Source organism: Pavona decussata, unplaced genomic scaffold (genome assembly GCF_977016875.1).
Source record: "Pavona decussata unplaced genomic scaffold, jaPavDecu1.1 SCAFFOLD_96, whole genome shotgun sequence".
Taxonomy (NCBI): Eukaryota; Metazoa; Cnidaria; class Anthozoa; order Scleractinia; family Agariciidae; genus Pavona; species Pavona decussata.
In genome coordinates, this window is record NW_028145513.1 from 1,543,226 (window position 1) to 1,687,404 (window position 144,179).

The 144,179-nt window shown below is 39.6% G+C and overlaps 5 protein-coding genes and 1 long non-coding RNA gene across 7 annotated transcripts in view; 5 read left to right on the forward strand and 1 right to left on the reverse strand.

Annotated features, from left to right (window-relative positions):
• LOC146472887 (uncharacterized) overlaps positions 1-7,252 on the forward strand; it is a 24,081-nt gene extending 16,829 nt beyond the window's left edge. Inside the window, exons 20-25 of the mRNA XM_085119127.1 lie at positions 1-776; positions 1,084-3,087; positions 3,525-3,663; positions 4,518-4,718; positions 5,146-5,237; positions 5,704-7,252. The exon at positions 1-776 is cut by the window's left edge and continues 210 nt beyond it. Coding sequence (XP_084975253.1) covers positions 1-776; positions 1,084-3,087; positions 3,525-3,663; positions 4,518-4,718; positions 5,146-5,237; positions 5,704-5,857 — 3,366 coding nt within the window. The 3' untranslated portion in view covers positions 5,858-7,252. The remainder of the gene's footprint in view (positions 777-1,083; positions 3,088-3,524; positions 3,664-4,517; positions 4,719-5,145; positions 5,238-5,703) is intronic.
• A 1,923-nt stretch (positions 7,253-9,175) lies between these two features.
• Positions 9,176-26,371, forward strand: LOC146472888 (putative cytosolic Fe-S cluster assembly factor v1g210509). Its single transcript, XM_085119129.1, has 22 exons — positions 9,176-9,256; positions 9,330-9,371; positions 10,746-10,796; positions 11,089-11,150; positions 12,299-12,392; positions 12,796-12,891; positions 13,152-13,188; positions 14,035-14,089; positions 15,233-15,315; positions 15,441-15,495; positions 16,289-16,360; positions 17,138-17,259; positions 18,102-18,174; positions 18,271-18,322; positions 18,486-18,527; positions 18,610-18,684; positions 19,519-19,575; positions 19,693-19,762; positions 20,372-20,465; positions 21,707-21,751; positions 22,767-22,797; positions 23,262-26,371. Exons 1-22 carry the CDS (start codon positions 9,191-9,193, stop codon positions 23,331-23,333), a joined length of 1,446 nt encoding a protein of 481 aa, XP_084975255.1. The 5' UTR covers positions 9,176-9,190; the 3' UTR covers positions 23,334-26,371.
• Positions 26,372-26,504: 133 nt separating this feature from the next.
• LOC146472889 (collagen alpha-5(VI) chain-like) lies at positions 26,505-40,629 on the forward strand. The gene is made up of 8 exons (XM_085119128.1): positions 26,505-26,618; positions 32,230-32,307; positions 33,148-33,566; positions 34,323-34,482; positions 35,739-36,160; positions 37,497-37,653; positions 39,373-39,530; positions 40,328-40,629. Coding segments are annotated over exons 1-7 (1,359 nt in total). The 5' UTR covers positions 26,505-26,617; the 3' UTR covers positions 39,495-39,530; positions 40,328-40,629.
• A 2,869-nt stretch (positions 40,630-43,498) lies between these two features.
• LOC146472890 (uncharacterized) lies at positions 43,499-49,554 on the reverse strand. Its single transcript, XR_014866527.1, has 4 exons — positions 49,429-49,554; positions 45,833-45,877; positions 44,122-44,208; positions 43,499-44,027 (listed from the first exon to the last, which is right to left on the reverse strand). It is a non-coding gene; the product is annotated as an uncharacterized LOC146472890 (long non-coding RNA).
• Positions 49,555-53,994: 4,440 nt separating this feature from the next.
• LOC146472891 (uncharacterized) lies at positions 53,995-55,841 on the forward strand. Its single transcript, XM_085119165.1, has 2 exons — positions 53,995-54,996; positions 55,094-55,841. The coding sequence occupies exons 1-2, from the start codon at positions 54,908-54,910 to the stop codon at positions 55,839-55,841; spliced, it is 837 nt and encodes a 278-aa protein (XP_084975291.1). The 5' UTR covers positions 53,995-54,907.
• A 9,404-nt stretch (positions 55,842-65,245) lies between these two features.
• On the forward strand, positions 65,246-74,546 carry LOC146472892 (trafficking protein particle complex subunit 11-like). Of its 2 annotated transcripts, XM_085119186.1 has the most exons (5): positions 65,246-65,387; positions 71,280-71,371; positions 72,617-72,750; positions 73,343-73,510; positions 74,106-74,546. In XM_085119186.1, exons 3-5 carry the CDS (start codon positions 72,643-72,645, stop codon positions 74,130-74,132), a joined length of 303 nt encoding a protein of 100 aa, XP_084975312.1. In that variant the 5' UTR covers positions 65,246-65,387; positions 71,280-71,371; positions 72,617-72,642; the 3' UTR covers positions 74,133-74,546. The 2 variants fall into 2 exon arrangements, with proteins under 2 accessions (XP_084975312.1, XP_084975314.1); XM_085119188.1 differs by lacking the exons at positions 65,246-65,387; positions 71,280-71,371 and having other exon boundaries at positions 72,509-72,750.
• The last annotated feature ends 69,633 nt before the right edge of the window (positions 74,547-144,179 follow it).

Sequence of the window (144,179 nt, forward strand, 5' to 3'; positions counted from 1 at the left end):
AACCAAGGACAGGCAGTGCAGAGAATGCCATTTCCTCCTCAGAGCCTAGTACCACCAAGACCGGAACATGTGCAGCAAACTGTTTACCCTGTTCAAGGCCAACGCATGCCTCAAACTGTGCCAGTATTGCCTGGTCAAAGGGCTGCACCTCAACCTGTCCCTGTTGGTGTACCAGGAAATGTTCAGTCTCCACAGAGCCAATTACCGGTATCAAGGTCACCACTTCCGCCCCCAAGGCCTATACAGCCACCTGTTGCTCAACCATCTCAGACACCACCTCCAACAGGTTTTGTGCCAAGAGCTCCTTCACTCGCAGAACCACCATCATATAGATCAACAGCTACTTACCGGCAGCCAGCTCCTCCCTACACTCAGCAGCAAAACATAAATGTAAGGCCTGCACCACCAGCGTACAACAGCCGGCCTACATACCATGGTTCTTATCCACCTCTGGCTCCTAAGCCTGCGCCAGGAACGAATGTGCAGTTAACACAGCAAAGCCAAGTTAGGATTCAACTTGCTTCTAGTGGAACTCCTGCTCCTGTTGTTAGATACCCTAGCTCCCCAGTTGTACCAAGCTCTCCACTCCAGCGACAGAATTTCCAGCCACAAGCACCTCCTCCAAGCATGCCATCTTCCCCCCTTCCATCTTCGACCTTGGCGAGTGGACAGCCATTTGCCAGTTCTCAGCATGACTTACCTGGTGGATTTACTGGAAGAAATATTCGACCCAAAGTGGTACAGGATAGACAAGCAAACAGAGAGCCTTTGACTGGGTAAAATTTTTGTTTTTGTCTGTTTTTGTCATGTGCCAGTGTTATTTAATGTAAAGACTCTCGTAGATCACATTAGGTCACACTTTAAACTAAACTGTACTTAAAGAGAGTTCTTTCAGGTTTTTAACTTAACATTAACTTAACCGTTTTTGTTCGCTTGCTTGGTTTTTGAAGTTTCCCTTTTGATTGTCACTCAACTCTTAAGGCTAAGTGAATCTTTCTTGCAGTTTCCTTAAGTAAGTAGTTCTACTGTAGGTATCGCCTTAAAGATAAGTACACTGGGTAACACTTGTTTCTCTTCTGATAGGAGGAGACCAGAAGGTGTTGTTCTTATAGCACAAGAAGAGAGGGCAGCAGATGTTGTTTCAACAGGCCTCATAGAAGGTGCTGAGGAGCAAAAAATTATAGTCGTTGAAAACAAAAATAGAACAGAAGTCAGCACTAAAGGAGAACCATCAAACCACGCAACATCTACTCCGCATGCTCAGGTATCTCACAATATTGCAACAGACCAAGTGGGAATAGTACAAAACAGTCGAGGTGAAATGTGCAGATTGAACAATGATGGAAATGTTGAGAAGCCGTTAGGAAGACTGCCACTGGCTGCTACTGAAGGGGAGAAGAATGCTATGCTGAATAGTACTAAAACAACTTTTCATCCTTCAAGTAATGGTGGTTTAAAAAGAGACTTAAATGCACATATGATGCATGCTTCAAGCGAGGAAAACCTCAATTGTCAAAGAGACAGTGTCGGTGGTGATTGTGGTGCAGTTAAGAGACCAAGGCTTGACAAAAGAATGTCTTCTCTAGAAAACGAGCTTGATAATTCGTCATCAATACCCTCTAGAACTGGAAGTCCAACTCCCCTTGTAAATGGTGACATCAAGGGAGATTCAAGAAATAAGCTTATGGATAAACTCCTGGATAAAGATCTCCATCTGCCTCTTAATGGGATTTGCGGAATTGACACTTCTGAACTGGATCTTCTTGCTTCTGATGGAGAGAGACTTAGCAGCAGTAAGGCGTCTTCTCCAGACTTGTTTGGCAGCGAAACAAACTCGGATTTTGGAAAATATCTCGAGGAAAGTGATACCGATACAGGCCTGTTTAGTGATGTTTTACAAGGAGATCTAAGGATTGATCCAATGGAGAACGGTACTGAAGGATCTCATCCAGTGACATCTAAGATGCCTGCTTTCTCAGCAGCACCTTATAATGACAGTGGAAGTATACCATATGAAAAAGGGGTTGCCTCTGGCATTGCGGTACAACAAGGAAAGATTCCAATTCCTCCCTCAGTTAGACCAGATCCACAGAGACTTCATGAAGGGGCCGTACCTAGCCAGTATAATGCTGCAGTAAATAGGAACACAGTTCCTGTAAATGCGGCATGGAACTCTACAAACACTGTACCTCAAGGGTCAAAAGCTGGATATGCTTTTCAGCGGTTTGCTCCTGATGTGCAACAGAAGATGCCTGTCCAGCCACAACAGGGGAATCTACCACCACATGTAGGTAATAGGATGCAAGTCGAGAATAAGAGGAGGGTGGAACCCCAGGGACCAGCAATGCAAAAACCTGTTTTTCAACATCAAAATATCCAGGCTAACCCACAGCAAGTGGTTACAGTTCAGGGCACATCTGCAGTACATCCATCTGGTCTACCGCAAAATTCACTGCCAGGAGCTCAGATTCCTAGTGCTGTCAATAGTATGGTTCCTGGGATTCAAGGATCAGGCATACAGCAACCTTTGCTAGCACCACCTCCTTATCCAGGAGGGGAGCAAATGCCCGCGATTAAAACATCGTTACCAAGGGTAAATGCAGATCCAAGTAGAGGAGTGCAACCTGCTGTTTGGTCTCCGAGTACTGTTCAGCAGCAACAGGTGTCAGTGGCGCAACATGCTGGTCTTAGGACTCAACAGAAGGTTGGTCCAGCTGGTTTTCAAGCAGGATTGCAGCATAACTCTATTCCAGGATCACAGATACCACCAAGTGGACCCCAAAACGTATCTGGCTGGCAGGCTCAGTACCCTGACATAAGGACTCAATCTGCACCCACTCCAAGTGCAGCTGTGTTTGATGCGGCCTCTGTATCCCAGGGAAGACAAGCATCGCCTGCCATGCCTCCACAGTATCAGCATCCTCCTCTGCTTCCAGCTGCGAAGAATGTGATGCCCACCCCGGTCGCTCTGGCTGGTTCATCAGAATTTGCATCCACTCCTGTTGTACAGACAAACGAGGCAGACTCAGCAGTGCCTCCAGTGGTATCATTTAGACCATACTGGTGTCGGTGGGCCACTTGTTACAAGTAAGTTAATATCCATTCTTAAAATATGGTGATTTTGTTTGTTCCCTGAGGAAAGAGTTAAAGCATTGGGAAAAGTAACTGTAAAACTGATAAAAGATATCCTTGTAGATATAGGAACAGGAACGCAACTGAAGTAATACTCCTGCCATCTTGAACTTTCAAGGCAAACAGAAGTTGATTTGTAAAGTTCGGTGGGGTTTGAAATAGCGATGGTAGAGACATATTTCATTATTTTATGAACAAAATAGAACTGGCGCTACAGAGTGTGCGCCAGATGTCTTTCTGGAAAGTGTCGAGTGCTACTTTTGTATCATGCAACAAATACGCGAGCGCCTTTTCTGCATTTTTATTTATTTATTTTTTTTATTTTTATTTTTTTTTTTTTGCTGTCTATTTTGCGTTAACCTGTGTTATCTTGTCATTTTCTCCCTGACCAGCTCGTTTGACACAAGCAAAAATTTGTTTTCACACGTGGTGAGTGAACATGTTCCTCGTGACAGCTTGGTCATGTCCTGTATGTGGGAAGGCTGCCCACCTGTGCGCCGCTCTCGGTCCTCTCTCCTCTTTCATCTGCAGGTAACCCAGTTGTCTTGTTGAATGTACAGTCATTAGGTATACTCTTTGTCATCTCTGAAGCTCAGCACTCAACCAGCGATTGCATTTTACTCTGCTACCGGTTACCTTAGCGTGAAGGGCAGCAGCAATTTAGGATTACTGTAGCAAAAACATTTTGTTGTGAGCACAAGCAAATTGTACATGTATCCTTCAACATCGTGAGTCGTCGCATTGTCACTTAGTCAAGTCAAATTGGGCAGGTTTTAGAAAAGCTTATATTCCATATCTGCTGTGACTCTTGAACAGACAGTTCACCACCTAAAATCTCACAGGATATGTAACGGGAAATTTGGCGATCAAACGAGAAATCCTGAGAGTTACTGTTACCGTGTTACGCATGCGCAACAGTTTGAATGCCGCATATTTCATGGACTAGTTTCTGCGTGAGAATACAGTGAGGAAATAACGTTGCTTCAGTTGCAAGAATGCAGATAAGTAGTCCTTCTACCAAGCACTTGGGATAACATAGGTCTTGCTTTTCTTTCAGTTAGCACTCGGTAACAGCGTCCATAAACAAATAAATAGGATTTATTGTTGAAGGTGACACGGCATTTCACGGCAAAAATTCAATTTTAAAATACATAAGAAAAACTTTAAAACTTTGAAAAAACTGACGACGTTTCGACATTTCTTCACGTCATTGTCAAGCACTTGATAACGACGCGAAGTAACATTCAAACGTCATTAGTATTTTAAAAGTTTTAAAGTTTTTCTTATGTATTTTAAGAACGTCCTAGCGTAGAATTTTGCCCGGCCGTGAAATGCTATTCAACATCTCTTCTTATAAGTTGACAAATTTCTTTGTTTTATCTTAGCAAAAGCACAGTGAGCCATCGCCAGTTCCTAGTGCTGTCCCACCGCAGCCACCACCGGCACAACACCAGCCTCTTCCTGTCCAACCTCCTCCTCCTCCTCCTCCTCCACAGCAGCAGCAACAGCAGCCTCCAACTCCAACTCCGCCAACATCATTTGTACCGGCCTATCACTTCTTGGCTCGTATGCTGCAGTCACTACAGGTAAAACAAAACAAACAAACAAGATTAAGAAAGGAAAGCAACACGAAATTGCATCCAAGGACAGTTTGCGGTCATTACGCTCCCTTAGCTATTTAGCCCTAGCCAGTTAGACCCCCCTCCTCCCACCCCCAACTTTAGGACACAGCCCCACTCATTTAAAGAGTAAGCATTCTAGCCCAGTAAATTTAGGCAATTGGCGCCCAAACGTGTATTCTACTGGCTGGTGATAATACGCGTCGCCTGGAATGTCAGTCGTCTCTTCGCACTTACCTCTGCTAAGTCTCAACCAACTAAATGGATCATGAGGTGTTATTCTGAGTGATGAAAAAAGGTGGTGAAAAAAGAAAGAGAAAACAATTTAATATTAGTGTTCACATGACTTAAAATCCTCTGCAACACTCTAAATCGTTTCTTTGTTTTTGTTTAGGGAGAAGAGGAGTCACCATTAACAAAGTCAGTAAGATTAACTGCAGCGCTCGTCCTAAGAAACGTGGCCCAATACTCAGCTTTGGCCAGGAGGTAAGTTTATTTTCACGCGCAGTATATGAAGATCAGTATGCTACCAAGTAGCCTATGAGAGCAGACGTACGGTGTCTTCCTCTGAGGGGTCTGAAGCCGTAACTTCTACCCCTTTTCTTGACATTGCAATGTAGCATACTTATTCACAGGTAGACAAACTTAACACTCAAACGATTCACAAAGGGGGGCTTTTCTGTTGTGAGGCTCTACCTTGCGTGGTTGTCCTAATCATACCACTTTCTGACGGGTGAAACAGGATTCAAAAATGGATGCCCCAGGGTATAGTTATATTGGTTTACAAAGAATACTGAACTTATGTGCTCACATGGATAAGAAGATCTTGAATGCTTCAAAGGAGTATAACTATTTCATTGCAGCTTTTTAAGTTTCAAGCTTATTTTCTAAGTAAGAAATCGTCTCATACTTTACCTAAAGTGACTAATCGCTTCTTGTGTTGTACTTGTAGCATGTTGAGGCGGCACGAGAGCAACCTGTCGCTTGTGGCCATGTCAAACTCAGAAGCTGCTCACGCTGTAGCCGCTTGTCTCTCGGAACTGTCTCCGCACAGAAAAGCCTCATCCAGCGATTCGGACACATTCATCTGGGCGCTGAGCAGATGATAGTGGAACACACGAGAGCCAGGCTAAGTCACGCTGGGATGGACAATTCTCTCACCAGCAAATATTTGAAACCAAAGAAAACAATATTAACAACAAGAAATGTTTAGAAGTCGCGGAGATATATTTCTTATACAATTTAATGTTTGGAGCTCGTATTTACTAAAGATATATACAAGAATCACAAAGTCAGTTTGCCCCTGGCCCTTCAACTGGATTCTTTTATTGTCGTTTCCAAAGAGTGTTCTCGCTCAGTAAAACGTGAAGAGCCTAAGAAAACAATATTACGAAGCCGTGGAGGAGTTTATTTTCCAGTGCAGCTGTCCAGTGCTTTTCCCCACACTGGAGGCGAAAGGTCGATGAGCCACCAAAATTAGTGAACGTTGTAATCAATGCGCCAGTTGTCGTAGTTACATCGGCGGATGTTTACTCTATGCACAAACTAACGGGTTGGACATTTTTTGTGTGGACGTTAACTGATATATCTAGACCGTTAAAAAGACGAAGTCAGACTTAAAAAGAACAGAAAAAAAAGTGCGTCATCCCAACCAATGATCGAAAATTTCTGAAACGAACAGGATGATGCGTGCCCTTTGTGTTCTCTTTTTCTCTTTTCTCTGTTGTTACTCCGCTTGAAAGATGCACCGAGAACGACAGTGTTGAAACTTGTGAAACGTTTTTTCTATGGCTTGCAGAGCAAGGGGAGATGAGTACGAAACCCGAACTATATTGCAAACAATAGCAGAAACAGTGTATTTATAAAGACTTAGAGCAGAGTATTTGCCGTAGGTTTCGAGCGGTTAGTTATACATGACTGAATGAGATAGTTATTATGTACATTACCCTTGTGAGATAGACATTCAGCTGTTTCGACTTTCTGTCTCGATTTGGCAAAAGATATTCCTCGTTATCCTATTATTATTTAGTTACAATAAACAATTATTGACGAGGGTCCAAAAATCTGTTACGTTTATTACCGCTCCTTGTCGGTCTATTGTGATATGAAATCCCAAATTAATACAAAAATGATATTCCCTCGCGTTGAAAGAAAATGGCTTTATCCATTACTACGTTAATTCGTGAGTTGTCTGTGCAATGCCTTGCATCATGTTGTTCACGACGACGCGAAGTCGCTTGCTCGCATTTACAAAGCAGTTACTCATTCATGTTTGTATATAATCATTTTGCCTTATTTATACGTGATAATATAATGTACATAGAGTACAAAAGTCGTGCTTCTTTCAGGCTGCGAAAACTTGGCCGCTAGTCGTTGTATTGCCTGTATCGTAAAATATTTAAATTCCAAAATCCCATGTGGTGTCAATTTTTTTTACATCATTCATGCCTTTGCAGTGGAAAAAAACTATCCCCGCTTCTTTACTCAATAAAATTTTTTGTACCGTTGTGGTTTGTTGTCTTGCTGGAGTTATCACTCTTTAACTGCAGAGGATCCTAGAAGGCGGATCACCCCAGCGCCATATGCTTTCTGTGTTCAGTTTACTCGCAAAAGGTTGTACTTGACCCTAACGTTAGGATCTTTCTAGCTGAGAGATAGTAAGATCCTAGCACCATGTAAACCCTTCGCTAGGAAGGTCCTAGTTCCAGGGACAAGAGAAACAATCATGGCGGCGGCCGGGCCTTAAGCTGAAAGGCCGACAGTTTCGTCTTGCTTTCCTTCTCCGCTTGTTTAACATCCCGATCGAAATTTCTGCTCGTAAACCAAACGAAAAGTTGTTTCGCCTTCTTGGATCTTCCTACTGCTATGATATTCCTCCCTCCGTGTAAACAGACCCCAACTTACCGGGTAATGGCCGGGCAACAGGTTGTTCGGTGACGTCATAATTTCGAGAAAGAAAAACCAGGCGTGCGCTTCTGGAAACTCCCGAAGAGTTTTCGGACCCTAAAAACTACTGATTTTTCGTACACAAATTTTGTTTCCAAAACTTCCAATTTTTGATAGTGTTGAAAGCCAAAACATTTTAAACTTTTTTAAGGTTATGAAACGCATTGGTATATTTTGTTGTAAATTCTATCGGCAAGCAATGCAAAAGGGATATAAATAGAAAACGCTTCGGGCCCGAAAAGTCTTCCAGAGTTCGAGAAGTGCATCCCAGGGACGCTTCCCATTAAGCAAAAATTTACAATCTAACTGATTGAAATGCAAATGGAGCGTGCATCAATCGCAATTTCCAGAAACAAACGGACTATCTTCGGAGGTACTCCACTTTTTCCATTAAAACCGATCACAACGTTCCACTTATGCCCTGGTCAAACGGCTCATGATAGTTGCTGATAGTTGATGATAGTCAAAACTATCATCAGCCATTATCAACTATCAAGCGAGTGGTCAAACGACTCGGAGAAACTCGTGATAACTGCCGATAGTTTACCGTGAGCCTCTCGTGTCAGGCAACTGCTGGGTGTCAACATCGCAAACAAAACTTCGCATGGGTGAATTTTTCGCGGCGAAAGAAAGCAGCAGCCTGCTTTGTTTTCCTTCAGTTGTTGGAAGGACTAATTGAAAATTAATCTTGAGAGCGCTAGGGTAATCGCTGGTGGTGGAACAAATACTCTCTCCAGGCCTCGAGAAAACCTGACAAGGGCCGGGTCATCTGGGGAAGAGGTTGTAAATAGAGATGTAAGAGGGACGTGAGCTCGTGATGGCGAAAAGCGGCTACAATAATTCGAGTGCTGACGTTTCGAGCGTTAGCCCCTCGTCAGAGCAAATCCGCTCTGACTGAAGTACAGAGCCCATTGGTCCATAGAATAAGTGGTACATATCAAAGAAACAGTTGCCATAGATCCGTTCTGCTTTTAACAGAGGGACTGTTTAACAAGGCAGCACGGTACTATCAAGCAGCTCAACTGACAACACTGATCAAGCAAATTAGATTGTCGATGATGATAATGATGATGATGATGATGATGATGATGATGATGATGACGTCGACGAAAATTATGTTGATAATGATGCCAATAGCAAACGTGTCGGAGGATGTTGACGAAAATGACAGTGCAACTGAACATTAACAACAACAAATTCTTCTGAGCCCTTTTTTTTTGACAATTTATGTTTTGTTTAATATATTAATTTACAACATGAGATGTCGCTGTTGTGTTCTTGGTAGACATTTACTGTACATTTATATCTTAATACTAAATACTCGTCTTGTTTTTGCTTCGAACAAGTCCTTTCAGTCTTGTTGACAACGTAACCGAGTTAAAAATAGAAATCAAAAGAGCCTGGGGCAAGAGAAAGCCCGCGATCGTTCAGTGGTAATACATGTAGGTACACTATATGTCCCCATACACCACGTACCTCCCAAGTGAAACAAAATGGCGGCTGGTTTTAGTGGAGCTTTACAGCTGACAGATTTGGATGATTTCATCACTCCTTCACAGGTTGGTGTAATGTTATCTACTCCATAAAGAGGTTAAAATATTTCTATTAACTATGACGTTCATACAATTACAGGAATGCATCAAGCCAGTGAAAGTGGAGAAGAAACCAGGCCAGGTAAGCTTAATGATGTGTAAAAAAGCTGAGTCACAATTCAACAAAATTTATGCCCTGAAATATTCCTCAGTTGGATGGAGGAATATTTAGTTCTGTGTCTTGCTTCCTGATTTATTGCAGTGTAGTGTATTTCAAAGGGGCTCTTTTATCATCGTAGAGGATCCCTTAGATTTCACTTGAGAAAGATACAAGATTTTGTACCAGCTGACAGTACATTTAGATTCTCTTATGTTACGTCATATTGTTAGCAAGAGATTGATCTCATTTATTAAAAGAAATTATCCACTTTCCCTGATTCTAAAATTCTGAAATTCAAAGCTTTCATTACCTTTCTCAAGTGAACTGTTCAATAGCATTTGTCACATGACCCAGCCAGGTCATTGTCATATGACATGGGGTGATGTCCATTATCTGGCAGGTTAAGGCTGGGGATTCAATGGCTTGAGGAAAGGCAAAGTGACTGCTGTTGTAGAGGACAACAACAACCTCTAATATATATAGGAAGTAAAAGAGCAGAAACAGGGCCATTGGATCTGATGGCTATTTACCACTTGCCTTCTTAGTCCATTGTCCTTCTTTGGAACTCTGATCAGCCACTTTTATCATTATCGATTTATCTGTATTCCAATAGTATTATTGTTATCATTATTATTATTATTATTACTATTATTCATAATGATGATGATGATGATGGTGTGGCCACAGAAAATGATGACACTCATGTGATTGGCAAATACAGATGTCTATATTTCTTTTTACAATAACTGTCCAAATTCTCGCGCGCTGATTGGCTCGTAGCTATTGTCTATAAGAGTACAGACAATAAAAATGATGTCAGATGTAACGCGCGCGCTTTCTCAACGAAAAAAATAGCCAATTCCGCTCGTACTTTTTCCATGTTATTGTAAAAAACAAATCGACGGCAGTTTTCTATGGTCTATACTCTTATAGACCATAAAATGACGCCATAAAATGTCCAAAACTTGGCAGTGAAACCACTCGCCTGCGGCTCGTGGTTTGAACATTTTTTGACGTCATTTTATGGTCTATAAGAGTATAGACCATAGAAAACTGCCGTCGATTTGTTAAATAAATGGCACATTTTAGAATAATTTATTTTGAGCTTGTGAAGGTGTCTTTGGAAGCCACTCATCATACAGTACTATTTAAAGTTCTGAAAGGTAATGTATCATAGCCAGTGTTCATTACATCATCAGTGGATCTTCTAAAATTCCCATACTGCAGGTAGAACCATTTCTATATAGCAGATGCATATAACATGGTATTGCTTGCTGGTTTTATAAATTTAACAACATACATTTATGTATATATAAATTGTATTTGTTTTCCTCTCTGATTTGTTATGTTGGGCAGTTGGCAAAAATCAAGATTGAAGATGATGGTAGTTATGTTCAGTTGTCAGAGGTAAACATGATTTCACAACCAATAATACTACATTATTATTTTAAATACTTACATGTGCGTGTTTTTCCAACCTGGATGAGTCTGGAGTCTGGGATCAGTCACTGTTTGAAAGTGAATGCTCTGAAGAAAGAAACAGTACTAAAAAATTGAAACATGATGTGTCATGTTTCCAGTGTTACTGTCCTCATGTCATTCAATAGTTTGTGGTTGCAGATGTGAGTGTGGTGTTTTGTATTTCTCACAGAGGTGTCTATGTACTATGATGCTAATTAAAATTACATTCTTTGTTAAGGGTGGTGAGAGGACCAAACTACAAAGAGCCCAGATAACACTCAATGATTGCTTGGCTTGTAGGTATGTATATTAATATCAATTATAATAAATATTCTATTAACAGAAACTTAACTTGCTTCCTGCTGTCAAGACCTTTTGGAAATAATTTGTTATACATTGATTCGGAAAAGTGCAAACTTCAAAAAGAGTGTCGTGACAGTAATTTTAAGAAAAAGCAAGTATAAATGGCAGATATCTTAAGGGTTTGCTGCCTGGACTTGGCGTTTTAGCCTGTTACCAAACCACCTAAATGACATAGGCCGTTATTTACACAATTGTCACATGATATAGGCTTCAGTCCAAATCCAAGCATACATATATATACCCATGTGTAACCTCAGGTCCCAGTTGTTTTCATCATTTTAGTGTGGATAGGTTAAAGTGAGATGAAAACACTAAATAAATGTGGATGAAAATATTTTGCCATGTTTTTGGCAAGAGTAAAACAGAGACTTTTCAACATGCAATTGCACTAGTATGGATCACGATGCCCTAAGATGCACAAGCCTCACCAGCATGGCAAGGTGACAAGCCCAGGAGGAAGGGGGGGGGGGGGGTACTCCGGATTTCAAGTGATGGGGATGCTTGAAGGGTTTTTTTCGGGTTTGAAATTTTCGATTTTGGGATTTTTTTGGGTAGGAAAATTTGGCAAGTATTCTTTTGGGTGGCTTGATTTAAGAAGGGATTTTTTGGGGTATTCAAAACAATCTGAAGATTCGTGGTAGTGCCCACATATCCCGGCTGCGTTGTCATTCTGCATAATGTTATTGTTGAAACAGAAGATGTTCTTGGTTGTCTCGAGTGTTGTTAGAATTACTGACTTGCAGATAAGGAAAAGACAACTTCAGATGGTATGATGAATAAGCAAACACAAACATTCAATTTCTAATGTTTTTATTTTTCGTGTTATATCATTTAATGCTTTCTGAAAATTTTTAAGGCTTAGAAATTCGGCATGGGATTTTTTGGGGGTTAATTTTTGGTCCAGGGATTTTTTTGGGTTTTGTTGGAAGCCCTAGGGATTTTTTTGAGTTTTGATTTTTGCCCCCATTCGATCATCCCCGTCACTTGAAATCCAGATTACCCCCCCTGGGGTGACAAGGATCTCTGACTGTGTCCTCCATCCAAATGAATGTGCACATGAATGATCGTAAACGTCTTGTTTCTAGTGGCTGTATAACATCCGCAGAGAGTGTGCTGATAACCCAGCAAAGTCAGGAAGAATTGTACAAGATTATAGCAAACAACAAAAAGCTTGCTGAGGTACAGTAGACCCTTTAATTATAATAGGAACCCCTGCTAAGCCGACTCCTTTTGGTCTGTGAAGTTGATAGTTATGCAAAGAGCAGCTAAAGATATCTGACTGCAAAGGTCTATGACACCTTCACTCATTATAAATTGAAGGCTTTGTTCAATACAAAAGTTGCTTAAGGTTAGCAAAGTTATCAGCTAGCTAATCTGCTGAATTCAGAATTTAAGGCCAAATGTTAATAAATAAATGAACAAAACAATTATGGTAATAAAAGTGGGCAAACGTTTCGATGGGTGATGCAGATAGCATGGGTAACCACACTGAGTCCGATGACTCTGCTAATCAGGCAGCAGGTGACAATATTTATTAATATTTTTATGGTTTCTGTATTAATGTCTTTTCATTTTTTTCTAGGAAGGAACATCAGCAGGACAGAAGGTGATCGTAGCATCAGTGTCCCCACAGTCACGTGCATCAGTGGCAGCTAAGTTCAGATTAAGTATAACTGAGGTAAGCTTAGATTAATTTTAAGTCTTTTGGACTTCTTTTACATCAGTCTACTTATCAACTCTCTGATAGGCACTACAACATTCTCAGAGACTCAGAAGTAGATAGTCAGGTCAGAGCCTAGGGATCCAAAGTCTCTTAATTAAGTACAGATTCAGTTAAGATCACTGCTACAACAGCAACAACAATTTGCTATGGTAGTTTCTTACTCTGGTTGTCCTTGGCATTTGTGACACCAAACTGTATTCCTTTCCTTTTTTCAGACAGCAAATAAATTGACAAAGTTTTTTAAAGATTTAGGTAAGAGGGGAAAGTAACATACCTAAGGTTTTGTCAAATGTGGGAGACTATTGAAGATGACACATGGCACAGTAGTATGTGGTTTTAAGTCCATTCTCTGTTTTGGATACCTGGTTTTTTGAGGGGGTGTTAACATGATACCCATACAACTTCAAACCAAGACATGTTGATCTTGCCTCCCTCTCTTTGTTCTTTAATTTTTTACACAATGCGAGTCCAAAATCTCATATTGGTATGAGCCATTGCTGCCAGTTCACCTCAGTACCCATACTGGATTACGATTCTCATCCCAGTACAAGAATTGAAAAGAAAAGATTTCCACACAGCCCCATACATTGAATAGAGTTTGATTTGCAAAATGTATACATACTTGTAATTAATGTTTGGAGCTGTGCAACAATCTTGCCCAAAATCCATTCCGTTGTCATGTAATTGTGGTACAACTGTTTGCTTCACATTCCTTTTGAAGAAAATGAAACTTGGTAGAGTGGCTCCATAATAGTGTTTAATATGTAAAGCTGTAAACACTGTATAAAGTTTGTTAGCAGAATATAAGTTGTCCCCGTATCATGTACTCACACCCAAACACATTAGTCCTAAGTTCAGCTTCATTGCTCTGATAATGAAGCCAGCCAGTCTTAAAGGCTGCCTGCTACCATTCAGCATCACTATTTCTCTGGTCATCAATTACATGTATGTCACTGATAATTTCAGTAATTATCATAAATTGAATATTTAAATCATTTGGATTTCATCTGGATTTCGAAAAAAAAAACAAAAACACTGCACTAACTGAATACCCAAAGAAAATTAATAATAATTATTTTAACCTCACTGAAATTTCAGGTGTTCACCATGTTTTTGACACTACCTTTTCCAGGGATTTTAGTCTGGCAGAAAGGTTGGTAAAGATCTGACCATGTTTTTGTTTACTGTCCTTAAATGTTCTCATAAATTTCCTATTTTGTGACTATAACTAGTTACATTGCTCTTGTACATTGTAAGAAACTTTATTTCACCACGAGGCCCTGTTAAATATGTTTTAAACTTTGCAACAAGGATGTGAAACAGTGACACAAAAGTAGTGAAATGATCACAAATGTCAAGGCCGGGTGCTGCCTAACTTGCTACACTAATGCAAAAAGTTAGAAGAGGACAGCAAATCTCTTGTTTTTCAAACTGGACAGTGATTTGGCGATAGTCAGGAAGATACAGAAGAAGTGTTAAACCTGCTGTACTGAGGCAAGGTGCTGCCTAGAGTCAACAAATTAAAACAGGTTCTGAGTGGCTCACCTATATAAAAGTGGCCCTTTCTATAATCTTTACATTTTTCATTTCTGAATGATATATATTATATTTCTTTACTGGTTAAAACAAATAATTTATTCTGATAGGGGCTTTCTGAATGTCAAAATAACATTGTAGTAGCTTTCAGTGCAGGCTTTTTTTGTGCTTGGCTAAGTGCTGGACGAATTGCTCGTCCATTGGGCAGCCATCCTGGATTGTCAAACATAGTCTTCTTCTCATCATAATCCAAAATGGAGGCAAGGCATTCCACAGAAGAAAATACTGAGCATTTACTCACCCCCAAAGTATTCCTGCACTGCACAAGTTTTACCAAAATTGTTACAAGGAAAGTTTTCAAATTCAGAAGGTGGCATGCATAGACCTGATTCTTACATGGTCTCAACGATGGTATCCCCTCATTGATTTGCACTCAATGTTCTACCAGAGAACCATACCCGTTAATTGGTTATTAATTTATTATAGTGAACACCTGTCACATTTATATTAAAACGGTTACACATTTTGACACTTATTGTAATCAATCACGTTTTTTGTAAATCTCCACTCCAATCACTCTATTTGTCACTTATTTTAATTAATTAAAATAGTAATAGTAGCTATCATTCTGTTGGAAACATCAGAGACACTAGCCTGTATAGCTACTTCAAAATTGAGTTTAAATAAAGTTTACGGTGATGATGATCTTCATAAAGTTAAGAAAGACGCATTTGCAATCAATCTGATTGTTCTTTTCTAGTCAGAGAGAGTTTGTTCAAAGATTAAAGAATCATCAAGCAGGGGAGAAGAATAACATCCCCATGTTGGCATCTGCTTGTCCAGGTAAGAATTAATGATGGCTTCGTCATAGCAATGTCATGCCTTTGGTAGATGGTACATGTACTTGGTTGATGACAAGGTTTCGTAGCCAGTCCTTCAATTACCTGTGTCTTTACCTATGTTGTTAGGTTGGGTATGTTATGCAGAAAAGACTCATGGAAGCTACATTTTACCTTACATCAGGTAAGGGTGTGCTCATGTTACTCTTTTCATTTTTTTCATCAAGTTCCAAATCGCTTGGTCTGGATTATTTCAAGCACTGTAGCCTCTAGCTCGTGAGATATACAGCTATTTCAATTAACGTTGTCGGATGAAAGCATGAAGCTAAAAGACAAGACCGAAAGTTTACGTGGGATTTTTATGAATAAATTCATCAAAATCAGTCGTGCCTGGAGAAAACAATAGGTTGTAATTAGCAGTACAATGACCTGCACGTGCAGGGATGATTTTGATAAAATTATTCAAAAAAATAATCCCACAAAACATTGTGGTCTTGTCTTTTAGCTTTAGTTTGATCCGGCAACCTTAATTGAAATAGCTGTATGCAAGCACGCCCAGTGCCATTCACATTAAATAAATTACTTTGCTTTTACATTTTGGTATGATCCAACAGGAAAAAAATTGCATCAGTGTAGACAGTTGGCTTCAGAAGTAATTTAGCTCTATTTAGTATACTTTGTAACTAAAGCACCAAGAAAAACAAATAAGTATGAAAAAGAGTATGTACAAGCCACTGTTACAATCATCAATTCATTGACGACATTTTAAAATCAATTGCAAAACATCAACAACTTGAAATTAGTTACTACGACTTTTTTGTGGTACGTTTAGGAGGCAGACGATTCTGGTCATCACATATTGTTTCACATTTCTCATAAAAAAAGAAAAGAACTGATTAATATAAAGTCTTATACCAGGTTTACATCTTTATGACATACATTTATTTAATTGTCTTTTGTTCATTATCTTACTGTAGCACAACAAAATCTCCTCAACAAATAATGGGTTCATTAGTCAAGAATTATTTGGCTGCATCATTAGGGAAAAGGTATATCTTTCTTTGTTCCTTTTTTTCCTTTTTCGTAGGTTAACACTAGCACTCCGACTCATTTACATCTCTCAAACTGACCTTGGAAATTCTCTTCATATTACATGAAGTGAAACTTATTTCAACTTAAGAGGAAAACAAAGAAAAGACAAACAGAATAGTTTAAGCCTCGAACCCGAGTCGTTTGCTTCATTTCTTCTTTTCATAACAAATACACCAACGAGGACTAGCTGCAGAAGATTGTATTTTTTAATGTTTTTATCTAGAGTTACCCATCACAATGAACGAAAGCTAACCGTTTTGGAATCAGTGCTAAACCCCAAAATGATGTTCCTTGCCTAGCTGGGGCTCTATTCACTCAGTTCTCTAACTAATAAGGGGGTTCTGTTCCCGTGTTCATCAGTACGATGGCGATAAGGAATACGACATTGTGTAAACCTAGTCAGTTCTTGAGAAATGGAAACGAATACCTTTTTTCGTATAGACATATGGTATTATAGTGTTATTATTGGGGCCATCTAATTTCATCAGAGAAGAACACATTATTTCAACTTTATTTGAAGTTGAAATAATGTATAATGTATTTGTCTAGCACTGATTGAGAGCTTCAACAACTAAATTGGTGTTCTATGTTCTATTCAACGACAAGACAAGATATTGATGGTGTGTTGTTGTTGTTGTTGTTGTTTTTTATATATATTTATGTTCAAGCAAACTTCATTTCTCGACCCTGATGTTGGTTCCGTAAAATGCTTCAATGTTTTTATTTCTTATCAGGCCGGATGACATGTACCATGTAACTATCATGCCCTGTTATGATAAGAAGCTCGAAGCCTCCAGAGAAGATTTTTATAATGACATTTACAGAACCAGGGATGTGGATTGTGTTATTTCAACGGGTAAGTTAGTGGAAAGAAATGCGAGCAGCCACTCTCATATCTGGAAGAGGTTTAAATTTTTTTCAGTCAGTGATGCAGGCATACTTGGGAAAAGAAAATTCGAGTTCTCTCAACAAGAGTCGATCCTATGACTATCCGATTACTACTTCGGATGCTCTACCACTGAGCTACAGGAGACTGGTGGGAGCTAGGCCTTCTGTAATCTCTGATTAATTTTATGAAATCCAGTTCGAGTTATCTGTCACACAAAGTGTTTACAAGCATGACAAGTATCCGCTACAACTTTTCATGATCCTTAGCTGTAGAGTGGTTTGTTAAAAGAGGCTAAGCTAAAAAAAGGTGATAAATTTGACGTGGTACATCGTAAGTCGGGAAAATAATCAATAATCAGAGAAACTCATGTCGTTATGTAAACAATACAGAAGAGGCCACTCGTTTACCGTTAGATGAACAATAGACTGGAACAACCTCAAGACATTTTTAAAGGAAGCGAAAACCGTGGAGCATTTTAAAAGAACATTTTTAGGTACTTATTGGAGAAACAGAAAAATGATCAGAGACTTTTAGATATATAGCTCTTTTTTATTGCCTTTTTGATAATGTTTTAACATTTTAATAATGTTTTAAGATGTTTAGATTTAGGATGTCGCATAAGATTTATTTTGTAGTTTTCATTTTTGTTGTATAATCGTAATGGCCACACGTTTATCAGTTTATAAGTACTTTCACGTGTAACCCTCTAAAGAGTTCAGTATTGTTTATTTTAAACTAAGGTACAAGAAATCTTTTTTTTTTTTTTTTTTGTCACCTAAATGTTCTGCTGTTGTGTTTCGCATTTGCAGTTGAACTTGAAAAAATGTTCGAGGAAAAAGGTGTGAACTTCACCGAGCTGGAAAGTGGGCAAATGGATGGACTGTGAGTTCAGTATTATTTCTTTGTGGTTTTGTTTTTTCTTGTTTGAAGTTCCGAGCTCCAGTTTATGATTTTTCTGTCTATATTTTCCGTGTTTAGATTTACAAGTATTGATGGAGATGAACTGGTCAGCCATTCTGGAGGTGGCTCGGTAGGTGCTTCTGAACATGCTGTTGGTTTTTTTTGGTTTTGTAATACATGCACCTTCAAATTCTGTTTCTGCTGACTGTGGAGGTGTCGTGGTGATTTTACAACAAAGGTTTAATTTGCAATAAAGAAAAGATTACAAAACTTGTCTCGCTCGATCATTTCAGGGAGGTTACTTGGAGCACATCTTCACATTTGCAGCTAAAGAGGCAAGTCTCATTCAATTTTTGTTATTAAACGTATGACGAAAATCATTTAGCAGTGAAATGACTCGTCCATTATTTCTCGCAGTTGTTTGGCAAAACGGTAAATGACATAACGTACAAGACGCTCCGAAACAAGGACTTTAAGGAAGTTACCCTGCAGGTAAATTGCCGTTTTGTTGTCTACCATTTATTCAAATCCTAATACCATAGTTCCAGTTAGGTTTTGGAGCGGAGAGGACACAGAGTAACTCAGGGAGGGTGGGGGGGGGGGGGGGGGGACCGTCTCTGAGGATAAAGTCAGCCACCAACTCAACCACTAACGTTTAGCTTGCTTAAAGGGGAAAGGGTTACTCTATGTAGTATATATGGCTATATGTTTGTAAAACAATTATTGGTTCTCTGTACCGTAGCTTGCATGGCTGATTGATTCTTACAAAGCACGGTCTCTACTCTAAGTAGTCTGAGTCCAGCCCACCCCCTTTGTAGCTGAGTCCTCATCGTCGTTCTTTTAGCCAAATGCATTTCTGGCCCAAATCAATCAATCATCCTTTATTTATATGCAACGTTTTCATCAGTTGAAAGTGTTTAGAAGTATGTTTGTTTTATTCGCAAAGGCTTCGAACCTGTTGAATGATTAATTTATGAGCAAACAGCGTATGACTTTGGACATTGGAGTTCAAAGGCGACAAGTGTTAAATCACGTGACCTAACATTTGAAAGTGGCACCGAAGGTTTAAATTCTCTGACTCCTTTGACAAGTACGTCCACAAATGTACAGACTCACTGCTTAAAGGTCTTATGAGAGTCACATAGCACATATATGAACAGCCTACACATCATCATAAACTTTATTTAAACTCTGATTTAAGAGTGACACAAAAATAATAAAGGTAAATACTGATTAAAAGAATTAACCATGAGACAACTTAACCATTACCACTTGTTTCAATATTGTGTGCCACTTAACACAGTCTCCTTGTTTTTCTCACCGAAGGTGGATGGACAAGATGCCCTCAAATTTGCAGCGGCTTATGGGTTTAGAAACATTCAGGTTCGTTTGCTTCTGTTTCAATATAGTGTAAACTGCTGTGTTAGTAAAATCGTACAGTAAAACACTGTGAACGTACTAATTAACAATTATTGTTGGCTAATTGTGTTTTGTTTGTAGAATCTTGTTCAGAAAATCAAGCGGGGTAAATCTCCTTACCATTTTGTGGAAGTAATGGCTTGTCCATCAGGTAAGATTAAGTTCTTATTGGCCTGCATGACAGGCCCATGAAATCCCTTCCTCGCGCGGCCCGCCCTTTCTCGCACTCTAATTTTTCTTCATTTCAAAAAGGGATTTTTCATTTTCTGTACCCTGCTAGCAGAAGTTTCTTTCTGGCAAGTCATCTAGCATGTTTGAAGTCTTTCGCGTCTCTAGCATTTCGCGTAGTTGGCTTGGAAGTAAACAAGCCGACTACGCGATATACAAGAGACGCGAACGACTTCATACATGCTAAAAGAATAGCCAGAAAGAAACCTCTGCTAGCAGGGTACATTTTTGAAAAACTGCCTGTCAAATATTTGTTGCCATGGTAAAATCATAATCAATGGACACTAACCGACCACAGCAATTTTTTTCTTGATAAATTTTGAAAAATTCCTGAAGTTTTTATTAAGTTTGCACAAATATTAGAAAAGTTATTTAGGTTCAAAGTCGCGGCGGGCAAAATCCGCCCCCACTCCCCCTCCCCCAGTCTAGATAAGGTAAAAGTCAGTAAAAGATTTGAAAACGTGAACGTCATTACAGAAGTAATCATGATGTCTATTACATGAAGTATTTCAAGTTTTTATTTTGATTCCAGGCTGTCTCAACGGAGGTGGTCAGATAAGGCCTGGTGAGGGGGAGACATCAAAAGAAGTGATAAATAGACTGGATGAACTTTACAATTCACTCAGGTGATTTTAACACCATTTTTGTTCAATATGGTTGCCCAGTAAACAAACTCGGACTGGTCCGTGGGAGTTGCGATCGAAAACGTTTTAAGATTGTAATCCTAAGGCCAGATTCACCAAGGCCTCTCAAAGGGGAAGTATCATGGGTTTTTTTTATATCTTTTGTTAAAAATGATGAAATAAGACCTTCAATCAGCTGCCAAATAATTCTAGAATGACGAGAGGAAAGAAATCAACTCAATTCTTGAAAGGAACAACTCGTGATCTGTTCTAGTGCATTTTGGAAACAAAAATGCGAGAACTTGAAAAACACTAGCTTAACATTTTCAAGTTCCAATCCATACCGGCCTATTCTGTCTCTGGCCAGAGGCACTAATCGACAGTTTTATTACACTGGGGTGATAATTTTTTAACAAACTTGACAATTATTTCGTTGTTTCTGCTGACAGACAAACATTTTTGTGTTTTGAAATGACAGCAAATTTGCATGATCCTTCCCCTTTTCTGGTAAGATATGTCCTTCGTGTTGCCTCTTAGCAGGAGTCTACTGTTGGAATAACAATAGCCGGTTGTTAGCAAAATAATAGACTGTTGTTCAGAAACAATACCTTTGTGATGCATCTAAACTTGGAAGACTTGCGTGAATCTCACTCGTGATTATATGTTTTGACGTTCGATATGAATGACTTATCTGAACATTGACCGATTCTCTCAGATTTATATTTTCTTGTACCGGGGATGATCCCGGAAGGGACTAACATTCTCTACAGACAGAGGGAGGTATTACTCCATTGGACGCTTCATATTACAGAATAACAAGAGAGAACACTTGCCTCCCACCAATGTGGCCCAGGTTCAATTCCCGGACTCAGCATCATATTTGGATTGAGTTTGTTGTTGGTTCTCGCTCTTGCTCCGCGAGGTTTTTTGTCCGGGTAATCTCGATTTTTCTCAAATCAAAAGCCAACATTCCAATTCGATCCAGAATATGAGGGCCACAGGTTTATTAGCCGTAAGACTATCAGTTGTCTGTCGTGTTAACCCAAGACGATTTAGAAGAAAGCAGTGATTGGTGATTGAGGCGGAGTTGTGGATCACGCGTTATAAGGCAAAAGTTACTTTTTTAACATTTTCTTTGTCAAAAAAAAAAAAGCAATCGACTAATCCGTTAGCATACATTTGTTACTGTATTTTTTGAAAGACATATCATTATTTTTTCGATATATTGTTTTTCGTTTGCTTAGAACAAGAAAACCAAGTGAGAATCCAGCGGTGGAAAAGTTATACCAGTGAGTATCATCAGGGGTCGAAAATTGTCGTCCTGTACTGTTTTTTTTTTTTTTTTTTTTATTCACCACGACATACATTCATAGAAAGTTACAGTGAATAATAGACTAAGATCTTAAATAAGTTTACAGTGAATAATAATAGTAAAAGAAGAAGTAAGAAGTGGCGAGGAGACCTCAAAAAACCCCCGAGAGGTCTCCTCGGAGATATGTTAGGACTGTAAGACTAGTAAAGACATTGTATTTAGATATTTTAACATACGGTGACTATAAGACTATAAAGACATAACAGAGTCGGACGTTTCATACAATTAGCTAAGGAAACATTGTTTACTGAGGAAATAAGTTCCCACGAAAGTGTGAACTAGGCATAGCAGGAGAAAAGAAGCATTCTTGGAAGTGTCTGTAGTAGTTGGTAATGAATGACGTATAACTATTAATGAACCAACGAACCACTCACCGGGCAGAACGTAGAAGGAAAAGCAACATGTAACCCGTTCCAAGTGCAGGAAAACTCACGTGCATTGAGTCATGATTAGACTGGATTCTTTTACGAATTGGCTTCTTTCCGTTTGGGTAGATCAATAGATCACATAAAACAAACACAAGTTTCGTAGTTCACACACTTCCATGTTTATGTTCAACAAACGTTCTTGTTATTTTTGAGAGACAGTATAAACCACTTTAGCAAAATGAACACACGAGGCATAGATACTGTACCGATTATTTTAGCTGCCGACACATTGCGTCGGTGGGACCCATCTAAAAAACGGCTTTTCTACTTTTTTATGTACTGGATGTTTAACACAAAAGTCAAGTTTGTTTGTTTTGTTTTCTTCTCTCCACTCAAAACTTTCTTGAATCACTGAAGCGGCCAAACAGGTTGTCTGAAATATGGATAAACAGTGAGGTCGTAGTCATATTAAAGAAGATGCTGTTGCTGTTTCTCAGTTAATTATTGTAACAGTGTGTTTGTTGACTTTTGTCGTTTTTTTGTTTGTTTGTTTGTTCGTTTTAGGGAGTGGCTTGATGGAGAATCTTCACAGAAGGTAGGGCAAGTGACTTGTAGATATCGATAAAATTCCGGCGTGTTGTTTGGGACCAGTCTCTCGAAAGCTCCGTTAACCTACCGCGCTCGAAAACTATTTATAGTATATGCAGAGCAAACTGATGTTCAATTTATATTAATTATAAAGGATGCATTTTAAAAACTGAAATAAGACCAAGTTCACGTTTCACGTTGAAGTTCACGTTTCTAATTTTTTTCATGTGTTGTTTTCAGGTCAGGTCTATGGTTTACATGGTCTCTTTTTATAACAGTGGGGCAGAATATGGGGGGAGGGGGCGGGGCTTTTTACATTTCCTGAAGTGTAAGTTCTGGGGTTACCACATATGAAGGAAACTAGTAATTCAAATTAACCGTCAACACAGCTTTTTACCTTCAGGAGGGAAAGGGTAAAATGTATAAAACCTTTAAGTATCCATTTGTCTTAAATTTCTTTCACTTACTCAGGCAAGAGAGATACTGCACACAAGATACCACGAGGTGGAAAAGCTGAACACAGCGCTCAACATAAAGTGGTGACGGAAGAATCGTTGTGTTGCGTGGTCACGCAACACAAGCTAGCTCCACGTCACTTATTGCACGTGAAGAATCGTGCCCAAAACGTCAGCAAAAGTATTGGGGCCTTTAAACAGGAGCGCGGTGATCGCTTGGGCTAACACGTGTCGTGATTGTGTTTGATTGGCCTAAGCGTGAATCATCAATCGCAAATTTCTCTAGACTATTAGAACCAGCATTTGCCCAAGCAGGAATGCGTTTCCTCTGTCCTGCACTGTAGCGTTAGGAGTGAGGTGAGACGGGGAGGGGGGAGGAAAATGGATCAAGTGGTGAAATGAATGGAGACAATAAGCCAATAACTTCGCAGACACTCTTTGGGCAAGTACATTAGGGAACGTTGGGACGAGTGCGTTACATGACGAGCCACAGGACGTCTTCGTGGGAGGCTACAAATACATGCGCCTTTTGTATCCCTTCGTATTCCTGCGAGAGCGTCAAGCGAGTGACAGCAATTGAAGGCCACTGCATGTATTTGCAGGCCTTCGAAAAACTCGTTACGGATTTCTTGAAAACCTTCAGCAGACGATGATTGCCGCGGATTTAAGCGGGTATTTATTGTCGTTGAAAAATGTTCTCAGTGGGGTGTAAAGTAGGTATCTAAATCGTATAAAACTGGGGTCAATTTAATAAAACTTATACACTTGTAGTTTACAAGCTGGGCCATTTTTAGTTAAAAATGTAAACGCTTTATTAAATTGGCCTCTGGTGTGAATATGAAATGCAAGCAATATTTTTTTTAGAGAAATACATAATATTTATTCTAATTGAAAATGATAATCAAAACTCGATTTAATAATTCGTTCGTCAGTGCCTTGGTAGCCCGAAGCGTTTTGATGCCTCTTTTTGCTCCGTGCTATTAACAAAAAGAGACAATACCACTTTAAGCAAGCTATAGAAAAGACTGAACAAACATCATCGTGAATTGACAGCTGGATATTAAAGGATTTTATGTGTAAAGACCTTGTAGTGGTATCATAAATGTAAACGGTTGCAAAGAAAACCTGAAGAAAGTTAGTATTTTAAAAGTATTTCTTTAACAGTTGGTACTGTACTGAGTAATGCAATCTTACTTCTTTTTCCTCTGTCTGTTTATGTCTGCCCTTTGCCCGCCTCGAGTAGGTGGTTTCTTTTTAATATTTTGCAATGGATCTAAATAATATAAAACTGGGGTCAATTTATTAAAACTTATAGACTTGTAGTTTACAAGCTGGGCCATTTTTAGTTAAAAATGTAAACGCTTTTTTAAATTGGCCTCTAGTGTGAATATTAAATGCAAGCAATTTTTTTAGAGAAATACATAATATTTATTCTAATTGAAAATGATAATCAAAACTCGATTTTATAATTCGTTTGTAAGTGCCTTGGTAGCCCGAAGCGTTTTGATGCCTCTTTTTGCTCCGTGCTATTGACAAAAAGAGACATTACCACTTTCAGCAAGCTATAGAAAAGACTGAACAAACATCATCGTGAATTGACAGCTGTATATTAAAGGATTTTATGTGTAAAGACCTTGTAGTGGTATCATAAATTTAAGCGGTTGCAAAGAAAACCTGAAGAAAATTGTTATTAAGTATTTCTTTAACAGTTGGTGCTGTACTGAGTAATGAAATCTTACTTCTTTTTCCCTCTGTCTTTCTATGCCTGCCCTTGGCCCGCCTCGAGTAGGTGGTTTCTTTTTAATATTTTGCAATGGATTGGACTGAAGCTCTCTTGTATTTCCCCGTTAAATAGTCAGGTTTTGACTGGTTGAATTCTTGTTTGATACCAGTATATATAGTAGGGAAAAACTAAAATTAAATCCATATCAATCGAATGGAGCATTAAAATTGTAATTCTCAAACTTATTAATAATTCATCAATAGAAAACAAAGAAAATCACTACTGTGGCCATGGTTCGGATACGTGTTCCCAATTACCTACCCTGCGAGCAGAGGCCCTTCGATCTTCCTAGCTAAGTCGGGAAGATCGAAGGGCCACTGCTCGCAGGGTACCAATTACCATAAAATTTTGCCAACTTTAGCCTTAAATTTCTCCAAGAATTATTGATTATTTAAGAAGCCATATCAAACACACGAAAGTGTGTTTCGTCAGATATCCAAACACCTCGTTTAAAAGTCGTTTAAAAAAAACTCGGCTGCTCCTCGTTTTTTCAACCTACTTCTCAGTGTTTGGATATCTGATGAAACACACCTTCTCGTGTTTGATATATTACTTGAAACACTGTTTAATTAAATCATTCTGAAAAAATATAGAGGGGTTTCCACTCCACCAATTAAATATTATCTTTTAGCATTGTAATTAAATTTGAATTTTGAGGAAGGAGCCCTATTAATGGACCGTTAAAACTCGTCCTGTGTTTCGAAAATCAAGTTGAGATCTAAATCTATGGTGAATTTTTAAAGAATATCATTTGCACGAAATACAACGTAACCTTTATACGATCTTTTCGCATTCTTTGCGATGGCAACCGGCTCAGTTCTACTCACGAATGTCATTCTTCTTCAGTTTTTTTATTAGTGTATGAACGAATACTGTATGATGGAATACATACAAATAAATTTCAGCAAGACATGTTCATTCACAAACGTTTGGGTTTTGTAAAATTGGCAGACAGCTTGCAGATCTTTATCACGCAAATTGACGCTTAATCGGTTAAATATTGTCATTCCAGTGACAAGTGTCAAGTAAGTGGCTTCAGTTCTTCGATATACATCTTTACCAATACCAGTCTAAACTGGCAAAATTCGTTCTTTAAGATAGGATTATCATTCACAAATGATAAAATTTCCCTTTTCAAGCGACATTTAACCATGAAATGTGTTAATACAATAGATGTCTTTGATCACATAGACATATAGAAAGTGTTTAGGAAGTAGATATATCATTGAATTACATTTTCTTGGTGGATCAGTTCAATCGAAGCTTTCAGGAAAAACAGTTAACTTTCTATTGTTAAGCCGTGAAGGCTAAATGTTCTTTCTAGGCTAATATCGCTATCGATTAGTTAATGACATGACAGTAATGTATCAAACACGAGAAGGGGTGGTAATTAGGAATACATATCCAAACCTTTTGATGAATTATTAATGAGTTTGAGAATGTCAGTTGAGAACCAGCCTACTAGCAGGGCCTGTGTCAGTCTAAGAGCCGCATTGAGGCGAAGCCACACAGTCGAGGGTCGATTGCGATCCAGGGAGAATACTATATCTTTTGAACTCGGTGAAGAGGAAACAGAAAAGCAAAAGTATAGTGAGTAACCTTTGATATAACTTTACGAATACCGAAAGCTTTCCAGTAAAGTTTCTCTGAAAACAAAATGAACGATGAAATCCGGCATCCTTCTGAATTGTTATAACACAGTTCTCGATAACGTTAACCATTCATGCCATTTCCAAAACATCCAGAGCCAATCCATGTTTAGAGAAAGTTTATTTTGACGTTGATGATTGTAACCGTCAAAGTGAAAGAAAAAACAATTTTTAGCGAGCAACAACGTAAGACGTGGTAAATTAGCCCTTTTCTCATGTTGTATCATTCAGATAAAAGCTACTGCGTCGCGCTTTGCTGTGATGCCATCTGTTATGTTGCCGAACAGGGTGGTTCCGGCCAACTTTTGAGTTTGTGGGTGGAAACCTTAAGTGTACAGCCGTTTGTTAATTAATTATACAGCTAAGCTTGGCGGTTTGTTGGGAAAGAATGTAGGTAGAGGGCATTCCTCTTAAGGTCAGAAAGAAGATAGAGTTGTCACTTCTTTAGTTTTCGAATACAGTAGACTTGTAGAACTGTAGAGCTTGTAGCAAGAATTTGCGCTTTTTTAAGGCTCAGAACAATGAACGAAAAACTTGCCAGTGCAATAACTGGGCAATGTGTATTCGAAGTAAAGAAGAAGCCAAAAGTTTTATTATGTTGTGGTTTCTATCTTTATCATTTAACAGCACTGAGTGTAACGCATAAAAAGTAATAAGACAATGCTGTGATCAGGCATAAACAGCAAAACAAGTAAATAATAATAGTAATAAATATTCCATGCGCTCGTGATCACGCAAAGCAAAGGACATGAAAAAACTATAACACTGTCTTTATAAAGTGCTTTACTGGAGTCCAATAGGACAATCGTTCCGCCTTTCGTTGAATTTATAGAAGGGAGACCCATTCTAGGAGGGCTGTTACTCGTCCTGTGTCTTACAAATCAAGAGGGGATCTAAATTCATGTTGATTTTTCTAAAGGGCGTCATTCTGGAAAATACTCTGGAACCTTTATAAGATCTCTCTCCGACAACTTCTTGTTAAAAATGCCATTTTTTCTTCATTTCAGGGTATGAACTAATATTGAGTGATACAATAAACAAATTTTCAGCAATTGATGTTGTAAATTAGGAATTGTGTTTTTAACATCAGTAGCCACAGATCTTTGTCTAGACAAACTGACACTGAATTGTCCAAATATTGTCATTTCAATTCAACAAATGAAATAGTTTTCCCTCCCATTGATTAGAAACGTGATTTTTAAACGTGTGTCCGCGTAAAAGCCACGCACTCCAATTTCTTTGGAAAAAAATTTCCTTCATATTTCTGCACAAGGCAAGCAACATGTACATTAAACAAAAGTGGTGTTTATTTGGGTTGATTCACTTTTCTTATAGCTACCTCCAGAAGCACATAAGACCGATCAAAGCTCTCTGTGAGCGAACTCGTGAATTATTATTATGTTTTAAGTTATTTTTCTTCTTTGAATTTTCATATATTTTGCCGCTGCTGCCGTCCTAATCAAGCGTCCAGTTTTCCTTCCAAGAACCGTCCTAAATTTTGTTCCTCGCGTCGTGCTATTGCCGAATGAAACTTGATCTTGCTGGTGTTTTCAATGTAACAGTTCCTTTCAGTCTACGTCCAAACGACGGCTTCTGTCAACGTTTTATAGCCGGCCGGCTCTCGATTTTGAAAGTGTTTTTATGCCTTTATTCAACGTAAATATAGAAATGCGCGAAGCGTTGCAGTAAGTACTCAGTGGTTGTCGCTTTAAGTATGCAAATTTTCAGTGTTTACGTTTGTTCCGATGTATCGATCTTATCGCCAACGCTCGACCCCTTTCACTCATGGCATGGCCTTGGAACTTTAAAATTAATCGAACGTTTCCATTTTGCGGCTGGAGATAGAAATGCGTGAAGTGTTGTGTTACCGTAAGCAAATTTTCAGTATTTACGTACTGATCTGATCGAGTACGTTTGCACCGAATTAGATTTATTGTGCTGTGAAATTTCCTATTTAAGCGGAGGGGCCCACAGCTAGAGATTTTGGTAAACTTATCAGTGCGAGAAATTTTGGGTTGGTTATGACGTCACTTCCGTCCGACCGACCGCACATACATACATACATACATAAGTACGTACGCTCCTTCATGTAATCCAATGTGAAATGAGACACTCAAACCCTGTGCACTGAAACTTGAGTTTTTTTCGGCGGGAAGTGGGATGGCCAACTTCTTTTAGAAAAACAAACGAGAATTTTGAAGAAAACTAATTGTTGTATTCGTTGAATATTTCGACAAACGACATATGTCGAGAAAGCAGGTGACTAATGAGGAAAATTGAAACCCGAGAGCAACTGAGTGGGCGAACAAACAGGCGAAATGTCTGAAATGTCAGTTGAAAACAAACATGTGGTGAGTAAGCAACTGGCAAGTCGCTTAGAAATTAATTTTGCAGACAATAGGCCATTTTCATGATGGCGTCATTTGCCTACAACTATCAGAAATCATTTTGTTTTTCTTTTCAAATTCAAATTTTGTAATCCCAGTGTGGGGCAAAGAACGATGGCTCTAATTAGCACGAGAAAACAAAAAACTGAAGGATTCTGGTAGTTGTAGTCAAATGATGCCATAGTCAAAATGTCCTATTGTCGGAAATTTTCCACATTTAATATATTTCAAACTACACACCGATACTTAAGTCATTGCCATACGGCAAATATTCGTGGATGAATTTTGAACATTCACAGAGCTATTCACAGTTATGAATTGTTTTGAACATTTTTGTATTATTAATTCTTTTGCAGCTCGTATTTGTAAACACGCAGTAAACGCTTAAATCAGTTTTGGGACCACAACCAAACATTACTTTTTCTTGTATTCTCCTTTTGTTAACATTTACTTAGAGACTAGAATTATTTCTGTATGAGAAATATTCACAGAGTTATGAACTGTTTTGAACATTTTGTGTTGGACTTCATTCTCAGCGCATATTTGTAAACACGCTCTAAAGGCTGGTTTCCATATGATCGCAGATCGCAATATGGTCTGCCATCGTCTGCGATCATATGGAAACATACTTCTACGATCGCGATCGCAGACGATCGCAATAGATAGAACTATGTTCTATCTCCTGCGATCGTCTGCGATCAATTGCGATTGTGCGATCATATGGAAACGAAAGTTTTGCGATCCGCGATCGAAACGCATCCCATAATATCTCGAGTTCTCTCCCACGATTTAACGATCGTGTGTTCGATTGTAGGAACGGTCTACGTAGCAACACTCACTTCGTTGTCATCATGGCTGAGATTGAACATGTTAGTAACGAGGAAATTATGGAGGAAGTTGCACGTTATGAATGTGTTTACCATCGCAACAGCAAAGATTTTAAAAACAAGAACAAAAAGGCCAACTTTTGGGACAAAATCGAACAGAAGGCAGTTTAATTTATCGGCCGGGGAAGCGGGGGCCAAATTCGCATAAGAACTGCGTACGGTCGTTATCGAATCCAAAACCGATGTTTTCGACGGTACGGTTTGGAGCTGACGACGGCGTCGCTTCATGACAAAGAGAAGAAGTTAATTTGCCTGCAGCAAAATCTCTGCCATGTCCACTCTTCCACGTTGGCGATGTTGTTTGCTACACGCGCGTGTATATTTGTCATTTCTGCTGACCAAAACGAATGGCTACGGTCGGCTCTGCGATCGTTGCGATTATATGGAAACAGCCTTTTTTGCGATCGTCTGCGATTGTTTGCGATCTGCGATCTACGATCGTCCGAGATCATATGGAAACCAGCCTTAATTTTAAGCGCTCACTGAAATACTTCGGACCACAACCAGACATTATTTTTCCTGTATTCTCCTTTTGTTGACTTTACTTAGAGACTAGAATAATTTCTCTAGGAGAAACATTCACAGAGTTATGATTTTTTATTTTTTGAACATTTTGTGTTGGACTTGTGTAATTCCATTCGCAGCGCATATAAGCTTATATTTGTAAACACGCTCCAATTTTAAGCGCTCACTGAAATATTTCGGTCCATTTTTCCTGTATTCTCCTTTTGTTAACGTTTACTTAGAGAATAGAATTATTGTTGTAGGAGAAATATTCCCGGTACCCAGAGTTATGAATTGTTTAACATTTTGTGTTGGACTTGTATAATTCATTCGCCATTAATTAATTTCAAGCGCTTACTGAAATATTTCGCGTAAACAGTTTGCTTTATATGCACTTAAGATATATATATAACTCTAGAAAGGATGAGGAATTTGTAACGTTATTTAATTACGTGTTATCACTTTCATACAATAAGCAGACTTGCATGTATACTGCTATTAAAAAGGAATTGTGGAGCTCCGCTTTTCGGCTGGGCCAAATATGTATATTACGTTTATTCTTTCCCTCACGGCATTTCCTCGAATATTTAGGGTTAGTTCCTATGAAAGTTTTCATGTTGCGTTTCATGTTTGCAGAAACGAGCAGTTCCACGTGTCGAAGTCGAACTTTTGGAAAATATCTGTCCTGAAAAGGACAGTTGTGCCTTACTTTTGGTAAATAGAGGGATTTAACAGACAACACCTCCCTAACTATTTTTTTTAACAATTTTAATTAAAATTCTTTGCGTTGATTTTCGTCCTTGTTTCAGTTTGGTCTCAGGTCGTTTTAAATAATCAACAAATTTTTCCGTAAACAGGCAGGACCACAAAAATATTTAGGCTCATAGTCGAATGGCGATTAGAAACCATTTATTGTGCCATACTCATTTGAAAATTAATAAACCTTGTTTTCCCTGAATAATGTAATTTTTAAAACCTTTACACGTAGCTAGTTAATTGCAACTAGAAACTGTTTTTCTTTATTAAAAGGGACTGAGCGAAGTTTCGTTTTTTTGTCGCATTCCCTAGGAATCATCCTTTCCATTTTTTTGCCAATAGAGCCTTTAACTAAATCGATTTTTCTCTCTGAGGTGTCACCCAGCTTGAATGACTTTCTGCCCCCTCTTGTACTAATCCTAGACTTTTAAAAAGCTGTGGGCTCTCTTCCTTTTTGTTGATAAAAAAAAAGCGTTTTGGAAATCCATTTATGCACTTAAACAAAGCATACACTTACAGAAATTTCGACGAAGTTGGAGACTAGTGGCTTTCAATAATGCAACCAACGCACCCTATGCCGCCAACATTTTTTCAGCAAGGGTAGGTTGTCATAAATTCAACAAGATGACAACCATTTTAAGTGGCACTCAGTGTAAGACCTTCACTGTCTGTTCTGGAAATTATATTGGGGTAGGTTGATCTGCAAGTCAGTACAAATCAATTTTATCCCGTCCTACAAATGAGATTGAAATGAAATTTTTCAAGATCCTATTCCCAGTGCACAAATTTAATGACCAAATCCCGTCTCCCTGTGACTGCGACAAATCCTATTTTGCCAGTGAAAACAAGGGTAAATCCCAGTCCCCATTTTACCCCTTCAGCACTCTCTTAGTGGCTCCTTTGTCCTTCAGAGTTTATTTTAGAACTGCCCAAGATGCAGATGAGAGTTTTGCGTGGACATATAGTCACTTTCTTATGATCCCTGAAATACGTCTGTCATTCTTTTTCTCGCTTTCAGTGTTAGTGAAGGAATTTAAGATGGTTTCATGGTGTACTTTGGTTTGCCTGCTTGGTGTGCTGACCGTTACGGCCGCAGGTGAGAATCGTTTGTTGCTAGCAGATGAATCTGTAGGTCACACCAACATTGGAGTAGCCTGCGTTCAGACGTCTCCTCTTTCCTTTACTGCACCCGTTACGCAGACGTCCCTTTTCCGAGTGCAACAAAGGAAATTGGAGACATCTGCACGCAGGCGTCATTGGAGATGCTGGCTTTCATCAGAGGAGTGTTTTATTCTTCGAATACGCTATGTTAAAGTGGATTTCCACTGTCGCGTAGATTTTCCGAGCGTAAAGAAGTAAATTAACTTGTTTTTCATGTATTCATGAACCGCTTCAGGAAAAAATTGAGTGCTGTTCGCGGACTCAGTTTTACGTTTACGCAAGCGGCTCTTTACACCGCGCCTCTTATTTTATTCACGCACGTAAAGGCAGTAACATTTGCGTCTTTACGCGCGTAAAATCTTTACTTTTAAAATCCAAAAAACCTTATTTACAGAAATAATAGTTCCCTAGCACTGAAATTATTACTTGTCTCGCGATACAAATGCCGGAATGGCAGTTACACCACTGAAGTGTTTCAAGATCGCGCTTGCTGGTGTACATGTATCTCGAAGAAATCGCTCTAAACTTTTTCCGAGATCAAATGTGGCTTTCGGGTGGATACCATATTTGATTCCGGGCAAGTTAGCGAAGACGAAAATAAAGTGTGTGCCACGTGACAAAATACTCCTCGATTCGTAAAGTGTTTTGCAGCGTTTCCCAGGTCTTCGTCGCCGTTCGCCGTTTTGAATTGGGGTGATCGATTGTTTACATCAATTACGATCATTTTGTTTCCTGTTCGTATCCAACTTTCTCAAAACATTGCTCTGTCTTTCAGATGCAGGTTGCAAACTTGACCTTGGTTTCGTGGTCGATACAACGAAGAGTATCGAGAAAAAGAGCATCCCGAAATTGAAAACAGCTCTGAAACTTCTAGTTCAGCAGTTTGACATATCTCAGGATGGAACACATGTGTCCCTTGAGACATTCGACAAGATGGGCACGCTTCACAACAAATTCAGTGATTCCAACTATCACAGTGAGGAAGCTGTTTTCACGCTAATAGAAGACAGCATCAACAAGCTGGCAAAGCCAACCCGTCTGGACTACGCTATACAAACGGCTAAAGATGAAATGTTCCTCGACGAAAGTGGTGACAGGCCAGGAGTACTGAGCGTGATGGTGCTGCTTACAGATGGGAAATCGCACCCCAAGACGGATGTTGCAAGATACATGGAAGATATAAAGGACATTAAGGTAAGGCAATCGTTAAGGGGACTATTTCAGTCGCGGTGCATGCGCAGTAGAGTCCAGTTGTGATTGCATACAACTCGTCACGGGATTTTTCCTTTTCTGCCATTGCAAAAGCTTTTAAGAATATCGCAACAAACAGCTTCTGTAATTACTAAAGAGCGTTTGTAAATAAAACATTCAACCAACTTTCCGGAGATAAACTCGATTCAAACAGATGAATACAGCTCCCTAAACTCTCCGACGGTATTTGAAAAAGTTGGGCCAACGATTTCAAAGTCGCCCAAAAGATGTCGCTCTCACGGCTAACTTTTGTCCCCCAATAAAATTAGAAGTATACTTTTAAGTGATGTCGTTTGTCTTTCTATGCTTTTCCACAACTGGTTTGAGTATCCATGTTTTTTTGTGAACGGAACTTTGGGGAGGGGGGGGGGGGGCATTCAGCCATTTTTTTGTTGTTGTCGTCGTTGTTTACATTTCGGACGGGCTTTTCAAATCTCTATAAAATCTTCGTTAAAGTTCTTACCAGAATTCTTACACGATAAACGTTGAGGCACTTTGATATAAGTACCTACCATTGACGACACTTGTACAGCGACTCGGCCCTAATGGGTTCATTGTACCATCAAAGTCAAACTTTTACAGATAGTTAAATGTATAGATTTCTCGCAAAAGTAAAGAGCATAACTTATGGTCACTTCTTAGCACCTGTTTGGAAAACGAACAAATATGATGTTTCTTGCTTCTTCTTCTTTTTTTCAGTCCAAAGGCGTCCGTTTGGTCGTCATTGCAATTGGTCCTAAAGCAAAACAGGATAAATACCGCAAGGTATTAGTTGCGATTGCAGGAAAGGAATTGTTCTTTGTAGATAACTATGATGAACTTGAAGGAACAGTCGCCAACATCACTGCCTTTATCTGTCGTAAGTATTGCTCAGCTGCATCAGAATATAAAGTTTAGTACCACCCAACCTGTTTGCAAGGAGGGAGGATAACTCTAGAACTAGGGTTACCCTAGCAAGAAAGTTAAAGATACCGGGTTTACAAGCAAACTTTCACGGGTAGGTACTCTATCACTCGGGTCAACTACACCACAAAGCATGAAGCGGACGAAAGCGCGGGAAAATTGAAATCAAAACCTTGGAAGGGTAACCCTAGCGCTAGGGTTACCTTGCCTCCTTGTAAGGAGGCCATTATATTTTGTATGTACTATCGGCGACTACAAACAACAGAAGACGTTATGTAATCGCGACTTCAAATTCTCTCCTAGCTCTACTGGCCCAGAGCTTCGATACTGACTACTGGTGTAAGCTGTGATTGGAATTTAGTTGGGAGGGAGTTGGTTTTGACAAAAGGCGATCAAACTAGTTAAGAACATGAGGAAAATCTGAAATATTTCATTTCGATCTTATTTAGCTAGAGTTGACTGTACTCAATCTACCATGTGTTTTTCTGCACTAAAGAAAGACACTGCTCCAAAGTAAAAAAAAAATAGACACCCTCTCTTTATTTTCTTCTCCATTATATATCCTTGGTTTATTCTTTTCGTAATTGACGTCTTGTATTTGCAAGCTACTTTGACTACTCTGCCTGTCATGTTGTATGCAAATCGTTACATACCTATATATTTCCCCAATTTGACTATGTCCTTCCATGATCCGGCAAGCCTTGCTACTTTGGGTCCCGAGGATGGGGTGTGTGTGGGTTTTTTTAGGTGAGGGGGTGGGGGGATGAACTCCTCGGAACATTTGGTAGGGGTGTATGGCTTAGTTACTCATTAAACCCTGACCATAGTTTAGACCAAAGTATGGAATTTTCCCATACTCTTTTTCAGACTTTGGTTTCTTGAATCAATACCCGTTTCTGCAAAATCCAACCCTGTTTTCAGACTTTCAGACCAAAATGGTAAAATTAGAAAAACTTATTTATACAGAGTGGCCAAGTCAGCACCGAGGCTGGTATCCATAGGGGCCCTGTGTGTATTACAGACTAAACCAATAAATCTGCCCTTTGCCGTAGTGCCAGCCTTGCATTCAGTTTTGTATTTTCACGTTCAAGTGACGCCTGGCACGAGGTCTTTCACAAGAGAGATCCGGCAAAATTACCAACAAGTTTAATTCCTGCGTTGTGTGGACCTCTGCATTCAAAAGTTTTTCTTCTTTATGTCATTTTATTTAAGCACCAAAACAATGTGAGGTGGACTTGGCATTTTTGGTGGACAAAACGGACAGTGTTGGAGAAGACAATTTTAAGTTGGTAAAAGGATTCCTAATGGAAGTCTCTAACGCCCTAACAATCGGCCCCGATGCAACCCACACCGCGTTCATTCTGTTTGCCAAAAACGCAGAGGTGCTAAACACTTTTGCAGACAGTGAATACTACAGCAACAAGGCCGTGCAACGTCTGATAGAGAACATACCTGTCAAATTTGGCAAGCGTACCTTCATCGACCGAGCACTAAAAGCAGCCGCTGACAAACTATATACTCTGGAGGGAGGGGACAGGACCGAGCCAGACTTTCACAATTTGCTGATTCTGATGACCGATGGAAGAACGAATCGTGATTCCGAACCCTTCTCGAGTATACTTCCTTCTCTTCAGGTATAACGAAAACGGAGCTTTGTAATAATGAAATTTGAACGGAGGAATGTTAAATGAGCAAGAATTGGAAAGGAGTGCAAAAATTAATTGCTAGCCGCGCCAAGTAAGCTGTCCTGAAAAATTGACCCCTTAAAGCTACCTTTTCGCAATCATCAGCGAGAGTGAAACTTGGCAGGATGATAGAACCGTTAGTTTTCCGAGCAAATGTGTGATTTGTTTTTAGTTTTAACATGCAGTTCTTGAAGGGAAGGAGGCGTTATGTCTTAAGATTAATGGCTAATTTTAGTTTTGTCCTTTTGACCCAAAAAATTACGTGAAATGAGAAAAGATGATTGAAGAATTTCCAAGGTGAAGAAAATATTCACATTGAAGTTGGCTTTTATTAAACTTATTTCAATATTTTTTCGAACCTTCTTTGCTTGTCTCATCAAAATTTGATTCAAGAAACGTTCAAACATAAAGTTACGCATTTTTGCATGAAAACCAGGTCGGTAATATTATTAAAGATCGGCGAACATACAAAAGAGCTCACGGAAAGAACCACAGTGTATGAATGTGCTGAAGTTGCGCCCCAAGCGTCGATAGCAAACTCCTTGGCGTTGCTATGACAACCCCGAGGTAGAAAGTAAACTTCAAGGAATCAGTAAAAAGCGATCTTGTCAAAGGTTATTAGTTTCTTGTATTCTTATTAGCAGTTGTGTTGTTTCCCAAATTACCCAAAAATTAGTCTTTTGTTTGGTTTTGTTACCTTTCCAAGCCTGTATGTTTTTTTTTCTGCTATAGTTTAATATATAGCTTATTATTACTTGCCATAGCTATTGTGTGCTCTTCTTATATTACCGTTTTGTATTCATATTTAAATTTAACTATTCTAGACTTCCCTCATAGCGTAGAATAAGCGTGTTCCTCTCTTATTTTTCTTTTTATGTGTGCATTTGTGCTTCAGCCTTCTTGCTGACCTGTTTTTATTTCTATTTAATACTGATGTCAACTGGCTGCGTGGCTCCGCTTAACCCTATGGTTATTCAAGGCAGCCAGTACTCTAATTATTACTTTTAATATTTTCTTTGTTGTAAATTTATTTTTGAGCAAGAGTGAGTACAAATGAAGATTGATTTGTTAGCTGAAGATGACCACTTTTTGGGACATCGCGAACAGCATCAGCATTTTACCTAATGATACTTCACTAAAAGTAACAGACGTAGAATTTTAGTTCACTGCTTGGTGGAAATTTCTGCGAACATTTTCGTTACATAAAGACAATCTCAACTGCAAACACTCTTTTTTTCTTTCTTATCTGAAAGGCATACTGATTAACCACTGCGATTTTTTTCAGGCTAAAAAAGTAAAAATTGTTGCTATCGGAATTGGCAACTATGAAAAGTTTAAAAATCAGCTGGAAGAGATTGCAGGCGGAAAACAAAATGTTTACACTTTGAAGGACTTTGAAGACCTGTCGAAAATATTCCATGAAATATTGGAGGAGACCTGTGGTAAGTTATCCACAAGCTAAGCATCACCTTACTTTATACGAAAACACCAGCTGGAAGCTGAGATCTCTCGTCCGGCAAGTGCATGGAATTAATATCAGAAGTATGACTGTTTCAAAAGCAATCTATGCCTTTCCTCTTCTTCTTCTTCTTCTTCTTGACCCGAAAATGAGGCCTTTCTCTTCATAAGTAATACCTTTAGGTGATAAATTTTGAGAGAAAAAAAAAACAACAAGCAAATTGTGCAATCTTGAAGTAATATTTCTCAAACTTATTAATAATTCATGAAAAGAAAACAAAGCAAGGTTTGGAAATGTGATCTTAATTATCATAACATTTTGTAAACTTTTGTTTCGAATTTCTCCAAGAATTATCAATAGTTTGAGAAGCTATATCAAACACTCGAAAGAGTGTTTCCTCCTATTTCCAAACACCTCGAAGTTGGTTAAAAAAAACTCGGCTGCGCCTCGTTTTTCCAACCGACTTCTAGTTGTTTGGAAATCGGAGGAAACACTCTTCCTCGTGTTTGATCTATTACTTCTCAAACTCATTAATAATTCATCAAGAGAAAACAAAGAAAATCACTACCGTGACCGTGGTTTGGATATGTGATCCTAATTACCATAAAATTTCGCCAATTTTAGCCTTGAATTTGTTCAAGAATTATTGATCATTTGAGAAGCCATATCAAACACTCGAAAGTGTGTTTCATCAGATATCCAAACACCTCGAAGTCGTTTAAAAAAACTCGGCTGCGCCTCGTCTTTTCAACCTACTTCTCAGTGTATGGATAGCTGATGCCCGGGGGGGGGGGGGGGAGGGGGGGGGCACTTGACCCATGTTTTGGTATAAGGGTGCCGCTGGGGGTTTGAAACCCTGACCCTGTTTAGGACGAAAATAACCTTAAATAGCTACCCTGTGTAGGACAGCGCCCTTATTTTAGGATCCTATCTAGGACAAAGGACAACATCTATCTGTTGGGTTACACAAGTGTTTATTGGCAATAGTAATAACATTGAAAGACCCACTGTCACTTACCGGACGTGATGTTCCACATTGAAACGCAAATACCAATCAAAACAGATAAAATAATACACTTCCTAGAAGTGATGGCGAAAAATCCCAAAATTTCGCATTAACAGCGGTGAACCTTAAGTGGAAACTCAATTGACGTGAAGCATTGTTCACTAAAACAAATGCAGACTAACGTCTCTGATTTCGGATTGCCAAATACAAGACGACAGTCTTGCAACCGTACCCTGTCTAGGACGGATCCAGGACAGACTCACTTGAAATTATGAACCCTGTTCAAGGCAGAGAGGCCAAAAACCATACCCTATCCAGCGGCACGTCCCTGTATAGCCCATCTAGGGGAGTACCCCCCCCCCCCCCGATCTGATGAAACACTCTTCCTCGTGTTTGATATATTACATCAAACGTCACATCGTTCTTATAAGCTGAAAACTTTTTTGAAAGACTTTGATTAATTTTAAACCTTGTTTTTGTTTTTTACTCGACAACTTGACTATTAGGAACATATTTGCTTTTATCTATTTTGTATGTTGTCAGTTTATGTATTTAGGTAGACCGCCTTGGCGAGTTGGACCCCCTCATTAAATATTATTATTATTATTATTATTATTATTATTATTATTATTATTATTATTATTATTATTATTATTATTATTATTATCTGACGTAATTATAATATAATTTTTCCAGAGCCGTACAACAACACTGCCAAGCGCCTGCTGCCTCATCCGAAGATTAAGCGGAACCGTGGCTACTTCCAGCGCCATAATCCTAAAATTGTCGGCACGAGAAATCACGATGCAATGGAGTGAACAAGCTTAGAGCTCGCTTACGGATTGACTTTCAAGGTATTTTTTCTTCATTAAAATTAACCGTGTGTGAGATATAACTAAATAGTTATTTCTCTTCACACTGTACGATAAAAATGCATAAAAACAACATATGCACCGTAACATCATTCGGTCTTCTGCTAAGCAGTTTAATCTTAACCTGTAAACTGAAGTACATCAGCATCCCATTCACAATGTTCTCGAGCAGTGAATAACAGTATACTGAAACAAAATAGAGGGCTGCAGTGCTATACTTTAAAATCTGTCGCACTGGACAAACTTAGTCGAGAAAAAAACGGTAAAAGCTGGAGGAAGAATGAAACCAAAAGAGGAGACAAAATGGCAGTGAATAAAGTTAAGGGACTGACGTTTCATGAGGATTCCTGAGTAGTCTGCATAAACAACACTGATTTGGGGCCCAGTGGGGATTGATTTTATCAATCAATCGCGAATAATCATCAGGACCATCAAGGCCGGGTTGTTTCAAAGCCGATTACGGCTAATCTACAATTAAAAGTTAATCGAAGTTTTCATTTTGCTCGTTAAGAATGGTTTTAAAGGCTAATTTCAAGCTCAAGTCAAAGAAAAAACTAAGTCAAAACCGAGGGCCAATAATCTTTTGGAATTATAATCTTTTAGGAGAATCGTCATTGATTAGTAATTAAACTCGAACCAGAATTCACGTTAATCCAGGATTAGCTTAATGGGGCTTTCAGCAACTGAGCCCTAGGCATTAATCTCAGAAAGGTGCAAGAATATTCGAATTCGAAGTCATATTAACGCATTTTATGCCCTCTCTGATTATTTTTTTCTAGGATTCACCGATGTCATGATCAGTTACAGTCTTCAGGATACCGGCAATAAGGAAGCACTAAAGTTAAACTCTGATAATAAGTAATATGCATTTGCAAACGTTTTAACAGTATTAGAGACCGATCGTAAATAATAAACAGGGACTAATTTAACTTTGCTGTTTGTCTTGCTTATGAAGAGTTGTGTGGGCAAATGGTTAATTCTTCAATGGTTAAAGTTGCTAGGTGTTATAAATTGGACTTCCCCTGTGCACAGGTAACCCAAGCTCAAGCTGTGAGCGATGATCATCTTGCGTAAAAGCGGTAACAGCGCTCCCCCCCTCCCATTACTACAGAAGAGGAGTGAACATTTTTCTCCATTTTTTGCTATTTCAATTAAATTGAGACATTACGGGAGTGACAATTTTCCTCAATTTTTGGCTATTTGACGAATTTGAGACATAACAGGGCTGAAGAGTTTTGACTATTTTTTGGCTATTTTTAAAGTAAAAAGAAGTGAGGATTTTGCTCGATTCTTAGCAATTTTTACTCAATTCAAGCACAGCAGGAGTGAAGGTTTTCCGACATTTTTGGCTATTTTGACGAATCTCAGACATAACAGGAGTTAAGGTACTGCTACATTTTTGGGTATTTTTAGATATTTGGCTATTTTGACGTATCTTAGAAATCACAGGATTTTTCTCGATTTATGGTCATTTTGACGAATTTGACTAATAACAGGAGTAATGGTTTTTCTCAATTATTGTGTATTTGAGGAATTTGAGACATAACAGGAGGTAATCTTCTGCTCCATTTTTTGGCTATTTAGACGAATTTAAGACATAACAGGAGTTAAGGTATTGCTAGATTTTTGCCTATTTTGATGAATAAATGAGACATAATAAAAGTTAAGATTTTTCATGATCTTTGGCTATTTTGACGAATTTGAGACAACAGGAGTTGACTTTTTCTCGATTTTTGGCCATTTTGACGAATTTGAGGCTTGATTAGAGATACCTTTTTGCTCGATTTTATGCTATTTTCAAGAATTTGAGACATAACAAGACTGAAGAAAGAAAACAATCAACTTATTGCTCTACTTTCGCCGATTGTAACGAATGTGAGACCAGAAATTGTCGCGCGCTAGCCAGTAGCAGTAAAGTTGTATAGAGTTAAAGGAATCATCAGCATACGGTCCTTTAAGCTTTTAGCGGAAATCGAACTTAAAATTTTATCCCATAAATATCTCACGCGAATCTCTTCTATTTTTATCTTGCGGTAGTGTTTACCAAACGCGAATATTTACGACATTATTGCTGTTCTGTCTACATTCTCTTTCCAACTGTTTACTCACTTATGTTAATCCATTTTGATTATGTCCAGTTCTTTGCTTTAATTATTCCGTATTGCTTTTATCCTGTTGGTTAATACGTGATGACGCCATTCGCTTCTGATTGGTTTTCCATCAAGCTATTGTTATTTACCTATATAAGTGCAACACCACCCGGATGGGTATAGTATACAGAATGAACCCTCCTCTTTTGTTATTCATTGAACCCATTGATTTCCTTAACACACTACAATTCAATACGGAATACAATTACCTTTCCATCCAATCACCCTTCACCCAAACAAAACACAACACTAGAAAGGAACAACGCGATAGGACACAAGACAAGCACAATAAAACAAAAGAAACCTACTAAACACAAAGCAACAAAGAAAACATACAACATACAAAACACAACACAACACAACACCAGACAACTACAATACAATACAGTACAACACAACACAAGACTAGAAAAGACAACACAACACTTGTGAAGCTACACTCAATTTTTAATCGGGCCGTTGCTTTCAAAATGTTTCGATATGAAATGTTTTTGAAGAATTTTTAGAAACTTTTGTTTCCTCTCGAGAAATCTGTTTCAAAAAGAAATATTTCCTTTTCGCGAATTTGAGACCACCAAAGAGTGAAGTGATAACTAAATTATTTCTCGAGTTTTTAACTATTTTCACGAATTTGAGACCAGAAGGGAGTAATTTTATTATCACTTAATATTTTCTTCTCGGTTCTCCTTAAGAGCAATTTGATGTTAGCGAAAAGGTACCTTGTCAAATATTTGAGCAGATTTGACCAAAACATATGGGATTGAAGAATCTTATTGGGGAAGTTACAGAGCGGTTTTCAATTGAGTGTCCAAAGTAATTTCGCGTTTGCTTTGGTTTGCAATTACTGATTGAAAACTCGCGCCACTTTCTCAACCAATGAGAATCCAAACCAAAGGCAATCGCGTTTTCCCGCGCTTGGTGCCAGTTTCATGTATTTGCTTTGAATTCTGATTGGCTCGTTGTGTTGTTTACATCTGTTGCGATTGACCAGAGTAATTGCTTTGGTTTTGGTTTTACGACACTCAATTGGAAACCGCTTCTAATTCATGTAGTTTGATCTTCGGTGTTACTGATCACCGCAAAATTATAGCAGCCAAAATAAAAAAAAAATGTGTTCATCAATGATGCTTTTGAGATTTGCCTGTAAATAGCCATTGCTAAAATGTTAATTAGTTTAATTGATGTAAGTCGTATTTTTTATGTTCTGGTTGGGAATATAACCAGAGCAACTTATGAACTCTAGTTAATCTCGTCCCAAATTATAATTCCCAGATAAACAAAAGATTGAGACACGGGGTGGAAATGAACAGGATTTATTTTTATTATTTGTTCACTACCCTCAGGAAAGAATTAAAAGAACCTTGATATTGCTTGTAGTGGAATTCGAAACACTGTCATATTTGAAATGTTCAATTTAATAAAGATAGAGTTTTTCCTCCAAAAGAAATGTTGACATTAATCGAGTAATCAAAGACGTTGATCTCTCTTTGCTACCAAACACACGATTGTAAAAACGGACACAGTATTTTCCGAAAACTCATATAGAAAAATAATTAGCACGACGTATTCAAACGTGTATACGTTACTAGAGCGCCAACTCAATCAGTATGAAAGAAACAATGCAAAAATAGCTGTTTAGTTTAGCAAATATTTATCATGAGAGCAAACTAACTATAAAAGTAGATAATAATACTTATGAAAGGAAAAATATAAAAAAAATGCTTAGTGTTTTGTATTCCACTGGTATTTCCTCTAAGATTAATTAAGAGAATTGAGAATTAGTAATAACATTTTTTTGTTCGAAAAGGACCCACCTTGTCTAGGGTAGGGGAGTTATCGAAGACACCACCTATCTCATGAACATTACCGAAAATAAATTTTATAGGCTTTAATATTTGAGTTGACACATAAATATTCAGCTAGCAAGAGTCAGCATTGCTAGTTAAACAAGAAAAGTGAGGTTTGAATCTCATTGCCTTTTTATACTGCTGGAAAGAGGGGTGGCTATGCAAAAAAGATACCTTCTTTGGAGGTTGAGGAAAGGGGTTTCAGACAGAGAGCGCTATTTTTTGGTTTGGTGGGTCCTGTTCGAGTATAATAGTCTCAACCACATCAGTAAGTTTTTGAAACTAAGATGGCGCTGGAAGACAGAAAACAGAGGAGAGCTAGAGAACTTCATAATCAAGTAGGAACGTAAAGGGATAGAGTCACGTGTCCAGATAACTCGCCGGTGATTGGTGCTCTCATGTGGGACAGACAAGGGAGGCTGGTTCCACTCCTAGTTCCATTGCCATCCAGGCACACTCGGCAATACAACAAGTGCGGCGGACTGGTAACAAGAATATAAAGCAAGGAACGGTTTAGTTTGGGAATTAGAATAGAAAGATTTTAAACTTAAATTTGACGATATAGCCTTTTTTTACCTCGTGTTTGTGAAATGCATTGTATATGGTCCGTGTCTACTCCATATTTTGCCATCTTCCTTTTCACAAGTTCTCCGCATTCGCCAGCTAGAATAAAACACAATTCAATTTCGTGAGGTATAAAAAAATTTGAACTGATCAATAATATTTTTAATGAGACCCTTTTTAAACATTGGGGATGCTGAATTAAAGAATATAATAGTAAAATAAATAAACAACTTCATTTCTCGAGGATAAAAAAAAACATGACAATTAACACAGGCTGTTGATCAGTAGTTAACACTTAATGGCTCTCTTTAAAAGCAACAACAACTCCTAAGTCCTACTTATGCTGAAGCGTTTAAGAGAATCTAACTATTTCAAGTAATATATCAAACACGAGACACAGTGTTTCATCACATATCAAACACCTAGAAGAGAGTTGAAAATACGACGCGTAGCGGAGTATTTTTGGACGAACTTCGACATTTTTGATATTGTGATGAAACACTGTGGCGAGTGTTTGATATAACTTCTCAAACAAACTTATTTTGAAGGGGAAATTAAGGATACAAAAACGAGGAGTTTTTCATCAGATATCCAAACACGTCACGGTGCATGATTTCCTTTGTCTTTGGCTTTTGAATGATTAATGAGTTTGAGAAGAGCAGTTTACATGTGTTTTGTAAATTTGGATTTAATGACTATGTTCCTTGAGCACTGATCAACATCATTCCACTTACGGCCATCACTTTCATTTACATATCATAATCAGGTTGTTATTGGCTAAAGCTCTGGTGTGTATTTATGGGCCATCTGAGCATTACCCAAGAATAATTTTGTGGTATATAATAAGTTCGTTAATGTGTATTATATCATCTATTGGAAGCCAGCCAGCCTAACTTAGTAAAAGTACCACAGAATTATTGTTAACTGTGGCATCTAAAATTATTATAGCATAGGTCTGTGGTTTTTGCATTCTTAATAATCTTCCTAAATTCTCAATGGAGCAGTCACCCATGGCCAGAAAAGGCTTAATTAGGGCATTAAACAATAATTTCCGAGAGCGGATAGTCAGGCAAATTTTTGCTATATATAAGAAGAGAAAATCTGTGGTTCGGCTTATTAATAATGTAGTCTATATGCAAATTCGAGTTTAGATTAGAAGTGGCAAAAACCATAAAATTTTCTTAGTAAAATCCGGCGCTAGAGAGATGCCTTAACCACCCGGCCACTGAATCAACCATACTGTTAACATAGCCTTTTTAACATTGATTTTTTTTATTATTATTATTTCAATGCAATTACAGATTGGCTGTTTACGGACCGTACAGTGGACAGCTATGAGGTGACATCTTAACACAAGACAATCGTGAACTTTAAATAGAGCGGTTTTCAATTGAGTGTCGAAAGTAATTTCGCGATTGCTTTGGTTTTGTATTACTACGTTCTGTGATTGGTTAACAAAACTCGCGCCACTTTCTCAACCAATGGGAATCCAAACCCAAACCAATCGTGTTTTGGCCGCTCGCGTTTTCGCGCGCTTGACGTCGGTTACACGTAATTGCTTCAAATTCTGATTGGCTCGTTGTGTTGTTTACATCTGTTGCGATTGACCACAGTAATTACTTTGGTTTTGGTTTTACGACACTCAATTGGAAACCGCACTAAAGGAAGCATATGAATCATATGAAATCTAGGTTACTGTAAATGCAACGGTAAATCAACTTACAATCTCTCTTCCGCATCGGCTGATCCTCCCATATGGGAAGTGCAACTAGAATTTAGGAAAAGAAATAATTGAGTTAGTAAAACAAGCACAACGAGATCCATCCACGAGCTTCAAAAATGTTTCTAACTAGCATTAGAATTTTTCTGGTCTATCAGTAACAGTAGCAGAACATTCAAACACGCAGAACAGAAAGCTTCTGAATTTGTGTATTACAGAGCACACGATTGACAACGGGGGTGTCTTTACAAAACGGCAAGGAACTTCCTAACCATCCGAAATCGATTAACCATCGGTCTTGTCTTTGTAATTCTAGATGGTCAACATTTTCAGTGAAAAGCCTACGCTCACTAGGAGGAGCATTTTTCAAGTCAGTTTCTCCAACCCTTTCGCTCATATTTGAGGTTCGAATTCAAACCTAGTAAAGACCATTACAGTGGGACGCCGACAATACAAACCACCTTCGGGCCGTAAAAATGTGGTCGTAATACAAGGTGGAATTAACGAGGTTGTGAAACTAAGGAAATGACTGGACTTTCAATTCGTTCGGGGTACAAAAAAGTGGTCATAATAACAAGGTGGCTGTAAGGCGAACTTCTATTCATCGATTTCAAAATACGAGACATTGGCAAAAACAAGAAGCTAGTTTCTCACAGGGTTCAAGGCGCGAGTTTTACTTCTGTGGGCAGCCGGGGACATGGTCTACCGGAAAATGTTTGAAATTGCTGTTTTTGGCGTTTTCGAGACTGGGGAACTGGTTTTCAAGCCCCAGATTATAGCTCTGAAGCATACGAACGTAAGAAAGATTGAAAATTAAATAACTCAAATCAAAGCACCAGATATTACATGGCAAGCAACCTGATGTTACTTCCTGGACGAATATCCTATTTACAGCTGATCTTTCATTCTAACCCTCTATGATTTCATCTAGACTCAAAAATTAGTGCCATAGTTGGAAGAACTGTTCAGTAGCTTTTGTTTGATTCCCATAATGCTTTCATTGCATTTTCTAAACTTCCTTCGATTGCCTCTGCACTGCAGGCTACGGATCTGTTATGTTTTTAGAAGAGTAGGTTCACTTCCTTTAATTAGTCTAAAAAATCGTTTGCTTGATTAGTAGCAGAGCAAGAGCCTGTACGAAACTGAAGTGGAAAAACCCTGGTAATGCGGAGTTTGTTCGGCAGCGTAAGGAACATTGGCATTGCGTTACTAAGTTCGTTCATTGTGAGGCAGTTCTTTTCGCTTTCATTCTCAGTTGTTATTCGACAATAGAGAGGCTAGTTCATGGAAGATCATTAATTAAAGGCTATGAATGACGCGTGATTTTCTAGCCTATTACTTTTATCTATTTAACGTCCTTACGCCGTGTAACTAATTTGTGACTAACTTAAGGACGGTACTTACTTTTTTACTGCGCATACGTTCTGCGCATCTCGAGATAATCGAGTTTTCTATGGGTGGTGTCTACTAATACAGGGATATTTTTGTGTGGTTTAAAACTATGCAAAGAAAGCAGAACTTAGCAAGTGCTCTTGGTATCCAAAAAGAAAATTGGAGGCAACCATACATTTTTCAGAGATAATAAAGCTTCAATTAAAAAAAAAACGCCATACATTGCTTTGTACTCTTCTGTGTTTTAGAATAATTGTTACTTAATCATTTCTAAAAAATGTGTGGTTACCCCCCATTTTCTTTTTGGATTTCAATAGCCCTTGCTAAGATCTGCTTTTCCCGCATAGTCATTAACCACACAAAAATAATTCTTCATTAGTAGGCACCGTCCTTAATTTTTTGTAACTTAGTTTAATTGGGGAGGGGAGGCCGAATCACGCATAAGCTTTCTAGTTTCCGTCTTCTCGCCACTTTTTCTTTGTAACTTAATTTAAATTATTTCATTGTGACTTGTCTTGTAATCTCTTTGTGCGGCAAAATAATTTTAAAAACGAGAGAGACAGAGACAGAGACAGCTGCAACCGCTGACTAATAGTACCGCTCTATCAAATAGTATTCTAAAGCCGTCGATAACCAAATTTTAACGCCGGTCTGGATAAATTCACTACTTTTAGCAATAATTTGATTGCTTTCTACTGGTTTAGATGGTTGGGTTTTGGTCTTCATTTCCTTTAATTAGAGCATTTTTAACTTTTTTAGTTTGCATCGACGTTCCAAAGACCATATACTTAGTTAGAAGGATGTATTTTTACATCAAATCAGCAAAAATGAGAAGAAATTTCCAATCGGTAAATTGTAACAAACATTTAGGTCAATCAGCTAAGCAATTTGATGTAAAATAAAAATCATAAAACCCCTGAAACTTACCAAAATTAAAAAAAAAGAGTCATTTTAACTGTGTTTAATATTTTTAGAAGGTAACAGTCCTTTTTTTGGATTCGCTGATCTAGTTGATCAATCTTAATTCTACGAAAAAAATCTGTGATGACCAGACAATCGGTTCAATGTTTCCTGTCCATCATTGTCGATGATTTGAAAGCGAGCTGGTAATTATAAGATTGCCCCAGAATCAATGAATTATTGAAGAATATTTAACTAGATTGACTAGTGACTTGACACAGTCAGTCTTTGATGACCAAAGATATTTAGTCCATACATAGTAACGCCGCATGATAACTCTAAAAAAAAAGGAAAGAAAAAGTTCACTGAGATTTATAAGACTTGCTTCCGAAGTGATTATCAACCGGCACTGGACATTGGTCAAATAAAGGCGCAAAGTGGAAAATCGGAGTTCACAGCAGACGTCAGCATTTCATTCGATAATTGACAACGTTTTTTTAGGCGGTACTCGTCGACAAGTAGCTAAAATAACCGTCAAATGTTGGCAATAACTTAATTAAATATTCTGCTCTACATCTCCAGACGTACATTACTCGGTCGACAATGCTATTTCCTCTTATTTTATAACTTTCAAACTTTCCGGCTGTTTTTGTTCCATCAAGTCCATTAATAATCCCCTAAGCCATCAAAAAGGAGCTTTTTCTATGATATCAAAGGCTGTTGTCTCTTTTGTTCTCGAATGTAGCATTTTCTTTTCCCGATAACAAACGCTTACAAATCCCAGTGTTCTATATTCATAAAACAACTTACAAGAAATCAAACAGCTAAAGATGAAGTCGTGTCCAGTTAACAAAGGTACCACTGCGCTGGGAAATACAATCCGTAGCAATAAAAAGATAAAATATATAAATAGGATCCGTAACGAAATAGCTTTGCCAATCTAAACTCCCCAATACCTCTTTCACCATCTTTCAGTAAGAAATTGAAAATTGTTTTGGCAGCAACGGGTGAGCCTAACATCCTACTCAGGGGGCGAACACAAAGAGCCATCGATATGTTTGGCTTCGTTTCGTTTTGCCGTACGTTCCTCAAACCAAATTTTCTGCACCAGCATTGAGAGCAATACGTTCCACAACACTTAATTTACCTGATTCTTTCAGTTCCTTCGTAAAAGCTGATAATTGTAAGCCGATACCACCCTATGTTGTTTTAGGTATTTTCTCATTATAGTGCGTCGTACCGTTATTTTTAAGAAAGAAAAGTAAACAACGAGCTGGAGTGAATCATTCAGAAGCTACAATACTCACGGCATATTGAGGTGAGAATAAACAGTATCGCGATTTCTTTGTAAACCATTTCAGACCGCAGACTGTCGGGGTTTTGACTACGCCGTATCAGTTTAAGGGTGCCACTGATCGATTCCTCACTTTCGAAACCTGTGCATTACCTAAATGAAGCTTTATTTTATACCCTCCCATATCTTTCTGTGGAGCACCTGCGTGCGACTTATCCGATAAGCTTCCATTCATAACACGTTTAATTAGACCGCCGTTACATTAACACATTAAGCCAGCCACAAAAGACACTTTTCGGTCAATTTCTGAAAGTAGCACTTCCTTGAAAGCCTGTAGAATTTGGCCAACTAAACTAATATGTCAAGCGGTTATTACTTTTGCCTTGCACCACGTATTTGTAATTGTATTTTTTTTGGCAGAGGCATATTGTTTCAATCGAGAGCGCAATCCGGTCCTAGATTACGGAACCCTTGTCTCCAGATAAATGAATTTCTGAAGCAAGTCTCACTCCACGTCAATCGCGATCTGACATTGATATTACTGAAGTGTAAACTAAACGTTGTACTACTGATTACCCGACGATATTTTCTCGGCCGTAGCAATATCCGTTCATAAAAACTAAAAGTTGGCTAATATTTGGTCTTTTTTCACAAAATTATTGCCCGGTTATTGGTCTTATGCTATAGCGCTTGCGGTTTTAAGCGGTTTTTCGAAATATACCTAAGCTATGAAAACGACAGGATGTGCCGGCGGATAAACATATAAGACATCCTAAGCGTCTCTTATCGATTTCAATGAAATCTTTTTATCTCTCGATGCCAGTACTTAATGAAACTATACCTCTCTTTCAGGGAGATGCGAAGCACCGGAAAGATATTCAAGGATTAGCTATATATCCAAAACAAATGTTTTCTTTTCAAAATGATTTCTGACCCGAGAAGGCGTCAAAAATGCTGTCAAGCTAGGAGGAAAAGTGGAAGGCTTTTGTCCTTGCCACTAAGCCGGCATAATGAAATTTCCAATTGTTTTTCTTTTTCATTTTCATTTTGAGTTCCTGGTTTGCACGAAAAGATGTCCCGCTGGAACGAAAGTTTGTGGTTTATTAAGCAGAAAATGTATTTGTAGATAGTGAGTATTTCATTACATTAGGTTGGACAAATTTTCACTCAATTTGCAAGCGAGACTTGTCACTTAAATAACGAAAGTGTGGGGCTGAAAACTGATTCAGATAACAACTATAATTGTAAGTAACCGTCACTATTTCGATCAAATTTACTTAAGTGTGTTTTTTAAGTGCTTTTAGGAGGAACGAAACTTTACCATGCTAATAACTAGCTATTGCTAGCGCAACTCAGCAGCGGTCGGCTCAATCAAGGTAGTGATTTCATTTATTTTGAGAAGGCCATTCACAAGGGAAATTCTTAATGCATGTTTTTTTTTTTTTTTTTTTTTTTTTATAGGCGAATAATAACTGCACAAAAGATCAGAGATGAAGTATTTTTTATTTCAAAGAAGATCCGAAAAGTTTCCAATGTGACTACTGAGATAACCTACGTCCTTTGCCGAAACTGGGATATGATTCATTTATGAACCTAATGTTAACACTTCCTAACTTAGAAATAACACATGGGGCAAATCTACAAAAAAGAACACAATTTTTTTAAAAAATAACATCACCATGATAGTACTGCTTAGTAGCTTTTATGTGAATGGTCAAACTTTTAGATTTTGTACACGGACCAAAACATTACCACAGCTACAGTGTGATTAAGCAAAATAATTTAAAAATTTACTAATACCCGGCGTTTTTGAAAACGTAATTCATGATATATGCAATATATGACTCATCTTTCATATAAATCTACTGTAAATTTCTCAAGAACAGACAGTGTTTAATTTCTTCCGATTTAACTTTTGGTCTTTATTTTAATTTGTCTCATATATTTAGTAGCTGCTGTTATATGTATATGGCTTAATATTGCAGGTATCCGATGTTATGTTATAGCGATTATTACCTATTGTAACTAGTCGCGATGAATTCTGATCATGAAGAACTTAAAACATTCTATCTGTGAAGTTTGCGGCAAGAAAGTCAAACACATAACTCTGTAAAATTGGAGTCGGAACACCATTCCATTTTTAAACTTGTGTGCTAAGTGACCTGGCCTTTGAGTGGAAACGATCAACCCCAGCCTCGCTTCCACTCAAAGGCCAGGTTACTAAACACACAGCTGTAAAAAAAAAATTCAATTCAATCTGCGCAATGCTCATTTTATTTCATGGTCTCTCTTTGGCCAGCTTTTGATTTCCCGCAAACTGGCTAGCCAAAAACTGTACTTTTATGTATTATTTCTCGTGTTAGCTTTCTAAGCATACTACAGTTTCGAAACAAAATTAAAATTTGGGCCTGACAACAGTTGTAGACTAAGAAAACAAAAATACACAATAGTTAATTATAAACTACAAAAATTATTAAAGATCCGATGAACTCAATTAACTATGACGTCAATATGCAACTATTATGCCAATCTTCAACTGATCAAACACGTTGCTTTCTGTCTTGATTTGTGTGAAAAATCATTATCAATCTCTACCAATGCAATTTAGCAAATTTTAAAGTTGTAAGCTTTAGCAATACTGTGTGTATTTACGGGCGTGGAAATATATTGTCTTCTGTGTTTCCAGATGGTTTGTGATTATGCTCTTTCAATACAGTATGATCCGCTGAAAATTTAACTAACAGAAAATTTCAGGCCAACGCAACTTTAATCCCCAGGGCCCAGTTGTTCAAGGCCCGATTAAGCTAATCCTGGATTAACGGGAAATTTGATTCCAGTTTAACTACAAACCAATAAATGTTCTTCAAAAAGGTTTTTGTCCCTCAATTTTGACTTAGACTTTTCTTTACCATTAGCTTAAAAATAGCTTTTAAAAACAATTTTTAACGAGTGAGATGAAAACCTTGGTTAACTTTTAATCGTGGATTAGCGTTAATCGGCTTTCGAACAACCCAGCCCAGATCGATAGCTGTTGTTGGTTTTACGAACATGGAAGCTGACCTTTTTTTTCGCATTTTTAACGCCATTTCTGTGGTGGTTAAGGTCTTCGAACAGATACCCAACGAAATGAACCAATGGGTGCCCCTGAAATGAAGCTAATTGTTGCTTAAAACAATAGTTGATAGGTCATAACAATCCCCCGAGCCCTAAAAAGCAATACGCCATTTCCGAATTGCTTTGAACCTCATTATCAAAGCGAGGCTAAGTGCAAACATTTTCATATGAAAATTAGTTTTGTTTGCATATCAATGAAAACTAAGTTTCATAATATAAACCATGCGCGCAGCCTCGCTTTCATAATGAGGTTTATGGTTTGCCGTTTTCACGGCGGTATGAGTTTCCATCTCGAACAAAATTCAGTCGAACCTGTATATAACGGCCACCCTCGGGACTTGAGTAATTGGCCGCTTAATACAGGTGGCCGCTTAATACAGGATCACTAAAAATACTCACTGGGCGTGGTCTAATGTCAATTTTAATGGCGTATCATACAAAAGCACTTCATGCAAGGAAACAATAGGGCAATCAACACTCTTTCGAGTGATCAATACTTTAAACAAAGTTCAGTGTCAACTTGTAACTTAACGGTATAATATACGTAACATTATTTAAAAGTACTATACAATAAATTGTCCTCTACTCTCCTACGGTATACAGTACTCTATTTCTATGACTTACAGTTCAAAAAAAAAATATCTCATTCAGTCATTTCATAGTTGTTACGCTCAATGTTCAATGTCACATGGCTGAAGAACAAGTTAATTAAAGAGGAATGTCTTGCTAAAGAGTGAAGCATATTCAAAACAAACTTTTTTTAGCGTTCGTAATATGGTACTGTACCAGGCTACCACTAGACTTTTAAAATTTGCCAAATTGCTGGCTTTAGTGATAGTTTTTGGAAAAGGAAGCAAAGTTTGAATGCCCAGTTTCAGTGCGACTGTAAGTCGACTTAAGTCCTACGTTCGGGATGATGTTTACTCGATCGTGACTAGAGGCAAATGAGCCATTTCCTTATTTTTACCCAGCACCCTTTGTGAGTCGTGACGCACACCGCCTGGTACTGTATAGCCTGAGTATCAGGCCTTCCTAAGGGGAGGGGGGAAGGGAAGGGGGAGGGGGAGGGGAAGGGGAGAAGAGGAAAGGAAGGCCTGACACAAAACCTTTCAGAAGTTTGTGTCGAACGTCCGAATTTTGGACGTTGGCGCTGATTGGACGAAACACAAAAGGTTACGTCACACCGCCGGAAACAAAAATTGTCATGATAGACTAAACAATGCAACTGTCGCATGTTTTGTATTTTGATATCAAAGGTCATTTCTGTCATTTCTGGGTTACGAGTGCTGCGTTTATCGCCTGTTGAGCAACCGTCGTTCTTATACCCGTTGAGGCATTTATTTGGGTTTGGTACGTTTGGCTTGTTTCAGTGCGTCCGGTGACAGTACAGCCTCTCTAGTTAGGATTTGAATTGTTTAATAATCTTTATCCGGCCGCCTATTTGTTTTCGTAGCTGAGATCTTGTGTTTCCACAGGCTAACCAAGCGCACTATTAGTAATCACGGACGTGACTCTTGCTGATAAGCGGTGTTGTGTTACAAGTATTTCGAAATATTCGATCTATAAGGGTTTGTATGGGAACTCAACGGTTTTGCTTCGAAAATTCATAAAAGTGTATATTTTGCAAATAAAATCAACTTACCCTTTTCCCTTGTGTATTACTTGGCGTTTGCTGGCTCCTCAGGTCGATCTGGTGCGATTTCAGCGAGTTATCGTCATTTTAGTTTTCACTGCCGATACTGTCCACTATAAAAGAAGGGAAGGCTGGAGACCTCTGAGCGAACCTCGCCACGCGAAAGCCAATAAATTCTAAACAATTCAGCTTCAGCTCCCAGAATTGCCACCAGTGAGGCCGCAGGTTAAAGGTCTACCCGTGAGATTCGTGCTAGCGTCCAAATTCCCTTTCACGGGCTCTAAAAGGGCTCCGTTTTGGAGCGATTCTGACTATCTTCGCTTCGCCATTATGCGCGCTCCCAACGGCTGTCCTACGAAATTCGAACACTCAAGCTTAGCAACCGCGTCACAGAGACAAAATGGCATTCACCCGAGGGGAGGGTCGTTACTTCTGCCCTCGTGCAAATTGACACCGTCGGGGAGCCGGTGCGTGTAATTCGAACGGAGACCACACGCGTGACCTGTCACTTGAAAGTTAACTTGAAACCGCAAAAGGTTTTATTCCTCTGTCACGGATTTACGCAACTCGTTAACGGTTTCAACGGTTCAGACACTGTTCAAATTATCTCTCGCAGATAATCAATTCCTCTAGTCGTTTTGTTTTATCAAGATATTTTATACAACAGTTCTTTTAAGAGCTATAGTTATTTTGGCCTTACAAATTGCGGGATTTTCGAGTTATTTCAAAATCCTATCCGATAACGATGTTGTCAAAGTCGGCTAGCCGCAACGAGGATTACCCTCCAAAGAAAAAACGGAAATCTCTTGGCTATTCAACAGACTGGAAAATATGGTAAGTCTATTTATTCAAGGAAAAATTTAAATTGAGAAATTCAAATCATTTCAGACAATGTTGGTCATGACGGTAACCGTGATACTCCTTTTCCTAGGATTATGACTTATTATGAATATCATGAAGGTTCCTTTACCGTTTGTCAAGACATCATCGACCACGCTGACAGTCACAAGGAAAATGTAAATTGTCCACCATTAGGTCATTCTTCTTTGGGTCTGATTGTTCAAGATGCCTGGGATGGCAATGTCACAAAAGCGAGGAGAGGGCCACGTAATTATCAACAAACTGTATACTTAAATATGCAGAAAAAGCCATCATCCCGCATTAGTCCTTTAGTTGAAATCACCAACACTCTAATGGATGAACTATGCGACCTAGTTATTCCCCAGGAATGGAAGATGGTGCAAAACAACCAACATTGCATATGTTTTGTGCGTATGGAAAAGTGGGAGTTTAATAAGGTTAGAGCGTCAACAGAGATTGTTGTCACAAGGCCAGAAAATTCTCCCAATGCCATTATCACAATTAGAGCGCATGGATGCGAAAGGGACATAAGTGATGTTGCTGGTATTCAATCTCTGCCAATAAAAGAACGAGTGGGCATTGTTATAAATTATGTCGAGAAGTCGTCCTTTTGCTCTGGAATTTCACTCCTCGTTGGAGAGTCCCTCCAGGTTTTTGTCCCACACGTCAACGGAACCTTCAGAGATTTGGAACAAGGAACCACAGCCGAAGAAGAATCAAAGGCTTACTCTTTAAAGTGTAAAGTGTTCTCCCCTCCAGATTCAAAGTGCCCGGAGTGTCGTCACTTGTTAAAGCGTAAATCCGTGACAGAGGAATAAAACCTTTTGCGGTTTCAAGTTAACTTTCAAGTGACAGGTCACGCGTGTGGTCTCCGTTCGAATTACACGCACCGGCTCCCCGACGGTGTCAATTTGCACGAGGGCAGAAGTAACGACCCTCCCCTCGGGTGAATGCCATTTTGTCTCTGTGACGCGGTTGCTAAGCTTGAGTGTTCGAATTTCGTAGGACAGCCGTTGGGAGCGCGCATAATGGCGAAGCGAAGATAGTCAGAATCGCTCCAAAACGGAGCCCTTTTAGAGCCCGTGAAAGGGAATTTGGACGCTAGCACGAATCTCACGGGTAGACCTTTAACCTGCGGCCTCACTGGTGGCAATTCTGGGAGCTGAAGCTGAATTGTTTAGAATTTATTGGCTTTCGCGTGGCGAGGGTTCGCTCAGAGGTCTCCAGCCTTCCCTTCTTTTATAGTGGACAGTATCGGCAGTGAAAACTAAAATGACGATAACTCGCTGAAATCGCACCAGATCGACCTGAGGAGCCAGCAAACGCCAAGTAATACACAAGGGAAAAGGGTAAGTTGATTTTATTTGCAAAATATACACTTTTATGAATTTTCGAAGCAAAACCGTTGAGTTCCCATACAAACCCTTATAGATCGAATATTTCGAAATACTTGTAACACAACACCGCTTATCAGCAAGAGTCACGTCCGTGATTACTAATAGTGCGCTTGGTTAGCCTGTGGTACAACAAGGTTAAACAATCCGTCGTTACGAAAAAGAGATTATAGACTAGCTGTAGCACATGATTTCAGGAAAATGAGTCTGGTAATTTTGTTAGTTTTTTTTTAATAAGCCATTTCTAATACTTTTAGTTTATGCGTCATTTGACCACAAACGTGTATATGTAAACGCTAAATAACAGGAAAATGCAAAGGAAGAAATGGTTAACAGCAGCCTTGCATGCTCAGGGCTCTCTCTCGATTTCCATTCGCAGCAGTGAGATGACTTAGTTCCCTAAAAAAGCAGGAAAATGAGGGCTGTAAAATTAAACGCTTCCTGTATTTGTGTCGTCAGAATTAAAGAGCAAGCCGCTCAACTCTCGCCTTGGATCAGCCTCGCTCCCAGGGTCTCTCCTCTAGGACACCTGTATTGAGCCGAACGCTCCTGTATTTTACCGTGGGAATTATTTCCAGATGTTGTTTTGTGACAACAGTCAAACGTTAAATTGAGTGGTAACTCACTCGTCATTTGCGCTGTTTTATCTTGCAGGTAAACTTTATAACTTTAATTTCACATCTTTTGTTTTTCACTGTGATTTTTTGAGGGGGTCAGTTAGGGGGTCAGCTGACCCGGGGGTCAGCGTTTTGTTGAAACCCTAATTTTATGGCTTTGCTGTTAAATTTAAGATTTTATTAATGTTGCATCTTGCAGATTTGCCGTTTAAGTTTTCAAGCATCAGCTCCCTTGGATGCCATATCACAGTTTAGAAAACATGTTGATTTATTCACGGAGAAAGTTGGCTGTCCAGAGCTTGCATTTGAGCACTAAACAGTGAGTATTAACACCCTCACCCAATGCTAACAGTCACTGTAAACAAATGCAACCTATCTCCCTTGAGACATTCTTTGTTGTACTTCTTGTCTATGATGATCCATGATAGAAAGAGTCAGTATCCTTAGTTGAAGAGGTGTTTTACTTCTTGTTTATGGTGATCCATGACAGAAATAGTCAGTATCCTTAGTTGAAGAGGAGTATAATCTGAGGAACTCCTGAAATAATGTGAGAAACTTGATCACTTCTCACTTTCATCTACATCCGCAGTTCATATATGAATCATTTCATATACATGTACTTTACATCAAACTTGAATTTGCGGAAGTACATTCATCCAACTGTCATCTGTTGACTGAGTTGATGTTTATATCATTTTGGATTAAAAATTTTTAAAAGATGTAGATACCTCATCTGTTAACTTCAACCTTTTAAAATTAATAGTATTTTGGTTTTGAATTTTCTGCATTATTTGGTAAAATTGAAAAACACCTCCCCTTCATAATCTGTCGGGCAACTTTCGGCCAATAATTAACTGACAGATTACCAACAGATTACTGACAAGGTATCTGCTTGATTATTGTCTTTCCTTAAGTTATTCTGCTTTTACTTCTGTTGGCCTTTTGTCGGCCGATTGTCGACTGACCATTTACCTTAATTTTTCCCATTATTTTGATGACTTAAGTCCAATGGACCCCATTTATTTAACTCACTGTTGGGCCATAAAGATATGGGGAAGAAGTGCAGACTTGCTTCCCTGAACAGCGGCTGATGACTGAGCTTTGTTACCCTGCAGGTGCTGCATTAAAATAACTTTAGATTTGAAGGCTGGTGGTTCAAGACCTAACCACTGCCATGACATGTTTTTTCTTAGACAAGAAACTGCTCCACTTTGTCTGGGTGTACAATGTATACAAAATAGGTACAGGTTGCACCTCAAGCATGGAGGGTAACCCTGCAGTGGACTAGCATCCCATTCAGTGGGGGAGACTAACAATACACCTGGTTGCTTTGTGCTGAAGACCCTGGTTTAACTTCTGGCTGTGTGGGCCGACTTTGGCTCTTGTCTGACTTTACCTTTCCTGGATTTAAATTAATATCATAGGCCCCACCGTACGTTGAAGTTAATTAAACAGTTATTACAGTACATATGTACAGCTGTAAGTGCAAACTGCTGTAACTCAAATGCACTCTACAATACCATGTACAATGTAGGGGACTTTACCAAACTGCTTCCGGGTGCAATTAGTTCACAATCAACTGAGTCAAGTAACATTAGTGACAGATGCTACCAGACCATAGACACTGGGGACTACATGCCCTAATCTTTTCAAGGAGTGTTGCAGATCTTTAACATCCTCTACAGCTGGAACAAACGTAACAAGGTGTACATGAGACAAGGCCAATGGCCTAACGTCCCAGCCCAAGGTTTCCATCGTCTGAGCTGAGAGAAAGTCCTTTATGCACAGCCAGCAAGATGTTACTGGTTATTTAATTAATTAATTTATTTATTTATTTATTTATACAGAAGCATCAGATTTAGCTAATAAGAAGCTAGTTTAAATGAAGTCCTTATTAAATAATAAATAGACTCTAGAGTAAAATCCAATACAATAGATCACACTACGACAGTACTTAATTAGATAGATCATACAACAGGTCAAAGAAACTGCGTTCACTCGCGCTCAAAAGGTTGCTTCGCAAGTGACTTTAACTTGTTGAAGTCTATGTATACTAATGTTATTTCAGCGGGTAGCGTATTATAGGCATGTGCACTATTGATCCAAAACTGTCCTAGTATTTGGTAGTTCTGGCTAAGGGTGGTCACAATAGATCTTGTTGTCTGGTTTGGTAGGTGTGAATTTGGTGGGCATGTCTAAATTCACGCAGTAGATAGATAGGTGTTAAGGAAGGCAGATGGGGCCAGCGCATTACTATGGACAGTTCATCAGACCAAGCAGCACAGCAGCTAATTAAGTTTGTCTAAATAAGTTTAGTGGTCTAGCCAGGGTTTAAACCAGAGACAGGCCTCTCGCACAGCAGTCTGGAGCCCTACCAACTGAACAAACAAGGTGGTGTTCTTTTTTTTATGAAAAATCTTTGTTTTGCAGGTTCAGTTTATTTGGAGAGCTATTTGATGAAGCTATAAGGAATGGGCTGACAGCCTTACAGGTAGAGCTTACAGTACACTGTGTATTAATACACTGGCTATATATGGCAAAGATTGTCAATGATTCACCAAGTTCATTTGGAAAACTTAATGTTTAGGGCTGAGTTGCTCGAAGCATGGTTAGCGCTAACCATTGGTTAAGAGGTATTAAAACCCATAGGTTGTAATGGCATTTAACCCGGGTTAGCGCTAACCATGCTTCGAGCAACTGGGCCTAGAATGTTTTATGCAAAAATATTATATAAGTGTATTTTTTGCCTTGAAATCAAAATTGTTCCAAATAAGCTGTATTCTGGTACAGACTGTTTACCATGTAAGAAACTTAGTTATCAAAAGAGTTTTTAGTTTTTGTACAAAATGTTACATATTAACTTTTTTTAAAAAATATGCAAGCAGCCTACAGAATAAAAGTTAAAGAGAGTTTTACAACAAAATTGCAAAACACAGTTAATGGAACGTGACACCTTTCGCCCTGTGGGGCATTGCTGGTATTGTACTTAAAACTCGGTACTTGGTACTGTAAGGTACCATTCTATTCATTGTGTAGGCATTTATCTATAATTCTATCTTAGTATGTTGCAATTCTGTCTGGATACTAGTTATTTCGTCCTTTCTAAATGGTTAAATCTTCTGAATACCCCATTCATGTCTCTGATATTATAATGTAAGGTCTAGCATGTAAATGGTACAAGCCTGGCAATTGGCTCAGGCATTGAACACTGTCTTGGTATAAAATGCTGTGTAAAACGTTTTAACTCACATTTCTTATGCTATTGTTTGCTTGCTGTTAAGCTGTGTAAATTTTTTCCCTCCCTCCCTCCCTTTGGAGGCCATGTTATTAATAAACTGGGGTCACCAATCGTTGGTTGCGTTTCGGTTAAGTCTGCGTAGCGACTTCCCCAAGCTAAGTTCTCTAGTTTTTTTTTTGCCGTGTTTTAATTGTATTGACCTGCCAATATTCCAGTCCGACCCAGCAGCGCTTGTCAGATAGGTGACGTGCGAGAGGTCTTTTCAGCTACTCTAGTTTTGGGACCTGCCAATACTCTTCTCGCAGTGGTGCTGCTGGCCTAGCTGTGCTGCTGTTCCAGCGCGTTGTTGTGTTTTGTTGTTGTTGGCCTAGGTGCAGCTGGAAGTGCCAGGGAAGTGAGGCCTTAAAATGGTCACACAAAAGAAGTCACCTGTCACGCAATCGCCGAGCGGTGTTCCCCCCTTATTTACGCCAATATGTCTGTTGTTGTTACTTTAGTTAATTCTATGTTGTTTATGTAGAGTTACGCTTAGCGTGAATCTTAACCGGAACAGTGACATTAACTGACACTTGACTGATTTCGTTTTGTTCACAACCACAAATACACGTACTACCCTTGGGTTGATTCAGTTTTTAACACAAAAGAAATCAGTTGAGTGTTGGTTTATCTTTAGTTTTAGTGAAATTAAATGGTTTTTGTTTTGCTAATTTGTTTCATGATTTTCATTTTTAAAAAGACACAATACAGGTACATGTAACTTACATCCAAATGATGTAAACATCTGTCCTTTTACTGTAGAGTTCAATGCAGTCTACCTCACAAGCCTCAAAACACTATCAATAACTGAGCGATGGTTAAGTTGATGTGACTAAAAGTAAACTAATACTGACAGTGTGATCTAATCTTTATTTTACTTCAGTCTACTGACATGATTAAATACTGACAACTAATAGAAGATTTTACTATAGACTCAGCGCCCAGGGCTGAGTTGCTCGAAGCATTGTTAGCGCTAACCATTGGTTAAGAGGTATTAAAACCTATAGGTTGTCATGGTATTTTACCCGGGTTAGCGCTAACCATGCTTCGAGCAACTGGGCCCAGGATTCTTTTTATCAACAAGCTGCTAATAATGCCATTGTGAGGAGACAGCTATGCCAGGGTTTGTGCCATATAAGTGCATGCAAATACTGTTAGATACCGGTATGAAATGTCATATATTTACAAAAGGTAATTTGACCACCATAAAGAGCTTCGAGTGCTCACCTTCCAAGAAACCTGTGATGTACACTGAATACCGCTGTAGTTACAACAAATTGAGCATTCACAAAAATGAACGTCTGCAAAACTTCACTGTTTATTTTTATGCTCCTCCAGAGTCTCATTACAAAGTTAAAAAAAAATGACCAGCTCCTTCTTGACTTGTTCAGTTAGTAGAACAAGTGCTGCACTTGTAATGCAGAGGTCATAGGTTAAAAATAATATATATCCCATTCAAATTTTTTTTTCAGGTGTTCACAACTACTTAAAGGACCCTAGTCAGCCTCCGCCATTTTCGATGCCATCGAAATTATTGAAATTGCATAGTGAAGGGAAATATTATTGCTTTACTGTAAGTTGTGTTCCTGAAAGAATGTTTCATTATCTTTAGTAGTTTCACAGTGATTTCGTTCATCTCGACATGCTCCAACTAAAATATAATAGCTAAACTCTTGCATTTAAACAAAAACAAAGGTGTGGCTGACTAGGGCCCTTTAAGTTACATAAATAACTGTGATGGTCCTCCATTTACAGTATTAATACTGTATAAGAGAAACCACAGCCACTGATCTTCAGGGTTGCCCCTTTTCCCTTTCAAACCTCCATCTAAGGAAAACTTTAATTAATGTTATTTTATAGCCAAAATCTTATACCTGGGACTTAAGTAGGATTTTGTCAGACAAGCTTAAAATTCTTATTTTGTTGTTGGTGTTAGGTAGCGCTCAGTTGATTGGCCTGTAAAATTTACATAATTTATTATGGCACCAATGATGTTGAACTCAGGTGCGGTATAACTTTTTTATCTGCAGACAACAACTCCATTATCCATGAACCCTTTAGAAGTTGGAAGCAGGAAGTTTGGATTTCTTTGGCCAGAGACCTTGGAGACAAGGTTTTCAGGGTGAGTCAACTAAGCTACAAGAAAACAAGTCTAACATGTTATGCAGAGTGGTTAGTGATTAGGGCATCTGACTTTCAGTTTGATGGCCTGCAACCTAAATTCTGGCAGAGGAGAAGTCTCCTCTGCTTAACTGGTTGTATGTTCCATGCAAAGGTAAAATGTAAAACATATTACAACAAGCAGTACATGTATCAGCTATGAAAAAAAATACAGCTGCAGGAAAATTATAGGTTATTGAATACTCTGGATCAGCAAATGGGGAATTTGGATTGGCTTATGACGTAATCAGAGCTGTGAGTACTTTAATGAAATTTTAGATGATATCTTACTCACCTTCCCTCACAGAACTTTGCTTTCCTTGTGATAAACAAGAATGGTGGTCAGTCACTAGAAGCAACCATAAACCAGCAACCAATGATCTCAATGTTCAGGAGGAAAATCTCAAAACAATCCTAATGAAAGAGTTAGAGACAGCTTTTTCAACAAGTTTATATAATTATTTACTGCTGTAAAAGAACTGCCCTAGGTTTCAGTCAAAGTCTGATATTTGTAGTCTTTGCCATTTTACATGTAAAGGAACAAATGCAGTGAGAGGAGATTTTTGCACTAACCCGTTGAAAATCACTATCAAGGACCTAACACCTGAAATGGTGTTACTAAACTGCCAGGTGCTAATTCTCTTAATTCCTTGTTAATAAATTTGTCGAGCCGAAGGCCCGAGCGAAGCTAAGCCGGGCAAATTTGAGCAAAAAAAAAGTCTTTAAAGGTGTCTGAAATGTTGCCTGGCAACAGTGAAAAACAAAGTACGAATGACATCAGACAAAGGGAAGGTTGCTATGCAGCAACAGGTTGGAAGACAGACTAGCATCAGATGGAGCAAATTTGCATACCTTGGGAAAGTTTCGCATTCAGTGCCCGATTAAATTTCAACTGCAATGTTCATCAATATTCACTGGATGGAAATATCTCTGCAGAATCTTTTCCTTTTCTTCCAGAAATCGTTTTGTGAAAGATTGCATTGAAGAAATTACACATTTAGTGGCCGCAGTAAAATAATCTTCCTTGGGAAATAAATTAATTTATTGAGCATGACAGGGCTGCACACCTGTTGTACATTTTGTTGTGTCAGAAATAGATTTCAACCGTAAACTAGCCTGTGCAACTACGAAAAGACCACGCTCATCAAAGTAGTTGCTATGTTCAGAAACCTTTTAATCTCCTCAATTGATGCTACAAATACAAGTAAAGTGGGATTTCCGGCAAGCCCTAGCTTCACAAGGTTTTGTGAGTCACATATTTCTAGTGTGTACAATGTAAGTGTCTACTTTGAAAGATCCATCATGGTTTCTCGCACAATCAATGAGTTTGAATGAAAGCTAGTTTTCTCTCTGATTAGCTGGTTTTATAATTAGATCAACAAAGGTGAGCAGACAGCTCTACTTACGGCCGCCTTGTTTGAAACCCCTATTAACTCCCCTACATACTCTGTATTGTTACATTCTCGTAAGCGGCCGCGGACACTTTCAGAGATTACAACTTGAACTTTTTCTTTGTTTTTAAGCTCCCGTTAAGCCAACACCCCAAAGAAAACCCTATTAACGCCCTCTGCCATCTTTTATCAATCAACTTCACATTGTTGTTCGTCACAATGATTTTACAGTACTGTAATTACAGTACCATATTTCAGTGCTCGTTAACATTTCCAAACACCACCCACATGCATATGCCCTCGTGACTGGAATTACAACGTTGTCAGCACAACACTGTAGTCAAGGCACTCAAGTTTTGATTTTCACACGCATGCGTAAAAGATGCCTTCATGTCCGGACTTGCAACTTAAATCTTTGTAGCAGTCTTCCATCCGCAGTTACCTATCTTTACTAACTAGACTTATGTAAACTGAAGCCTAACCAAAAGACACACAGGTCATAAAAATTTTAAACTATATCACTACTTTTTGTTGAGGCTGTTTATGTTGAATATGTTGATGTTAGTAGCAATTGTAATTTGTTGTTTTCTTAAAAAATCATAAAGGGAAAGTCCTAGTACTGCAGTATACCCTGTAATACTGTTCAGTTATCGTCATTATATCTTAGGGTTGTACAGTATAGGGCGAAATAAAACAAAAAAAGCATTTAATACGGCGGTATTTTTTTGTATTTCCAATATGGTACTACTGTATTTATTGCTAGCTTGGCAAGCTCTCGTAAGTAGCCATCTGTCCCCAATACCTTACGAGAACCATTACTCTTTTATAGTAGGGTAAACAGAATTTATAATGATCCTCACTGATAAACTATTCTGGACTAGCTCAAATCCTGCTGCCCTGCACTATCGTTCGAAACAAACCTATCCCTTCCACACCTCTCTCCTTCTCCATAACACAACAGTCATCAACTTTGCACACCTAAAAAAATACAGACATAAAAACACGTTCTGTCATCTGATTGGTTACACTTCTTTTCAATGCCATGCCAGCTCCTTAAAACTCCGTGTCCATCGCTTCAGTAAAGGTATCAATTTATGCAATCATTTGCAGTGGAAACACGTTCATAGGGTGACGTTACTTGCTGAGTTTGTTTTGGCTTTCGTGTTCCCTCAACTGAGTAGATTGAACAGATGTCAGCATCATGTCTGCGGCATAAATGCTATGTTCCTGTTCAGTTGGTGATTGTGTCGTACGGAGAAAAAGAGAGTTGCGAGAAGTCGTTTGCTTGTTTATTTTTCCTGGTGGTTTTTATCCTGTTGAGAGCAATGCACTCCAACTACGCTTCGTTTATTGTTAACTTGGATTGCATGTAGACACTTGCCTTCCACCTCATGTTAATATCTGTCTCCGTAGCAGTCTCGTTGCAGCAGGGTGAAAGTGCGTCAGAAAGTTACTGCTTAGCAGTCAGGGAGGAAGTCAGCAGACTAAAAGTTGTTAACATTGGCAGCCTTGCTCTGCAGTGAAGACGGTACGTCTGACTGCTGTCTTGATATCTACAAATTAATGGACAATAGCTTAGAAATCCTGCCTTTATATCCTATCATCATTCTCCGTGAGAAAAAATACAACCAAACCTGTCCCAAGTGTCTCTGAGGCATTGTAAATTAGACCTCTATTCCCCTCTATTGAAGACGAGGTATCACGGGGATTTGGTGCCATTTCAAAAACCCGCCAACGTTTTGTATCGACAGAAACCTAAAAGTAATGTTCAAGTTTTGTTATAAATAGTTTTGTTATAAATAGTGTACTAAAACTGTCAGTGAATGTCTCCGGAGTAGTGAGGGGGGGACCAGTTAGTCCTCTTTTTCGCGGTGGTTTCTCATTAATACGCGGTGGCATAAATTAACGACGATGACGTCACCGCCTATTGTCTTGATCACGCATTATAGGATGACGTCATATTTAAGTTTAGTCTTACCAACAGGTTATGAACTGGTTTGACAGGTTGATCAATTCACGAATTGTGAGTTTCAGTAATAATCATACATTTTCAGTGATTCTATTTTGGATGAATTTGATCGAGATTGTGATTTTGTAGGTTATAAAAGGTGAAATCATACATCAGACATCGGACGCGTGTTTCGATTCACGCACCGTTACTTAAGCTATTATGTTAATTAAGTTGAGCTTTGTCGGGGATTAAACAGTAAAAACAGTCTTTTGTTGTCTTTTGTTTACCAGATTGCTCCGAATAAGAATATTATTACGGTTGATCGATTCCTGGCTGCTTAAATTAATTTGCATGTTATGTTTGGCGCGCACTGAAAAAATAAAACACTCTCACAATTTACTGAAAATTCTTTATTTAAATCGTTCAACAATTCAAGTACAAAGCAAAGTTCTTATGACGGCGTTAATCATCTTTATCCTCTTCATCGCTAGGGGGATAGAATGTCATTTTTGATGTCCTTTCATCCTTGTGTGTGATCGCTCCACAATCATAACATCGACGGAGAGATTCCTTGGCGTGCTTTCGTTCAAGAGGAATCTTGTGATCACATATAGGGCAAACTTTACAGTTATCTTCCCAAAAGCACTTAGGACATTTCATGAGTACGGTATCATATCCATGTGAACTGTTGCAGTGTCGGCACGGATCATGAACTTTTGCCTGAGCTATCGTTGAATTTTCAACTGAGTCGCTACTATTCTCGGCCTCTTCTTCTTCCCAATCACTTTCCAGGCCGCTGTTATGAGACTCTTCAGGTTGGCTATTTTCAGAACTGGTTTCCTCCTCTTCACTGCTGTCCGACAAGTTTTCATCATTAGCCTCATTACCTGATTCGTCTTCTTTATCCTGGTATCCTCTTTCTTTTTCTAACAAATCGCTTAGAAGTTTTTTATTTTTTGATCAGTCGCTTATTCACTCCGAGCTCGGCTAGTCCATCTAGGAAAGTATTGAGCGCACGGGGTTTGGCGACATCTTCGTTATGAGGGAGTAACACATACTCGACCAGCTCTGAGATGTTTGTTACTGGTATTGCGCGCTGGTTTCGGAGTAACAGTCCACTAGGTGTCCAGAACAAGATATTTTTAGAAGCAGCCATACTATGCAATAGTTCAGAAGCGTGCTTTCTGGAAACGGCGTTGGAAAGGTTGTTCAAGACATCTTTTATCCGGGGTTCTTCTTCGTCACTTTCCTCATCAGAGGTTGAGTAATCCTCCATTTCACTTTCCTCCTCTTTATCCCAATCCATCTTTCTTTTCATATCGACCAGCACTCGTTAAAAGAGAGACACAAATGACCAACATTCAGAATCCACAGTCTCTTTTATAACATAAGATACCCCAAGCTACTAATTGCAGGGGTCAGTAATTCTTGTATAAACCCACTGCCCTCTTGCACAAGGATGCGTTTCTTTGTCTTGTAAGGAACATTTCGCTGAGCAAGATTTAGAAGAGCATCCCTATGCGAACGCAAGAAGGCCCTAACTTCTTCAGACACTGGTATGTTTTCTGTAAGTACATTATAAATAACTTGCAATAACGCATGCAACTGTTGTGGAGTAGCTGTTCTCAAGAGAAACTGACGCTGCTTGGAAGGGCAATCAGAAAGGAGCTGAAGGAAACCTCGGTTGTTCTTTACAACGCGAGACATGATCATGGAATGAGTTTAAGAAAGTAAGTTCCCCCTTTTATTGTGTAGGGTGTGGGGGAAGTAATAGAATTGAGGAGAAGGAAAACACTAGAAATAAGGAGTAGGAGGGAAAACAACAGAATTGAGGAGGAGGAGGAGGAGGAGGAGGAGGAGGAGGAGGTGGAGGAGGAGGTGGAGGAGAAAGAGGGAAAACAATAGAAAGGAGGAGGAGGAGGAAGAGGGAGAGTTGGAGGAGAGGATAGGGAGACAATAGGGGCTAATTCTATTTAAATGTGACACATTCGACGTTTTTTCAGTGCACGTTAAGTCTTCACTGAGTTGACATGAGTTGGTCCTGTCCTGTTTGTAAAAATAATTTTTCCAGGAAAGATAACATGCAAAGACACATGAGCCGGAAACACAGTGAATCGCCGAGTTTCACTCCCTTCAGAGCTATGCCGTTTTCTGTAGAAAAGTGTCAGCGGTTTCAATTTGTACATCCATTTACTTGTATGGTTGCTGGGATGACCGGATCAGGAAAGACTGTCTGGGTAAAATCTTTGTTGCAACAGGCTCAAAGAGCAATCAACCTACCACCAGAGAGGATTGTTTGGTGCTATTCGCAGTGGCAGCCCGCTTATCTAGAATTGATGGCAATAATGCCAAATATAGAATTTATCAGAGGTATTCCTTCCAATCTAGAGCATGACTCCTATTTTGACATCCACCAACGCAACTTAATGGTGATCGATGATCAGATGGCTGATGCCGGTGAAGACAAGCGAATCGTCAACCTGTTTACAAGAGGATCCCATCATCGCAACCTAAGCATAATTTACATTGTGCAGAACTTATTTCATCAAGGAAAAGGCAGTCGAAGTATCAGCTTAAACAGTCATTATTTGGTGTTATTTAAGAATACACGAGACAAATTGCAAATCTTGACTCTGGCGAAGCAAATGTATCCCGGCCAAACGGATTTCTTTTTAAATCACTATGAGCAGGCCGTACAGAGGCACTTTGGTTATCTCCTAGTTGACCTTAAAACCACTACCCAAGACAACTGTAGATTGCGAACGAACGTTCTACCTAGCGAAGAACGATTTGATAACGTAGCGGTACCGGGCAATATCTCGCAGGAACTACTACAGTACCTCAAACAACAGAACGTAATGACTCCCCCAGTAGTTCCAGTAATGAAGAAATTACAAGATTCAATGGATGGTCTTCTCTCACGATCAGACCTTGGAGATGACGAAAGAGCAAAGCATTACATGCAGCTGCAAAACAAGTATTTGACGTTTAAACAACAGTTGAATTCCAGACTCAAAGAATCAAATCCACCCTACTCTGAAGAACAGAGACAAATTTCTAGCAATCATATGCCAGATCAAGAACCAGTGACTGTACAGGCGGCCGCTGTCCAAACTCCCACGGTTATACAGGCGACCGCTGCCCAAGAACCAATCGCAACACAAGCGACGCCCGCGGAAGCGTCACTTCCCTCGTCCATCTTAACACCCCCTCCCACAGTACCCTCACCTACGCAGAAAAGAAAAAAACCACCTCGAATTCGGTTTAAAAACTACCTGGATGACGATGATCGTCCCTCAAGAAGATCCCGGCGAACTCACAGAAATCATCCATATAAGGCTTCTCAAGAGGATGAATTTTAATTAAATTGTGGCGCAATCACACACAAGGATGAAAGGACATCAAAAATGACATTCTATCCCCCTAGCGATGAAGAGGATAAAGATGATTAACGCCGTCATAAGAACTTTGCTTTGTACTTGAATTGTTGGACGATTTAAATAAAGAATTTTCAGTAAATTGTGAGAGTGTTTTATTTTTTCAGTGCGCGCCAAACATAACATGCAAATTAATTTAAGCAGCCAGGAATCGATCAACCGTAATAATATTCTTATTCGGAGCAATCTGGTAAACAAAAGACAACAAAAGACTGTTTTTACTGTTTAATCCCCGACAAAGCTCAACTTAATTAACATAATAGCTTAAGTAACGGTGTGTGAATCGAAACACGCGTCCGATGTCTGATGTATGATTTCACCTTTTATAACCTACAAAATCACAATCTCGATCAAATTCATCCAAAATAGAATCACTGAAAATGTATGATTATTACTGAAACTCACAATTTGTGAATAATGTGCTTGGCAGTAATCGCTTTTTCATACGCTTACGGACAATGAAAATAGACTACTGTATACGAATGAATGAACAACCTAACTCCCGGTTATCTTCGAGAATGACTTCAACACCCTTCAAAAATTCACCAAAGGAACGCCAGGCAAAATAATGACTTCATACTGCCCAAGTGTAGGCTTCCGAAAGGCCAAAGAGCTTTCATCTTCCGTGGAGCAAAAAAATCTACAATCATTTATTGAAGCATATCAGAAACACGGGAAAACGTAGCGTTTTTTTTTTTAAAAAGACTTTTTAAGAATCTTTTCAATTCATCGTTTTTTTTATTATCGTATTTTTTTCTTTCTCTCTATATTATCATCCAAATGTAAATAGTTTTCATTATTATTATTTTTATTTTCATGTATGACAGAAAAACCCCCCAAGGGGAGCTATACAATAAAGTATGTATGTAATATACTATATGATGTCATGTATCCAAAAATAACTTCAAAAACCTGTCAATCCGGTAATAACGACCATGACTGCCATAAGTTAAAAATAGAGCATGACATCATTGATCAACCTGTCAAACCAGTTCATAACCTGTTGGTAAGGCTAAACTTAAATATGACGTCATCCTATAATGAGTTAAAAACAGAGCATGACATCATTGATCAACCTGTCAAACCAGTTCATAACCTGTTGGTAAGACTAAACTTAAATATGACGTCATCCTATAATGCGTGATCAAGACAATAGGCGGTGACGTCATCGTCGTTAATTTATGCCACCGCGTATTAATGAGAAACCACCGCGAAAAAGAGGACTAACTGGTCCCCCCCTCACTACTCTCCGGCTACAGATGAATTGGGTCGTAATGGATTCCAACTTGGAAAAAGTAAGGCCAATTGGCCGCTTAATTAGAGGCGTACAAAAGTGTCACGTTTTACTTCCAGTCGGGTAGAATATACCGCCCAAGACCCCAGTCCCAGACCCAGTCTCCTGTCTTCGCGGTATTGTACCCAAATTTGACACTTTTATACGCCTCAAACGCGTGGGAAAATTGAAAAGGATTTGTTTCGAATTTCATACGAGAAGCAACAAGAAGATTTGATCAAGCAAATAAAAGATTTCTGTGATATACACTTTAAATAAAGAAATCGTCCGTAATTGAAGAAGAGAGCATTGTTGTAAAAGGTCTTGCAGACGCGTCTGTCCCTATGGAACACAGAACTTCAACGAGTAAATTGGATCATTTCATACGCCTCAAACGGGAATGCGGGGTTTTATACTGTCACAAAATCAAAAGATAATCACTAAGAATGTTGACAACGGAAGACAAGGCAATAATAAAAGTGTATTTGAATGTTTTTATCAGTTGTCACCTATTCCGGACTAATATCTACTATCATCGTTTTCAAAACAAGGCCAAACTACGTGTTTTTCAATTACTTGGTGGTCGCTTTAAAAACGTTAGGAGAACCCTCATCGGGACGGCCAGAAGGTGGCCGTGGGGTAGCCGTTTTTAATAGTTTCGGGACTTTCATAACTGGCCCCTCACTGGCCGCTAAATAGGGCCGCTTAATACTGTAGTTACGTTTGAAATTTGTTATTTTGAATTTTTTTTTTTTTCAGAACTTCAGCTGCAGAGAAATATCCCGTTGTGGTCACAGAACTAACTTTTCCTTCTGTCACGGTAGAAAGTGTTCCTTTCACTATTCAAACAGGTAAGAATCTCAATAGTAGTTTAGTAATCAGCACTTATTCAAGCCCATGCGAGGCTCGTGTATTGACTGGAACTAACTGCATGTTAAGGTCATTCCCCTGTTTTGCAGTGTGCAACTCTACTGCGCACAATGGCAAAATGAAAAATTTACGCTCATTTCTAGCTTACTACTGAGTATCACTCAATCTGACTTGCATCTAACAACAAAACTCTTAATTTGCATTTTGGGCGGAAATTAAGGTGTTTTCATAAGACTCGCCCAAGTCTCTTCGCGGAGAAACCAGTTTTGAAGCTCGATTTACCACTGCTTTGTGAAATATCTGCAAAACCAACCCGGTGAACCTATTTTCTCTTTTCAGATTTCTAACCACAATATCGTTTGCCAACTACCGTGAAAATTTAATGAAAATCCTAGTGTTAGAAATATCAAATTTGGCGCCTAATATCTAGCCAATGGACATTTTGGCCTACCTTCAGAGGTAACGAATTAGATGATTTTGTTGAATATCTCAGTAGCACTGGTTAGGAATAGTTTTCAAACAGATTTCACATTGAAAATGATTTGTGGACAGGGAAAAAATTCTATGAAATGGGCCGTTAACTCTTCTCTTCGGAAAATAATTCCTGTCTTTGGCAAATGCTCTATTATAGTCCTTTTTGTCCAAACATGCAGAAATTACCATATTTCAATGGTTCGTTGCTGAAGAACAAGCATGGTGACCCCCTCTTTTTATTTCATTTTTGCAGTTTACATATAGTGAACCACACATGGGCAAAGTTTGAAAAAAATCTGAGTGTTGGTTCTATTTTAGGGGAACGACCTTAAACCGACTATCTTTGTTGGTTAACATATCAAGCAGTATCATCATAACAAAGACTTTGGTGACGTATTTCTGTTGATACAGAGCCATAATTGTGAAGCTTGGGAATTCAATTGCTGGCACACATTACTGACACAAGTCACTTTTTCTCACATCTCGCTGATGTCAACATTCTTTGAACCTTAATGTAACTGTTGCGTTTTTGTTCTTATTTTAACCGACGAAAACTAAAGGATTTTTAATACTTTTCCTACCCGTAGGCTCGATTTCCAGCCGCTGTTCGGGAAAAGAGCCCGCGCTCCTTCCGAGAGAGAGAGCGGCGGAAATCGAGCCTATTCTAACCGTAGAAAGTCAATCAATGTCAAACCTTTGAAAGATAATTTTCATTCAAGCTTGTTTTGGTTGTCCCTTGTATTCTGTTTTAGACTTCCTTGCATATGGCTGTTTACAGATGCCTCTGTTTGTCAGTTATCTTATGCACAATCGCACTCTTCAGGTTCAGGAGGTTGAGGTCACCGTGGAGCCAAGCGACGCTTTTATGTACTCAGGACATAAACAGGTTAAACCAGCTTACTCCCAGCATGCATTCAGGATATGAACTAGTTAGACAAGTTTAGTCAGCATGCATTTAGGTCACAAACTGTTCAAATTAGTTAACTTTCAGAAGGCATTTAGGACATCAAAAGCCGGTTACACTGGCTTATTCCTGGCATGAATTCAGAACATAAATACTATTTATACTAACTAGCTTCCAGGATGAAGTCATTTAGGACATAACCTACCGAGATTTGTTTACTCCCAGCCAAACAGTCTGGCCACAGACAGACTAAATTAGTTTCCTCCTGTATAAATTTGACCCATAAAACGCTTTAGAGCAAATTCTGGGAAAATGTAGCTCAACCACATTCCTACCTGTGAAATTAAGTGAAATTGGCGAAAATTTGATTGCTGCTACAAGTGCGGAATTAACATCGAACCGAAATGACATAGCTTATAGCAAGGGAATTAAGCTACGTTATGTCACACGCATAATGGCTGCACACATTTCAGTGAAAGTTAGTTTGAGCAGATTCTTTACTGTTTAGGCCCGATGGAAAAACGTCTGAGATAGTCTGTGGCAACAGTTATTTGCACGATATTTTCTCTCTTAGATTCAGTTTCGTCTGCTGCCCTCTGGTGATCACAGGCTCAAGTTCAGTCTGTATCCTCTTATGGCTGGCTATGTAACCCTCCCCAAGCTGCACTTCAATCTACATCGCTTTCAGGTCAGCTGGGATGAGCATGCGCAGAAGATGGTTCCTTCCACTGTTTTTATCAAGGTAAGCAATTCTTGCATGCTACAAGTGCGAATAGACCGTATTCGTATTCTCGGTATTGAACTGGAACTAGCTTGCACACGAGGCTTATGCGGGGGAATCTTTTCACATGCAAATAGTTTCTAATATATTCCCCCGCATGAGCCTCCATTGCAAGCTCGATCCAGTTCCATACCGAGAATACGAATATGGTCTATTAACATCCAACCGAAATGACATAACTCTTAAAAGAATGGTCCTCCAAAGTATTAATACTTTTTACGTCATTTTACTTCCTCTGCTAGTTGTTTAATACACTCGAAGCCAAGATGTTGTGTCATTTCTGCCCCCTTCCATCCACCCTATCCTCGTCCCAACCCACTCCAAAAAAATGAATTATCTAAAGTAAAACTAGAAAATGGCTCTGCCTTCCTTGTAAGTGGGTCATTTTATGGTGTGTCGGTTATTTCAATTTAGTGGTATTTATCCCAGCTTCAACACAAGGTCGAACTTAACCGTTTGACTTCAGTTCAGTTCAGCTCAGTTTATTGTTTTGCCATATAAAAAGTGTACAAATATGAATTATTATTATTATTATGACTTGTGCTTTATTACGCAGCCAAGAGGACGTGAGTTGAGCTCCTGACGGGTAGTCGTTTGGCCAAAGGCAGAGAATGGTGGACAGTGATAGTAGCAAGAGCCAAAACAGTCTACGTATCACAATACTGGAAATCAGCGTGGAGTTATGTAGATTCATTAAGGATCATAGCCTAAAATATTGTTTTGATATCCGTTAAACTGGGAGAATGCAAAAGGTTCATTAGTCTACAGAGCCATTGTAAACTGATCTTCAAACACGTGCAGCGTAAACACAGTCCTTACGGGCTTGTGAAGTGCAGAACTGTGCACCTTAATAAACAGTTGTGTTGGTAATTGATGCCTGCCGTCATGAACCCCTTGTAAATACCGGTAGCCACATTGTAAGAAAGAAAAAAGTACAATGGAACTTTTTGCAGAAATCAGGCGAGCCTACATCCTCTTGCAATGCTGAAAAAATAAACCCGCGAATCTTCTCAGTGGTAAAAGCGTGCGATCCATGGGAAGACAAATATGGCATTCTCTCTTTTTTTCATCAGTGAATAGCCATGTTAAGTACGGCGATTTTGCCCGCAATTTGATTGCGATCAGAGGATATGTCAGCAAAAGGGTTGCTTTAGGCACCCTACAAAGGAACTGACGTGTTTTAGCCAAACGTCACTTATGCGCTACTCTCATCCAAACTAATCACCGTAAAATTACAGCGAAAATCACTGGTAGTTTACTCAGGCGATTTTTTGGGAGATGAGGAATTTAGCAAAGTACTAGATCTCTTTATTGATTCTAATTGTAAAAATTGAATTTAGATTACTTATTGATAAATACTTGAATAAAACGTTTACTCAAACACTGTTATACTGAGCAAGAAGAAGTGCGTCCGGTTGTGAATAGGGAGTGGGGAACTCAAGTAGCGACGACGGCAAACCCAACAAAAACATCACTTGAAAATATAACTTTATTTCATATGTGCTACTTCATGATTATGTCAACTCGTTCAACTTAAACAGAAACGGCGAACTCCCCAGGAACCAAATTGGTAGGCGTACAGGAATCGTCGGTATTGTGAGTTCGTATTATAAATATGCTCGTTGAGGTGATGAGATGAAAGTATTAGTAAATATATGAAAATTCCATGCTTTTGAACTGCGGAAGAAAGAATAAATAAGCGAATACTCCTCGCAGTTAAATGACGCAACTTTCATTCTTTCTTTTAACAAGACGCTGTTTTCAGCTATATTGGACTGCGTGCGTGGTGCTTAAGCCTACAATCTTGTGTCAGTGATAACCTCCAGCATCGCTAATTCCCCCAAATAGATAGATAAATACAGAGATACAATTGGAGATATAGTAAGGCAATAAGTAACCACCAGATAGAATTGCATTTCTTTCAGTCAGAATGAAATACAGGGGAAAACGACATTTGTCATACGAATGCTTTTTATAATCCACGGTCTTTAATCCTTACGTTTTCACCTTTCATTTGGAGACAGAAACCATTTGTACGGCCCTGATATGAATGTGACGCCGGGTCACGGATTGTAATTTCCGGTAGGATCTAGAGTATCGTTACGCATCACGCGTACGTTATCCTTGTACGTTTTTCAATGTCTCGCTGTTTATATTTTGAAATGAAATTCAGGGGAAAGCATTTGTTATTCACCTTTCATTTGAAGACAGGTACTGTTTCTACATTGATTGTTTTTCTATAGTAAGACATCTTTATCTAACGACCGATTAGCCAACCGGTTAGCTCAGTTGATTGAGCATCGGACTACCGTGCGGGAGGTGGTGGGTTCAAACCACGGCCGGACAAACACTCAGAGTCTTTAACCCTTTCACTGCTAAAGGCGACTAATGTCGCCGTTTTACAGGCTACCACTGTCAAGATTGGCCACGTTCTCAAATCCAGAAATCTGGTTATTATGGTCTACTAATAGTGTTAATTAGTAAGTGTTTTAGGCTTTAAGAGCAAATAAACTGAGTTTATCTTCCGTTTGCCGTTCCATATCAACATTTATTTTCAAGCAAAACCAAAAATGCCCGTTTTCTGCGGCATCGACAAACCTGAAAAACACACATCTTTGCTTCCAATTTTTTAATTCAAAATCTCATTTTAAAACCAAAATTCCTTCATGACAGCAAACCTTAATCTCATGACTAAGCATTTATCTCCAATTTTGCCTCTCACGCGTACAGCTGTTCGAACATCAGCCATTTGATTCGATCCACTTTTCAAAGCCCGTAATTTCCCCTTTGCCGTCCGAGTTGCATTCTGGGTAATTTCGATACAACGACGAAATGGAGGTCCCGCCATCTTAATTCAGTGTCGAACCACCCGGTCCTACTGGCAAAATATCGCACACATCGTTTTCTTTGCAAGTCAAATCTCCCCCAAATTGCCTAGGTAGGTCCGAGAATCCACCCACAGAACGGCCAGAGAGACAACTTCACTCGTGAGCCACCATGACTCGATACGAAAACCCTTTTGGCGTCCCAGTCGCTATGAAGTCATCTCTCACCTCTGGATTCTTTCAGAGGATTGCCTCTACTCTCCATTCCAGCTTTATGATGCCAGCCTGGGAGCTTCTGCAGTGCAAAATGGCCCGAAAGTACACTTATAAACCGACAACTTACCGATTAGAATGTGTTTGTGCTCGCGAGCAAAACAACAACGCTCCAAAGGGTGACGTCACAAAAAAACTTGAGTCCTCGTTATTGCAGAGCAGCGAACATTTCAAAAGAGATCTTCATATAGCACAACTGAATCCGTTTTGGTCATCTACATCGAGATAATTGTCCAGAGAGACCAAGAAATTTGGCAGTGAAAGGGTTAAGGGAAAACATCAAGGTCACGTGACTGGGACCTGTGACATCACCAGATGAAAGCCATACACAAGCATTACTCAAAACTATGGTTGGAGCTAGGATATCCAGGATTAGGGTTTAGATCTAGGGTTAAGGTTAAGTTCTGGCCCCTAGGGTGATGTACGTGTGAGGGCTATGGTTTGGACGAGGGTAAGTCACTTGACAGACACTCCCAACCAACTTTGACACTATTGGATAAATGCCTGTTGTCCTTTGGCTATCTTGAGTCTAAAATACTTTTTCATTTAAGCCGAAATTTCAAAATAACTTTTCCTCTTAGTCTGATTTCGTCCTTTCTTACAACGTTGGTCATATTTGGGCTCATGCCAGCTAACCTCCCCCTCTAGTTCTAATTTCCTGTACTCAGATCTCTACAATACTTTGCAAAAATACTAATATCGATGATATTTGCCGATTGGCATGGTTTCCGAGTTGAAATTAACGAGTGGCTGACAACCAGTATCTTTAGTTAATTAAGGGAAAAAATCAAGGTCACGTGACTGGGACCTGTGACATCACCAGATGTAAGCCATTCACAAGCATTACTCAAAACTATGGTTGGAGCTAGGATATCCAGGATTAGGGTTTAGATCTAGGGTTAAGGTTAAGTTCTGGCCCCTATGGTGATGTACGTGTGAGGGCTATGGTTTGGACGAGGGTAAGTCACGTGACAGACACCCCCACCCAACTTTGACACTATTGGATAAATGCCTGTTGTCCTTTGGCTATCTTGAGTCTAAAATACTTTTTCATTTAAGCCGAAATTTCAAAATAACTTCCCCTCTTAGTCTGATTTCGTCCTTTCTTACAACGTTGGTCATTTTTGGGTTCATCCCAGCTAACCTCCCCTTCTAGTTCTAATTTCCTGTACTCAGATTTCGACAATACTTTGCAAAAATACTAATGTCGATGATATTTGCCGATTGGCATGGTTTCCGAGTTGAAATTAACGAGTGGCTGACAACCAGCATATTTAGTTAATTGAGGGGAAAAATCAAGGTCACGTGATTGGGACTTGTGACATCACCAGATGAAAGCCATACACAAGCATTACTCAAAACTATGGTTGGAGCTAGGATATCCAGGATTAGGGTTTAGATCTAGGGTTAAGGTTAAGTTCTGGTCCCTAGGGTGATGTACGTGTGAGGGCTATGGTTTGGACAAGAATAAGTCACGTGACAGACACTCCCACCCAACTTTGAAACTATTAAATAAATGCCTGTTGTCCTTTGGCTATCTTGAGTCTAAAATACTTTTTCATTTAAGCCGAAATTTCAAAATAACTTCCCCTCTTACTCTGATTTCGTCCTTTCTTACAACGTTGGTCATATTTGGGCTCATGCCAGCTAACCTCCCCCCTCTAGTTCTAATTTCCTGTACTCAGATCTCGACAATACTTTGCAAAAGTACTAATATCGATGATATTTGCCGATTGGCATGGTTTCCGAGTTGAAATTAACGAGTGGCTGACAACCAGTATCTTTAGTTAATTAAGGGAAAAAAATTAAGGTCACGTGACTGGGACTTGTGACATCACCAGATGAAAGCCATACACAAGCATTACTCAAAACTATGGTTGGAGCTAGGATATCCAGGATTAGGGTTTAGATCTAGGGTTAAGGTTAAGTTCTGGCCCCTAGGGTGATGTACGTGTGAGGGCTATGGTTTGGACGAGGGTAAGTCACGTGACAGACACTCCCACCCAACTTTGACACTATTGGATAAATGCCTGTTGTCCTTTGGCTATCTTGAGTCTAAAATACTTGTTCATTGAAGCCGAAATTTCAAAATAACTTCCCCTCTTAGTCTGATTTCGTCCTTTCTTACAACGTTGGTCATTTTTGGGTTCATCCCAGCTAACCTCCCCTTCTAGTTCTAATTTCCTGTACTCAGATCTCGACAATACTTTGCAAAAGTACTAATATCGATGATATTTGCCGATTGGCATGGTTTCCGAGTTGAAATTAACGAGTGGCTGACAACCAGTATCTTTAGTTAATTAAGGGAAAAAAATTAAGGTCACGTGACTGGGACTTGTGACATCACCAGATGAAAGCCATACACTAGCATTACTCAAAACTATGGTTGAAGCTAGGATATCCAGGATTAGGGTTTAGATCTAGGGTTAAGGTTAAGTTCTGGTCCCTAGGGTGATGAACGTGTGAGGGCTATGGTTTGGACGAGGGTAAGTCACGTGACAGACAATCCCACCCAACTTTGACACTATTGGATAAATGCCTGTTGTCCTTTGGGTATCTTGAGTCTAAAATACTTGTTCATTTAGGCCGAAATTTCAAAATAACTTCCCCTCTTTCTCTGATTTCGTTCTTTCTTACAACATTGGTCATTTTTGGGCTCATGCCAGCTAACCTCCCCCTCTAGTTCTAATTTCCTTTACTCAGATCTCGACAATACTTTGCAAAAGTACTAATATCGATGATATTTGCCGATTTGCATGGTTTCCGAGTTGAAATTAACGAGTGGCTGACAACCAGTATCTTTAGTTAATTAAGGGAAAAAATCAATTTCACGTGACTGGGACTTGTGACATCACCAGATGAAAGCCATACACAAGCATTACTCAAAACTATGGTTGGAGCTAGGATATCCAGGATTAGGGTTTAGATCTAGGGTTAAGGTTAAGTTCTGGTCCCTAGGGTGATGAACGTGTGAGGGCTATGGTTTGGACGAGGATAAGTTACGTGACAGACACTCCCACCCAACTTTGACACTATTGGATAAATGCCTGTTGTCCTTTGGCTATCTTGAGTCTAAAATACTTTTTTACTAAAGCCGAAATTTTAAAATAACTTCCCCTCTTATTCTGATTTCGTCCTTTCTTACAACGTTGGTCATTTTTGGGCTCATCCCAGCTAACCTCTTCCTCTAGTTCTAATTTCTTGTACTCAGATCTCGACAATACTTTGCAAAAATACTAATATAGATGATATTTGCCGATTGGCATGGTTTCCGAGTTGAAATTAACGAGTGGCTGACAACCAGTATCTTAAGTTAATTAAGGGAAAAAATCAAGGTCACGTGACTGGGACTTGTGACATCACCAGATGAAAGCCATACACAAGCATTACTCAAAACTATGGTTGGAGCTAGGATATCCAGGATTAGGGTTTAGATCTAAGGTTAAGGTTAAGTTCTGGTCCCTAGGGTGATGTACGAGTGAGGGCTATGGTTTGGACGAGGATAAGTCACGTGACGGACACTCCCACTTAACTTTGACACTATTGGATAAATGCCTGTTGTCCTTTGGCTATCTTGAGTCTAAAATACTTTTTTTTCATTGAAGCCGAAATTTCAAAATAACTTCTTCTCTTACTCTGATTTCGTCCTTTCTTACAACGTTGGTCATTTTTGGGCTCATGCCACCTAACCTCCCCCTCTAGTTCTAATTTCCTGTACTCAGATCTCGACAATACTTTGCAAAAATACTAATATTGATGATATTTGCCGATTGGCATGGTTTCCGAGTTGAAATTAACGAGTGGCTGACAACCAGTATCTTTAGTTAATTAAGGGAAAAAAGTCAAGGTCACGTGATTGGGACTTGTGACATCACCAGATGAAAGCCATACACAAGCATTACTCAAAACTATGGTTGGAGCTAGGATATCCAGGATTAGAGTTTAGATCTAGGGTTAAGGTTAGGTTCTGGTCCCTAGGGTGATGAACGTGTGAGGACTATGGTTTGGACGAGGATAAGTCACATGACAGACACCCCCACCCAACTTCGACACTATTGGATAAATGCCTGTTGTCTTTTTGCTATCTTGAGTCTAAAATACTTTTTCATTCAAGCCGAAATTTCAAAATAACTTCCCCTCTTAGTCTTATTTCGACCTTTCTTACAACGTTGGTCATTTTTAGGCTCATGCCAGCTAACCTACCCCTCTAGTTCTAATTTCCTGTATTCAGATCTCGACAATACTTTGAAAAAGTACTAATATTGATAATATTTGCCGATTGGCATGGTTTCCGAGTTGAAATTAACGAGTGGCTGACAACCAGTATCTTTAGTTAATTAAGGGAAAAAAATTAAGGTCACGTGACTGGGACTTGTGACATCACCAGATGAAAGCCATACACTAGCATTACTCAAAACTATGGTTGAAGCTAGGATATCCAGGATTAGGGTTTAGATCTAGGGTTAAGGTTAAGTTCTGGTCCCTAGGGTGATGAACGTGTGAGGGCTATGGTTTGGACGAGGGTAAGTCACGTGACAGACAATCCCACCCAACTTTGACACTATTGGATAAATGCCTGTTGTCCCTTGGCTATCTTGAGTCTAAAATACTTGTTCATTTAGGCCGAAATTTCAAAATAACTTCCCCTCTTTCTCTGATTTCGTTCTTTCTTACAACATTGGTCATTTTTGGGCTCATGCCAGCTAACCTCCCCCTCTAGTTCTAATTTCCTTTACTCAGATCTCGACAATACTTTGCAAAAGTACTAATATCGATGATATTTGCCGATTTGCATGGTTTCCGAGTTGAAATTAACGAGTGGCTGACAACCAGTATCTTTAGTTAATTAAGGGAAAAAATCAATTTCACGTGACTGGGACTTGTGACATCACCAGATGAAAGCCATACACAAGCATTACTCAAAACTATGGTTGGAGCTAGGATATCCAGGATTAGGGTTTAGATCTAGGGTTAAGGTTAAGTTCTGGTCCCTAGGGTGATGAACGTGTGAGGGCTATGGTTTGGACGAGGATAAGTTACGTGACAGACACTCCCACCCAACTTTGACACTATTGGATAAATGCCTGTTGTCCTTTGGCTATCTTGAGTCTAAAATACTTTTTTACTAAAGCCGAAATTTTAAAATAACTTCCCCTCTTACTCTGATTTCGTCCTTTCTTACAACGTTGGTCATTTTTGGGCTCATGCCAGCTTACCTCCCCCTCTAGTTCTAATTTCTTGTACTCAGATCTCGACAATACTTTGCAAAAATACTAATATCGATGATATTTGCCGATTGGCATGGTTTCCGAGTTGAAATTAACGAGTGGCTGACAACCAGTATCTTAAGTTAATTAAGGGAAAAAATCAAGGTCACGTGACTGGGACTTGTGACATCACCAGATGAAAGCCATACACAAGCATTACTCAAAACTATGGTTGGAGCTAGGATATCCAGGATTAGGGTTTAGATCTAAGGTTAAGGTTAAGTTCTGGTCCCTAGGGTGATGTACGAGTGAGGGCTATGGTTTAGACGAGGATAAGTCACGTGACAGACACTCCCACTTAACTTTGACACTATTGGATAAATGCCTGTTGTCCTTTGGCTATCTTGAGTCTAAAATACTTTTTTTTCATTGAAGCCGAAATTTCAAAATAACTTCTTCTCTTACTCTGATTTCGTCCTTTCTTACACCGTTGGTCATTTTTGGGCTCATGCCACCTAACCTCCCCCTCTAGTTCTAATTTCCTGTACTCAGATCTCGACAATACTTTGCAAAAATACTAATATTGATGATATTTGCCGATTGGCATGGTTTCCGAGTTGAAATTAACGAGTGGCTGACAACCAGTATCTTTAGTTAATTAAGGGAAAAAAGTCAAGGTCACGTGATTGGGACTTGTGACATCACCAGATGAAAGCCATACACAAGCATTACTCAAAACTATGGTTGGAGCTAGGATATCCAGGATTAGAGTTTAGATCTAGGGTTAAGGTTAGGTTCTGGTCCCTAGGGTGATGAACGTGTGAGGACTATGGTTTGGACGAGGATAAGTCACATGACAGACACCCCCACCCAACTTCGACACTATTGGATAAATGCCTGTTGTCTTTTTGCTATCTTGAGTCTAAAATACTTTTTCATTCAAGCCGAAATTTCAAAATAACTTCCCCTCTTAGTCTTATTTCGACCTTTCTTACAACGTTGGTCATTTTTAGGCTCATGCCAGCTAACCTACCCCTCTAGTTCTAATTTCCTGTATTCAGATCTCGACAATACTTTGAAAAAGTACTAATATTGATAATATTTGCCGATTGGCATGGTTTCCGAGTTGAAATTAACGAGTGGCTGACAACCAGTATCTTTAGTTAATTAAGGGAAAAAAATTAAGGTCACGTGACTGGGACTTGTGACATCACCAGATGAAAGCCATACACTAGCATTACTCAAAACTATGGTTGAAGCTAGGATATCCAGGATTAGGGTTTAGATCTAGGGTTAAGGTTAAGTTCTGGTCCCTAGGGTGATGAACGTGTGAGGGCTATGGTTTGGACGAGGGTAAGTCACGTGACAGACAATCCCACCCAACTTTGACACTATTGGATAAATGCCTGTTGTCCCTTGGCTATCTTGAGTCTAAAATACTTGTTCATTTAGGCCGAAATTTCAAAATAACTTCCCCTCTTTCTCTGATTTCGTTCTTTCTTACAACATTGGTCATTTTTGGGCTCATGCCAGCTAACCTCCCCCTCTAGTTCTAATTTCCTTTACTCAGATCTCGACAATACTTTGCAAAAGTACTAATATCGATGATATTTGCCGATTTGCATGGTTTCCGAGTTGAAATTAACGAGTGGCTGACAACCAGTATCTTTAGTTAATTAAGGGAAAAAATCAATTTCACGTGACTGGGACTTGTGACATCACCAGATGAAAGCCATACACAAGCATTACTCAAAACTATGGTTGGAGCTAGGATATCCAGGATTAGGGTTTAGATCTAGGGTTAAGGTTAAGTTCTGGTCCCTAGGGTGATGAACGTGTGAGGGCTATGGTTTGGACGAGGATAAGTTACGTGACAGACACTCCCACCCAACTTTGACACTATTGGATAAATGCCTGTTGTCCTTTGGCTATCTTGAGTCTAAAATACTTTTTTACTAAAGCCGAAATTTTAAAATAACTTCCCCTCTTATTCTGATTTCGTCCTTTCTTACAACGTTGGTCATTTTTGGGCTCATGCCAGCTTACCTCCCCCTCTAGTTCTAATTTCTTGTACTCAGATCTCGACAATACTTTGCAAAAATACTAATATAGATGATATTTGCCGATTGGCATGGTTTCCGAGTTGAAATTAACGAGTGGCTGACAACCAGTATCTTAAGTTAATTAAGGGAAAAAATCAAGGTCACGTGACTGGGACTTGTGACATCACCAGATGAAAGCCATACACAAGCATTACTCAAAACTATGGTTGGAGCTAGGATATCCAGGATTAGGGTTTAGATCTAAGGTTAAGGTTAAGTTCTGGTCCCTAGGGTGATGTACGAGTGAGGGCTATGGTTTAGACGAGGATAAGTCACGTGACAGACACTCCCACTTAACTTTGACACTATTGGATAAATGCCTGTTGTCCTTTGGCTATCTTGAGTCTAAAATACTTTTTTTTCATTGAAGCCGAAATTTCAAAATAACTTCTTCTCTTACTCTGATTTCGTCCTTTCTTACACCGTTGGTCATTTTTGGGCTCATGCCACCTAACCTCCCCCTCTAGTTCTAATTTCCTGTACTCAGATCTCGACAATACTTTGCAAAAATACTAATATTGATGATATTTGCCGATTGGCATGGTTTCCGAGTTGAAATTAACGAGTGGCTGACAACCAGTATCTTTAGTTAATTAAGGGAAAAAATCAAGGTCACGTGACTGGGACTTGTGACATCACCAGATGAAAGCCATACACAAGCATTACTCAAAACTATGGTTGGAGCTAGGATATCCAGGATTAGAGTTTAGATCTAGGGTTAAGGTTAGGTTCTGGTCCCTAGGGTGATGAACGTGTGAGGACTATGGTTTGGACGAGGATAAGTCACATGACAGACACCCCCACCCAACTTTGACACTATTGGATAAATGCCGGTTGTCTTTTTGCTATCTTGAGTCTAAAATACTTTTTCATTGAAGCCAAAATTTCAAAATAACTTCCCCTTTTAGTCTTATTTCGACCTTTCTTACAACGTTGGTCATTTTTCGGCTCATGCCAGCTAACCTACCCCTCTAGTTCTAATTTCCTGTATTCAGATCTCGACAATACTTTGCAAAAGTACTAATATTGATAATATTTGCCGATTGGCATGGTTTCCGAGTTGAAATTAACGAGTGGCTGACAACCAGTATCTTTAGTTAATTAAGGGAAAAAAATTAAGGTCACGTGACTGGGACTTGTGACATCACCAGATGAAAGCCATAGACAAGCATTACTCAAAACTATGGTTGGAGCTAGGATATCCAGGATTAGGGTTTAGATCTAGGGTTAAGGTTAAGTTCTGGTCCCTAGGGTGATGTACGTGTGAGGGCTATGGTTTGGACGAGGGTAAGTCACGTGACAGACACCCCCATCCAACTTTGACACTATTGGATAAATGCCTGTTGTCCTTTGGCTATCTTGAGTCTAAAATACTTGTTCATTTAAGCCGAAATTTCAAAATAACTTCCCCTCTTACTCTGATTTCGTCCTTTCTTACAACGTTGGTCATTTTTGGGCTCATGCCAGCTGACCTCCCCCTCTAGTTCTAATTTCCTGTACTCAGATCTCTACAATACTTTGCAAAAATACTAATATCGATGATATTTGCCGATTGGCATGGTTTCCGAGTTGAAATTAACGAGTGGCTGACAACCAGTATCTTTAGTTAATTAAGCGAAAAAATCAAGGTCACGTGACTGGGACTTGTGACATCACCAGATGTAAGCCATTCACAGGCATTACTCAAAACTATGGTTGGAGCTAGGATATCCAGGATTAGGGTTTAGATCTAGGGTTAAGGTTAAGTTCTGGTCCCTATGTTGATGTACGTGTGAGGGCTATGGTTTGGACGAGGGTAAGTCACGTGACAGACACCCCCACCCAACTTTGACACTATTGGATAAATGCCTGTTGTCCTTTGGCTATCTTGAGTCTAAAATACTTTTTCATTTAAGCCGAAATTTCAAAATAACTTCCCCTCTTAGTCTGATTTCGTCCTTTCTTACAACGTTGGTCATTTTTGGGTTCATCCCAGCTAACCTCCCCTTCTAGTTCTAATTTCCTGTACTCAGATTTCGACAATACTTTGCAAAAATACTAATGTCGATGATATTTGCCGATTGGCATGGTTTCCGAGTTGAAATTAACGAGTGGCTGACAACCAGTATATTTAGTTAATTGAGGGGAAAAATCAAGGTCACGTGACTGGGACTTGTGACATCACCAGATGAAAGCCATACACAAGCATTACTCAAAACTATGGTTGGAGCTAGGATATCCAGGATTAGGGTTTAGATCTAGGGTTAAGGTTAAGTTCTGGTCCCTAGGGTGATGTACGTGTGAGGGCTATGGTTTGGACAAGAATAAGTCACGTGACAGACACTCCCACCCAACTTTGAAACTATTAAATAAATGCCTGTTGTCCTTTGGCTATCTTGAGTCTAAAATACTTTTTCATTTAAGCCAAAATTTCAAAATAACTTACCCTCTTACTCTGATTTCGTCCTTTCTTACAACGTTGGTAATTTTTGGGCTCATGCCAGCTAAGCTCACCCTCTAGTTCTAATTTCCTGTACTCAGATCTCGACAATACTTTGCAAAAATACTAATATCGATGATATTTGCCGATTGGCATGGTTTCTGAGTTGAAATTAACGAGTGGCTGACAACCAGTATCTTTAGTTAATTAAGGAAAAAAATCAAGGTCACGTGACTGGGACTTGTGACATCACCAGATGAAAGCCATACACAAGCATTACTCAAAACTATGGTTGGAGCTAGGATATCAAGGATTAACGTTTAGATCTAGGGTTAACGTTAAGTTCTCGTCTCTAGGCTGATGTACGAGTGAGGGCTATGGTTTGGACGAGGGTAAGTCACGTGACAGAAACTCCCACCCAACTTTGACACTATTGGATAAATGCCTGTTGTCCTTTGGCTATCTTGAGTCTAAAATACTTTTTCATTTAAGCCGAAATTTCAAAATAACTTCCCCTCTTACTCTGATTTCGTCCTTTCTTCCAACGTTGGTCATTTTTGGGCTCATCCCAGCTAACATCCCCCTCTTGTTCTAATTTCCTGTACTCAGATCTCGACAATACTTTGCAAAAATACTAATATCGATGATATTTGCCGATTGGCATGGTTTCCGAGTTGAAATTAACGAGTGGCTGACAACCAGTATCTTTAGTTAATTAAGGGAAAAAATCAAGGTCACGTGACTGGCACTTGTGACATCACCAGATGAAAGCCATACACAAGCATTACTCAAAACTATGGTTGGAGCAAGGATATTGAGGATTAGGGTTTAGATCTAGGGTTAAGGTTAAGTTCTGGTCCCTACGGTGATGAACGTGTGAGGGCTATGGTTTGGACGAGGATAAGTTACGTGACAGACACTCCCACCCAACTTTGACACTATTGGATAAATGCCTGTTGTCCTTTGGCTATCTTGAGTCTAAAATACTTTTTCATTAAGGCCAAAATTTGAAAATAACTTCCCCTCTTACTCTGATTTCGTCCTTTCTTACAACGTTGGTCATTTTTGGGCTCATGCCAGCTAACCTCCCCCTCTAGTTCTAATTTCCTGTACTCAGATCTCGACAAAACTTTGCAAAAATACTAATATCGATGATATTTGCCGATTGGCATGGTTTCCGAGTTGAAATTAACGAGTTTGCTGACAACCAGTATGTTTAGTTAATTAAGGGAAAAAATCAAGGTCACGTGACATGGACTTGTGACATCACCAGAAAAAAGCCATACACAAGCATTACTCAAAACTATGGTTGGAGCTAGGATATCCAGGATTAGGGTTTAGATCTAGGGTTAAGGTTAAGTTCTGGTCCCTAGGGTGATGAACGTGTGAGGGCTATGGTTTGGACGAGGATAAGTCACGTGACAGACACTCCCACCCAACTTTTCCACTATTGGATAAATGCCTGTTGTCCTTTGGCTATCTTGAGTCTAAAATACTTTTTTTTCATTGAAGCCAAAATTTCGAAATAACTTCCCCTCTTACTCTGATTTCATCCTTTCTTACACCGTTGGTCATTTTTGGGCTCATGCCAGCTAACCTCCCCCTCTATTTCTAATTTCCTGTACTCAGATCTCTACAATACTTTGCAAAAATACTAATATCGATGATATTTGCCGATTGGCATGGTTTCCGAGTTGAAATTAACGAGTGGCTGACAACCAGTATCTTTAGTTAATTAAGGGAAAAAATCTAGGTCACGTGACTGGGACTTGTGACATCACCAGATGAAAGCCATACACAAGCATTACTCAAAACTATGGTTGGAGCTAGGATATCCAGGATTAGGGTTTACATCTAGGGTTAAGGTTAAGTTCTGGTCCCTAGGTTAATGTACGTGTGAGGGCTATGGTTTGGACGAGGGTAAGTCACGTGACAGACACTCCCACCCAACTTTGACACTATTGGATAAATGCCTGTTGTCCTTTGGCTATCTTGAGTCTAAAATACTTTTTCATTGAAGCCGAAATTTCAAAATAACTTCCCCTCTTACTCTGATTTCGTCCTTTCTTACAACGTTGGTCATTTTTGGGCTCATGCCAGCTAACCTCCCCGTCTAGTTCTAATTTCCTGTACTCAGATCTCGACAATACTTTGCAAAAGTACTAATATCGATGATATTTGCCGATTGGCATGGTTTCCGAGTTGAAATTAACGAGTGGCTAACAACCAGTATCTTTAGTTAATTAAGTGAAAAAGATTAAGGTCACGTGACTGGGACTTGTGACACCACCAGATGAAAGCCATACACAAGCATTACTCAAAACTATGGTTGGAGCTAGGATATCCAGGATTAGCGTTTAGATCTAGGGTTAAGGTTAAGTTCTGGTCCCTAGGGTGATGTACGTGTGAGGACTGTGGTTTGGACGAGGGTAAGTCACGTGACAGACCTTCCTACCCAACTTTGACACTATTGGATAAATACCTGTTCTCCTTTAGCTATCTTGAGTCTAAAATACTTTTTCATTGAAGCCGAAATTTCAAAATCACTTCTCCTCTTACTCTGATTTCGTCCTTTCTTACAACCTTGGTCATTTTTTGGCTCATGCCAGCTAACCTCCCCCTCTAGTTGTAATTTCCTGTACTCAGATCTCTACAATACTTTGCAAAAATGCTAATATCGACGATATTTGCCGATTGGCATGGTTTTTGAGTTGAAATTAACAAGTGGCTGACAACCAGTATCTTTAGTTAATTAAGGGAAAAAATCAAGGTCACGTGACTCAGACTTGTGACATCACCAGATGAAAGCCATACACAAGCATTACTCGAAACTATGGTTGGAGCTAGGATATCCAGAATTAGGGTTTAGATCTAGGGTTAAGGTTAAGTTCTGGTCCCTAGGGTGATGTACGTGTGAGGACTGTGGTTTGGACGAGGGTAAGTCACGTGACAGACACTCCCACCCAACTTTGACACTATTGGATAAATACCTGTTGTCCTTTAGCTATCTTGAGTCTAAAATACTTTTTCATTGAAGCCGAAATTTCAAAATAACTTCTCCTCTTACTCTGATTTCGTCCTTTCTTACAACCTTGGTCATTTTTTGGCTCATGCCAGCTAACCTCCCCCTCTAGTTGTAATTTCCTGTACTCAGATCTCGACAATACTTTGCAAAAATGCTAATATCGACGATATTTGCCGATTGGCATGGTTTTTGAGTTGAAATTAACAAGTGGCTGACAACCAGTATCTTTAGTTAATTAAGGGAAAAAATCAAGGTCACGTGACGGGGACTTGTGACATCACCAGATGAAAGCCATACACAAGCATTACTCAAAACTATGGTTGGAGCTAGGAGATCCAGGATTAGGGTTTAGATCTAGGGTTAAGGTTAAGTTCTGGTCCCTAGGGTGATGTACGAGTGAGGGCTATGGTTTGGACGAGGGTAAGTCACGTGACAGAAACTCCCACCCAACTTTGACACTATTGGATAAATGCCTGTTGTCCTTTGGCTATCTTGAGTCTAAAATACTTTTTCATTTAAGCCAAAATTTCAAAATAACTTCCCCTCTTACTCTGATGTCGTCCTTTCTTACAACGTTGGTAATTTTTGGGCTCATGCCAGCTAAGCTCACCCTCTAGTTCTAATTTCCTGTACTCAGATCTCGACAATACTTTGCAAAAATACTAATGTCGATGATAGTTGCCGATTGGCATGGTTTCCGAGTTGAAATTAACGAGTGGCTGACAACCAGTATCTTTAGTTAATTAAGGAAAAAAATCACGGTCACGTGACTGGGACTTGTGACATCACCAGATGAAAGCCATACACAAGCATTACTCAAAACTATGGTTGGAGCTAGGATATCCAGGATTAACGTTTAGATCTAGGGTTAACGTTAAGTTCTGGTCTCCAGGCTGATGTACGAGTGAGGGCTATGGTTTGGACGAGGGTAAGTCACGTGACAGAAACTCCCACCCAACTTTGACACTATTGGATAAATGCCTGTTGTCCTTTGGCTATCTTGAGTCTAAAATACTTTTTCATTTAAGCCGAAATTGTAAAATAACTTCCCCTCTTACTCTGACTTCGTCCTTTCTTACAACGTTGGTCATTTTTGGGCTCATCCCAGCTAACATCCCCCTCTAGTTCTAATTTCCTGTACTCAGATCTCGACAATACTTTGCAAAAATACTAATATCGATGATATTTGCCGATTGGCATGGTTACCGAGTTGAAATTAACGAGTGGCTGACAACCAGTATCTTTAGTTAATTAAGGGAAAAAATCAAGGTCACGTGACGGGCACTTGTGACATCACCAGATGAAAGCCATACACAAGCATTACTCAAAACTATGGTTGGAGCTAGGATATCCAGGATTAGGGTTTAGATCTAGGGTTAAGGTTAAGTTCTGGTCCCTACGGTGATGAACGTGTGAGGGCTATGGTTTGGACGAGGATAAGTTACGTGACAGACACTCCTACCCAACTTTGACACTATTGGATAAATGCCTGTTGTCCTTTGGCCATCTTGAGTCTAAAATACTTTTTCATTGAAGCCAAAATTTTAAAATAACTTCCCCTCTTACTCTGATTTCGTCCTTTCTTACAACGTTGGTCATTTTTGGGCTCATGCCAGCTAACCTCCCCTTCTATTTCTTATTTCCTGTACTCAGATCTCTACAATACTTTGCAAAAATACTAATATTGATGATATTTGCCGATTGGCATGGTTTCCGAGTTGAAATTAACGAGTGGCTGACAACCAGTATCTTTAGTTAATTAAGGGAAAAAATCTAGGTCACGTCACTGGGACTTGTGACATCACCAGATGAAAGCCATACACAAGCATTACTCAAAACTATGGTTGAAGCTAGGATACCCAGGATTAGCGTTTAGATCTAGGGTTAAGGTTAAGTTCTGGTCCCTAGGGTGATGTACGTGTGAGAACTATGGTTTGGACGAGGGTCAGTCACGTGACAGACACTCCCACCCAACTTTGACACTATTGGATAAATGCCTGTTGTCCTTTGGCTATCTTGAGTCTAAAATACTTTTTCATTGAAGCCAAAATTTTAAAATAACTTCCCCTCTTACTGTGATTTCGTCCTTTCTTACAACGTTGGTCATTTTTGGGCTCATGCCAGCTAACCTCCCCTTCTATTTCTTATTTCCTGTACTCAGATCTCTAAAATACTTTGCAAAAATACTAATATCGATGATATTTGCCGATTGGCATGGTTTCCGAGTTGAAATTAACGAGTGGCTGACAACCAGTATCTTTAGTTAATTAAGGGAAAAAATCTAGGTCACGTCACTGGGACTTGTGACATCACCAGATGAAAGCCATACACAAGCATTACTCAAAACTATGGTTGGAGCTAGGATATCCAGGATTAGGGTTTAGATCTAGGGTTAAGGTTAAGTTCTGGTCCCTAGGTTAATGTACGTGTGACGGCTATGGTTTGAACGAGGGTAAGTCACGTGACAGACACTCCAACCCAACTTTGACACTATTGGATAAATGCCTTTTGTCTTTTGGCTATCTTGAGTCTAAAATACTTTTTCATTTAAGCCGAAATTTCAAAATAACTTCCCCTCTTACTCTGATTTCGTCCTTTCTTACAACGTTGGTCATTTTTGGGCTCATGCCAGCTAACCTCCCCATCTAGTTCTAATTTCTTGTTCTCAGATCTCGACAATACTTTGCAAAAATACTAATATCGATGATATTTGCCGATTGGCATGGTTTCCGAGTTGAAATTAACGAGTGGCTGACAACCAGTATCTTTAGTTAATTAAGGGAAAAAATCTAGGTCACGTGACTGGGACTTGTGACATCACCAGATGAAAGCCATACACAAGCATTACTCAAAACTATGGTCGGAGCTAGGATATCCAGGATTAGGGTTTAGATCTAGGGTTAAGGTTAAGTTCTAATCCCTAGGGTGATAAACGTGTGAAGGCTATGGTTTGGACGAGGATAAGTCACGTGAAAGACACTCCCACCCAACTTTGACACTAATTGATAAATGCCTGTTGTCCCTTGGCTATCTTGAGTCTAAAATACTTTTTCATTGAAGCCGAAATTTCAAAATAACTTCCCCTCTTACTCTGATTTCATCCTTTCTTACACCGTTGGTCATTTTTGGGCTCATGACAGCTAACCTCCCCCTCTAGTTCTAATTTCTTGTACTCAGATCTCTACAATCATCATCATCAGCATTTGGTCCTTTTCCCTTTAAGGGAAATGGGGCCTTTGATCTCTACAATACTTTGCAAAAATACTAATATTGATGATATTTGCTGATTGGCATGGTTTCCGAGTTGAAATTAACGAGTGGCTGACAACCAGTATCTTTAGTTAATTAAGGGAAAAAATCTAGGTCACGTCACTGGGACTTGTGACATCACCAGATGAAAGCCATACACAAGCATTACTCAAAACTATGGTTGGAGCTAGGATATCCAGGATTAGGGTTTAGATCTAGGGTTAAGGTTAAGTTCTGGTCCCTAGGGTGATGTACGTGTGAGGGCTATGATTTGGATGAGGGTAAGTCACGTGACAGACACTCCCACCCAACTTTGACACTATTGGATAAATGCCTGTTGTCCTTTGGCTATCTTGAGTCTAAAATACTTTTTCATTGAAGCCGAAATTTCAAAATAACTTCCCCTCTTACTCTGATTTCGTCCTTTCTTACAACGTTGGTCATTTCTGGGCTCATGCCAGCTAACCTCCCCCTCTAGTTCTAATTTCCTGTACTCAGATCTGGACAATACTTTGCAAAAATACTAATATCGATGATATTTGCCGATTGGCATGGTTTCCGAGTTGAAATTAACGAGTGGCTAACTACCAGTATCTTTAGTTAATTAAGGGAAAAAATCAAGGTCACGTGACTGGGACTTGTGATATCACCAGATGAAAGCCATACACAAGCATTACTCAAAACTATGGTTGGAGCTAGGATATCCAGGATTAGGGTTTAGATCTAGGGTTAAGGTTAAGTTCTGGTCCCTAGGTTAATGTACGTGTGAGGGCTATGGTTTGAACGAGGGTAAGTCACGTGACAGACACTCCAACCCAACTTTGACACTATTGGATAAATGCCTTTTGTCTTTTGGCTATCTTGAGTCTAAAATACTTTTTCATTAAAGCCGAAATTTCAAAATAACTTCCCCTCTTACTCTGATTTCGTCCTTTCTTACAATGTTTGTCATTTTTGGGCTCATGCCAGCTAACCTTCTCCTCTAGTTCTAATTTCTTGTTCTCAGATCTCGACAATCATCATCATCAGCATTTGGTCCTTTTCCCTTTAAGGGAAATGGGGCCTTTGATCTCTACAATAGTTTGCAAAAATACTAATATTAATGATATTTGCTGATTGGCATGGTTTCCGAGTTGAAATTAACGAGTGGCTGACAACCAGTATCTTTAGTTAATTAAGGGAAAAAATCTAGGTCACGTGACTGGGACTTGTGACATCACCAGATGAAAGCCATACACAAGCATTACTCAAAACTATGGTTGGAGCTAGGATATCCAGGATTACGGTTTAGTTCTAGGGTTAAGGTTAAGTTCTGGTCCCTAGGGTGATGAACGTGTGAGGGCTTTGGTTTGGACGAGGATAAGTCACGTGACAGACACTCCCACCCAACTTTGACACTATTGGATAAATGCCTGTTGTCCCTTGGCTATCTTGAGTCTAAAATACTTTTTCATTGAAGCCGAAATTTCAAAATAACTTCCCCTCTTACTCTGATTTCATCCTTTCTTACACCGTTGGTCATTTTTGGGCTCATGCCAGCTAACCTTCCCCTCTAGTTCTAATTTCCTGTACTCAGATCTCTACAATCATCATCATCAGCATTTCGTCCTTTTCCCTTTAAGGGAAATGGGGCCTTTGATCTCTACAATACTTTGCAAAAATACTAATATTGATGATATTTGCTGATTGGCATGGTTTCCGAGTTGAAATTAACGAGTGGCTGACAACCAGTATCTTTAGTTAATTAAGGGAAAAAATCTAGGTCACGTAACTGGGACTTGTGACATCACCAGATGAAAGCCATTACAAGCATTACTCAAAACTATGGTTGGAGCTAGGATATCCAGGATTACGGTTTAGTTCTAGGGTTAAGGTTAAGTTCTGGTCCCTAGGGTGATGTACGTGTGAGGGCTATGGTTTGGACGAGGGTAAGTCACGTGACAGACACTCCCACCCAACTTTGACACTATTGGATAAATGCCTGTTGTCCTTTGGCTATCTTGAGTCTAAAATACTTTTTCATTGAAGCCGAAATTTCAAAATAACTTCCCCTCTTACTCTGATTTCATCCTTTCTTACAACGTTGGTCATTTTTGGGCTCATGCCAGCTAACCTCCCCCTCTATTTCTAATTTCCTGTACTCAGATCTCTACAATACTTTGCAAAAATACTAATATTGATAATATTTGCCGATTGGCATGGTTTCCGAGTTGAAATTAACGAGTGGCTGACCACAAGTATCTTTAGTTAATTAAGGGAAAAAATCTAGGTCACGTGACTCGGACTTGTGACATCACCAGATGAAAGCCATACACAAGCATTACTCAAAACTATGGTTGGAGCTAGGATATCCAGGATTAAGGTTTAGATCTAGGGTTAAGGTTAAGTTCTGGTCCCTAGGGTGATGTACGTGTGAGGGCTATGGTTTGGATGAGGGTAAGTCACGTGAAAGACACTCCCACCCAACTTTGACACTATTGGATAAATGCCTGTTGTCCTTTGGCTATCTTGAGTCTAAAATACTTTTTCATTGATCTCGCAATTTCAAAATAACTTCCCTTCTTACTCTGATTTCGTCCTTTCTTACAACGTTGGTCATTTTTGGGCTCATGCCAGCTAACCTCCCCCTCTAGTTCTAATTTCCTGTACTCAGATCTCGACAATACTTTGCAAAAATACTAATATCGATGATATTTGCCGATTGGCATGGTTTCCGAGTCTAAATTAACGAGTTGCTGAAAACCAGTATCTTTAGTTAATTAAGGGAAAAAATCAAGGTCACGTGACTGGGACTTGTGACATCACCAGATGAAAGCCATACACAAGCATTACTCAAAACTATGGTTGGAGCTAGGATATCCAGGATTAGGGTTTAGATCTAGGGTTAAGGTTAAGTTCTGGTCCCTAGGGTGATGTACGAGTGAGGGCTATGGTTTGGACGAGGGTAAGTCACGTGACAGACACTCCCACCCAACTTTGAAACTATTGGATAAATGCCTGTTGTCCTTTGGCTATCTTGAGTCTAAAATACTTTTTCATTAAGGCCAAAATTTAAAAATAACTTCCCCTCTTACTCTGATTTCGTCCTTTCTTACAACGTTGGTCATTTTTGGGCTCATGCCAGCTCACCTCCCCCTCTAGTTCTAATTTCCTGTACTCAGATCTCGACAATACTTTGCAAAAATACTAATGTCGATGATAGTTGCCGATTGGCATGGTTTCCGAGTTGAAATTAACGAGTGGCTGACAACCAGTATCTTTAGTTAATTAAGGGAAAAAATCAAGGTCACGTGACTGGGACTTGTGACATCACCAGATGAAAGCCATACACAAGCATTACTCAAAACTATGGTTGGAGCTAAGATATCCAGGATTAAGGTTTAGATCTGGGGTTAAGGTTAAGTCCTGGTCCCTAGGGTGATGAACGTGTGAGGGCTATGGTTTGGACGAGGATAAGTTACGTGACAGACACTCCCACCCAACATTGACACTATTGGATAAATGCCTGTTGTCCTTTGGCCATCTTGAGTCTAAAATACTTTTTCATTGAAGCCGAAATTTTAAAATAACTTCCCCTCTTAGTCTGATTTCGTCCTTTCTTACAACGTTGGTCATTTTTGGGCTTATGCCAGCTAACCTCTCCCTCTAGTTCTAATTTCCTGTACTCAGATCTCGACAAAACTTTGCAAAAATACTAATATCGATGATATTTGCCGATTGGCATGGTTTCCGAGTTGAAATTAACGAGTGGCTGACAACCAGTATCTTTAGTTAATTAAGGGAAAAAATCTAGGTCACGTGACTGGGACTTGTGACATCACCAGATGAAAGCCATACACAAGCATTACTCAAAACTATGGTTGGAGCTAGGATATCCAGGATTAGGGTTTACATCTAGGGTTAAGGTTAAGTTCTGGTCCCTAGGTTAATGTACGTGTGAGGGCTATGGTTTGGACGAGGGTAAGTCACGTGACAGACACTCCCACCCAACTTTGACACTATTGGATAAATGCCTGTTGTCCTTTGGCTATCTTGAGTCTAAAATACTTTTTCATTGAAGCCGAAATTTCAAAATAACTTCCCCTCTTACTCTGATTTCGTCCTTTCTTACAACGTTGGTCATTTTTGGGCTCATGCCAGCTAACCTCCCCGTCTAGTTCTAATTTCCTGTACTCAGATCTCGACAATACTTTGCAAAAGTACTAATATCGATGATATTTGCCGATTGGCATGGTTTCCGAGTTGAAATTAACGAGTGGCTAACAACCAGTATCTTTAGTTAATTAAGTGAAAAAGATTAAGGTCACGTGACTGGGACTTGTGACACCACCAGATGAAAGCCATACACAAGCATTACTCAAAACTATGGTTGGAGCTAGGATATCCAGGATTAGCGTTTAGATCTAGGGTTAAGGTTAAGTTCTGGTCCCTAGGGTGATGTACGTGTGAGGACTGTGGTTTGGACGAGGGTAAGTCACGTGACAGACCTTCCTACCCAACTTTGACACTATTGGATAAATACCTGTTCTCCTTTAGCTATCTTGAGTCTAAAATACTTTTTCATTGAAGCCGAAATTTCAAAATCACTTCTCCTCTTACTCTGATTTCGTCCTTTCTTACAACCTTGGTCATTTTTTGGCTCATGCCAGCTAACCTCCCCCTCTAGTTGTAATTTCCTGTACTCAGATCTCTACAATACTTTGCAAAAATGCTAATATCGACGATATTTGCCGATTGGCATGGTTTTTGAGTTGAAATTAACAAGTGGCTTACAACCAGTATCTTTAGTTAATTAAGGGAAAAAATCAAGGTCACGTGACTCAGACTTGTGACATCACCAGATGAAAGCCATACACAAGCATTACTCGAAACTATGGTTGGAGCCAGGATATCCAGAATTAGGGTTTAGATCTAGGGTTAAGGTTAAGTTCTGGTCCCTAGGGTGATGTACGTGTGAGGACTGTGGTTTGGACGAGGGTAAGTCACGTGACAGACACTCCCACCCAACTTTGACACTATTGGATAAATACCTGTTGTCCTTTAGCTATCTTGAGTCTAAAATACTTTTTCATTGAAGCCAAAATTTCAAAATAACTTCTCCTCTTACTCTGATTTCGTCCTTTCTTACAACCTTGGTCATTTTTTGGCTCATGCCAGCTAACCTCCCCCTCTAGTTGTAATTTCCTGTACTCAGATCTCTACAATACTTTGCAAAAATGCTAATATCGACGATATTTGCCGATTGGCATGGTTTTTGAGTTGAAATTAACAAGTGGCTGACAACCAGTATCTTTAGTTAATTAAGGGAAAAAATCAAGGTCACGTGACTGGGACTTGTGACATCACCAGATGAAAGCCATACACAAGCATTACTCAAAACTCTGGTTGGAGCTAGGAGATCCAGGATTAGGGTTTAGATCTAGGGTTAAGGTTAAGTTCTGGTCCCTAGGGTGATGTACGAGTGAGGGCTATGGTTTGGACGAGGGTAAGTCACGTGACAGAAACTCCCACCCAACTTTGACACTATTGGATAAATGCCTGTTGTCCTTTGGCTATCTTGAGTCTAAAATACTTTTTCATTTAAGCCGAAATTTTAAAATAACTTCCCCTCTTACTCTGACTTCGTCCTTTCTTACAACGTTGGTCATTTTTGGGCTCATGCCAGCTAACATCCCCCTCTAGTTCTAATTTCCTGTACTCAGATCTCGACAATACTTTGCAAAAATACTAATATCGATGATATTTGCCGATTGGCATGGTTTCCGAGTTGAAATTAACGAGTGGCTGACAACCAGTATCTTTAGTTAATTAAGGGAAAAAATCAAGGTCACGTGACGGGCACTTGTGACATCACCAGATGAAAGCCATACACAAGCATTACTCAAAACTATGGTTGGAGCTAGGATATCCAGGATTAGGGTTTAGATCTAGGGTTAAGGTTAAGTTCTGGTCCCTACGGTGATGAACGTGTGAGGGCTATGGTTTGGACGAGGATAAGTGACGTGACAGACACTCCTACCCAACTTTGACACTATTGGATAAATGCCTGTTGTCCTTTGGCCATCTTGAGTCTAAAATACTTTTTCATTGAAGCCAAAATTTTAAAATAACTTCCCCTCTTACTGTGATTTCGTCCTTTCTTACAACGTTGGTCATTTTTGGGCTCATGCCAGCTAACCTCTCCTTCTATTTCTTATTTCCTGTACTCAGATCTCTACAATACTTTGAAAAAATACTAATATTGATGATATTTGCCGATTGGCATGGTTTCCGAGTTGAAATTAACGAGTGGCTGACAACCAGTATCTTTAGTTAATTAAGGGAAAAAATCTAGGTCACGTCACTGGGACTTGTGACATCACCAGATGAAAGCCATACACAAGCATTACTCAAAACTATGGTTGAAGCTAGGATACCCAGGATTAGCGTTTAGATCTAGGGTTAAGGTTAAGTTCTGGTCCCTAGGGTGATGTACGTGTGAGAACTATGGTTTGGACGAGGGTCAGTCACGTGACAGACACTCCCACCCAACTTTGACACTATTGGATAAATGCCTGTTGTCCTTTGGCTATCTTGAGTCTAAAATACTTTTTCATTGAAGCCAAAATTTTAAAATAACTTCCCCTCTTACTGTGATTTCGTCCTTTCTTACAACGTTGGTCATATTTGGGCTCATGCCAGCTAACCTCCCCTTCTATTTCTTATTTCCTGTACTCAGATCTCTACAATACTTTGCAAAAATACTAATATCGATGATATTTGCCGATTGGCATGGTTTCCGAGTTGAAATTAACGAGTGGCTGACAACCAGTATCTTTAGTTAATTAAGGGAAAAAATCTAGGTCACGTCACTGGGACTTGTGACATCACCAGATGAAAGCCATACACAAGCATTACTCAAAACTATGGTTGGAGCTAGGATATCCAGGATTAGGGTTTAGATCTAGGGTTAAGGTTAAGTTCTGGTCCCTAGGTTAATGTACGTGTGACGGCTATGGTTTGAACGAGGGTAAGTCACGTGACAGACACTCCCACCCAACTTTGACACTAATTGATAAATGCCTGTTGTCCCTTGGCTATCTTGAGTCTAAAATACTTTTTCATTGAAGCCGAAATTTCAAAATAACTTCCCCTCTTACTCTGATTTCATCCTTTCTTACACCGTTGGTCATTTTTGGGCTCATGACAGCTAACCTCCCCCTCTAGTTCTAATTTCTTGTACTCAGATCTCTACAATCATCATCATCAGCATTTGGTCCTTTTTCCTTTAAGGGAAATGGGGCCTTTGATCTCTACAATACTTTGCAAAAATACTAATATTGATGATATTTGCTGATTGGCATGGTTTCCGAGTTGAAATTAACGAGTGGCTGACAACCAGTATCTTTAGTTAATTAAGGGAAAAAATCTAGGTCACGTCACTGGGACTTCTGACATCACCAGATGAAAGCCATACACAAGCATTACTCAAAACTATGGTTGGAGCTAGGATATCCAGGATTAGCGTTTAGATCTAGGGTTAAGGTTAAGTTCTGGTCCCTAGGGTGATGTACGTGTGAGGGCTATGATTTGGATGAGGGTAAGTCACGTGACAGACACTCCCACCCAACTTTGACACTATTGGATAAATGCCTGTTGTCCTTTGGCTATCTTGAGTCTAAAATACTTTTTCATTGAAGCCGAAATTTCAAAATAACTTCCCCTCTTACTCTGATTTCGTCCTTTCTTACAACGTTGGTCATTTCTGGGCTCATGCCAGCTAACCTCCCCCTCTAGTTCTAATTTCCTGTACTCAGATCTGGACAATACTTTGCAAAAATACTAATATCGATGATATTTGCCGATTGGCATGGTTTCCGAGTTGAAATTAACGAGTGGCTAACAACCAGTATCTTTAGTTAATTAAGGGAAAAAATCAAGGTCACGTGACTGGGACTTGTGATATCACCAGATGAAAGCCATACACAAGCATTACTCAAAACTATGGTTGGAGCTAGGATATCCAGGATTAGGGTTTAGATCTAGGGTTAAGGTTAAGTTCTGGTCCCTAGGTTAATGTACGTGTGAGGGCTATGGTTTGAACGAGGGTAAGTCACGTGACAGACACTCCAACCCAACTTTGACACTATTGGATAAATGCCTTTTGTCTTTTGGCTATCTTGAGTCTAAAATACTTTTTCATTAAAGCCGAAATTTCAAAATAACTTCCCCTCTTACTCTGATTTCGTCCTTTCTTACAATGTTTGTCATTTTTGGGCTCATGCCAGCTAACCTTCTCCTCTAGTTCTAATTTCTTGTTCTCAGATCTCGACAATCATCATCATCAGCATTTGGTCCTTTTCCCTTTAAGGGAAATGGGGCCTTTGATCTCTACAATAGTTTGCAAAAATACTAATATTAATGATATTTGCTGATTGGCATGGTTTCCGAGTTGAAATTAACGAGTGGCTGACAACCAGTATCTTTAGTTAATTAAGGGAAAAAATCTAGGTCACGTGACTGGGACTTGTGACATCACCAGATGAAAGCCATACACAAGCATTACTCAAAACTATGGTTGGAGCTAGGATATCCAGGATTACGGTTTAGTTCTAGGGTTAAGGTTAAGTTCTGGTCCCTAGGGTGATGAACGTGTGAGGGCTTTGGTTTGGACGAGGATAAGTCACGTGACAGACACTCCCATCCAACTTTGACACTATTGGATAAATGCCTGTTGTCCCTTGGCTATCTTGAGTCTAAAATACTTTTTCATTGAAGCCGAAATTTCAAAATAACTTCCCCTCTTACTCTGATTTCATCCTTTCTTACACCGTTGGTCATTTTTGGGCTCATGCCAGCTAACCTTCCCCTCTAGTTCTAATTTCCTGTACTCAGATCTCTACAATCATCATCATCAGCATTTGGTCCTTTTCCCTTTAAGGGAAATGGGGCCTTTGATCTCTACAATACTTTGCAAAAATACTAATATTGATGATATTTGCTGATTGGCATGGTTTCCGAGTTGAAATTAACGAGTGGCTGACAACCAGTATCTTTAGTTAATTAAGGGAAAAAATCTAGGTCACGTAACTGGGACTTGTGACATCACCAGATGAAAGCCATTACAAGCATTACTCAAAACTATGGTTGGAGCTAGGATATCCAGGATTACGGTTTAGTTCTAGGGTTAAGGTTAAGTTCTGGTCCCTAGGGTGATGTACGTGTGAGGGCTATGGTTTGGATGAGGGTAAGTCACGTGAAAGACACTCCCACCCAACTTTGACACTATTGGATAAATGCCTGTTGTCCTTTGGCTATCTTGAGTCTAAAATACTTTTTCATTGATCTCGAAATTTCAAAATAACTTCCCTTCTTACTCTGATTTCGTCCTTTCTTACAACGTTGGTCATTTTTGGGCTCATGCCAGCTAACCTCCCCCTCTAGTTCTAATTTCCTGTACTCAGATCTCGACAATACTTTGCAAAAATACTAATATCGATGATATTTGCCGATTGGCATGGTTTCCGAGTCTAAATTAACGAGTTGCTGAAAACCAGTATCTTTAGTTAATTAAGGGAAAAAATCAAGGTCACGTGACTGGGACTTGTGACATCACCAGATGAAAGCCATACACAAGCATTACTCAAAACTATGGTTGGAGCTAGGATATCCAGGATTAGGGTTTAGATCTAGGGTTAAGGTTAAGTTCTGGTCCCTAGGGTGATGTACGAGTGAGGGCTATGGTTTGGACGAGGGTAAGTCACGTGACAGACACTCCCACCCAACTTTGAAACTATTGGATAAATGCCTGTTGTCCTTTGGCTATCTTGAGTCTAAAATACTTTTTCATTAAGGCCAAAATTTAAAAATAACTTCCCCTCTTACTCTGATTTCGTCCTTTCTTACAACGTTGGTCATTTTTGGGCTCATGCCAGCTAACCTCCCCCTCTAGTTCTAATTTCCTGTACTCAGATCTCGACAATACTTTGCAAAAATACTAATGTCGATGATAGTTGCCGATTGGCATGGTTTCCGAGTTGAAATTAACGAGTGGCTGACAACCAGTATCTTTAGTTAATTAAGGGAAAAAATCAAGGTCACGTGACTGGGACTTGTGACATCACCAGATGAAAGCCATACACAAGCATTACTCAAAACTATGGTTGGAGCTAAGATATCCAGGCTTAAGGTTTAGATCTGGGGTTAAGGTTAAGTCCTGGTCCCTAGGGTGATGAACGTGTGAGGGCTATGGTTTGGACGAGGATAAGTTACGTGACAGACACTCCCACCCAACATTGACACTATTGGATAAATGCCTGTTGTCCTTTGGCCATCTTGAGTCTAAAATACTTTTTCATTGAAGCCGAAATTTTAAAATAACTTCCCTTCTTAGTCTGATTTCGTCCTTTCTTACAACGTTGGTCATTTTTGGGCTTATGCCAGCTAACCTCTCCCTCTATTTCTAATTTCTAGTACTCAGATCTCTACAATACTTTGCGAAAATACTAATATCGATGATATTTGCCGATTGGCATGATTGCCGAGTTGAAATTAACGAGTGGCTGACAACCAGTATCTTTAGTTAATTAAGGGAAAAAATCAAGGTCACGTGACTGGGACTTGTGACATCACCAGATGAAAGCCATACACAAGTATTACTCAAAACTATGGTTGGAGCTAGGATATCCAGGATTAGGGTTTAGATCTAGGGTTAAGGTTAAGTTCTGGTCCCTAGGGTGATGTACGAGTGAGGGCTATGGTTTGGACGAGGGTAAGTCACGTGACAGACACTCCCACCCAACTTTGACACTATTGGATAAATGCCTGTTGTCCTTTGGCTACCTTGAGTCTAAAATACTTTTTCATTGAAGCCGAAATTTTAAAATAACTTCCCCTCTTACTCTGATTTCGTCCTTTCTTACAACGTTGGTCATTTTTGGGCTCATGCCAGCTAACCTCCCCGTCTAGTTCTAATTTCCTGTACTCAGATCTCGACAATACTTTGCAAAAGTACTAATATCGATGATATTTGCCGATTGGCATGGTTTCCGAGTTGAAATTAACGAGTGGCTAACAACCAGTATCTTTAGTTAATTAAGTGAAAAAGATTAAGGTCACGTGACTGGGACTTGTGACACCACCAGATGAAAGCCATACACAAGCATTACTCAAAACTATGGTTGGAGCTAGGATATCCAGGATTAGCGTTTAGATCTAGGGTTAAGGTTAAGTTCTGGTCCCTAGGGTGATGTACGTGTGAGGACTGTGGTTTGGACGAGGGTAAGTCACGTGACAGACCTTCCTACCCAACTTTGACACTATTGGATAAATACCTGTTCTCCTTTAGCTATCTTGAGTCTAAAATACTTTTTCATTGAAGCCGAAATTTCAAAATAACTTCCCCTCTTACTCTGATTTCGTCCTTTCTTACAACCTTGGTCATTTTTTGGCTCATGCCAGCTAACCTCCCCTTCTAGTTGTAATTTCCTGTACTCAGATCTCTACAATACTTTGCAAAAATGCTAATATCGACGATATTTGCCGATTGGCATGGTTTTTGAGTTGAAATTAACAAGTGGCTGACAACCAGTATCTTTAGTTAATTAAGGGAAAAAATCAAGGTCACGTGACTGAGACTTGTGACATCACCAGATGAAAGCCATACACAAGCATTACTCGAAACTATGGTTGGAACCAGGATATCCAGAATTAGGGTTTAGATCTAGGGTTAAGGTTAAGTTCTGGTCCCTAGGGTGATGTACGTGTGAGGACTGTGGTTTGGACGAGGGTAAGTGACGTGACAGACACTCCCACCCAACTTTGACACTATTGGATAAATACCTGTTGTCCTTTAGCTATCTTGAGTCTAAAATACTTTTTCATTGAAGCCGAAATTTCAAAATAACTTCTCCTCTTACTCTGATTTCGTCCTTTCTTACAACCTTGGTCATTTTTTGGCTCATGCCAGCTAACCTCCCCCTCTAGTTGTAATTTCCTGTACTCAGATCTCTACAATACTTTGCAAAAATGCTAATATCGACGATATTTGCCGATTGGCATGGCTTTTGAGTTGAAATTAACCAGTGGCTGACAACCAGTATCTTTAGTTAATTAAGGGAAAAAATCAAGGTCACGTGACTGGGACTTGTGACATCACCAGATGAAAGCCATACACAAGTATTACTCAAAACTATGGTTGGAGCTAGGATATCCAGGATTAGGGTTTAGATCTAGGGTTAAGGTTAAGTTCTGGTCCCTAGGGTGATGTACGAGTGAGGGCTATGGTTTGGACGAGGGTAAGTCACGTGACAGACACTCCCACCCAACTTTGACACTATTGGATAAATGCCTGTTGTCCTTTGGCTACCTTGAGTCTAAAATACTTTTTCATTGAAGCCAAAATTTTAAAATAACTTCCCCTCTTACTCTGATGTCGTCCTTTCTTACAACGTTGGTCATTTTTGGGCTCATGCCAGCTAACCTCCCCTTCTATTTCTTATTTCCTGTACTCAGATCTCTACAATACTTTGCAAAAATACTAATATCGATGATATTTGCCGATTGGCATGGTTTCCGAGTTGAAATTAACGAGTGGCTGACAACCAGTATCTTTAGTTAATTAAGGGAAAAAATCTAGGTCACGTCACTGGGACTTGTGACATCACCAGATGAAAGCCATACACAAGCATTACTCAAAACTATGGTTGAAGCTAGGATATCCAGGATTAGCGTTTAGATCTAGGGTTAAGGTTAAGTTCTGGTCCCTAGGGTGATGTACGTGTGAGAACTATGGTTTGGACGAGGGTCAGTCACGTGACAGACACTCCCACCCAACTTTGACACTATTGGATAAATGCCTGTTGTCCTTTGGCTATCTTGAGTCTAAAATACTTTTTCATTAAGGCCAAAATTTGAAAATAACTTCCCCTCTTACTCTGATGTCGTCCTTTCTTACAACGTTGGTCATTTTTGGGCTTATGCCAGCTAACCTCTCCCTCTATTTCTAATTTCCTGTACTCAGATCTCGACAATACTTTGCAAAAATACTAATATCGATGATATTTGCCGATTGGCATGGTTTCCGAGTTGAAATTAACGAGTGGCTGACAACCAGTATCTTTAGTTAATTAAGGGTAAAAATCTAGGTCACGTGACTGGGACTTGTGACATCACCAGATGAAAGCCATACACAAGCATTACTCAAAACTATGGTTGGAGCTAGGATATCCAGGATTAGGGTTTACATCTAGCGTTAAGGTTAAGTTCTGGTTCCTAGGGTGATGTATGAGTGAGGGCTATGGTTTGGACGAGGGTAAGTCACGTGACAGAAACTCCCACCCAACTTTGACACTATTGGATAAATGCCTGTTGTCCTTTGGCTATCTTGAGCCTAAAATACTTTTTCATTTAAGCCGAAATTTCAAAATAACTTCCCCTCTTACTCTGATTTCGTCCTTTCTTACAACGTTGGTCATTTTTGGGCTCATGCCAGCTAACCTCACCCTCCAGTTCTAATTTCCTGTACTCAGATCTCGACAATACTTTGCAAAAATACTAATATCGATGATATTTGCCGATTGGCATGGTTTCTGAGTTGAAATTAACGAGTGGCTGACAACCAGTATCTTTAGTTAATTAAGGAAAAAAATCAAGGTCACGTGACTGGGACTTGTGACATCACCAGATGAAAGCCATACACAAGCATTACTCAAAACTATGGTTGGAGCTAGGATATCAAGGATTAACGTTTAGATCTAGGGTTAACGTTAAGTTCTCGTCTCTAGGCTGATGTACGAGTGAGGGCTATGGTTTGGACGAGGGTAAGTCACGTGACAGACACTCCCACCCAACTTTGACACTATTGGATAAATGCCTGTTGTCCTTTGGCTATCTTGAGTCTAAAATACTTTTTCATTGAAGCCGAAATTTCAAAATAACTTCCCCTCTTACTCTGATTTCGTCCTTTCTTACAACGTTGGTCATTTTTGGGCTCATCCCAGCTAACATCCCCCTCTAGTTCTAATTTCCTGTACTCAGATCTCGACAATACTTTGCAAAAATACTAATATCGATGATATTTGCCGATTGGCATGGTTTCCGAGTTGAAATTAACGAGTGGCTGACAACCAGTATCTTTAGTTAATTAAGGGAAAAAATCAAGGTCACGTGACTGGCACTTGTGACATCACCAGATGAAAGCCATACACAAGCATTACTCAAAACTATGGTTGGAGCTAGGATATCCAGGATTAGGGTTTAGATCTAGGGTTAAGGTTAAGTTCTGGTCCCTACGGTGATGAACGTGTGAGGGCTATGGTTTGGACGAGGATAAGTTACGTGACAGACACTCCCACCCAACTTTGACACTATTGGATAAATGCCTGTTGTCCTTTGGCTATCTTGAGTCTAAAATACTTTTTCATTAAGGCCAAAATTTGAAAATAACTTCCCCTCTTACTCTGATGTCGTCCTTTCTTACAACGTTGGTCATTTTTGGGCTTATGCCAGCTAACCTCTCCCTCTATTTCTAATTTCCTGTACTCAGATCTCGACAATACTTTGCAAAAATACTAATATCGATGATATTTGCCGATTGGCATGGTTTCCGAGTTGAAATTAACGAGTGGCTGACAACCAGTATCTTTAGTTAATTAAGGGTAAAAATCTAGGTCACGTGACTGGGACTTGTGACATCACCAGATGAAAGCCATACACAAGCATTACTCAAAACTATGGTTGGAGCTAGGATATCCAGGATTAGGGTTTACATCTAGCGTTAAGGTTAAGTTCTGGTCCCTAGGTTAATGTACGTGTGAGGGCTATGGTTTGGACGAGGGTAAGTCACGTGACAGACACTCCCACCCAACTTTGACACTATTGGATAAATGCCTGTTGTCCTTTGGCTATCTTGAGTCAAAAATACTTTTTCATTGAAGCCGAAATTTCAAAATAACTTCCCCTCTTACTCTGATTTCGTCCTTTCTTACAACGTTGGTCATTTTTGGGCTGATGCCAGCTAACCTCCCCCTCTAGTTCTAATTTCCTGTACTCAGATCTCGACAATACTTTGCAAAAGTACTAATATCGATGACATTTGCCGATTGGCATGGTTTCCGAGTTGAAATTAACGATTGGCTAACAACCAGTATCTTTAGTTAATTAAGTGAAAAAAATTAAGGTCACGTGACTGGGACTTGTGACATGACCAGATGAAAGCCATACACAAGCATTACTCAAAACTATGGTTGAAGCTAAGATATCCAGGATTAGCGTTTAGATCTAGGGTTAAGGTTAAGTTCTGGTCCCTAGGGTGATGTACGTGTGAGAACTATGGTTTGGACGAGGGTCAGTCACGTGACAGACACTCCCATCCAACTTTGACACTATTGGATAAATGCCTGTTGTCCTTTGGCTATCTTGAGTCTAAAATACTTTTTCATTGAAGCCGAAATTCCTAAATAACTTCCCCTCTTACTCTGATTTGGTCCTTTCTTACAACGTTGGTCATTTTTGGGCTCATGCCAGCTAACCTCCCCCTCTAGTTCTAATTTCCTGTACTCAGATCTCGACAATACTTTGCAAAAGTACTAATATCGATGATATTTGCCGATTGGCATGGTTTCCGAGTTGAAATTAACGAGTGGCTAACAACCAGTATCTTTAGTTAATTAAGGGAAAAAATCTAGGTCACTTGAATGGGAGTTGTGACATCACCAGATGAAAGCCATACACAAGCATTACTCAAAAATATGGTTGGAGCTAGGATATCCAGGATTAGGGTTTAGATCTAGGGTTAACGTTAAGTTCTGGTCCCTAGGTTAATGTACGTGTGAGGGCTATGGTTTGGACGAGGGTAGTCACGTGACAGACACTCCCATCCAACTTTGACACTATTGGATAAATGCCTGTTGTCCTTTGGCTACCTTAAGTCTAAAATACTTTTTCATTGAAGCCGAAATTTTAAAATAACTTCCCCTCTTACTCTGATTTCGTCCTTTCTTACAACGTTGGTCATTTTTGGGCTCATGCCAGCTAACCTCCCCGTCTAGTTCTAATTTCCTGTACTCAGATCTCGACAATACTTTGCAAAAGTACTAATATCGATGATATTTGCCGATTGGCATGGTTTCCGAGTTGAAATTAACGAGTGGCTAACAACCAGTATCTTTAGTTAATTAAGTGAAAAAGATTAAGGTCACGTGACTGGGACTTGTCACACCACCAGATGAAAGCCATACACAAGCATTACTCAAAACTATGGTTGGAGCTAGGATATCCAGGATTAGCGTTTAGATCTAGGGTTAAGGTTAAGTTCTGGTCCCTAGGGTGATGTACGTGTGAGGACTGTGGTTTGGACGAGGGTAAGTCACGTGACAGACCTTCCTACCCAACTTCGACACTATTGGATAAATACCTGTTCTCCTTTAGCTATCTTGAGTCTAAAAAACTTTTTCATTGAAGCCGAAATTTCAAAATCACTTCTCCTCTTACTCTGATTTCGTCCTTTCTTACAACCTTGGTCATTTTTTGGCTCATGCCAGCTAACCTCCCCCTCTAGTTGTAATTTCCTGTACTCAGATCTCTACAATACTTTGCAAAAATGCTAATATCGACGATATTTGCCGATTGGCATGGTTTTTGAGTTGAAATTAACAAGTGGCTGACAACCAGTATCTTTAGTTAATTAAGGGAAAAAATCAAGGTCACGTGACTGAGACTTGTGACATCACCAGATGAAAGCCATACACAAGCATTACTCGAAACTATGGTTGGAGCCAGGATATCCAGAATTAGGGTTTAGATCTAGGGTTAAGGTTAAGTTCTGGTCCCTAGGGTGATGTACGTGTGAGGACTGTGGTTTGGACGAGGGTAAGTCACGTGACAGACACTCCCACCCAACTTTGACACTATTGGATAAATACCTGTTGTCCTTTACCTATCTTGAGTCTAAAATACTTTTTCATTGAAGCCGAAATTTCAAAATAACTTCTCCTCTTACTCTGATTTCGTCCTTTCTTACAACCTTGGTCATTTTTTGGCTCATGCCAGCTAACCTCCCCCTCTAGTTGTAATTTCCTGTACTCAGATCTCGACAATACTTTGCAAAAATGCTAATATCGACGATATTTGCCGATTGGCATGGTTTTTGAGTTGAAATTAACAAGTGGCTCACAACCAGTATCTTTAGTTAATTAAGGGAAAAAATCAAGGTCACGTGACTGGGACTTGTGACATCACCAGATGAAAGCCATACACAAGCATTACTCAAAACTCTGGTTGGAGCTAGGAGATCCAGGATTAGGGTTTAGATCTAGGGTTAAGGTTAAGTTCTGGTCCCTAGGGTGATGTACGAGTGAGGGCTATGGTTTGGACGAGGGTAAGTCACGTGACAGAAACTCCCACCCAACTTTGACACTATTGGATAAATGCCTGTTGTCCTTTGGCTATCTTGAGTCTAAAATACTTTTTCATTTAAGCCAAAATTTCAAAATAACTTCCCCTCTTACTCTGATTTCGTCCTTTCTTACAACGTTGGTAATTTTTGGGCTCATGCCAGCTAACCTCACCCTCTAGTTCTAATTTCCTGTACTCAGATCTCGACAATACTTTGCAAAAATACTAATATCGATGATATTTGCCGATTGGCATGGTTTCCGAGTTGAAATTAACGAGTGGCTGACAACCAGTATCTTTAGTTAATTAAGGGAAAAAATCTAGGTCACGTGACTGGCACTTGTGACATCACCAGATGAAAGCCATACACAAGCATTACTCAAAACTATGGTTGGAGCTAGGATATCCAGGATTAGGGTTTAGATCTAGGGTTAAGGTTAAGTTCTGGTCCCTACGGTGATGAACGTGTGAGGGCTATGGTTTGGACGAGGATAAGTTACGTGACAGACACTCCCACCCAACTTTGACACTATTGGATAAATGCCTGTTGTCCTTTGGCCATCTTGAGTCTAAAATACTTTTTCATTGAAGCCAAAATTTTAAAATAACTTCCCCTCTTACTCTGATTTCGTCCTTTCTTACAACGTTGGTCATTTTTGGGCTCATGCCAGCTAACCTCCCCTTCTATTTCTTATTTCCTGTACTCAGATCTCTACAATACTTTGCAAAAATACTAATATCGATGATATTTCCCGATTCGCATGGTTTCCGAGTTGAAATTAACGAGTGGCTGACAACCAGTATCTTTAGTTAATTAAGGGAAAAAATCTAGGTCACGTCACTGGGACTTGTGACATCACCAGATGAAAGCCATACACAAGCATTACTCAAAACTATGGTTGAAGCTAGGATATCCAGGATTAGCGTTTAGATCTAGGGTTAAGGTTAAGTTCTGGTCCCTAGGGTGATGTACGTGTGAGAACTATGGTTTGGACGAGGGTCAGTCACGTGACAGACACTCCAACCCAACTTTGACACTATTGGATAAATGCCTGTTGTCCTTTGGCTACCTTGAGTCTAAAATACTTTTTCATTGAAGCCGAAATTTTAAAATAACTTCCCCTCTTACTCTGATTTCGTCCTTTCTTACAACGTTGGTCATTTTTGGGCTCATGCCAGCTAACCTCCCCGTCTAGTTCTAATTTCCTGTACTCAGATCTCGACAATACTTTGCAAAAGTACTAATATCGATGATATTTGCCGATTGGCATGGTTTCCGAGTTGAAATTAACGAGTGGCTAACAACCAGTATCTTTAGTTAATTAAGTGAAAAAGATTAAGGTCACGTGACTGGGACTTGTGACACCACCAGATGAAAGCCATACACAAGCATTACTCAAAACTATGGTTGGAGCTAGGATATCCAGGATTAGCGTTTAGATCTAGGGTTAAGGTTAAGTTCTGGTCCCTAGGGTGATGTACGTGTGAGGACTGTGGTTTGGACGAGGGTAAGTCACGTGACAGACCTTCCTACCCAACTTTGACACTATTGGATAAATACCTGTTCTCCTTTAGCTATCTTGAGTCTAAAATACTTTTTCATTGAAGCCGAAATTTCAAAATCACTTCTCCTCTTACTCTGATTTCGTCCTTTCTTACAACCTTGGTCATTTTTTGGCTCATGCCAGCTAACCTCCCCCTCTAGTTGTAATTTCCTGTACTCAGATCTCGACAATACTTTGCAAAAATGCTAATATCGACGATATTTGCCGATTGGCATGGTTTTTGAGTTGAAATTAACGAGTGGCTGACAACCAGTATCTTTAGTTAATTAAGGGAAAAAATCAAGGTCACGTGACTGAGACTTGTGACATCACCAGATGAAAGCCATACACAAGCATTACTCGAAACTATGGTTGGAGCCAGGATATCCAGGATTAGGGTTTAGATCTAGGGTTAAGGTTAAGTTCTGGTCCCTACGGTGATGAACGTGTGAGGCCTATGGTTTGGACGAGGATAAGTTACGTGACAGACACTCCCACCCAACTTTGACACTATTGGATAAATGCCTGTTGTCCTTTTGCCATCTTGAGTCTAAAATACTTTTTCATTGAAGCCAAAATTTTAAAATAACTTCCCGTCTTACTCTGATTTCGTCCTTTCTTACAACGTTGGTCATTTTTGGGCTCATGCCAGCTAACCTCCCCTTCTATTTCTTATTTCCTGTACTCAGATCTCTACAATAGTTTGCAAAAATACTAATATCGATGATATTTGCCGATTGGCATGGTTTCCGAGTTGAAATTAACGAGTGGCTGACAACCAGTATCTTTAGTTAATTAAGGGAAAAAATCTAGGTCACGTCACTGGGACTTGTGACATCACCAGATGAAAGCCATACACAAGCATTACTCAAAACTATGGTTGAAGCTAGGATATCCAGGATTAGCGTTTAGATCTAGGGTTAAGGTTAAGTTCTGGTCCCTAGGGTGATGTACGTGTGAGAACTATGGTTTGGACGAGGGTCAGTCACGTGACAGACACTCCCACCCAACTTTGACACTATTGGATAAATGCCTGTTGTCCTTTGGCTATCTTGAGTCTAAAATACTTTTTCATTGAAGCCAAAATTTTAAAATAACTTCCCCTCTTACTCTGATTTCGTCCTTTCTTACAACGTTGGTCATTTTTGGGCTCATGCCAGCTAACCTCCCCTTCTATTTCTTATTTCCTGTACTCAGATCTCTACAATACTTTGCAAAAATACTAATATCGATGATATTTGCCGATATGCATGGTTTCCGAGTTGAAATTAACGAGTGGCTGACAACCAGTATCTTTAGTTAATTAAGGGAAAAAATCTAGGTCACGTCACTGGGACGTGTGACATCACCAGATGAAAGCCATACACAAGCATTACTCAAAACTATGGTTGGAGCAAGGATATCCAGGATTAGGGCTTAGATCTAGGGTTAAGGTTAAGTTCTGGTCCCTAGGTTAATGTACGTGTGACGGCTATGGTTTGAACGAGGGTAAGTCACGTGACAGACACTCCAACCCAACTTTGACACTATTGGATAAATGCCTTTTGCGTTTTGGCTATCTTGAGTCTAAAATACTTTTTCATTTAAGCCGAAATTTCAAAATAACTTCCCCTCTTACTCTGATGTCGTCCTTTCTTACAACGTTGGTCATTTTTGGGCTCATGCCAGCTAACCTCCCCATCTAGTTCTAATTTCTTGTTCTCAGATCTCGACAATACTTTGGAAAATACTAATATCGATGATATTTGGCGATTGGCATGGTTTCCGAGTTGAAATTAACGAGTGGCTGACAACCAGTATCTTTAGTTAATTAAGGGAAAAAATCAAGGTCACGTGACTCGGACTTGTGACATCACCAGATGAAAGCCATACACAAGCATTACTCAAAACTATGGTTGGAGCTAGGAGATCCAGGATTAGGGTTTAGATCTAGGGTTAAGGTTAAGTTCTTGTCCCTAGGGTGATGTACGAGTGAGGGCTATGGTTTGGACGAGGGTAAGTCACGTGACAGACACTCCCACCCAACTTTGACACTATTGGATAAATGCCTGTTGTCCTTTGGCTATCTTGAGCCTAAAATACTTTTTCATTTAAGCCAAAATTTCAAAATAACTTCCCCTCTTACTCTGATTTCGTCCTTTCTTACAACGTTGGTCATTTTTGGGCTCATGCCAGCAAACCTCACCCTCTAGTTCTAATTTCCTGTACTCAGATCTCGACAATACTTTGCAAAAATACTAATATCGATGATATTTGCCGATTGGCATGGTTTCTGAGTTGAGATTAACGAGTGGCTGACAACCAGTATCTTTAGTTAATTAAGGAAAAAAATCAAGGTCACGTGACTGGGACTTGTGACATCACCAGATGAAAGCCATACACAAGCATTACTCAAAACTATGGTTGGAGCTAGGATATCAAGGATTAACGTTTAGATCTAGGGTTAACGTTAAGTTCTCGTCTGTAGGCTGATGTACGAGTGAGGGCTATGGTTTGGACGAGGGTAAGTCACGTGACAGAAACTCCCACCCAACTTTGACACTATTGGATAAATGCCTGTTGTCCTTTGGCTATCTTGAGTCTAAAATACTTTTTCATTTAAGCCGAAATTTCAAAATAACTTCCCCTCTTACTCTGATTTCGTCCTTTCTTCCAACGTTGGTCATTTTTGGGCTCATCCCAGCTAACATCCCCCTCTAGTTCTAATTTCCTGTACTCAGATCTCGACAATACTTTGCAAAAATACTAATATCGATGATATTTGCCGATTGGCATGGTTTCCGAGTTTAAATTAACGAGTGGCTGACAACCAGTATCTTTAGTTAATTAAGGGAAAAAATCAAGGTCACGTGACTGGCACTTGTGACATCACCAGATGAAAGCCATACACAAGCATTACTCAAAACTATGGTTGGAGCAAGGATATCCAGGATTAGGGTTTAGATCTAGGGTTAAGGTTAAGTTCTGGTCCCTACGGTGATGAACGTGTGAGGGCTATGGTTTGGACGAGGATAAGTTACGTGACAGACACTCCCACCCAACTTTGACACTATTGGATAAATGCCTGTTGTCCTTTGGCTATCTTGAGTCTAAAATACTTTTTCATTAAGGCCAAAATTTGAAAATAACTTCCCCTCTTACTCTGATGTCGTCCTTTCTTACAACGTTGGTCATTTTTGGGCTTATGCCAGCTAACCTCTCCCTCTATTTCTAATTTCCTGTACTCAGATCTCTACAATACTTTGCAAAAATACTAATATCGATGATATTTGCCGATTGGCATGATTGCCGAGTTGAAATTAACGAGTGGCTGACAACCAGTATCTTTAGTTAATTAAGGGAAAAACTCAAGGTCACGTGACTGGGACTTGTGACATCACCAGATGAAAGCCATACACAAGCATTACTCAAAACTATGGTTGGAGCTAGGATATCCAGGATTAGCGTTTAGATCTAGGGTTAAGGTTAAGTTCTTGTCCCTAGGGTGATGAACGTGTGAGGGCTATGGTTTGGACGAGGATAAGTTACGTGACAGACACTCCCACCCAACTTTGACACTATTGGATAAATGCCTGTTGTCCTATGGCTATCTTGAGTCTAAAATACTTTTTCATTGAAGCCGAAATTTCAAAATAACTTCCCCTCTTACTCTGATTTCGTCCTTTCTTACAACGTTGGTCATTTTTGGGCTCATGCCAGCTAACCTCCCCCTCTAGTTCTAATTTCCTGTACTCAGATCTCGACAAAACTTTGCAAAAATACTAATATCGATGATATTTGCCGATTGGCATGGTTTCCGAGTTGAAATTAACGAGTGGCTGACAACCAGTATCTTTAGTTAATTAAGGGAAAAAATCTAGGTCACGTGACTGGGACTTGTGACATCACCAGATGAAAGCCATACACAAGCATTACTCAAAACTATGGTTGGAGCTAGGATATCCAGGATTAGGGTTTACATCTAGGGTTAAGGTTAAGTTCTGGTCCCTAGGTTAATGTACGTGTGAGGGCTATGGTTTGGACGAGGGTAAGTCACGTGACAGACACTCCCACCCAACTTTGACACTATTGGATAAATGCCTGTTGTCCTTTGGCTATCTTGAGTCTAAAATACTTTTTCATTGAAGCCGAAATTTCAAAATAACTTCCCCTCTTACTCTGATTTCGTCCTTTCTTACAACGTTGGTCATTTTTGGGCTCATGCCAGCTAACCTCCCCGTCTAGTTCTAATTTCCTGTACTCAGATCTCGACAATACTTTGCAAAAGTACTAATATCGATGATATTTGCCGATTGGCATGGTTTCCGAGTTGAAATTAACGAGTGGCTAACAACCAGTATCTTTAGTTAATTAAGTGAAAAAGATTAAGGTCACGTGACTGGGACTTGTGACACCACCAGATGAAAGCCATACACAAGCATTACTCAAAACTATGGTTGGAGCTAGGATATCCAGGATTAGCGTTTAGATCTAGGGTTAAGGTTAAGTTCTGGTCCCTAGGGTGATGTACGTGTGAGGACTGTGGTTTGGACGAGGGTAAGTCACGTGACAGACCTTCCTACCCAACTTTGACACTATTGGATAAATACCTGTTCTCCTTTAGCTATCTTGAGTCTAAAATACTTTTTCATTGAAGCCGAAATTTCAAAATCACTTCTCCTCTTACTCTGATTTCGTCCTTTGTTACAACCTTGGTCATTTTTTGGCTCATGCCAGCTAACCTCCCCCTCTAGTTGTAATTTCCTGTACTCAGATCTCTACAATACTTTGCAAAAATGCTAATATCGACGATATTTGCCGATTGGCATGGTTTTTGAGTTGAAATTAACAAGTGGCTGACAACCAGTATCTTTAGTTAATTAAGGGAAAAAATCAAGGTCACGTGACTCAGACTTGTGACATCACCAGATGAAAGCCATACACAAGCATTACTCGAAACTATGGTTGGAGCCAGGATATCCAGAATTAGGGTTTAGATCTAGGGTTAAGGTTAAGTTCTGGTCCCTAGGGTGATGTACGTGTGAGGACTGTGGTTTGGACGAGGGTAAGTCACGTGACAGACACTCCCACCCAACTTTGACACTATTGGATAAATACCTGTTGTCCTTTAGCTATCTTGAGTCTAAAATACTTTTTCATTGAAGCCGAAATTTCAAAATAACTTCTCCTCTTACTCTGATTTCGTCCTTTCTTACAACCTTGGTCATTTTTTGGCTCATGCCAGCTAACCTCCCCCTCTAGTTGTAATTTCCTGTACTCAGATCTCTACAATACTTTGCAAAAATGCTAATATCGACGATATTTGCCGATTGGCATGGTTTTTGAGTTGAAATTAACAAGTGGCTGACAACCAGTATCTTTAGTTAATTAAGGGAAAAAATCAAGGTCACGTGACTGGGACTTGTGACATCACCAGATGAAAGCCATACACAAGCATTACTCAAAACTCTGGTTGGAGCTAGGAGATCCAGGATTAGGGTTTAGATCTAGGGTTAAGGTTAAGTTCTGGTCCCTAGGGTGATGTACGAGTGAGGGCTATGGTTTGGACGAGGGTAAGTCACGTGACAGAAACTCCCACCCAACTTTGACACTATTGGATAAATGCCTGTTGTCCTTTGGCTATCTTGAGTCTAAAATACTTTTTCATTTAAGCCGAAATTTTAAAATAACTTCCCCTCTTACTCTGACTTCGTCCTTTCTTACAACGTTGGTCATTTTTGGGCTCATCCCAGCTAACATCCCCCTCTAGTTCTAATTTCCTGTACTCAGATCTCGACAATACTTTGCAAAAATACTAATATCGATGATATTTGCCGATTGGCATGGTTTCCGAGTTGAAATTAACGAGTGGCTGACAACCAGTATCTTTAGTTAATTAAGGGAAAAAATCAAGGTCACGTGACGGGCACTTGTGACATCACCAGATGAAAGCCATACACAAGCATTACTCAAAACTATGGTTGGAGCTAGGATATCCAGGATTAGGGTTTAGATCTAGGGTTAAGGTTAAGTTCTGGTCCCTACGGTGATGAACGTGTGAGGGCTATGGTTTGGACGAGGATAAGTTACGTGACAGACACTCCTACCCAACTTTGACACTATTGGATAAATGCCTGTTGTCCTTTGGCCATCTTGAGTCTAAAATACTTTTTCATTGAAGCCAAAATTTTAAAATAACTTCCCCTCTTACTCTGATTTCGTCCTTTCTTACAACGTTGGTCATTTTTGGGCTCATGCCAGCTAACCTCCCCTTCTATTTCTTATTTCCTGTACTCAGATCTCTACAATACTTTGCAAAAATACTAATATTGATGATATTTGCCGATTGGCATGGTTTCCGAGTTGAAATTAACGAGTGGCTGACAACCAGTATCTTTAGTTAATTAAGGGAAAAAATCTAGGTCACGTCACTGGGACTTGTGACATCACCAGATGAAAGCCATACACAAGCATTACTCAAAACTATGGTTGAAGCTAGGATACCCAGGATTAGCGTTTAGATCTAGGGTTAAGGTTAAGTTCTGGTCCCTAGGGTGATGTACGTGTGAGAACTATGGTTTGGACGAGGGTCAGTCACGTGACAGACACTCCCACCCAACTTTGACACTATTGGATAAATGCCTGTTGTCCTTTGGCTATCTTGAGTCTAAAATACTTTTTCATTGAAGCCAAAATTTTAAAATAACTTCCCCTCTTACTCTGATTTCGTCCTTTCTTACAACGTTGGTCATTTTTGGGCTCATGCCAGCTAACCTCCCCGTCTAGTTCTAATTTCCTGTACTCAGATCTCGACAATACTTTGCAAAAGTACTAATATCGATGATATTTGCCGATTGGCATGGTTTCCGAGTTGAAATTAACGAGTGGCTAACAACCAGTATCTTTAGTTAATTAAGTGAAAAAGATTAAGGTCACGTGACTGGGACTTGTGACACCACCAGATGAAAGCCATACACAAGCATTACTCAAAACTATGGTTGGAGCTAGGATATCCAGGATTAGCGTTTAGATCTAGGGTTAAGGTTAAGTTCTGGTCCCTAGGGTGATGTACGTGTGAGGACTGTGGTTTGGACGAGGGTAAGTCACGTGACCGACCTTCCTACCCAACTTTGACACTATTGGATAAATACCTGTTCTCCTTTAGCTATCTTGAGTCTAAAATACTTTTTCATTGAAGCCGAAATTTCAAAATAACTTCCCCTCTTACTCTGATTTCGTCCTTTCTTACAACCTTGGTCATTTTTTGGCTCATGCCAGCTAACCTCCCCTTCTAGTTGTAATTTCCTGTACTCAGATCTCTACAATACTTTGCAAAAATGCTAATATCGACGATATTTGCCGATTGGCATGGTTTTTGAGTTGAAATTAACAAGTGGCTGACAACCAGTATCTTTAGTTAATTAAGGGAAAAAATCAAGGTCACGTGACTGAGACTTGTGACATCACCAGATGAAAGCCATACACAAGCATTACTCGAAACTATGGTTGGAGCCAGGATATCCAGAATTAGGGTTTAGATCTAGGGTTAAGGTTAAGTTCTGGTCCCTAGGGTGATGTACGTGTGAGGACTGTGGTTTGGACGAGGGTAAGTGACGTGACAGACACTCCCACCCAACTTTGACACTATTGGATAAATACCTGTTGTCCTTTAGCTATCTTGAGTCTAAAATACTTTTTCATTGAAGCCGAAATTTCAAAATAACTTCTCCTCTTACTCTGATTTCGTCCTTTCTTACAACCTTGGTCATTTTTTGGCTCATGCCAGCTAACCTCCCCCTCTAGTTGTAATTTCCTGTACTCAGATCTCTACAATACTTTGCAAAAATGCTAATATCGACGATATTTGCCGATTGGCATGGTTTTTGAGTTGAAATTAACAAGTGGCTGACAACCAGTATCTTTAGTTAATTAAGGGAAAAAATCAAGGTCACGTGACTGGCACTTGTGACATCACCAGATGAAAGCCATACACAAGCATTACTCAAAACTCTGGTTGGAGCTAGGAGATCCAGGATTAGGGTTTAGATCTAGGGTTAAGGTTAAGTTCTGGTTCCTAGGGTGATGTAGGAGTGAGGGCTATGGTTTGGACGAGGGTAAGTCACGTGACAGAAACTCCCACCCAACTTTGACACTATTGGATAAATGCCTGTTGTCCTTTGGCTATCTTGAGCCTAAAATACTTTTTCATTTAAGCCGAAATTTCAAAATAACCTCCCCTCTTACTCTGATTTCGTCCTTTCTTACAACGTTGGTCATTTTTGGGCTCATGCCAGCTAACCTCACCCTCCAGTTCTAATTTCCTGTACTCAGATCTCGACAATACTTTGCAAAAATACTAATATCGATGATATTTGCCGATTGGCATGGTTTCTGAGTTGAAATTAACGAGTGGCTGACAACCAGTATCTTTAGTTAATTAAGGAAAAAAATCAAGGTCACGTGACTGGGACTTGTGACATCACCAGATGAAAGCCATACACAAGCATTACTCAAAACTATGGTTGGAGCTAGGATATCCAGGATTAACGTTTAGATCTAGGGTTAACGTTAAGTTCTCGTCTCTAGGCTGATGTACGAGTGAGGGCTATGGTTTGGACGAGGGTAAGTCACGTGACAGAAACTCCCACCCAACTTTGACACTATTGGATAAATGCCTGTTGTCCTTTGGCTATCTTGAGTCTAAAATACTTTTTCATTTAAGCCGAAATTTCAAAATAACTTCCCCTCTTACTCTGATTTCGTCCTTTCTTACAACGTTGGTCATTTTTGGGCTCATCCCAGCTAACATCCCCCTCTAGTTCTAATTTCCTGTACTCAGATCTCGACAATACTTTGCAAAAATACTAATATCGATGATATTTGCCGATTGGCATGGTTTCCGAGTTGAAATTAACGAGTGGCTGACAACCAGTATCTTTAGTTAATTAAGGGAAAAAATCAAGGTCACGTGACTGGCACTTGTGACATCACCAGATGAAAGCCATACACAAGCATTACTCAAAACTATGGTTGGAGCTAGGATATCCAGGATTAGGGTTTAGATCTAGGGTTAAGGTTAAGTTCTGGTCCCTACGGTGATGAACGTGTGAGGGCTATGGTTTGGACGAGGATAAGTTACGTGACAGACACTCCCACCCAACTTTGACACTATTGGATAAATGCCTGTTGTCCTTTGGCCATCTTGAGTCTAAAATACTTTTTCATTGAAGCCAAAATTTTAAAATAACTTCCCCTCTTACTCTGATGTCGTCCTTTCTTACAACGTTGGTCATTTTTGGGCTCATGCCAGCTAACCTCCCCTTCTATTTCTTATTTCCTGTACTCAGATCTCTACAATACTTTGCAAAAATACTAATATCGATGATATTTGCCGATTGGCATGGTTTCCGAGTTGAAATTAACGAGTGGCTGACAACCAGTATCTTTAGTTAATTAAGGGAAAAAATCTAGGTCACGTCACTGGGACTTGTGACATCACCAGATGAAAGCCATACACAAGCATTACTCAAAACTATGGTTGAAGCTAGGATATCCAGGATTAGCGTTTAGATCTAGGGTTAAGGTTAAGTTCTGGTCCCTAGGGTGATGTACGTGTGAGAACTATGGTTTGGACGAGGGTCAGTCACGTGACAGACACTCCCACCCAACTTTGACACTATTGGATAAATGCCTGTTGTCCTTTGGCTATCTTGAGTCTAAAATACTTTTTCATTAAGGCCAAAATTTGAAAATAACTTCCCCTCTTACTCTGATGTCGTCCTTTCTTACAACGTTGGTCATTTTTGGGCTTATGCCAGCTAACCGCTCCCTCTATTTCTAATTTCCTGTACTCAGATCTCGACAATACTTTGCAAAAATACTAATATCGATGATATTTGCCGATTGGCATGATTGCCGAGTTGAAATTAACGAGTGGCTGACAACCAGTATCTTTAGTTAATTAAGGGAAAAAGTCAAGGTCACGTGACTGGCACTTGTGACATCACCAGATGAAAGCCATACACAAGTATTACTCAAAAGTATGGTTGGAGCAAGGATATCCAGGATTAGGGTTTAGATCTAGGGTTAAGGTTAAGTTCTGGTTCCTAGGGTGATGAACGTGTGAGGGCTATGGTTTGGACGAGGATAAGTTACGTGACAGACACTCCCACCCAACTTTGACACTATTGGATAAATGCCTGTTGTCCTATGGCTATCTTGAGTCTAAAATACTTTTTCATTGAAGCCGAAATTTCAAAATAACTTCCCCTCTTACTCTGATTTCGTCCTTTCTTACAACGTTGGTCATTTTTGGGCTCATGCCAGCTAACCTCCCCCTCTAGTTCTAATTTCCTGTACTCAGATCTCGACAAAACTTTGCAAAAATACTAATATCGATGATATTTGCCGATTGGTATGGTTTCCGAGTTGAAATTAACGAGTTTGCTGACAACCAGTATGTTTAGTTAATTAAGGGAAAAAATCAAGGTCACGTGACATGGACTTGTGACATCACCAGAAAAAAGCCATACACAAGCATTACTCAAAACTATGGTTGGAGCTAGGATATCCAGGATTAGGGTTTAGATCTAGGGTTAAGGTTAAGTTCTGGTCCCTAGGGTGATGAACGTGTGAGGGCTATGGTTTGGACGAGGATAAGTCACGTGACAGACACTCCCACCCAACTTTTCCACTATTGGATAAATGCCTGTTGTCCTTTGGCTATCTTGAGTCTAAAATACTTTTTTTTCATTGAAGCCAAAATTTCGAAATAACTTCCCCTCTTACTCTGATTTCATCCTTTCTTAAACCGTTGGTCATTTTTGGGCTCATGCCAGCTAACCTCCCCCTCTATTTCTAATTTCCTGTACTCAGATCTCTACAATACTTTGCAAAAATACTAATATCGATGATATTTGCCGATTGGCATGGTTTCCGAGTTGAAATTAACGAGTGGCTGACAACCAGTATCTTTAGTTAATTAAGGGTAAAAATCTAGGTCACGTGACTGGGACTTGTGACATCACCAGATGAAAGCCATACACAAGCATTACTCAAAACTATGGTTGGAGCTAGGATATCCAGGATTAGGGTTTACATCTAGCGTTAAGGTTAAGTTCTGGTCCCTAGGTTAATGTACGTGTGAGGGCTATGGTTTGGACGAGGGTAAGTCACGTGACAGACACTCCCACCCAACTTTGACACTATTGGATAAATGCCTGTTGTCCTTTGGCTATCTTGAGTCAAAAATACTTTTTCATTGAAGCCGAAATTTCAAAATAACTTCCCCTCTTACTCTGATTTCGTCCTTTCTTACAACGTTGGTCATTTTTGGGCTGATGCCAGCTAACCTCCCCCTCTAGTTCTAATTTCCTGTACTCAGATCTCGACAATACTTTGCAAAAGTACTAATGTCGATGACATTTGCCGATTGGCATGGTTTCCGAGTTGAAATTAACGATTGGCTAACAACCAGTATCTTTAGTTAATTAAGTGAAAAAAATTAAGGTCACGTGACTGGGACTTGTGACATGACCAGATGAAAGCCATACACAAGCATTACTCAAAACTATGGTTGAAGCTAAGATATCCAGGATTAGCGTTTAGATCTAGGGTTAAGGTTAAGTTCTGGTCCCTAGGGTGATGTACGTGTGAGAACTATGGTTTGGACGAGGGTCAGTCACGTGACAGACACTCCCATCCAACTTTGACACTATTGGATAAATGCCTGTTGTCCTTTGGCTATCTTGAGTCTAAAATACTTTTTCATTGAAGCCGAAATTCCTAAATAACTTCCCCTCTTACTCTGATTTGGTCCTTTCTTACAACGTTGGTCATTTTTGGGCTCATGCCAGCTAACCTCCCCCTCTAGTTCTAATTTCCTGTACTCAGATCTCGACAATACTTTGCAAAAGTACTAATATCAATGATATTTGCCGATTGGCATAGTTTCCGAGTTGAAATTAACGAGTGGCTAACAACCAGTATCTTTAGTTAATTAAGGGAAAAAATCTAGGTCACTTGAATGGGAGTTGTGACATCACCAGATGAAAGCCATACACAAGCATTACTCAAAACTATGGTTGGAGCTAGGATATCCAGGATTAGGGTTTAGATCTAGGATTAACGTTAAGTTCTGGTCCCTAGGTTAATGTACGTGTGAAGGCTATGGTTTGGACGAGGGTAGTCACGTGACAGACACTCCCATCCAACTTTGACACTATTGGATAAATGCCTGTTGTCCTTTGGCTACCTTAAGTCTAAAATACTTTTTCATTGAAGCCGAAATTTTAAAATAACTTCCCCTCTTACTCTGATTTCGTCCTTTCTTACAACGTTGGTCATTTTTGGGCTCATGCCAGCTAACCTCCCCGTCTAGTTCTAATTTCCTGTACTAAGATCTCGACAATACTTTGCAAAAGTACTAATATCGATGATATTTGCCGATTGGCATGGTTTCCGAGTTGAAATTAACGAGTGGCTAACAACCAGTATCTTTAGTTAATTAAGTGAAAAAGATTAAGGTCACGTGACTGGGACTTGTGACACCACCAGATGAAAGCCATACACAAGCATTACTCAAAACTATGGTTGGAGCTAGGATATCCAGGATTAGCGTTTAGATCTAGGGTTAAGGTTAAGTTCTGGTCCCTAGGGTGATGTACGTGTGAGGACTGTGGTTTGGACGAGGGTAAGTCACGTGACAGACCTTCCTACCCAACTTCGACACTATTGGATAAATACCTGTTCTCCTTTAGCTATCTTGAGTCTAAAATACTTTTTCATTGAAGCCGAAATTTCAAAATAACTTCTCCTCTTACTCTGATTTCGTCCTTTCTTACAACCTTGGTCATTTTTTGGCTCATGCCAGCTAACCTCCCCCTCTAGTTGTAATTTCCTGTACTCAGATCTCTACAATACTTTGCAAAAATGCTAATATCGACGATATTTGCCGATTGGCATGGTTTTTGAGTTGAAATTAACAAGTGGCTGACAACCAGTATCTTTAGTTAATTAAGGGAAAAAATCAAGGTCACGTGACTGAGACTTGTGACATCACCAGATGAAAGCCATACACAAGCATTACTCGAAACTATGGTTGGAGCCAGGATATCCAGAATTAGGGTTTAGATCTAGGGTTAAGGTTAAGTTCTGGTCCCTAGGGTGATGTACGTGTGAGGACTGTGGTTTGGACGAGGGTAAGTCACGTGACAGACACTCCCACCCAACTTTGACACTATTGGATAAATACCTGTTGTCCTTTAGCTATCTTGAGTCTAAAATACTTTTTCATTGAAGCCGAAATTTCAAAATAACTTCTCCTCTTACTCTGATTTCGTCCTTTCTTACAACCTTGGTCATTTTTTGGCTCATGCCAGCTAACCTCCCCCTCTAGTTGTAATTTCCTGTACTCAGATCTCGACAATACTTTGCAAAAATGCTAATATCGACGATATTTGCCGATTGGCATGGTTTTTGAGTTGAAATTAACAAGTGGCTGACAACCAGTATCTTTAGTTAATTAAGGGAAAAAATCAAGGTCACGTGACTGGGACTTGTGACATCACCAGATGAAAGCCATACACAAGCATTACTCAAAACTATGGTTGGAGCTACGAGATCCAGGATTAGGGTTTAGATCTAGGGTTAAGGTTAAGTTCTGGTCCCTAGGGTGATGTACGAGTGAGGGCTATGGTTTGGACGAGGGTAAGTCACGTGACAGAAACTCCCACCCAACTTTGACACTATTGGATAAATGCCTGTTGTCCTTTGGCTATCTTGAGTCTAAAATACTTTTTCATTTAAGCCAAAATTTCAAAATAACTTCCCCTCTTACTCTGATTTCGTCCTTTCTTACAACGTTGGTAATTTTTGGGCTCATGCCAGCTAACCTCACCCTCTAGTTCTAATTTCCTGTACTCAGATCTCGACAATACTTTGCAAAAATACTAATATCGATGATATTTGCCGATTGGCATGGTTTCCGAGTTGAAATTAACGAGTGGCTGACAACCAGTATCTTTAGTTAATTAAGGGAAAAAATCTAGGTCACGTGACTGGCACTTGTGACATCACCAGATGAAAGCCATACACAAGCATTACTCAAAACTATGGTTGGAGCTAGGATATCCAGGATTAGGGTTTAGATCTAGGGTTAAGGTTAAGTTCTGGTCCCTACGGTGATGAACGTGTGAGGGCTATGGTTTGGACGAGGATAAGTTACGTGACAGACACTCCCACCCAACTTTGACACTATTGGATAAATGCCTGTTGTCCTTTGGCCTTCTTGAGTCTAAAATACTTTTTCATTGAAGCCAAAATTTTAAAATAACTTCCCCTCTTACTCTGATTTCGTCCTTTCTTACAACGTTGGTCATTTTTGGGCTCATGCCAGCTAACCTCCCCTTCTATTTCTTATTTCCTGTACTCAGATCTCTACAATACTTTGCAAAAATACTAATATCGATGATATTTGCCGATTGGCATGGTTTCCGAGTTGAAATTAACGAGTGGCTGACAACCAGTATCTTTAGTTAATTAAGGGAAAAAATCTAGGTCACGTCACTGGGACTTGTGACATCACCAGATGAAAGCCATACACAAGCATTACTCAAAACTATGGTTGAAGCTAGGATATCCAGGATTAGCGTTTAGATCTAGGGTTAAGGTTAAGTTCTGGTCCCTAGGGTGATGTACGTGTGAGAACTATGGTTTGGACGAGGGTCAGTCACGTGACAGACACTCCAACCCAACTTTGACACTATTGGATAAATGCCTGTTGTCCTTTGGCTACCTTGAGTCTAAAATACTTTTTCATTGAAGCCGAAATTTTAAAATAACTTCCCCTCTTACTCTGATTTCGTCCTTTCTTACAACGTTGGTCATTTTTGGGCTCATGCCAGCTAACCTCCCCGTCTAGTTCTAATTTCCTGTACTCAGATCTCGACAATACTTTGCAAAAGTACTAATATCGATGATATTTGCCGATTGGCATGGTTTCCGAGTTGAAATTAACGAGTGGCTAACAACCAGTATCTTTAGTTAATTAAGTGAAAAAGATTAAGGTCACGTGACTGGGACTTGTGACACCACCAGATGAAAGCCATACACAAGCATTACTCAAAACTATGGTTGGAGCTAGGATATCCAGGATTAGCGTTTAGATCTAAGGTTAAGGTTAAGTTCTGGTCCCTAGGGTGATGTACGTGTGAGGACTGTGGTTTGGACGAGGGTAAGTCACGTGACAGACCTTCCTACCCAACTTTGACACTATTGGATAAATACCTGTTCTCCTTTAGCTATCTTGAGTCTAAAATACTTTTTCATTGAAGCCGAAATTTCAAAATCACTTCTCCTCTTACTCTGATTTCGTCCTTTCTTACAACCTTGGTCATTTTTTGGCTCATGCCAGCTAACCTCCCCCTCTAGTTGTAATTTCCTGTACTCAGATCTCTACAATACTTTGCAAAAATGCTAATATCGACGATATTTGCCGATTGGCATGGTTTTTGAGTTGAAATTAACGAGTGGCTGACAACCAGTATCTTTAGTTAATTAAGGGAAAAATTCAAGGTCACGTGACTGAGACTTGTGACATCACCAGATGAAAGCCATACACAAGCATTACTCGAAACTATGGTTGGAGCCAGGATATCCAAAATTAGGGTTTAGGTCTAGGGTTAACGTTAAGTTCTGGTCCCTAGGGTGAAGTACGTGTGAGGACTGTGGTTTGGACGAGGGTGAGTCACGTGATAGACACTCCCACCCAACTTTGACACTATTGGATAAATACCTGTTGTCCTTTAGCTATCTTGAGTCTAAAATACTTTTTCATTGAAGCCGAAATTTCAAAATAACTTCTCCTCTTACTCTGATTTCGTCCTTTCTTACAACCTTGGTCATTTTTTGGCTCATGCCAGCTAACCTCCCCCTCTAGTTCTAATTTCCTGTACTCAGATCTCGACAATACTTTGCAAAAATACTAATATCGATGATATTTGCCGATTGGCATGGTTTTTGAGTTGAAATTAACGAGTGGCTGACAACCAGTATCTTTAGTTAATTAAGGGAAAAAATCAAGGTCACGTGACTGGGACTTGTGACATCACCAGATGAAAGCCATACACAAGCATTACTCAAAACTATGGTTGGAGCTAGGATATCCAGGATTAACGTTTAGATCTAGGGTTAACGTTAAGTTCTGGTCTCTAGGCTGATGTACGAGTGAGGGCTATGGTTTGGACGAGGGTAAGTCACGTGACAGAAACTCCCACCCAACTTTGACACTATTGGATAAATGCCTGTTGTCCTTTGGCTATCTTGAGTCTAAAATACTTTTTCATTTAAGCCGAAATTTCAAAATAACTTCCCCTCTTACTCTGATTTCGTCCTTTCTTACAACGTTGGTCATTTTTGGGCTCATCCCAGCTAACATCCCCCTCTAGTTCTAATTTCCTGTACTCAGATCTCGACAATACTTTGCAAAAATACTAATATCGATGATATTCGCCGATTGGCATGGTTTCCGAGTTGAAATTAACGAGTGGCTGACAACCAGTATCTTTAGTTAATTAAGGGAAAAAATCAAGGTCACGTGACTGGCACTTGTGACATCACCAGATGAAAGCCATACACAAGCATTACTCAAAACTATGGTTGGAGCTAGGATATCCAGGATTAGGGTTTAGATCTAGGGTTAAGGTTAAGTTCTGGTCCCTACGGTGATGAACGTGTGAGGGCTATGGTTTGGACGAGGATAAGTTACGTGACAGACACTCCCACCCAACTTTGACACTATTGGATAAATGCCTGTTGTCCTTTGGCCATCTTGAGTCTAAAATACTTTTTCATTGAAGCCAAAATTTTAAAATAACTTCCCGTCTTACTCTGATTTCGTCCTTTCTTACAACGTTGGTCATTTTTGGGCTCATGCCAGCTAACCTCCCCTTCTATTTCTTATTTCCTGTACTCAGATCTCTACAATAGTTTGCAAAAATACTAATATCGATGATATTTGCCGATTGGCATGGTTTCCGAGTTGAAATTAACGAGTGGCTGACAACCAGTATCTTTAGTTAATTAAGGGAAAAAATCTAGGTCACGTCACTGGGACTTGTGACATCACCAGATGAAAGCCATACACAAGCATTACTCAAAACTATGGTTGAAGCTAGGATATCCAGGATTAGCGTTTAGATCTAGGGTTAAGGTTAAGTTCTGGTCCCTAGGGTGATGTACGTGTGAGAACTATGGTTTGGACGAGGGTCAGTCACGTGACAGACACTCCCACCCAACTTTGACACTATTGGATAAATGCCTGTTGTCCTTTGGCTATCTTGAGTCTAAAATACTTTTTCATTGAAGCCAAAATTTTAAAATAACTTCCCCTCTTACTCTGATTTCGTCCTTTCTTACAACGTTGGTCATTTTTGGGCTCATGCCAGCTAACCTCCCCTTCTATTTCTTATTTCCTGTACTCAGATCTCTACAATACTTTGCAAAAATACTAATATCGATGATATTTGCCGATATGCATGGTTTCCGAGTTGAAATTAACGAGTGGCTGACAACCAGTATCTTTAGTTAATTAAGGGAAAAAATCTAGGTCACGTCACTGGGACTTGTGACATCACCAGATGAAAGCCATACACAAGCATTACTCAAAACTATGGTTGGAGCAAGGATATCCAGGATTAGGGTTTAGATCTAGGGTTAAGGTTAAGTTCTGGTCCCTAGGTTAATGTACGTGTGACGGCTATGGTTTGAACGAGGGTAAGTCACGTGACAGACACTCCAACCCAACTTTGACACTATTGGATAAATGCCTTTTGCGTTTTGGCTATCTTGAGTCTAAAATACTTTTTCATTTAAGCCGAAATTTCAAAATAACTTCCCCTCTTACTCTGATTTCGTCCTTTCTTACAACGTTGGTCATTTTTGGGCTCATGCCAGCTAACCTCCCCATCTAGTTCTAATTTCTTGTTCTCAGATCTCGACAATACTTTGCAAAAATACTAATATCGATGATATTTGGCGATTGGCATGGTTTGCGAGTTGAAATTAACGAGTGGCTGACAACCAGTATCTTTAGTTAATTAAGGGAAAAAATCAAGGTCACGTGACTCGGACTTGTGACATCACCAGATGAAAGCCATACACAAGCATTACTCAAAACTATGGTTGGAGCTAGGAGATCCAGGATTAGGGTTTAGATCTAGGGTTAAGGTTAAGTTCTGGTCCCTAGGGTGATGTACGAGTGAGGGCTATGGTTTGGACGAGGGTAAGTCACGTGACAGAAACTCCCACCCAACTTTGACACTATTGGATAAATGCCTGTTGTCCTTTGGCTATCTTGAGCCTAAAATACTTTTTCATTTAAGCCAAAATTTCAAAATACCTTCCCCTCTTACTCTGATTTCGTCCTTTCTTACAACGTTGGTCATTTTTGGGCTCATGCCAGCTAACCTCACCCTCTAGTTCTAATTTCCTGTACTCAGATCTCGACAATACTTTGCAAAAATACTAATATCGATGATATTTGCCGATTGGCATGGTTTCTGAGTTGAAATTAACGAGTGGCTGACAACCAGTATCTTTAGTTAATTAAGGAAAAAAATCAAGGTCACGTGACTGGGACTTGTGACATCACCAGATGAAAGCCATACACAAGCATTACTCAAAACTATGGTTGGAGCTAGGATATCAAGGATTAACGTTTAGATCTAGGGTTAACGTTAAGTTCTCGTCTCTAGGCTGATGTACGAGTGAGGGCTATGGTTTGGACGAGGGTAAGTCACGTGACAGAAACTCCCACCCAACTTTGACACTATTGGATAAATGCCTGTTGTCCTTTGGCTATCTTGAGTCTAAAATACTTTTTCATTTAAGCCGAAATTTCAAAATAACTTCCCCTCTTACTCTGATTTCGTCCTTTCTTCCAACGTTGGTCATTTTTGGGCTCATCCCAGCTAACATCCCCCTCTAGTTCTAATTTCCTGTACTCAGATCTCGACAATACTTTGCAAAAATACTAATATCGATGATATTTGCCGATTGGCATGGTTTCCGAGTTGAAATTAACGAGTGGCTGACAACCAGTATCTTTAGTTAATTAAGGGAAAAAATCAAGGTCACGTGACTGGCACTTGTGACATCACCAGATGAACGCCATACACAAGCATTACTCAAAACTATGGTTGGAGCAAGGATATCCAGGATTAGGGTTTAGATCTAGGGTTAAGGTTAAGTTCTGGTCCCTACGGTGATGAACGTGTGAGGGCTATGGTTTGGACGAGGATAAGTTACGTGACAGACACTCCCACCCAACTTTGACACTATTGGATAAATGCCTGTTGTCCTTTGGCTATCTTGAGTCTAAAATACTTTTTCATTAAGGCCAAAATTTGAAAATAACTTACCCTCTTACTCTGATGTCGTCCTTTCTTACAACGTTGGTCATTTTTGGGCTTATGCCAGCTAACCTCTCCCTCTATTTCTAATTTCCTGTACTCAGATCTCTACAATACTTTGCAAAAATACTAATATCGATGATATTTGCCGATTGGCATGATTGCCGAGTTGAAATTAACGAGTGGCTGACAACCAGTATCTTTAGTTAATTAAGGGAAAAACTCAAGGTCACGTGACTGGGACTTGTGACATCACCAGATGAAAGCCATACACAAGCATTACTCAAAACTATGGTTGGAGCTAGGATATCCAGGATTAGCGTTTAGATCTAGGGTTAAGGTTAAGTTCTTGTCCCTAGGGTGATGAACGTGTGAGGGCTATGGTTTGGACGAGGATAAGTTACGTGACAGACACTCCCACCCAACTTTGACACTATTGGATAAATGCCTGTTGTCCTATGGCTATCTTGAGTCTAAAATACTTTTTCATTGAAGCCGAAATTTCAAAATAACTTCCCCTCTTACTCTGATTTCGTCCTTTCTTACAACGTTGGTCATTTTTGGGCTCATGCCAGCTAACCTTCCCCTCTAGTTCTAATTTCCTGTACTCAGATCTCGACAAAACTTTGCAAAAATACTAATATCGATGATATTTGCCGATTGGCATGGTTTCCGAGTTGAAATTAACGAGTGGCTGACAACCAGTATCTTTAGTTAATTAAGGGAAAAAATCTAGGTCACGTGACTGGGACTTGTGACATCACCAGATGAAAGCCATACACAAGCATTACTCAAAACTATGGTTGGAGCTAGGATATCCAGGATTAGGGTTTACATCTAGGGTTAAGGTTAAGTTCTGGTCCCTAGGTTAATGTACGTGTGAGGGCTATGGTTTGGACGAGGGTAAGTCACGTGACAGACACTCCCACCCAACTTTGACACTATTGGATAAATGCCTGTTGTCCTTTGGCTATCTTGAGTCTAAAATACTTTTTCATTGAAGCCGAAATTTCAAAATAACTTCCCCTCTTACTCTGATTTCGTCCTTTCTTACAACGTTGGTCATTTTTGGGCTCATGCCAGCTAACCTCCCCGTCTAGTTCTAATTTCCTGTACTCAGATCTCGACAATACTTTGCAAAAGTACTAATATCGATGATATTTGCCGATTGGCATGGTTTCCGAGTTGAAATTAACGAGTGGCTAACAACCAGTATCTTTAGTTAATTAAGTGAAAAAGATTAAGGTCACGTGACTGGGACTTGTGACACCACCAGATGAAAGCCATACACAAGCATTACTCAAAACTATGGTTGGAGCTAGGATATCCAGGATTAGCGTTTAGATCTAGGGTTAAGGTTAAGTTCTGGTCCCTAGGGTGATGTACGTGTGAGGACTGTGGTTTGGACGAGGGTAAGTCACGTGACAGACCTTCCTACCCAACTTTGACACTATTGGATAAATACCTGTTCTCCTTTAGCTATCTTGAGTCTAAAATACTTTTTCATTGAAGCCGAAATTTCAAAATCACTTCTCCTCTTACTCTGATTTCGTCCTTTTTTACAACCTTGGTCATTTTTTGGCTCATGCCAGCTAACCTCCCCCTCTAGTTGTAATTTCCTGTACTCAGATCTCTACAATACTTTGCAAAAATGCTAATATCGACGATATTTGCCGATTGGCATGGTTTTTGAGTTGAAAGTAACAAGTGGCTGACAACCAGTATCTTTAGTTAATTAAGGGAAAAAATCAAGGTCACGTGACTCAGACTTGTGACATCACCAGATGAAAGCCATACACAAGCATTACTCGAAACTATGGTTGGAGCCAGGATATCCAGAATTAGGGTTTAGATCTAGGGTTAACGTTAAGTTCTGGTCCCTAGGGTGATGTACGTGTGAGGACTGTGGTTTGGACGAGGGTAAGTCACGTGACAGACACTCCCACCCAACTTTGACACTATTGGATAAATACCTGTTGTCCTTTAGCTATCTTGAGTCTAAAATACTTTTTCATTGAAGCCGAAATTTCAAAATAACTTCTCCTCTTACTCTGATTTCGTCCTTTCTTACAACCTTGGTCATTTTTTGGCTCATGCCAGCTAACCTCCCCCTCTAGTTGTAATTTCCTGTACTCAGATCTCTACAATACTTTGCAAAAATGCTAATATCGACGATATTTGCCGATTGGCATGGTTTTTGAGTTGAAATTAACAAGTGGCTGACAACCAGTATCTTTAGTTAATTAAGGGAAAAAATCAAGGTCACGTGACTGGGACTTGTGACATCACCAGATGAAAGCCATACACAAGCATTAGTCAAAACTCTGGTTGGAGCTAGGAGATCCAGGATTAGGGTTTAGATCTAGGGTTAAGGTTAAGTTCTGGTCCCTAGGGTGATGTACGAGTGAGGGCTATGGTTTGGACGAGGGTAAGTCACGTGACAGAAACTCCCACCCAACTTTGACACTATTGGATAAATGCCTGTTGTCCTTTGGCTATCTTGAGTCTAAAATACTTTTTCATTTAAGCCGAAATTTTAAAATAACTTCCCCTCTTACTCTGACTTCGTCCTTTCTTACAACGTTGGTCATTTTTGGGCTCATCCCAGCTAACATCCCCCTCTAGTTCTAATTTCCTGTACTCAGATCTCGACAATACTTTGCAAAAATACTAATATCGATGATATTTGCCGATTGGCATGGTTTCCGAGTTGAAATTAACGAGTGGCTGACAACCAGTATCTTTAGTTAATTAAGGGAAAAAATCAAGGTCACGTGACGGGCACTTGTGACATCACCAGATGAAAGCCATACACAAGCATTACTCAAAACTATGGTTGGAGCTAGGATATCCAGGATTAGGGTTTAGATCTAGGGTTAAGGTTAAGTTCTGGTCCCTACGGTGATGAACGTGTGAGGGCTATGGTTTGGACGAGGATAAGTTACGTGACAGACACTCCTACCCAACTTTGACACTATTGGATAAATGCCTGTTGTCCTTTGGCCATCTTGAGTCTAAAATACTTTTTCATTGAAGCCAAAATTTTAAAATAACTTCCCCTCTTACTCTGATTTCGTCCTTTCTTACAACGTTGGTCATTTTTGGGCTCATGCCAGCTAACCTCCCCTTCTATTTCTTATTTCCTGTACTCAGATCTCTACAATACTTTGCAAAAATACTAATATTGATGATATTTGCCGATTGGCATGGTTTCCGAGTTAAAATTAACGAGTGGCTGACAACCAGTATCTTTAGTTAATTAAGGGAAAAAATCTAGGTCACGTCACTGGGACTTGTGACATCACCAGATGAAAGCCATACACAAGCATTACTCAAAACTATGGTTGAAGCTAGGATACCCAGGATTAGCGTTTAGATCTAGGGTTAAGGTTAAGTTCTGGTCCCTAGGGTGATGTACGTGTGAGAACTATGGTTTGGACGAGGGTCAGTCACGTGACAGTCACTCCCACCCAACTTTGACACTATTGGATAAATGCCTGTTGTCCTTTGGCTATCTTGAGTCTAAAATACTTTTTCATTGAAGCCAAAATTTTAAAATAACTTCCCCTCTTACTGTGATTTCGTCCTTTCTTACAACGTTGGTCATTTTTGGGCTCATGCCAGCTAACCTCCCCTTCTATTTCTTATTTCCTGTACTCAGATCTCTACAATACTTTGCAAAAATACTAATATCGATGATATTTGCCGATTGGCATGGTTTCCGAGTTGAAATTAACGAGTGGCTGACAACCAGTATCTTTAGTTAATTAAGGGAAAAAATCAAGGTCACGTGACTGGGACTTGTGACATCACCAGATGAAAGCCATACACAAGCATTACTCAAAACTATGGTCGGAGCTAGGATATCCAGGATTAGGGTTTAGATCTAGGGTTAAGGTTAAGTTCTAATCCCTAGGGTGATAAACGTGTGAAGGCTATGGTTTGGACGAGGATAAGTCACGTGAAAGACACTCCCACCCAACTTTGACACTAATTGATAAATGCCTGTTGTCCCTTGGCTATCTTGAGTCTAAAATACTTTTTCATTGAAGCCGAAATTTCAAAATAACTTCCCCTCTTACTCTGATTTCATCCTTTCTTACACCGTTGGTCATTTTTGGGCTCATGACAGCTAACCTCCCCCTCTAGTTCTAATTTCTTGTACTCAGATCTCTACAATCATCATCATCAGCATTTGGTCCTTTTCCCTTTAAAGGAAATGGGGCCTTTGATCTCTACAATACTTTGCAAAAATACTAATATTGATGATATTTGCTGATTGGCATGGTTTCCGAGTTGAAATTAACGAGTGGCTGACAACCAGTATCTTTAGTTAATTAAGGGAAAAAATCTAGGTCACGTCACTGGGACTTGTGACATCACCAGATGAAAGCCATACACAAGCATTACTCAAAACTATGGTTGGAGCTAGGATATCCAGGATTAGCGTTTAGATCTAGGGTTAAGGTTAAGTTCTGGTCCCTAGGGTGATGTACGTGTGAGGGCTATGATTTGGATGAGGGTAAGTCACGTGACAGACACTCCCACCCAACTTTGACACTATTGGATAAATGCCTGTTGTCCTTTGGCTATCTTGAGTCTAAAATACTTTTTCATTGAAGCCGAAATTTCAAAATAACTTCCCCTCTTACTCTGATTTCGTCCTTTCTTACAACGTTGGTCATTTCTGGGCTCATGCCAGCTAACCTCCCCCTCTAGTTCTAATTTCCTGTACTCAGATCTGGACAATACTTTGCAAAAATACTAATATCGATGATATTTGCCGATTGGCATGGTTTCCGAGTTGAAATTAACGAGTGGCTAACAACCAGTATCTTTAGTTAATTAAGGGAAAAAATCAAGGTCACGTGACTGGGACTTGTGATATCACCAGATGAAAGCCATACACAAGCATTACTCAAAACTATGGTTGGAGCTAGGATATCCAGGATTAGGGTTTAGATCTAGGGTTAAGGTTAAGTTCTGGTCCCTAGGTTAATGTACGTGTGAGGGCTATGGTTTGAACGAGGGTAAGTCACGTGACAGACACTCCAACCCAACTTTGACACTATTGGATAAATGCCTTTTGTCTTTTGGCTATCTTGAGTCTAAAATACTTTTTCATTAAAGCCGAAATTTCAAAATAACTTCCCCTCTTACTCTGATTTCGTCCTTTCTTACAATGTTTGTCATTTTTGGGCTCATGCCAGCTAACCTTCTCCTCTAGTTCTAATTTCTTGTTCTCAGATCTCGACAATCATCATCATCAGCATTTGGTCCTTTTCCCTTTAAGGGAAATGGGGCCTTTGATCTCTACAATAGTTTGCAAAAATACTAATATTAATGATATTTGCTGATTGGCATGGTTTCCGAGTTGAAATTAACGAGTGGCTGACAACCAGTATCTTTAGTTAATTAAGGGAAAAAATCTAGGTCACGTGACTGGGACTTGTGACATCACCAGATGAAAGCCATACACAAGCATTACTCAAAACTATGGTTGGAGCTAGGATATCCAGGATTACGGTTTAGTTCTAGGGTTAAGGTTAAGTTCTGGTCCCTAGGGTGATGAACGTGTGAGGGCTTTGGTTTGGACGAGGATAAGTCACGTGACAGACACTCCCACCCAACTTTGACACTATTGGATAAATGCCTGTTGTCCCTTGGCTATCTTGAGTCTAAAATACTTTTTCATTGAAGCCGAAATTTCAAAATAACTTCCCCTCTTACTCTGATTTCATCCTTTCTTACACCGTTGGTCATTTTTGGGCTCATGCCAGCTAACCTTCCCCTCTAGTTCTAATTTCCTGTACTCAGATCTCTACAATCATCATCATCAGCATTTGGTCCTTTTCCCTTTAAGGGAAATGGGGCCTTTGATCTCTACAATACTTTGCAAAAATACTAATATTGATGATATTTGCTGATTGGCATGGTTTCCGAGTTGAAATTAACGAGTGGCTGACAACCAGTATCTTTAGTTAATTAAGGGAAAAAATCTAGGTCACGTGACTGGCACTTGTGACATCACCAGATGAAAGCCATTACAAGCATTACTCAAAACTATGGTTGGAGCTAGGATATCCAGGATTACGGTTTAGTTCTAGGGTTAAGGTTACGTTCTGGTCCCTAGGGTGATGTACGAGTGAGGGCTATGGTTTGGACGAGGGTAAGTCACGTGACAGACACTCCCACCCAACTTTGAAACTATTGGATAAATGCCTGTTGTCCTTTGGCTATCTTGAGTCTAAAATACTTTTTCATTGAAGCCGAAATTTCAAAATAACTTCCCCTCTTACTCTGATTTCATCCTTTCTTACAACGTTGGTCATTTTTGGGCTCATGCCAGCTAACCTCCCCCTCTATTTCTAATTTCCTGTACTCAGATCTCTACAATACTTTGCAAAAATACTAATATTGATAATATTTGCCGATTGGCATGGTTTCCGAGTTGAAATTAACGAGTGGCTGACCACAAGTATCTTTAGTTAATTAAGGGAAAAAATCTAGGTCACGTGACTCGGACTTGTGACATCACCAGATGAAAGCCATACACAAGCATTACTCAAAACTATGGTTGGAGCTAGGATATCCAGGATTAAGGTTTAGATCTAGGGTTAAGGTTAAGTTCTGGTCCCTAGGGTGATGTACGTGTGAGGGCTATGGTTTGGATGAGGGTAAGTCACGTGAAAGACACTCCCACCCAACTTTGACACTATTGGATAAATGCCTGTTGTCCTTTGGCTATCTTGAGTCTAAAATACTTTTTCATTGATCTCGAAATTTCAAAATAACTTCCCTTCTTACTCTGATTTCGTCCTTTCTTACAACGTTGGTCATTTTTGGGCTCATGCCAGCTAACCTCCCCCTCTAGTTCTAATTTCCTGTACTCAGATCTCGACAATACTTTGCAAAAATACTAATATCGATGATATTTGCCGATTGGCATGGTTTCCGAGTCTAAATTAACGAGTTGCTGAAAACCAGTATCTTTAGTTAATTAAGGGAAAAAATCAAGGTCACGTGACTGGGACTTGTGACATCACCAGATGAAAGCCATACACAAGCATTACTCAAAACTATGGTTGGAGCTAGGATATCCAGGATTAGGGTTTAGATCTAGGGTTAAGGTTAAGTTCTGGTCCCTAGGGTGATGTACGAGTGAGGGCTATGGTTTGGACGAGGGTAAGTCACGTGACAGACACTCCCACCCAACTTTGAAACTATTGGATAAATGCCTGTTGTCCTTTGGCTATCTTGAGTCTAAAATACTTTTTCATTAAGGCCAAAATTTAAAAATAACTTCCCCTCTTACTCTGATTTCGTCCTTTCTTACAACGTTGGTCATTTTTGGGCTCATGCCAGCTCACCTCCCCCTCTAGTTCTAATTTCCTGTACTCAGATCTCGACAATACTTTGCAAAAATACTAATGTCGATGATAGTTGCCGATTGGCATGGTTTCCGAGTTGAAATTAACGAGTGGCTGACAACCAGTATCTTTAGTTAATTAAGGGAAAAAATCAAGGTCACGTGACTGGGACTTGTGACATCACCAGATGAAAGCCATACACAAGCATTACTCAAAACTATGGTTGGAGCTAAGATATCCAGGATTAAGGTTTAGATCTGGGGTTAAGGTTAAGTCCTGGTCCCTAGGGTGATGAACGTGTGAGGGCTATGGTTTGGACGAGGATAAGTTACGTGACAGACACTCCCACCCAACATTGACACTATTGGATAAATGCCTGTTGTCCTTTGGCCATCTTGAGTCTAAAATACTTTTTCATTGAAGCCGAAATTTTAAAATAACTTCCCCTCTTAGTCTGATTTCGTCCTTTCTTACAACGTTGGTCATTTTTGGGCTTATGCCAGCTAACCTCTCCCTCTATTTCTAATTTCCTGTACTCAGATCTCTACAATACTTTGCGAAAATACTAATATCGATGATATTTGCCGATTGGCATGATTGCCGAGTTGAAATTAACGAGTGGCTGACAACCAGTATCTTTAGTTAATTAAGGGAAAAAATCAAGGTCACGTGACTGGGACTTGTGACATCACCAGATGAAAGCCATACACAAGTATTACTCAAAACTATGGTTGGAGCTAGGATATCCAGGATTAGGGTTTAGATCTAGGGTTAAGGTTAAGTTCTGGTCCCTAGGGTGATGTACGAGTGAGGGCTATGGTTTGGACGAGGGTAAGTCACGTGACAGACACTCCCACCCAACTTTGACACTATTGGATAAATGCCTGTTGTCCTTTGGCTACCTTGAGTCTAAAATACTTTTTCATTGAAGCCGAAATTTTAAAATAACTTCCCCTCTTACTCTGATTTCGTCCTTTCTTACAACGTTGGTCATTTTTGGGCTCATGCCAGCTAACCTCCCCTTTTATTTCTTATTTCCTGTACTCAGATCTCTACAATACTTTGCAAAAATACTAATATTGATGATATTTGCCGATTGGCATGGTTTCCGAGTTGAAATTAACGAGTGGCTGACAACCAGTATCTTTAGTTAATTAAGGGAAAAAATCTAGGTCACGTCACTGGGACTTGTGACATCACCAGATGAAAGCCATACACAAGCATTACTCAAAACTATGGTTGAAGCTAGGATACCCAGGATTAGCGTTTAGATCTAGGGTTAAGGTTAAGTTCTGGTCCCTAGGGTGATGTACGTGTGAGAACTATGGTTTGGACGAGGGTCAGTCACGTGACAGACACTCCCACCCAACTTTGACACTATTGGATAAATGCCTGTTGTCCTTTGGCTATCTTGAGTCTAAAATACTTTTTCATTGAAGCCAAAATTTTAAAATAACTTCCCCTCTTACTCTGATTTCGTCCTTTCTTACAACGTTGGTCATTTTTGGGCTCATGCCAGCTAACCTCCCCGTCTAGTTCTAATTTCCTGTACTCAGATCTCGACAATACTTTGCAAAAGTACTAATATCGATGATATTTGCCGATTGGCATGGTTTCCGAGTTGAAATTAACGAGTGGCTAACAACCAGTATCTTTAGTTAATTAAGTGAAAAAGATTAAGGTCACGTGACTGGGACTTGTGACACCACCAGATGAAAGCCATACACAAGCATTACTCAAAACTATGGTTGGAGCTAGGATATCCAGGATTAGCGTTTAGATCTAGGGTTAAGGTTAAGTTCTGGTCCCTAGGGTGATGTACGTGTGAGGACTGTGGTTTGGACGAGGGTAAGTCACGTGACAGACCTTCCTACCCAACTTTGACACTATTGGATAAATACCTGTTCTCCTTTAGCTATCTTGAGTCTAAAATACTTTTTCATTGAAGCCGAAATTTCAAAATAACTTCCCCTCTTACTCTGATTTCGTCCTTTCTTACAACCTTGGTCATTTTTTGGCTCATGCCAGCTAACCTCCCCTTCTAGTTGTAATTTCCTGTACTCAGATCTCTACAATACTTTGCAAAAATGCTAATATCGACGATATTTGCCGATTGGCATGGTTTTTGAGTTGAAATTAACAAGTGGCTGACAACCAGTATCTTTAGTTAATTAAGGGAAAAAATCAAGGTCACGTGACTGAGACTTGTGACATCACCAGATGAAAGCCATACACAAGCATTACTCGAAACTATGGTTGGAGCCAGGATATCCAGAATTAGGGTTTAGATCTAGGGTTAAGGTTAAGTTCTGGTCCCTAGGGTGATGTACGTGTGAGGACTGTGGTTTGGACGAGGGTAAGTGACGTGACAGACACTCCCACCCAACTTTGACACTATTGGATAAATACCTGTTGTCCTTTAGCTATCTTGAGTCTAAAATACTTTTTCATTGAAGCCGAAATTTCAAAATAACTTCTCCTCTTACTCTGATTTCGTCCTTTCTTACAACCTTGGTCATTTTTTGGCTCATGCCAGCTAACCTCCCCCTCTAGTTGTAATTTCCTGTACTCAGATCTCTAATATACTTTGCAAAAATGCTAATATCGACGATATTTGCCGATTGGCATGGTTTTTGAGTTGAAATTAACAAGTGGCTGACAACCAGTATCTTTAGTTAATTAAGGGAAAAAATCAAGGTCACGTGACTGGGACTTGTGACATCACCAGATGAAAGCCATACACAAGCATTACTCAAAACTCTGGTTGGAGCTAGGAGATCCAGGATTAGGGTTTAGATCTAGGGTTAAGGTTAAGTTCTGGTTCCTAGGGTGATGTATGAGTGAGGGCTATGGTTTGGACGAGGGTAAGTCACGTGACAGACACTCCCACCCAACTTTGACACTATTGGATAAATGCCTGTTGTCCTTTGGCTATCTTGAGCCTAAAATACTTTTTCATTTAAGCCGAAATTTCAAAATAACTTCCCCTCTTACTCTGATTTCGTCCTTTCTTACAACGTTGGTCATTTTTGGGCTCATGCCAGCTAACCTCACCCTCCAGTTCTAATTTCCTGTACTCAGATCTCGACAATACTTTGCAAAAATACTAATATCGATGATATTTGCCGATTGGCATGGTTTCTGAGTTGAAATTAACGAGTGGCTGACAACCAGTATCTTTAGTTAATTAAGGAAAAAAATCAAGGTCACGTGACTGGGACTTGTGACATCACCAGATGAAAGCCATACACAAGCATTACTCAAAACTATGGTTGGAGCTAGGATATCCAGGATTAACGTTTAGATCTAGGGTTAACGTTAAGTTCTCGTCTCTAGGCTGATGTACGAGTGAGGGCTATGGTTTGGACGAGGGTAAGTCACGTGACAGAAACTCCCACCCAACTTTGACACTATTGGATAAATGCCTGTTGTCCTTTGGCTATCTTGAGTCTAAAATACTTTTTCATTTAAGCCGAAATTTCAAAATAACTTCCCCTCTTACTCTGATTTCGTCCTTTCTTACAACGTTGGTCATTTTTGGGCTCATCCCAGCTAACATCCCCCTCTAGTTCTAATTTCCTGTACTCAGATCTCGACAATACTTTGCAAAAATACTAATATCGATGATATTTGCCGATTGGCATGGTTTCCGAGTTGAAATTAACGAGTGGCTGACAACCAGTATCTTTAGTTAATTAAGGGAAAAAATCAAGGTCACGTGACTTGCACTTGTGACATCACCAGATGAAAGCCATACACAAGCATTACTCAAAACTATGGTTGGAGCTAGGATATCCAGGATTAGGGTTTAGATCTAGGGTTAAGGTTAAGTTCTGGTCCCTACGGTGATGAACGTGTGAGGGCTATGGTTTGGACGAGGATAAGTTACGTGACAGACACTCCCACCCAACTTTGACACTATTGGATAAATGCCTGTTGTCCTTTGGCCATCTTGAGTCTAAAATACTTTTTCATTGAAGCCAAAATTTTAAAATAACTTCCCCTCTTACTCTGATGTCGTCCTTTCTTACAACGTTGGTCATTTTTGGGCTCATGCCAGCTAACCTCCCCTTCTATTTCTTATTTCCTGTACTCAGATCTCTACAATACTTTGCAAAAATACTAATATCGATGATATTTGCCGATTGGCATGGTTTCCGGGTTGAAATTAACGAGTGGCTGACAACCAGTATCTTTAGTTAATTAAGGGAAAAAATCTAGGTCACGTCACTGGGACTTGTGACATCACCAGATGAAAGCCATACACAAGCATTACTCAAAACTATGGTTGAAGCTAGGATATCCAGGATTAGCGTTTAGATCTAGGGTTAAGGTTAAGTTCTGGTCCCTAGGGTGATGTACGTGTGAGAACTATGGTTTGGACGAGGGTCAGTCACGTGACAGACACTCCCACCCAACTTTGACACTATTGGATAAATGCCTGTTGTCCTTTGGCTATCTTGAGTCTAAAATACTTTTTCATTAAGGCCAAAATTTTAAAATAACTTCCCCTCTTACTCTGATGTCGTCCTTTCTTACAACGTTGGTCATTTTTGGGCTTATGCCAGCTAACCGCTCCCTCTATTTCTAATTTCCTGTACTCAGATCTCGACAATACTTTGCAAAAATACTAATATCGATGATATTTGCCGATTGGCATGATTGCCGAGTTGAAATTAACGAGTGGCTGACAACCAGTATCTTTAGTTAATTAAGGGAAAAAGTCAAGGTCACGTGACTGGCACTTGTGACATCACCAGATGAAAGCCATACACAAGTATTACTCAAAAGTATGGTTGGAGCTAGGATATCCAGGATTAGGGTTTAGATCTAGGGTTAAGGTTAAGTTCTGGTCCCTAGGGTGATGAACGTGTGAGGGCTATGGTTTGGACGAGGATAAGTTACGTGACAGACACTCCCACCCAACTTTGACACTATTGGATAAATGCCTGTTGTCCTATGGCTATCTTGAGTCTAAAATACTTTTTCATTGAAGCCGAAATTTCAAAATAACTTCCCCTCTTACTCTGATTTCGTCCTTTCTTACAACGTTGGTCATTTTTGGGCTCATGCCAGCTAACCTCCCCCTCTAGTTCTAATTTCCTGTACTCAGATCTCGACAAAACTTTGCAAAAATACTAATATCGATGATATTTGCCGATTGGTATGGTTTCCGAGTTGAAATTAACGAGTTTGCTGACAACCAGTATGTTTAGTTAATTAAGGGAAAAAATCAAGGTCACGTGACATGGACTTGTGACATCACCAGAAAAAAGCCATACACAAGCATTACTCAAAACTATGGTTGGAGCTAGGATATCCAGGATTAGGGTTTAGATCTAGGGTTAAGGTTAAGTTCTGGTCCCTAGGGTGATGAACGTGTGAGGGCTATGGTTTGGACGAGGATAAGTCACGTGACAGACACTCCCACCCAACTTTTCCACTATTGGATAAATGCCTGTTGTCCTTTGGCTATCTTGAGTCTAAAATACTTTTTTTTCATTGAAGCCAAAATTTCGAAATAACTTCCCCTCTTACTCTGATTTCATCCTTTCTTAAACCGTTGGTCATTTTTGGGCTCATGCCAGCTAACCTCCCCCTCTATTTCTAATTTCCTGTACTCAGATCTCTACAATACTTTGCAAAAATACTAATATCGATGATATTTGCCGATTGGCATGGTTTCCGAGTTGAAATTAACGAGTGGCTGACAACCAGTATCTTTAGTTAATTAAGGGTAAAAATCTAGGTCACGTGACTGGGACTTGTGACATCACCAGATGAAAGCCATACACAAGCATTACTCAAAACTATGGTTGGAGCTAGGATATCCAGGATTAGGGTTTACATCTAGC

Coding starts and splice junctions, on each gene's coding strand:
- LOC146472892 (XM_085119186.1), top strand. CDS start 72,643: ATGCCTCTGTTTGTCAGTTATCTTATGCACAATCGCACTCTTCAGGTT. Junction 72,751..73,342: donor TGTACTCAGGACATAAACAG/GTTAAACCAGCT, acceptor TTTCTCTCTTAG/ATTCAGTTTCGTCTGCTGCC. Junction 73,511..74,105: donor CTTCCACTGTTTTTATCAAG/GTAAGCAATTCT, acceptor TTTATTACGCAG/CCAAGAGGACGTGAGTTGAG.
- LOC146472889 (XM_085119128.1), top strand. Junction 33,567..34,322: donor AAGATATAAAGGACATTAAG/GTAAGGCAATCG, acceptor TCTTTTTTTCAG/TCCAAAGGCGTCCGTTTGGT. Junction 36,161..37,496: donor GTATACTTCCTTCTCTTCAG/GTATAACGAAAA, acceptor GATTTTTTTCAG/GCTAAAAAAGTAAAAATTGT.
- LOC146472891 (XM_085119165.1), top strand. CDS start 54,908: ATGTTGTCAAAGTCGGCTAGCCGCAACGAGGATTACCCTCCAAAGAAA. Junction 54,997..55,093: donor TCAACAGACTGGAAAATATG/GTAAGTCTATTT, acceptor TCCTTTTCCTAG/GATTATGACTTATTATGAAT.
- LOC146472888 (XM_085119129.1), top strand. CDS start 9,191: ATGGCGGCTGGTTTTAGTGGAGCTTTACAGCTGACAGATTTGGATGAT. Junction 10,797..11,088: donor GTTATGTTCAGTTGTCAGAG/GTAAACATGATT, acceptor TTCTTTGTTAAG/GGTGGTGAGAGGACCAAACT. Junction 18,175..18,270: donor AGTGGGCAAATGGATGGACT/GTGAGTTCAGTA, acceptor TTCCGTGTTTAG/ATTTACAAGTATTGATGGAG.